The sequence below is a fragment of the Pecten maximus genome, chromosome 4 (genome assembly GCF_902652985.1).
Source record: "Pecten maximus chromosome 4, xPecMax1.1, whole genome shotgun sequence".
In the NCBI taxonomy this organism is placed as follows: domain Eukaryota; kingdom Metazoa; phylum Mollusca; class Bivalvia; order Pectinida; family Pectinidae; genus Pecten; species Pecten maximus.
This window is the reverse complement of record NC_047018.1, coordinates 15,427,333-15,571,511: the sequence shown is the minus strand read 5'-3', so window position 1 is coordinate 15,571,511 and position 144,179 is coordinate 15,427,333. Positions and strand designations below refer to the sequence as shown.

General features: G+C 35.7%; 6 protein-coding genes across 11 annotated transcripts; 5 read left to right on the top strand and 1 right to left on the bottom strand.

Moving 5' to 3' along the window:
* Positions 1-24,996: 24,996 nt before the first annotated feature.
* On the bottom strand, positions 24,997-42,900 carry LOC117325353 (sushi, von Willebrand factor type A, EGF and pentraxin domain-containing protein 1-like). Its single transcript, XM_033881506.1, has 21 exons — positions 42,825-42,900; positions 40,721-40,885; positions 39,750-39,920; positions 38,827-39,060; positions 38,322-38,492; positions 37,725-37,901; positions 37,052-37,225; positions 36,355-36,528; positions 35,898-36,074; positions 34,824-35,018; positions 33,333-33,441; positions 32,999-33,093; positions 32,100-32,299; positions 31,628-31,715; positions 31,132-31,205; positions 30,338-30,374; positions 28,939-29,036; positions 27,790-27,909; positions 27,362-27,510; positions 25,402-25,512; positions 24,997-25,096 (listed from the first exon to the last, which is right to left on the bottom strand). The coding sequence occupies exons 1-20, from the start codon at positions 42,883-42,885 to the stop codon at positions 25,482-25,484; spliced, it is 2,700 nt and encodes an 899-aa protein (XP_033737397.1). The 5' UTR covers positions 42,886-42,900; the 3' UTR covers positions 24,997-25,096; positions 25,402-25,481.
* Positions 42,901-45,462: 2,562 nt separating this feature from the next.
* On the top strand, positions 45,463-60,262 carry LOC117325351. Of its 4 annotated transcripts, none has more exons than XM_033881504.1 (16): positions 45,463-45,597; positions 48,002-48,074; positions 48,257-48,365; positions 48,655-48,854; positions 49,338-49,477; positions 51,868-52,054; positions 52,525-52,616; positions 53,118-53,334; positions 53,851-53,987; positions 54,909-55,077; positions 55,509-55,670; positions 56,033-56,173; positions 57,418-57,508; positions 58,313-58,391; positions 58,651-58,674; positions 59,393-60,262. In XM_033881504.1, the coding sequence occupies exons 2-16, from the start codon at positions 48,017-48,019 to the stop codon at positions 59,399-59,401; spliced, it is 1,815 nt and encodes a 604-aa protein (XP_033737395.1). In that variant the 5' UTR covers positions 45,463-45,597; positions 48,002-48,016; the 3' UTR covers positions 59,402-60,262. The 4 variants fall into 4 exon arrangements, with proteins under 4 accessions (XP_033737395.1, XP_033737394.1, XP_033737393.1 ...); XM_033881505.1 differs by having other exon boundaries at positions 45,465-45,597; positions 58,313-58,367; XM_033881503.1 differs by having other exon boundaries at positions 58,313-58,367; positions 58,651-60,262.
* Positions 60,263-70,394: 10,132 nt separating this feature from the next.
* LOC117325350 (ankyrin repeat domain-containing protein 13C-like) lies at positions 70,395-91,477 on the top strand. Of its 3 annotated transcripts, none has more exons than XM_033881501.1 (13): positions 70,395-70,529; positions 71,798-71,839; positions 72,855-72,959; positions 73,302-73,433; positions 73,662-73,728; positions 75,733-75,877; positions 78,294-78,422; positions 78,641-78,708; positions 80,141-80,225; positions 80,763-80,912; positions 81,118-81,146; positions 81,562-81,662; positions 81,786-91,477. In XM_033881501.1, exons 1-13 carry the CDS (start codon positions 70,418-70,420, stop codon positions 81,917-81,919), a joined length of 1,299 nt encoding a protein of 432 aa, XP_033737392.1. In that variant the 5' UTR covers positions 70,395-70,417; the 3' UTR covers positions 81,920-91,477. The 3 variants fall into 3 exon arrangements, with proteins under 3 accessions (XP_033737392.1, XP_033737391.1, XP_033737390.1); XM_033881500.1 differs by lacking the exon at positions 81,118-81,146 and adding an exon at positions 81,212-81,240 and having other exon boundaries at positions 78,291-78,422; XM_033881499.1 differs by having other exon boundaries at positions 78,291-78,422.
* Positions 91,478-99,179: 7,702 nt separating this feature from the next.
* On the top strand, positions 99,180-114,558 carry LOC117325349 (excitatory amino acid transporter 3-like). The gene is made up of 9 exons (XM_033881498.1): positions 99,180-99,267; positions 106,599-107,115; positions 107,815-107,857; positions 108,967-109,075; positions 110,529-110,712; positions 111,001-111,234; positions 111,484-111,678; positions 112,041-112,175; positions 112,347-114,558. Exons 2-9 carry the CDS (start codon positions 106,679-106,681, stop codon positions 112,546-112,548), a joined length of 1,539 nt encoding a protein of 512 aa, XP_033737389.1. The 5' UTR covers positions 99,180-99,267; positions 106,599-106,678; the 3' UTR covers positions 112,549-114,558.
* A 2,435-nt stretch (positions 114,559-116,993) lies between these two features.
* LOC117326407 (excitatory amino acid transporter 2-like) lies at positions 116,994-118,349 on the top strand. Its single transcript, XM_033883154.1, has 4 exons — positions 116,994-117,477; positions 117,755-117,797; positions 118,013-118,115; positions 118,285-118,349. The coding sequence occupies exons 1-4, from the start codon at positions 117,050-117,052 to the stop codon at positions 118,347-118,349; spliced, it is 639 nt and encodes a 212-aa protein (XP_033739045.1). The 5' UTR covers positions 116,994-117,049.
* LOC117325348 (excitatory amino acid transporter 1-like) lies at positions 118,235-125,374 on the top strand. Its single transcript, XM_033881497.1, has 5 exons — positions 118,235-118,536; positions 119,124-119,357; positions 121,595-121,789; positions 122,209-122,343; positions 123,790-125,374. Exons 1-5 carry the CDS (start codon positions 118,403-118,405, stop codon positions 123,959-123,961), a joined length of 870 nt encoding a protein of 289 aa, XP_033737388.1. The 5' UTR covers positions 118,235-118,402; the 3' UTR covers positions 123,962-125,374.
* Positions 125,375-144,179: the final 18,805 nt, after the last annotated feature.

Below are 144,179 nucleotides of genomic sequence, written 5' to 3'. Positions count from 1 at the left end.
GGGAAGATACTAATATTTTATCAGTATTACCATTGTGTACCAGATGGAGTTAATATCTCTTTATCAAGAGAAAGGATAAATCCTTCATCCAGAGAAAGACAGATACAATCTTCATCCAGAGAGAAAGAATAGAACGTTCGTCTAGAGTTGGAGGATAGAACCTTCATCCAGAAAAAGAAGGATAGAACATTTGTCTAGTAGCAGATTCTTCTACAGTAACGAATATATTCTAAGATTCGAAACTGTTGCCTACATCTCCAAATTAACTTATATGTTAACAAAGCAGACTGGGTTGATAGGTGTTCAATGTGACTAGTGCTTATCGACAACACGAGCGTTTATCTGTCATTCAAGTTGCAGGCATTAAGAAGCATGTGCTCCTTTTGACTGTTTTTCTATTTATAGAATCCTGGTAATAGCGACAGCATTGCCAGAGGATATGATAAACAATATGCTAACTAGCTTTTTATAAGCGCTATATCAACAAGGTAATGTTGTTTTTTTAGTACTGATGAAAGCATTTGTTTACAAAGGTGCATGTTCATGGTGTATCCAAACCAGGATTTGACCTGTCATTATTATCCAGGATTTAATCACAGCGCTTCGTACCTTTTGTATATGATATTGCATTCGGTAAATATCTTGTTAAGTGTTGTACCTGGTGGGTGGTATACGGTTAACTGTTGTACCTAGTGGGTGGTATAGTGTTAACTGTTGTATCCGTGGATGGTATAGTGTAAACTGTTGTCCCCGGTGGGTGGTATAGTGTAAACTGTTGTCCCCGGTGGGTGGTACAGTGTTAACTGTTGTATCTGGTGGGTGGTATGGTGTTAACTGTTATTTCCGGTGGGTGGTATATGGTACTAACTGTTACACGTGATTGGTGGTATGGTACTAACTGTTACACGTGGTTGGTGGTATGGTGTTAACTGTTACACGTGGTTGGTGGTATGGTACTAACTGTTACACGTGGTTGGTGGTATGGTGTTAACTGTTACACGTGGTTGGTGGTATGGTACTAACTGTAACACGTGCTTGGTGGTATGGTACTAACTGTTACACGTGCTTGGTGGTATGGTGTTAACTGTTACACGTGGTTGGTGGTATGGTACTAACTGTAACACGTGGTTGGTGGTATGGTGTTAAATGTTACACGTGGTTGGTGGTATGGTACTAACTGTTACACGTGGTTGGTGGTATGGTGTTAACTGTTACACGTGGTTGGTGGTATGGTACTAACTGTTACACGTGGTTGGTGGTATGGTGTTAACTGTTACACGTGGTTGGTGGTATGGTGTTAATTGTTACACGTGGTTGGTGGTATGGTGTTAACTGTTACACGTGGTTGGTGGTATGGTGTTAATTGTTACACGTGGTTGGTGGTATGGTACTAACTGTAACACCTGGTTGGTGGTATGGTACTAACTGTTACACGTGGTTGGTGGTATGGTGTTAACTGTTACACGTGGTTGGTGGTATGGTGTTAACTGTTACACGTGGTTGGTGGTATGGTGTTAACTGTTACACGTGGTTGGTGGTATGGTGTTAATTGTTACACGTGGTTGGTGGTATGGTACTAACTGTAACACCTGGTTGGTGGTATGGTACTAACTGTTACACGTGGTTGGTGGTATGGTACTAACTGTTACACGTGGTTGGTGGTATGGTGTTAACTGTTACACGTGGTTGGTGGTATGGTGTTAACTGTTACACGTGGTTGGTGGTATGGTACTAACTGTTTCACGTGGTTGGTGGTATAGTACTAACTGTTACACGTGGTTGGTGGTATGGTGTTAACTGTTACACGTGGTTGGTGGTATGGTACTAACTGTTACACGTGGTTGGTGGTATGGTGTTAACTGTTACACGTGGTTGGTGGTATGGTGTTAATTGTTACACGTGGTTGGTGGTATGGTGTTAACTGTTACACGTGGTTGGTGGTATGGTGTTAATTGTTACACGTGGTTGGTGGTATGGTACTAACTGTAACACCTGGTTGGTGGTATGGTACTAACTGTTACACGTGGTTGGTGGTATGGTGTTAACTGTTACACGTGGTTGGTGGTATGGTGTTAACTGTTACACGTGGTTGGTGGTATGGTACTAACTGTTTCACGTGGTTGGTGGTATAGTACTAACTGTTACACGTGGTTGGTGGTATGGTGTTAACTGTTACACGTGGTTGGTGGTATGGTACTAACTGTTACACGTGGTTGGTGGTATGGTGTAAGCTGTTGTATCAGCTTGATCGTATGGTATAAATCTTTGTACCTAAACTTCGACAGTTGTTTATATTGCACGTTAAATTCTTCTGAAAGTTGCTTTCAACGCTTTAATACTTGAAACCAGTATCAATATATCCAAACGCTTTAGACCTATAAAACGGAACCGGTCGATAGTTTACATGCATTTGTTGCCTTTGTTTAATAATTCACAAGGCACAGAACCAATATTTTACTCTGCAGGTGAAACGTTTGTGTTCATTCACAAAAGGACAGGTCAAAATGCGATTCATTTTCTCCAATAGGTAATGACACCTTAGAAATATTGATGACAACTGAAATTATACGCTCTTTTCAGATCAATCGATTTTCCACGCATCGAACTAGTTTGCACTTGTTATTTAATCAATTGTTGAGCGGTTTTTGTATCTCCGGCATGCATACTGGAGCACTTCACTGCAACATAAACCGCAATCTCCAGCTCGTATTGGCGAACACTGCAATAATCGAATCACAATAAGACCATTATTAATCAATGCAGCTCGAGAAACCGATCAATGCCAACTGAACATTACATGCAAAAGTTAAAAATAAGATGTTGTAGAGTTTTAATTGAAGACGAGCAGTTCTCCAAGGACTTGGAACTACTTGGGCTTTAGCAAAATGGTTTAAGCGGTATTACGATGTACAAATACATCCAGCATACAGACGAGCGCACGCGTCATTAGTGTTTTATTGTGTGGCTGCGTAGTTATGGCAAAGAAAATCTATAAGAAAATAACGACATGTAACCAGTGTATAACGGAATACTACCGGTCTCTCCATCACACACTCTCATTGGTATTCATAACTCTATCAACCTGTCCGGCTACGGATATTCATCAAGTCCGGGGATATCGTCACGGAGTATCCAATCTGTTAAATATTTACGTATTCATTCTCGGGACGACGTACAGCGACACAGACTGATAAATCTAAGACAAAGATGATTAACTCATATAATGGTTATGCTACTTGCCTTTATTCCATTTCACATAATATGTTGAGGTTATCCATGGGCGCAATCATTTACATGTAGCTAGCAACCTTGTGGTATCTGGTAAGCTGAGTATCTTACTCACATGAACCAATCAAGAAGTCGCGATTGCCTTTCGAACACGGGTGTCATTCTTTCATGTCGCTTTTAAAATATGACCTTTGATTGACCATTAAAACCGAATCAAATATAGACATACATGTTATTATATTACGGCATCGATATGAACTTAATCTATTGACGAATTCAAGGCCTACCAACAACGGTGTCACGAACGCAAGTACAGCCAAAGACCAATTGAGATTAGAGACCATTAAACCTGTCTTTGGGGACAGTTTCATCAGTATTTCTTAACTTAAGAAAATGCCTCAACTTAAAATTTCTTTAGGAAAGAATTACAGATTTGAAGGGAGGTTCCTTGAATAATATTTGTCCTTAAATCCTGTAATGGTTTCCTATGGACCATTTTAATGTAAGGAAGATCGATGAAACTTGAGCCTTTGATAATCACTGGAAACTTGATATCTATTAAGGATGTCTTACTCATATAACCACAATTAATATATCCAATGGGTTGGGCTACTGACGATTAATTTGTGTGACTTAGTGAATGTATCGATGCGACCATTTTAAGTTGATTTTTATATTACATGTATGTTTCTGTCAGTGGACAGCCTCCATCTATATAGATCAACAACATCTTTTCTTTCTACCATCGCTCTGTCTTATTTATTTGATTGTTTGACGAGTCCAAGCGAGTCAGAGAGTGGCTCAATAAGGGGATCTTCTGTAACTTCTCTTTCTTCTCCTTTTTTTCTGATGTAAGATCATTGAACTTTCAGTGTTTCTTCTTGGTATTAGTTGTAATGTTTGTCACAGATGCGTTATCCATGTATGCTATTAAGTCGATTTGGCAAAAAAAGGGTATTTTATGTTATGTCTGTACAACTGAACAGAATTTTTTGAGCACAAAGAAAAGAAAAGAACAAATATATATATATCCAAAGGGTTGACTGTTTTGAACCGAAATTACACAAAGAATCTTGTATCTTCTCCAAAAACAGATTATTTTTGTTTTAAGCGCAATGATACTAGTAACACAATCGTCTTCCACTTGACCGTCCACGTGTTTTTTCTCTAGGATTAAGACCCCATAGATACACCCGGACAATAAAAGTAACTAGCAACTAGTTGTAAAATAGTATCAATATATTTTTGTATACAAGCGATCACTATCTATTCCCAAACGCCTTACCATTTGTTTTCACTTATCGGAGATATACAGTATCATGGCGGTATTGTGTGATTAAATAGAAATGAGCCGTACTTCCAATGTAGACGAAATCCAGTGAAAAGGATAAGGGCAATATTAGCTGTATACATTTTGTATCGTTACATACCGAATTTTTTTTTTTTTTTTTTTTTATAATTAGATGTTGCTGTAGATCTGTTTCGCATGATTGACGTCGAAAAGATCAACCGTATACAATGTCGGAGATTATATATACTCTAAGGTTACAGCTTATTCCAGTTTACCAATAAATCGTTACCTCGGGAATGAATGATAGAGAAATGGCATTTAAGGTCTGTTACAGAAATTTTATCGGGACATGGAACAAAATATCAACCAAATCATTACAACTTCTTCAATTTTTTCAATTTCAATTAATACATTTTTAATAGATAAAACAGTTTATTGAAACAACAAAGAATATTGACATAATAACAAAATCGTTATTCTAATTCAAAATTTATGAAAGGTGGTCAACATATGAAAAATAAATCTAGATTTGCATTGAGATCATTGAAAAGGAATAAGAAAATAGGCAAAGGTTTTCATCGACGACACCCGTCATACACATATAGGCCGAATCCGAATCTGAAAATGAGCGCCCCAGTGATGGCAATGGAACCACAGGGCGTTTGAACATAGAGCACGATCATGGTATTCTCTAGTGTGTAATGATATTATCTAGTTTGTAGTGATATTATCTAGTGTGTAATGATTTATCTAGTTTGTAATGATATAATCTAGTTTGTAATGATATTATCTAGTGTGTAATATTATCTAGTTTGTAGTGATATTATCTAGTGTGTAATATTATCTAGTTTGTAATGATATTCTCTAGTTTGTAATGATATTATCTAGTTTGTAGTGATATTATCTAGTTTGTAATGATATTATCTAGTTTGTAATGATATTCTCTAGTTTGTAGTGATATTATCTAGTTTGTAATGATATTATCTAGTTTGTAATGATATTATCTATTTTGTAGTGATATTATCTAGTTTGTAATGATATTATCTATTTTGTAGTGATATTATCTAGTTTGTAATGATATTATCTAGTTTGTAATGATATTATCTAGTTTGAAATGAAATCATCTATTTTGTAGTGATATTATCTAGTTTGTAATGATATTCTCTAGTTTGTAATGATATTATCTAGTTTGTAGTGATATTATCTAGTTTGAAATGATATTATCTATTTTGTAGTGATATTATCTAGTTTGTAATGATATTATCTAGTTTGTAGTGATATTATCTAGTTTGTAATGATATTATCTAGTTTGTAATGATATTCTCTAGTTTGTAGTGATATTATCTAGTTTGTAATGATATTATCTAGTTTGTAGTGATATTATCTAGTTTGTAATGATATTATCTATTTTGTAATGATATTATCTAGTTTGTAATGATATTATCTAGTTTGTAATGATATTATCTAGTTTGTAATGATATCATCTGTTTTGTAGTGATATTATCTAGTTTGTAATGATATTCTCTAGTTTGTAATGATATTATCTAGTTTGTAGTGATATTATCTAGTTTGAAATGATATTATCTATTTTGTAGTGATATTATCTAGTTTGTAATGATATTATCTAGTTTGTAATGATATTATCTATTTTGTAGTGATATTATCTAGTTTGTAATGATATTATCTAGTTTGAAATGATATCATCTATTTTGTAGTGATATTATCTAGTTTGTAATGATATTATCTAGTTTGTAATGATATTATCTATTTTGTAGTGATATTATCTAGTTTGTAATGATATTATCTAGTTTTTAATGATATTATCTATTTTGTAATGATATTATCTAGTTTGTAATGATATTATCTATTTTGTATTGATATTATCTAGTTTGTAATGATATTCTATAGTTTGTAATGATATTATCTAGTGTGTAATGATATTCTCTAGTTTGTAATAATATTATCTAGTGTGTAATGATATTCTCAAGTGTGTAATGATATTATCTAGTTTGTAATTATATTATCTAGTTTTTAATGATATTATCTAGTTTTTAATGATATTATCTAGTTTGTAATGATATCATCTAGTTTGTAATGATATCATCTAGTTTGTAATGATATTATCTAGTTGGTAATTATATTATCTAGTGTGTAATGATATTCTCGAGTTTGTAATGATATTCTCAAGTGTGTAATGATATTCTCTAGTTTGTAATGATATTCTCAAGTGTGTAATGATATTATCTAGTTTTTAATGATATTATCTAGTGTGTAATGACATTATCTAGTTTGTAATGACATTATCTAGTTTGTAATGATATTATCTAGTTTGTAGTGATATTATCTAGTGTGTAATGACATTATCTAGTTTGTAGTGATATTATCTAGTTTGTAGTGATATTATCTAGTGTGTAATGATATTATCTAGTGTGTAATGACATTATCTAGTTTGTAATGATATTCTCTAGTTTGTAATGATATTATCTAGTTTGTAATGATATTATCTAGTTTGTAATGATATTATCTAGTTTGTAATAAAGACAATAGGTATATTGAAAGATAGTCTTGAATGCTCACCGATACTACTGCGACAGAGCAATGAAAGTAGGTCGACATTCCATAATATCTTATCTAACTTATTGATTTTGCCAGACGAAGTCGATTTACTGCGCATTTCATTAAAAAATTCTGATACATTTTTACACCAATACATCAGCTCGCCTGTCTAATTATTGATCGAAACACATGCTGCCATGGTTCAGACAGATCAGGCGTGAACAGGCTGATAAAGGTGATGATCTGATGTAGATAACCATACAAACGTTCACACCTCAATGTTCGTTGTAACGTGTATGTCGTTTGAACAAATAGATTCCAAAAAACATTGAAGTAATGTCCAAATATAAAATTTATTAAAAAGTAAGTTAGGTCGGCTAGCGATTCTGGAGTATCCATAATCTAACCGTCCTATCCGAGTTCTTGCTCTTTACAAAACATGTAATACTAGTATAGTTATGTAGTAAATTGACAGATGTGCCTCTCTATATATATTTATTTTGACTGGTGAGTGACCGAACAGGCCAGGCAATCAGTCTGTCATTTTTCAGAGACATGAGTGTCATACCCGATGATACAAGTTAATGTCGTTATGTAATATACTATACACAGAAGGTATAATGTATAAGATGGACACAAATAACACATGAGTTAATCTGAGATCAAGGAATGAAATGAATTACATATAACTACATCAAAAGGGTGGAGGTTTTCTTAAATTGTCCACCCTTAATTAAATATTATGAAATTAAATGACGAAGTATGTTTGCCGGTAGGAATCAAAAGTAATAAACGAGATGACATGTTGAATTATTGTTCATCAGTAGCACAATGATAATAAAAGTCTGTATGATATAATCCTCGGATCTAGATAGATATGGACAGTGTCGAGTGTAACAGGGACACTCACGAGTTAATGTAGGTCTTGTTCTGTTCCAGGTACTCCGATATCGCTTCGTAGCAAAATAGGTATTGCTTCTGAAATATGGAATAGAAAATAAAAACAGTATGGAAGCTAAAACATCGTGGAAACTGCTTGACACACAAATGCATCAAACAAAATTATGATATACAGCAGTAGTGTAGTGTAGTGTAGTGTAGTGTAGTGCAGTGTAGTGTAGATATATATCTAGTTGATACGTCATGACCAACAAATGACACCCATAGTATAAAACATATATCTAGTTAACATCATCAAATGAAAATAAAACTCATCCTTAAAGGATCGCATATAAGCCCAAAACATTACATACAGTATACAGAGACAAAGTACGATGGAAAGATTCCCGGCATGTAATTAATCATTGATTCACTTTCAGTTAAAAGATAGGTCAAACTTTTGGAGCGTAGTGATAGCTTAAAGTATTAACTTTAGGTATTGTATGAAGTAATACCAAATATATTTCACAATTTGGGCTATCATAATGTTAGACAAACGCGTGAAATATATTTTAATTTTTGTTGGATATTCTGTTAATTACATTTTATAGTAAAATCTACCGGGCAGCTTTAAAGTTCTCCTGTTGTCAAGTGATATTTTTTCACTAGTGGAAATTAGAGCTATGTAATAATAGAGGAATGCTTATTTTAGATGAGATTCATTGAACGATGGGGTTATTAGAGCTGTATAACATTAGAGGAATGCTCACTTTCACTAGTGAAAGCTATCAGAAAAAAGTAATAATTTCACTAGTATGCAGTTGTTTCATGCCTTATCAGTCAACAGTCAAAACGCTTCCTCGAGGTGTTGGGAGCAACCATATGAACTGCTTCCCGAGGCCGCAAGGTAACAGTTCATCGGATTGGTCCCAACACCTCGGGGAAGAGTTTTGACTGTTGATTGATAATACATGAAACAACTGTTTTGTACCTGAAAAATCCACAACACTTCACTCATATGCTATTTCATTAGGCTGAGGAAGGCGTAAAATGTCTTCAGTAATCTCTTACTCCAACGTTGACGTTCCTTTGGCCTCTCAATACGCTGTTAGAATTCATGCAAACCCTTTTATGACATTTTACATGTATGTGGTAGCCGAATCCCTGTTTTCAATAAGATACAAGCAAACTGATTGGATATTTGCTATAGATACTTTTTACAAATCACGATCAGAAAGACGCTTCATCGTAATCATTTTGGTGTTTAAAGCATTAAAACATTGGCACGGCTTTAAAACGAATGTATCACTAACAGAATTGAAACAACCATTTCATTCCTGACATAAATCACAGTAGTCCTAGCTTTAGTGCGTGTACAAGTTAATACCATAATGACATTCCCTTCTGATTTCGTTCGTTTATTTACACTACCCTATTATAAATACTGTTATAATAAAATATCTATAGATGCGGTCTGACCATTGTCGTTCTTGCTATCAGTACCCACACGGGTATCTACTGTATAATCAGTTACATAGACGAATGCTTGGTTGGAAACTGATGCGATACATGTAGCACAATGGGGAACAGTAGCGACACACTTGCCACGTGTGTTTGGACACCGCTGTGATATCACAATGGTAAACAGTGGCGGTGAACAGTAAATGAGATGTTTTTAAAGATGAATCCAATTTACTGATTGCGAAAAATAGCAGGAGACAATTTATTATCCAACTATGTCATATTGACCGATATATCAATGAGAGTAAGGCTTTGAAACAAACTATCGTCAAAATGTAGAATCGGCAATTACATTACTAGGAGGACAATGAGTTTCGTATTAGTTCAATATTTTTGATGTAGGAAATAAAATGCACATATAAAATTATTAGAACTTGATATTATTTCTCTGAAAAACGATGATTCTAGAATATTTTATACATATATATCATTTATTTAAAAAGAGGATATCAATCTGGTATATCAATATATACATATACTGTCTCATTTAACAGAAAAGCTGGATTTTAATCTACTTTTTTCATTATATGTGATATATTAATTTCTGAAAGTGGAGATTGTAATATCGTTTATCAATTATACATCCCTTCTCGTTAGGCATTGCCTTGTGTTGCTATGTTACTGAATCTTGATTTTATAAAACATAATGTCGCTATATACATTTTGTAAGTAGCCTCGGAATAACCTTGTTTAGTCAGTATTATTTGATTAAGCTCGGTAGGTAATATCTTGTGTAGCTTGTGCTGTGCAACGTGAACTAATTTATTAATTAAATAATACTCTAAAACGAGCGCTTTCACCAATTCTGATTGGCTGAAAGTAGTTCACATGACTAAACGTTATAAACAATATCGACTTTTGTGCTAGAAAGTTTATCAAAAAAGCTATTTAATTGGTGGTTCCAAAGATAAATTAAATGGTGTGAATTACTTCCCCTTGGCATTGTCCGACATTGTCTAATGTCTTGCGCATAAAAGACAACTTCAGACAAGCAATGTCCCGGAAACTTTTGGAACGATTATATTATCTATACATTAATATATTAAATGTACTGATGTAATGATGAAACGTTATACTATTTGGAGTTTGTAGTGTTTAAAGGGTTTATTGATTCGTTTGAAGTCTCTTTTAGTGGTTATATTTCACGTTGAAGTCTCTTTTAGTGGTTATATTTCACGTTGAAGTCTCTTTTAGTGGTTATATTTCACGTTGAAGTCTCTTTCAGTGAACATTTGCTTGCATTCACTAAAATCTGTATAACCAATTTTCTGATAAAACTGTAAAAGCCTTTTGATTTCGACCATAGTTCGGCCTTATCAAAAGGTTATAAATGTATAATACCAACCAGTGGCGTAGGAAGTCGTCAAAAAGTGGGGGGGGGCAAAATTTTTTTTAACCTTAAATTTTACGCACTAAACAAATCGTATGCCATCTCAGGAAAATTAGGCAATAATTATCATTTCAACATCCCATGATTATTTTGATAATTTACATGTATGTAGTACAAAATAAGTTATTTACGCAAATCAGGATATATTATTTATGGCAAAACATGAATCACCAGGCCCGGCCAGGATTTTCGAAAGGGGCGGGTGGTCCAGTAATTTAGTAATAATGCGAGCGTCGTAGACGCGAGCCGATTTTTTTTTTTTTTTTTTTACGAGGGGTCTGAAGGGCCGCCCAGCGGGTCCAGGGCAGCGCCCTGATAGGGGGTTCAAGGGGGTCTAAGCCCTCCGCGGAAAATGAATATAGCACATTTCCAATAATTCGGGATTAGGCGCGGATCAAGGATTTTTCGAAAGGGGGGTCCAGTAATTAAGCGATCATGCGAGCGCCGTAGGCGCGAGCCGATTTTTTTTCCCTTTTTGCGAGAGGTCTAGGGGCCGCCCAGCGGGTCCCAGGGTGGCAAAGCCCCCCTGTGGATCTGCAATCGAAAGGGGGGGGGGGGCAATAATTTAGTGATAAAGCGAGCGCCGTAGGCGCGAGCCGAATTGTTTTTTTGTGTTTCACTCTATTCACGTTAAAACCGCGCATTCTTATTCATGTTGTGTTTCTGTCTTGTTCTCATTATGAACTCAATTAACTTCACAAATTATCATCAACTTATTGAATCTATGTGATGAAGTTAAGCAAAATTTCGCATTAAGATATAAATATTGACTTACCAGGCTATTGCAGACGACCGACACACAGGTCTGAGGATTGATATACTAGTATAAAAGTCGGAATGTTCCGGATGTACAAGATACAGTTTTTATCGTTGCCTTCAAGAAAACATTATCGGTTCGAAAATATACAGATATTTATCGAAATGAATATTTAAATTCGTGTTTGTTCCCCTTTTTTAGATTTTGGATGTCAAAAAGTGGGGGGGCAAAAAGATATGTTTGCCCCCCCCCCCCCCCCCCCCCCCCCCCCCCCACTGAAAAAAGTGGGGGGGCAATTGCCCCCCCCCTGCCCCCCCCGCTTCCTACGCCACTGCCAACAGAGACAACTTCAGACAGGCAATGTATTCGTTGTTTACTGGTATGTAATCTGCATTTTTACAGATTTTTCAACATCACGTGCAAACGTAGTAAATTACCTCGTTAGGCACTATACTGTGTATATATAATACTGTTATATGATTAACCTCGTTAGGAGTTACCATATTTATATATAATAGTGTTACCTAATTAACCTCGTTAGGTGTTACCATGTGTATACATAATACTGTTATATAATTAACCTCGTTAGGTGTTACCATGTGTATATATAATAGTGTTATATGATTAACCTCGTTAGGTGTTACCATGTGTATATATAACAGTGTTATATAATTACCCTCGTTAGGTGTTACCATGTGTATATATAACAGTGTTATATAATTAACCTCGTTAGGTGTTACCATGTGTATATATCATACTGTTATATGATTAACCTCCTTAGGTGTTACCATGTGTATATATAACAGTGTTATATAATTAACCTCGTTAGGTGTTACCATGTGTATATATAACAGTGTTATATAATTAACCTCGTTATATGTTACCTTGTGTATATATAATAGTGTTATATAATTAACCTTGTTATATGTTACCATGTATATATATAATATATTATATAATTAACCTCGTTATATGTTACCATGTGTATATATAATAGTGTTATCTAATTAACCTCGTTATATGTTACCTTGTGTATATATAATAGTGTTATATAATTAACCTCGTTAGGTGTTACCATGTATATATATATAATATGTTATATGATTAACCTCGTTATATGTTACCTTGTGTATATATAATAGTGTTATATAATTAACCTCGTTAGGTGTTACCATGTGTATATACAGTATAATAGTGTTATATGATTAACCTAGTTATATGTTACCCTGTGTATATATAGAGTAGTGTTATATAATTAACCTCGTTAGGTGTTACCATGTATATTTATCATACCTCTACTTTATTTACTCTATATACAAATTAACTGGTTATATATATTACATCCCTCCTTTTTGTTTAACCTCGCTTTGCTGTGCGCTAGTCCTGTGCGTTAGTCTTGAGAACTAGCGCACCACTGAGCTAACACACACCTATTTCAGCCGAGCCAATCAGACGCGAGGTGGGCGGAGCTTGTTTCCGAAGATAACGTTAGCTACAAGCGTAGCAAAGTGGATGGAGCTTGCTACTGAAAGCGCCGCCTACTTGTAGACGACAGGTCAACTGAAATGGCGCTGTCAAGATTTTCGGAGCTAGATAAAAGTGATTTGAAGTCCCTACTTGAAGAAAAAGATTCTAAAAGCACTAGGAAAACAGTGAAGGCCTCTGTGGCAGTGTTGGTGCATTATTAGGAGGCAAGGGACAAAACAATTGAGGAGATTGACAGTTGTCAGTCTGCCGAATGTGATCAGCTGGTAAGAAAATTTTACGCTGAATTTCATGTTGTATATCCTATGCAGCAGCTGATGGCTTACTCAATGAAGAATTAGTTTTGCTATGGGAAATATTTGAAATCATGTTCCCTGCTTTGAATGAAAAAAAAGCATATTATCACTTGGCCCCATTGCCACAGTGTATCAAAATGGTGGTTGGGACAATCACATTGAAGCTTGTTTCACAGCTTATGGTTTAAAAAAGATTCCAGTTTGTATCGGTATAATAAAACGGTTAAAGTATGTGGTTGAGGGATATAGCATGTTTCTGGTGTCCCTTGACACGCTTCGCCTCGGAAAATAGACATGGTCTCGGGTCACCAGAAACTTGCTACATTCCTCAACCACATACTTTAACTGTATAATATATAGTAGTGTTATACAGTGTATAATTAACATCGTTAGGGTTTACCATGTGTATATGTAATAGTGTTATATAACAAACCTCGTAAGGTATTATCTTTTATAGAAATAATAGTTTTTTTGATAATAACCTCGTTTGGTATAATCTGGGGTTGAGCTCGTCGCATCTCTTTGATAGTTGCCTGTATGTCCACCAGTCTGGTGACGTCAGCCGACTGTAGTGTTGAATCCAGAACACAGTATAATCCACTCTTGTCCAGCCCATTCCTTCATTGGATACAGAGTGATTTTGATATTAACATGATACACACACCAACATGCACACGTGTTCAACAAATATTGTTTTTATGCTATAACATTCCGTATGCTCTTAATTTTAAATATACATTTCTTCAGGTTCTACTTAGGTATCTATGGAATACGGTAGTTGGAAAATGATATCGAAATGGAAAAGTCAATACGTGCAAATGCACAAACTGTTGACAACAGTTTCTCTTTGTGAGATTTAATTTAAATTTCCTATTGGAATATGCATGGCCGATAATTCGTTGTTTTGTGGACTAAGTATATATAATGCATCGTATCCACCGCATGCTTGGCTGGCAGTATGGCTTTTAAATATATTTTGGTCGTCTCTGTCTCTGTTTTTCTATTGCCTGACGTCTTTCACGACATACCTATAATTTGCGTGGTGTTGTTTATCGTCTAAGATGATATACTAAATGAATTTTTGTTTTTTAATGTTGAATACCGAGGAGAATCTCCAATATTATATGGCAATAATTTGTTCTGGAAAGGGTAATAATAAATGATATATTTTTATTTTTAGGTTTGGAATACCTACAGCACCACGGATATATTTATTTATGTATGTACCGTATATAATCTATAAAATGAGCTGAACTTCATAATGGATTATATCGTCAGCACCCCTCTCCATCAAAATAATAAAACAATAGCAGCACATCGAGACGTTAACAAAATAAGTCTCCGAAGAAATCAAATATTAGACGACAAGGAAGGCTACGGAAATAACCCACGGTTCATGCTTGTATTTGAAAATTATTGAACATTGCTGATATAGAAACCTTTGTATTGGCATTCTGCCCTCATCAAGAGAGCGATAACTTACATGCAGTGAACGAGGATAGATCCATGTTGGGAGAATTGCCATTGGCGAACCAGGCCGAGTAACCTCAGGAACTCCTGTGTGGATGTGGGGCATACCTCTGATTCAGGGCCACACGTAGGATCGGAACTGCCGCACAATGGTTGGTACCTACACGTTGGTAAAATAACAGTTAATGCCTACGAAGTAAATTGTATTATAATAAAGTAATATGATAATGTAATATTCTATCATATTTTTGATCGTGATATTCTGAGACACATTTGAAATTTTACCGTTCTATCAAATATACACAACAATAGGTTTTTATTCGTGATAAGAGTGATGGTATATCTTTTTTGTTTTGTGATTGATATTGTGATGAATGCAACTTTTTGATATTTGCCAGTTGAACCAAAGTGTGTTGTGTACAATACGAAGCAAAACCAGGTCGGTGGTTTTACTTGCACTGTGTTATATCTTCGCTGGAATCCAATCAAGGTGGTGCATATCAATCAATGTCTTCATAGCTGTATATAATCCGCCGTAGCCACACGGATTGGACGTGTGTTCAGAATACAATATGTACAATTTCCGTATGCGGCGTTATGAAGTGAAGATTTGGGACAATAACGAGAGGAAGATAGATCGTCATAGACAGGTCGGTCGGTTCACCAGATAATGAATGAAATGTGAAATATACGATTGGGGAATTTAACCTTGAACTAAACGTACTTTATTCATTTTGTTGTATAGCTTAATATGAAAGTCGGATAAAATCAAGTATGATCTATCAAGACCATCATATAACACCAACATAATCACGAAACCATAACTCCAACTCAAAAGCGAAAAATTGATGGCAAAAATGAACAAAACAATAGATTTGTATTGAGAACCTTAACAAATTACAAGAGGATTAAGACCAAAGGCCCAAAAGAATACGCGTCTTCTGTTTCATCGACGACACCGCTATATAAGTCTTGGTCAAATCCAGCTCATATTCTCAGAATTAGAAATTTTGTTGGTGACAACGGAACCACTAGGCATTTCAACACGCATCAAGCACGTGTGACGTGATGTACAAGGAATAATGGTCTTCGTTAAGCTGCATCTTCCGTCGGTGGTCACATCTGTTACGGAATTTGCAATCAGCCTTTTATTATCGTATCATCTGGCACATGTAAACATGTAAACAGGCATGATAATAGGTAATATTACTATCTAGAAATTAAAAATCAAAATTGGGAAATTGCAATAGTTATGCTTTTCATGCAGATGAGTTTTAAGCTGCCCTTAATTTGAAAAATCAAACGTATTAATGGGAGAAACGTTTTAACGATAGAATGTTCAAGATTACTATCAATATCTTTGGATTTTTTAAAAATCAAGCTTCTATTATTTCCACTTCTGGAGTAAGCATTACTCTATTGGTACTTCAGCCCTGATTAAATTCTACTTAGAGTGGTAGTTAGAAGTTGGGTAAAAGCTCAGTTGAAAAGCTTACTCGAGCCGTTCCTATAAAGTTTAGGAATCCATTTTAACGCTCCCATTTGACACCTCAAAACACAGTTTATTGAGGATCACATCCATTGCGTCGGGACGGGACGCGACGGGACGGGACGGGACGCGACGCGACGGGACGAGACGGACATGGGTAACACTTTATACCCCCTCCCCAATTGTCCCATGTTGAGGCATAACGAGGAAGACCCGTATCCTTTTTAACATCCAATATTTCAGTTTTTCATTGGACATTATTTAGTCTTCAGGGAAAAAACCCAGATAATTTGTAGGTATGAGTACATGTACCCTGGTTATCAATCAGCACTTTTTCTTTTACAGACGAGATCAAGACAGATACCTTATCTGCAAAACTAACCCAAAATCTGTCACATAAATACTTGTGTGGGGTTTTGACATCGGGATATACATTTTGATCCATATTTTTGTTTTGTATTCATTTTATTCTTCTTATTATTGTTCGAGTTATACATCCTGACAGTGATGAAAATGATCTGGTATTACCTATACTCTGGCATATTCTTCGACGGAATCCATAATTTTTTTTTTTTATGTATCTTGAAATTCATATTCAGAACAGGAACAGAAGGTCACACAAATCCAACTGTTTTCTTGTCATTAAAAAGTTCTGAAGCAATGGATTTTGAATGACGGTAAGAAATGACAGACATATCGAAAATACGGGGGTATTTTATCCTAGACAGACTTATCATGAAGGATACTACTGATGCTAATAATAACTCTTCCCTTGCTGGCAAATTCAACTTTCAAAATCTGTCGATTGTTTGAACTCGGTGGCTATCTCTACGGAAAGGCTTGATTAATATAATTTCAATAATATCAATAATACGCAATATCGAAGGTCAAAAGGTTAACAGTTTTAGTTGTAGCCTATTGTAATGTATGTAACACTGACAAGGGAAGCAAATACAAAATAGTTGGAAAATTATGAAAACATAATACATTCTGCAGAGTTGTCTTTGAATCTTCGAATTTAATAGTGTGACCAGATTGCTTGTTCAAGTGTCTATGTCCAAGTCTACGATAACGTCGTTTCCGAGAAGTGGACAAAAGGATTACATTTGTATGACTGCAAGTTAGAGAGGACAAATTCCCTACCAAACCTTATCGATCATTACACCCCACTGTTGACAGTATCCTAGAGAGGACAAATTCCCTACTGAATCCAAACGGTCATAACAACCCACTGTTGACAGTATCCTAGAGAGGACAAATTCCCTACTGAATCAAAGCGATCATTACACCCCACTGTAGAGAGTATCCTAGAGAGGAAAAAATCCCTACCAAATCCAAACGGTCATAACAACCCACTGTTGACAGTATCCTAGAGAGGACACATTCCCTACCGAATCCAAACGGTCATTACACCCCACTGTTGACAGTATCCTAGAGAGGACACATTCCCTACCGAATCCAAACGGTCATTACACCCCACTGTTGACAGTATCCTAGAGAGGGGTCACGTTTCTATCTGAATTCAAGTGATCGTTAGTTCTCACTGTTGACAACATCCTAGAGAGGACCAGTTCCCTGCAGAGTCCAAGCTATGGTTTTGATGTTCTTTGAGGCGTGTTCCTGCCCGTTTCTCTTATGTATGATAACTGATAGTTCTTGAATTGGATTTGGTATACTTCCTCTGTTTTGTCTTGAATGTCAATATTGTCAGGTGCACTAGTAACTGTCTGAGTGTTGTTAATGGTTTCCTCGGGTTGCTGATTTGGTGCTTTTTCATCACCCTGAGGACGCCTCACACGCTCCTTTCATATAGAGATAGGATTCAATCCTTTGTATTTTCCATTCTCCATGTTAATATCATTTTCACTATATCTATGCTATCTTTTCATCAATTTTAACTACCTTTTTCACTCGGTATTAACCCTTTGTTTGGAGATGAAGTGGAACTGTAGAAGATGATTCATGTAAAAAAAATCATGATAAGGTCTCCATTACACATGCTGAGACTTACGAGAGCCAGATATGTTTACCAAGATACTGTATTGATATACAGAACATAATTATATAGCATTGATTTTGTTATCCACCGACATTACCGATTTTGTTAGCATTAATCAATTCATTCATTTAGTTGTTTCCGTCACCTACATCCTATGCCCGCTTCTCTCATTCCCTCCCCTCAAGTCTACATGTAATCCTCTCATTCTCTTCCCTGCAACATGTGCCATCCTCTCATTTCTACACCTACAGTCTATATGTCCTGATCTCCTTCTTTCCCCTACAACGCGTGTCAATATTCCATTCCCTCCCCTAAAACAAGTGTCATAATTCTATTCCCTCTCCTATAACATGTGGCATTATCTCATTCTCTCCCCTTCAATATGTGTCATTCTTTCTCTCCCTTACAGCTTATTGGTTTTCCTGTCATTCCCTCAATGTACAGCATATGTCATCCTCTCATTTCTTTCCTTACAGCAAATGTCAGCCTCTCATTTCCTTCCTTACAGCAAATGTCATCCTCTCATCCCCTCCCCTACAACATATGTCATCCTTTCATTCCCTTCCTACAGTCTATTTGTCTTCCTATCATTCCTTTCCCTTCAACATAAGTCATCTATTTTCTCTCCTACAGCTTATATGTTTTCCTTTAATTCCCTCAATGAACAGCTTGTGTCATCTTATTATTCCCGCTCTACAGGTGTCCTCATCTCATTCCCTTAACCTACAAAAAGTGACATCATTCCATTCCCTCCCCTACAGCATGTGTCATCATCGCATTCCCTTTACCTACAACAAGAGTCATCATTCCATTCCCTCCCCTACAGCATGTGTCATCATCGCATTCCCTTAACCTACAAAAAGTGACATCATTCCATTCCCTCCCCTACATCTGTTTCATCCTTTTATTCCATCCACTAGTCTATATGGCCTCTCTCTATTCCCTCCCCTACAGCCTATGTGTTTTCTTATCATTCCCTCCCCGATAGTCTACATGTATGTGTCTTTTCATCATTCCCTTCCCTATAGCCTGTGTGTCTTTGTATCCTTCCCTCCCCTATAGCCTATGTGTATTTTCATCATTCCTCCCCGTACAACCTATGTCTTTTTATCATTCCCTCCCCTATAGCCTATGCGTATTTTTATCATTCCCTCCCCTATAGCCTGTGTGTATTTTTATCATTCCCTCCCCTATAGCCTGTGTGTATTTTTATCATTCCCTCCCCTATAGCCTGTGTGTAGTTTCATCATTCCCTCTCCTACAGCATGTGTCATCATCTCATTCCCTTTACCTACAACAAGAGTCATCATTCCATTCCTTCCCCTACAGCATGTGTCATCATCGCATTCCCTTAACCTAAAACAAGAGTCATCATTCCATTCCCTTCCCTACAGCATGTGTCATCATCGCAATCCCTTAACCTACAAAAAGTGACATCATCCCATTCCCTCCCCTACAACTGTTTCATCCTTTTATTCCATCCACTAGTCTATATGGCCTCTCTCTATTCCCTCCCCTACAACCTATGTGTCTTCTTATCATTCCCTCCCCGATAGCCTACATGTATGTGTCTTTTCATTATTCCCTCCCCAATAGCCTGTGTGTCTTTGTATCCTTCCCTCCCCTATAGCTTATGTGTCTTCTTATCATTCCTTCCCGTACAACCTGTCTTTTTATCATTCCCTCCCCTATAGCCTATGCGTATTTTTATCATTCCTTCCCCTATAGCCTATATGTATTTTCATCATTCCCTCCCCTATAGCCTGTGTGTATTTTCATCATTCCCTCCCCTATAGCCTATGTGTATTTTCATCATCCCCCCCCCCCCCCCCCCTATAGCCTATGCGTATTTTCATCATTCCCTCCCCTATAGCCTGTGTGTATTTACATCATTTCCTCCCCTATAGCCTATGTGTGTGTATTAACATCATTTCCTCCCCAATAGCCTGTGTGTATTTTCATCATTCCCTCCCCTATAGCCTGTGTGTATTTACATCATTCCCTCCCCTATAGCCTACATGTATGTGTCTTTTCATCATTCCCTCCCCTATAGCCTGTGTGTATTTTCATCATTTCCTCCCCTATAGCCTATGTGTATTTACATCATTCCCTCCCCTATAGCCTGTGTGTATTTTCATCATTCCCTCCACTATAGCCTATGTGTATTTACATCATTCCCTCCCCTATAGCCTATGTGTATTTTCATCATTCCCTCCCCTATAGCCTATGCGTATTTTCATCTTTCCCTCCCCTATAGCCTATGCGTATTTTCATCTTTCCCTCCCCTACAACCTATGTGTATTTTCATCATTCCCTCCACTATAGCCTATGTGTATTTTCATCATTCCCTCCCCTATAGCCTATGTGTATTTTCATCATTCCCTCCCCTATAGCCTATGTGTATTTACATCATTCCCTCCCCTAAAGCCTGTGTGTATTTACATCATTCCCTCCCCAATAGCCTGTGTGTCTTTTCATCATTCCCTCCCCTATAGCCTGTGTGTATTTACATCATTCCCTCCCCTATAGCCTACATGTATGTGTCTTTCCATCATTCCCTCCCCTATAGCCTGTGTGTATTTTCATCATTTCCTCCCCTATAGCCTATGTGTATTTACATCATTCCCTCCCCTATAGCCTGTGTGTCTTGTCATCATTTCCTCCCCTATAGCCTATGTGTATTTACATCATTCCCTCCCCTATAGCCTATGTGTATTTACATCATTCCCTCCCCTATAGCCTATGCGTATTTTTATCATTCCCTCCCCTATAGCCTGTGTGTATTTTTATCATTCCCTCCCCTATAGCCTATGTGTATTTACATCATTCCCTTCCTTATAGCCTATGTGTATTTTAATCATTCCCTCCCCTATAGCCTATGTGTCTTTTCATCATTCCCTCCCCTATAGCCTATGTGTATTTACATCATTCCCTCCCCAATAGCCTGTGTGTCTTTTCATCATTCCCTCCCCTATAGCCTGTGTGTATTGTCATCATTCCCTCCACTATAGCCTATGTGTGTTTACATCATTCCCTTCCTTATAGCCTATGTGTATTTTCATCATTCCCTCCCCTATAGCCTATGTGTATTTACATCATTTCCTCCCCTAAAGCCTATGTGTATTTACATCATTCCCTCCCCTAAAACCTATGTGTATCTACATCATTCCCTCCCCTAAAGCCTGTGTGTCTTCTCATCATTCCCTCCCCTTTAACCTATGTAACCCGGAGAATAAACAAATGATTATCGAATTATAAAAAATCTACCTTAATGAAATGTGATAATTATTGATTGTCTGAGATGTTTTAATGGGCCGTGGGGAACTCTTAGTATTCTCCTTTTATGTTGAGAGAATGAGTAACAACTCGATAGGATGTCATTAATAAAGCCAGCAGGGAATGTAAATATCTTCTACAGCCGAGCAATGTCATCACAAACATAGCGCCAATAGTTGCTACGACGAAATAACGAGGAAATAAAACTCAATTGTTCCGTCACATAAAGGCTGGGTTTGAAATATTAACCAGTCTATTGATTGTTACGTTTGTAATACCTATGCAACGTAGGCCAGACAATGTCTAATTGACGTGTTTTATAGGTATGGTAAAGGATCTTTCTGGCTCAGGTAGTAACATTATAACGAAACACAGTTTCAAAATATACATTATCGATATTTTCGTAGACTGCAATCCGCCACTACTCTATAATTCATAAATGAACACTTTTTTAATCATAAAGGCATGAGGTTGTAAAATATGTTAGGAATTGTCGTTTGGAATTAAGCTTAAACAAAATGATTTCATTTTTTGACCGGGTTTGATATTATATACCAGCGAATATTACTACACCTTTGACCGGGTGTGATATTATATACCAGCGAATATTAATACACCTTTGACCGGGTGTAATGTTATATACCAGCGAATATTAATACACCTTTGACCGGGTGTAATATTATATACCAGCGAGCATTAATACACCTTTGACCGGATGTGATATTATATACCAGCAAACATTATGACACCTTTTACCGGTATCATTCGTACCTCCTGTTTGTATTGAAGAGACAGTGTATATATGTCAGTCAGGTGATGAGTGGCTCTGGCTTTCTCGGTCACCACAAACGGTCCGATCTCCAACCGTTCTTCATCCGTTGGCCAGTACACACCAACTGTATCATTCTAAAATACAACCAAATTAAGTAAATGTCATAACTATTTTAGTGGATCATGGCAAACATGACACATCATTGTCTCAGATAAAAAAAACTATCGTTCGTCATCGACATAAATGTTGACAATATGTAAAATTTGGTGAACATTCTGCTATCGCTATATAAAATGTAGGATATTATAGAAATTATAATGTATAAACGTGTTACGAATAAATGTGTAAACATGTATGAGGTGTGCGGGATACTTCTTTCGAGTTACTTCCCCTTATTCTTGTGTAAGCAAGGGTTTATGTTATCTTTTTAATTATACTGACCCCCGCAACACGACACCAACAAAAGAGAAAAGCTTTTGGCCGAATTTATTACAAATAAGCATGACAATGCACATGTGATAATTCATCAATTACTCAACACACATTATTAGCATATATACCATCACATGTACAAAACATACACAACCAAGTTACACATTTATAACGAAAAAAGAACTAAGTACTAGGCAACAAATAAATTAGGCCTAAGACCGTTTCCCACAATCAATATCATACAGTCAAATATGAACTAGTCTTAAATATATAAGAATCTTCCAGAAATTGTAATAAATACATATAAAATCTTCATGACTTAATGACTTTGATATAATTCAATGACTTTAATCATGAATTAAAATATGAAATATTAAACATAAAATTATAATATGATAAAAACTATCAAAAATATTATCTATACAAAATTACTTTAGTAAGAAGTAATACTACACGGAAAAAAAACTCAGAAAAGAAAGCCTTCTTGGGTGGATGGGAGTGGAAAATCGATCTATCAGTTGTGTTAAAAGAATGAATATAGCGTGCCAAAATCACAAATGAGTCCCGAGAATATTTACATAACAAATTTACTCAATGGCCAAATATCTAGCCACTGACCAATGAACTACAAACAGGTGCGAAACCAGCTCGTAACAAAGTACTACTTCTGTCATGCTGAAGTATCCCTATGGTTTATATCTAATTGAGATAAATCAGTATCATACTCCATATGTCTAATTGAGTTAAATCAGTATCATACTCCATATGTCTAATTGAGATAAATCAGTATCATACTCCATAAGGCCTTCATACTGCCATATTTAGATAACCATGAATTCCGTTAATGTCTATATCAAATAACTTGGTATGTTACTACACAAGGTCTACATAGTGTCATGGTTAGATCATTTCTTCACAATAAAATATAATCTAACGAAGTTTGTAGTGAAGTACAAACTTTCCTTTTTACTACACTCCGAGGAGCGTTTACCTTCAAGTCATGTTGTGTGTTGAGCATGACTACGGAAGAGACGTGCTGCTCGTGCACAAGTCTCCAGAAGTCGATGACGGTATGGGGTAGGGGCATCTGTGTCGTTAGGTACTGGACGCGTTTACTTCCATCCTGGGAAACAAATCAAACAGCATAACGGTATTACACTGGTGAAGCCTAATGTTTACCTGGTGTGAAACATGACATCTTCCCTCAGTCAAACAATGGCATAATGTCACTTGAGAACATGGACAATATACATTAACATAACGAACATATACAAGCAACACATTTCGCTGAACAAGGTTTCTGGTTTTGATATGAAGAACATGAATTCGTTTTGTATGGTGACTTTATTAAAGAGCAACTTTCTTAGAATAGCTTAATTAACAATGCTTTGGTTGCTCGTGCAAAAATGAAGATGGCGGTGGAGGTCAAGTGTAAGAGAAGTAACAGACATTATTAGTAATAAAAACAGATGTTCACAGGAAACAGAATTGTTTACAAAAATCAAGTTCAAATAATACAAAATGGCTGAAAGAGATATGATATGTTGCATGTTTTGTACTGAATAGTGGTGGTTGAACAGCTTTGCAGTATCTATCCTCATGGTTAATATTAGACAAACCATTTGAACGAGTTTACTTACTGACAGGAAGACAGCGTTGATGTAATCGTTAGTTCCGTCTACAGGTGTTGAAAGGAACGGGCGGTACTTGTCAACTGAAAATATGGACATCATCATAGGTACATGACCTATCTCTAACATCCCGGCCATGTTTATTTCCTCGTGTTTATTACAAGTTATCTCATTAACTAACAGAAACATAGCGCTGGGAAGCAGACATCACGAAAAATAGTGTTGACCATTACAAAACATTCAGAAAACAATACCTAAAGTAGAGCTTATTGATTTGTGGCGACATTAGAACTAAGGAACGGTCTAATGATAACGACAGCATGCTTTGTATATGTCTTATTTCCGTTCTAGATAGGATAGAAGTTTTTATGAAGAAAAGTTATTCTCCTGTTCACAAAGCAAAAAAGACAAAACTGAAAGTAAACTTATCAACATTTACCATTATCTTTTAGAATCAATGGGCGATGACACCACATTTGTTATATTATATGAATTTTACAAATGCTTATACAATATGGCCTTACCCGGCAGTAGGTTGCTGTATCTGTTTTTACTTTTGTTTTCCTCCTTTTTTCCGGCGAGGAAAGCACTTTCAGGTAGTTTAGGAGACAAACTATGTAGCATCTAAAACAAGGTGTAATGAGTCCGATAAAATAGGTTTGAATCATGAGATGCTATTAAGATATAAAAAAAAAATCACATTTTACCTTGCATTGCTCTCATCAAAATTTTATAATTCATGTATATATTCTAGTTTTGTGTTTATAAATTATCTTCACACACCATTCCCACAGCACTTTTGCCTTAGACCAAAATTAATATTCCAAAATAGTATTCAATATTTAAAATAAACTCAAAATGCAATACTGTATATTTATCTTTCGAATCATATACTTTGATTTAATGAAAAGAGATTGTAAAGGACTCACCGCATATTCTGAGTGTAACTGTCTGAAGGTCTCCCGAAATACATTGACGGGGATGGCAGTATACCCATGTAGATGTTCCACTAGAGCCTCGTGTATAAACACGAACTGTTTCTGTATGACGTAAGGGAGATAAGTATGATATATACATGTATGTGAGTTTCAGATACACGGGCACACAACTGTAATTTGTTTTTAAAGAACAGCGACCATACAATTCAAAGAAAATCAATTTATGTAATTATTCATTGATTTTATTAATTGCAGTTTAGTAAAATCGAAATTGATATAGTTTGATGTCGTAACACGACAGTGTTCAATGTTCATTGACGTGCCCCCACTTATCAAGTGACGTTTGTATCACAGTACGATGTTATTTATATTTCAATTCGTTATATTTTATGATTATAATAGTTCTAGTCTAATTTAGATATACATTGTACGATAACATTTGTTACATTGTACGATTACATTTGTTATATTGTACAATAACATTTGTTAAAGTGTACGATTACGTTTGTTATTGTGTACGATTACATTTGTTACAGTGTACTATTATATTTGTTACATTGTACAATAACATTTGTTAAAGTGTACGATTACATTTGTTATATTGTACGATTATATTTGTTACATTGTACTATTATATTTGTTATATTGTACGACATTTAATACAGTGTACGATAACATTTGTTACTTTGTACGACAACATTTGTTACATTGTACGACAACATTTGTTACAGTGTACGATTACATTTGTTACAGTTTACGATTACATTTGTTACATTGTACGATTACATTTGTTACAGTTTACAATTACATTTGTTACAATGTAAAATTACATTTGTTACATTGTACGACAACATGTGTTACATTGTACTATTACATTTGTAACATTATACGATTACATTTGTTACATTGTACGATTACATTTGCTACAGTGTGCGATTACATTTATCATATAGTACGATTACATTTGTGTCTTACATGGTTAGATTACATTAGTCACATGGCACGAGGACATTATATAGAGACATGTCCCTTGTAACATATTATTATGAGATATAGCATGAAGGCATTGAAAGGACGATTACAATACAGTTCAGCTTTATATTTACGTTTTGATGCCTATTTATGTTTCTATCATTAAAATAATATTTCATTCATATATCAGTATTGCGGGTATAACGTACACACCGTTGTCTGGACCATGTTGAGTCGTTGTCTGCGCAGCGTTTCCACGCAGCGCGTGACGCTGACGTACCCAGTTGCGGATGCCTCCTGGACTAGACATGCTAGGGCGATGTACGTGCCCGTCCGCCCTATACCGGCACTAGAGGGCACAATATGTCGTACTTATCCGTGTTTCAGTGGTATTTACTGTTATGGTTATATGGTAATTCATTGTAATCCTAAATTGTCAATAGTCTGTTCATTTGATATTTACTTTTACTAATAGCCAAGACATCATACCACATCGTAATTAATTCAAATTAGTTATGTGATCAGTTGTTAATAAAGTGCAGAGTACATCCGGCACCCACGTTCCGACTTCGACACTTCAGATCAAGGATTATTACAACGTGTCCTGATTTCCTACTGTAACTTCTTTGTCGAATTGACTTGTTGGTTAGTGATCCTAACATATTTATCAATGCGTTGGTATCTATTGATCGTATACGTATAGAAATGTAGAATGTTGTTTAAAGCATTTTCATAGTATTCGCTGACTCTTCAAAGAGGCTATTCTTTATTTTCTTTAATCTATACTCTGTCCAATGTGATGTAGGTATAGTTATCTAAAACGAATTACATTTTTTGTAGATATATTTCACTACCTGTATTAAGTGTTCATAATCATTTAGTATGTCAGTTATTAGTTATTTGTTAATCAAATAAAGCGTACGTGTTTTGTATAACGTCATTTGTCATTTTAAACAAACTTACAATGAATTACACTTACCTACAATGGACTATGACAGGAACATCATATTGCTGCCCTAGTGACTCTACTTTACGGTAGAACTGTACAAGGGACGCAGCACTAGGTGGCGCTTTCTGATCTGGCCAGTCAGTATAGTGAAACTGGGTCACGCATCTGTTTAATGTGCCCTAAGTATATATCAATTGCAAGTTATATACAATAGAAAGTATAAGTTGTTACATATGTTTATGTCGTTACGATACACCCGACATAGTTTGACCTCGGTGGCTATAATTGGTATTGATACGGTTTGGTTGTCAACGTGTGCAGAAAGAAATTATAAAATTAACACCAAGACTCTTCTTGTGGAAATATAATTCAATCAAATTAATTTTTCATTCACGAAAATTACATAGTGTATATTTTCAATGTTAATACGGCAGTGTATATTAACAGATTTTACTTACTTTTTGTACTTTAAGTTGTCTAATGACGAACGTTCCAAGATCTTCTTCGCTTTCCAAAGTCACTGTTATTGAGCTAAATTGTTCGCTTCCACGCTTTGGCCAATACTGCTGGCATTTTGTCTGGAAGAGTATTACATCAGTCATTTTCATTTATATTCTCTTTACCTCATTATTTTTCTACAAAATTGCCAGTGGCATAACTTCTGCTTTCTTAGTATGACACGTAATACTTAATTATATTGTATATAATATAGTAATAAATATATGATAATGCTTAAGCATTATTCAATGCTTAAGCATTATTCAATGCTTTGTATATCTACTGTAAAATAGCCAATGACATACAATTACATGTAGTTTGTATGACATTACCAAAGCTACTTTACCGCTTTCTACAAGTCAAGTTTGTGTGACATTACTAAATCTACTTTACCGCCCCCATAATGGTCAGGTTTGAGTGACATTAATATTGCTACCTAATCGTCCCCTGCAAGTCAAGTTTGTGTGGCATTACTAAAGCTACTTAACCAACCCCTACCCGTCAAGTTTGTGTGGCATTACTAAAGCTACTTTACCAACCCCTACCCGTCAAGTTTGAGTGGCATTACTAAAGCTACTTTACCAACCCCTACCCGTCAAGTTTGAGTGGCATTACTAAAGCTATTTTACCAACCCCTAATGGTCAGGTTTGAGTGGCATTACTAAAGCTACTTTACCAACCCCTAATGGTCAGGTTTGAGTGGCATTACTAAAGCTACTTTACCAACCCCTAATGGTCAGGTTTGAGTGGCATTACTAAAGCTATTTTACCACCCTCTAATGGTCAGGTTTGAGTGGCATTACTAAAGCTACTTTACCGCCCCCTAATGGTCAGGTTTGAGTGGCATTACTAAAGCTACTTTACCAACCCCTACCCGTCAAGTTTGTGTGACATTACTAAAGCTATTTTACCAAACCCTACCGGTCAAGCTAATGTGAAATTACTAAAGCTACCTTACCGCCCCCTACAGGTCAAGTTTGTGTGTACATTCTTAAGTCTGAGACATTATCTTGATTACACTCTCTCCCCTAAGATGATTTAACCGTGAAATTATCGTGATTAAATTTGCAACCCCTAGGAGGATTTACTCGTGATAATATCTTGATTACCTTTCCGCTCTCTATCAGATTTGTTAACATTACGATCTTCGTACTGCCAAGATGCCATACCATCTTCCAAAAGTCGTTCACTGTTGTTTTCATTGGTCCTTGAATTTAGACAGATGCTTTATACTTAGATATCATCAACAAAGCCTTCCTTTTATGGGATAAATAGATTTTTTTCAACAGCTTAAAAGTGAAATAATTCAAAAATATCTCATTTTGTAGGCTGGTTAAAATAAAACGACATCTTCATGTGTTCCGGTGACAAAACAAAGTGCACATTGGACATGAGAATAATAACGATTTAATCGAGAGATGAAGCTTTAAGGGGCATATAAACAGCAAATCCAGTAAAAAGTGAATTTACAAGCCTATAAATTACTACTATGATACAATTTCACATAATTAACGTGATCAACTTTTAGTATGTCTAATGATAAACCGTTGGCCTTACTGTTGACATGAAATGTATCGTGCTGTTTGTAAGTTTCAACAAAATATTCAAAAAATGCATGTTTAAGGGGGACACAATTATCTCATTTGTATCACATATATTACACAAAATAGCCATGTCATTTTTCTTACAAATGTCTAAAGCACATTTGGGGCCATGGTTTGACCAAATTTGACTTTATATTATGAAAAGGCCCCTAACTTCCCATTTTAATAATTTGTCTTAAAACGTGCTTCTTACTATGATCAGATGTCTTAAAAGTTGAATATTGGAGAATTTTTATTGATTGAAATCCCTCCCTGTATGCCATATTTGTGTGATATTACTCACAGCTGTCAGTAGCATTTCAAGGTAAAAACAAAATAAGTGTGTTTGCGTACATCAAATCAAAACTGGTCACACACATGGCCCTATGGTACGCTATAGACACTCGTGAGCATACCAGCATGGGTATAATTCAGGTTTGACTATTTGTGTGACGAGGTATTATTCCATGCTACATCTTACCACAAAGTAACTCTAAAGAAGAAACAGTTAGCATCCACAACAAATTGTTGGTGAGTTTAAGAAACTGCAAGTCAAAACAAACCTTTTGGTATATTTTTGTGCAAATTTCTAGATATTTATTCGTGTTTGAAATTCTGAATTACAGATGACACTTTCGGTGTTGTCAAACTTATGTGCGGAATGATATATAGATAAACCAATTCATGAACTCTTTGTTGTAGATGTGAAAAAGTGTATTTTACTACGCATATCGATACCACCATCTATCAGAGGACACAACACATGCGAGGACAAAACCTACTATGGTATAATCTGTAATGAAAGCTGACGGACTCTGTAAATGTATGTGGATATAGTAGACATGCTTTGCTGGAAAATTCAGTGATAGAGAGCTAGAAATATAATTATTGATACCCAATGTAAATATAAAGGTTACGGATTTACCTTGAGCAGCCACGTACTGATGGATTTTCTCGAACCCCTTTACAAATGGACAAATTTTCAATATTAATCAATCATGCATACAATTCCAGTCAGGCCAGTCAAGAAAACCAACGAAAGACATAACCACTATACATGTAACCGTTTGTTCCCACAGAATAAAACATGGAAACATTATCAACTAACTTTGAACAATATAAGTAATTGTCGAAACAAAAACACCTGTCTAAAAGATTTTAATTTTTTTTTACTATGTACCTGATATGTTTCTTTAAATTTTACATGATCATAGCATAAACCCATAGAGTAGCCCATTCAGGATTGGTTTGATGTTGATTTACGTCTGTTAACACAACAATATCTTTTAAGTTCAGTTCCATCGAATGATGGCGCAAATGAATAAACAAGATACCAACTTTAGTCGCATCTGACGAATCATACTTTTGAAGTAAGTAGCATTCTAACGCTCTACCTGTCAGTCAGTCATATCGACATAGTGTAGTTTCGATTTGAAAACATTACGCCATATAGGATGCTAATATTTCAAATCCGTATTGAGGAGATACTGTTTGTGCTGTTTGGAGTTATTTCAAATGTTTAATAAATCAATAAATCGATGACAACTGAATTATGTGTAACAGGAGAGGAGAAAATGTAGCGGCCAGACCGGGGTTCGAACCCGGGACCTCCGAACACTAGCCGGATGCTCTACCGATTGAGCTACCTGGTCACCGATGATCGACCCAGTCCAGTCCCGCTACATATGTTATTCAATTTAAAATAACTTACTTACTTACATTTATATAACTGGCATTAATGTAGTCAGATGTATCGCCAGCATCTTTCTCGAGACAAACGCGGGTTGTGTCATCTGATTAAAGAAACAGCAGGCAGTTACCGCATTATCAAATCCGAAAGGGAAACGAAAGGCCAGCAACCGGAATTAAACTCAAATGATATGAACCAAGGAGACACAAAACCCCAAACCGAGAAATAACTGTCACAGTCGAAACATGATATATTGAAACCATGGAGACAAAAAAAACCGTAATCGATGAATGACTACAACAGACATACGATCAACCCAAACCAATTAGACACCAAAAACAGTAACTGAGAATTTACCTTTAATGTATTATTTCCATGTCGTTACCTGTGTAGAAAGTGCAAAACTTTTCATATTATAAGTATTTTCGTACGTATCTGATAACACTGTTGTCGCAAATCAGCAGTTGGTATGGGACAGACGATATAATAAAATAATTAAAGTGGATTCCATAATTCTATACTTACATGGGAACACGTGTTTGTATCTATTTTTAATTTTATTCTCTGGCAGGTTGGCCTCGGCGACTGGTTCTTGTAAACCCTCTTTAAATTTCTGTCGGCAAGAAATTATGAAACACTGTATCAGTTGTTATCGGGAATTATGTACGTCGTCATGTTATGTTAACATAAAGAAGCCATAACAATGTAAACATCTCATTCCGATGAAACCTTTGTTGACAATAGATATTTCATTTTCAAGAATCATTATCTGTCGTTTTGCTCACTTCGAACTAATACAACTAGTAAATTCGGTTGCATGTAGCTTATGACAAGCTCATTTTGTTATAATGAATGTAATTATAACATATATGTCTGACTGAAATTAGTGTCCAAGATCACGATCAATATTTAGCGCTCTGTATATAAATACTATATCAGATTTGTCTAATGATAAAGCATAACATATGTTAATTAAATGTAAAGCTGAATTATTTACGGCGAATGTTGTGGTGACGTAACCTTCAGTTTTCAAATCCTTGTTAACAAATTCTTGAAGATTGTCGACAGCTATTGTTCCTTCAGGAACATTAGACAGGGGAGTGAACTCGTAATACGGATTCGACACATCCTTAGGCTGCACGTCTGTATCCGGGCCTGCTATGTACTCAAAACTATCGCTGAACGAATCGAAGTCGTCTGAAGAGAGATCGTATTCTGTATTTCGTAACATGCCACTTCATAATCATTTTCAAATCTGTTCATAATGGTACATTCCACCACAATAGCTGGGCGTTATTGAACTTACAGGGCAACAAAAAATAGATGCATGTTTTGAATGCCATGTCGTTAGAACATGTAAATGCCTTTTGATTAGCTGATGACACGGTGACCTTGACCGGGGATACTTTTTAAACATGTGGTTCAATGCATTTTGATTGGCTAACACTTGAAGGTCGCCTAACAAAAAGGTAGTTCGCAATTGTTTCTGTGATATTTTTTTATAGATAATTGCTATAAAATTCTATTTGAAGAAAAGAACTTGTTAACTATTTGTTATTTCCGCATATTTATGTTATTGTTAATTCTGCATATTAATAACCGGTATTCCACTTCTAGTCATATCCTTACGTCCAAACTGACACTGACACAAAACAGGTCAATTCAACATCAGAATAGCTTTTTTATTGTGGTAGATACAGGTCGCAGAAACTCGTGGTCGTTTGATATGTATCTCAAAAATAAAATAAAATCTAATTAATTGATACTGTTTTAAAGCAGATGTGAAAATACATAACCAATCTCAACGCCTATCAATGTATATTCTTCATTCGGTATGGTAAGCTTTGATAGCAGGTAATAAACCATTATCGGACCTACAAACAGTGGATACGCTACCTGAAACTTCAGAATCCATTTCTCCATAAGTCGCTTTAAAAGAGGATTCCTTTCGTACCAAATGTTTAACACTATGCTGCTTTTTTCTGTTCTTTCTGAAATAGGAACGTTATTAAATAGATACTTCATATAAGTATTTATCATGGCGAGAAAAAATTATATAAATAGAAAAGTATTAAGGTCGACTAAAAGCTACAGAAAGCAACAGATTGTATGTTTTTCACCACTTCAACCAAAATAAAAGGCGTTGACCGTTACTACATACTGTTTTGAAATCTTATATGGATATGGATATGTTACGTATATCTTATGAAAGGCTTACCATGGTACTCACCTTTTGTGTGCGATCAGTAGGGCGATAATTACTAGGGCCGTAATAAATACGAAGGCTGCGATCAGGCCACCCATTAGACCAGACGACTCCATGTCCGCTTGCCGCAGTGCTGTCATAATTGCAAACGTTACATTCAAGGAAAAGACGTAAGAAGACAACAGCCCAAAGAGTAACACAAACTTTTTCGGAATTCACAAGAATACTTTAAACTTCAGACAACAACATGCTTATTATTCCTGAGATGTGAGTCGTCGGTTACATGGAGCGCATCCTTATCTACCAAAGTTACTTCCCTTTGTGTAACTTTCTATCGTTATAGCGATAATGTTGACAGTCGTTGGGAGACGATAATTATATATTCCCGCGTTTCTAAGGCATAGCGGGAATACTTTGTATTCTCCGACACGCAGTGCATATGCTGTAATAGGCTTCGATTGGGGTACGTATGTGGGGCGCACTGGTCCTTCTCTAACTTGTCGTCAACTAGTGCAGGCATTGCTTACATGTCGTCTGGTTTATTTTTTTCAATTTCCAGTCATGCAGGATTCAAGACAGTCTATATCTGACCAGATACAGGGCGTGGTCGGAAAATCCCAGAATCAAATTCTTGGCCATTTAAACAATTTAATTATAAAAAAGTTGAGTTCTTTAGAAAGGAAAGTATGTGAAACTTCGGATATTTGCGTGTTTGAGGTTTGTTTATTACGTGTTACGAAGTGGAGAGAAGACCGAAGAAATACAATACACGCGCGAGTTCGGTCACGGAAATCTGTCCCTATACGTCAATATTTTCTTTTTTTCATTACCATTATACCTCACGTTTCGTTACAGTTTCCATGTTTAAATCGCATCACATGACAAGCATATAAAACAGCGTATATTTTTCTCGTGAGAGAAATTAAAAATATATCACCGGGACGCGGCTCCATGTAGACCTTCATATTCTCTTGCGCGGAGTCGTCTCCCTTTCAGTTGTTTACAAATGGCAGACGAGCAGAAACACGAAAATGTTCGTGCAGTAGAAGAAACAGAAAATGAACAAAATCCTACAAAATGCTCCAAACAATTTCAATAAACATACACGTCAATTGTTTCCACGAGTTTCTAAAGGAAACAAGCAATAGCACCTGGAATCGTATCAATCAGGCACATCACAGGAATTTTTACTTTTTAGTATCATCATTATTTATTTTTTTTCGGGGAAAATAAAAAAAATCTTTGCTCCTGCTGCAGTACCATAAATGCATATTGTCATTGCAAAAATGTACATGTGATAATACTATCTCCTCGTTATTACTTATAACTGACATCGGCCTAAGTTGCCATTATCGCCCAACATTACAAAAAACATGTGCTGGCAAAGGTCAAAAATCAATATTAAAGGAGGAGGGGAAGTCACCAGGATGGGGAAGTGTACAATAGCTATTAACCCAATTCTGTTCATAAATCTTTCTAACAGAAACATGCAGTTCATTCCTTTTCTGTGCCTACCTGATTTGACGCATTGAGGGGGAAGGGAGCTCCACGTGCCGTCTTCCTGACAGGTGATAGATGTGGGTCCAATCATCACATAATCAGGAGTGCAGGTGAACCCCAATTTTGTTCCGTATTGGTATGTTGCCTCACTTGATGTGTTTGTTAGTGTCACGTCGTTGGACATGGTGAATGTGGGACACTTCATTTGAACTGGGAAAGACAGTGATTCTTCTGTTACTATTCTATCGAGTTAGCAAAGTCGAATGGGCTACGTTCTATCATAGTTCATAGATGACTCTTTTTAAAAACAATAATTTGCTAGTGTGGTTTAAGGGCTATTGTGATGTAATTTCAAATTTGTCTTCGATTACATATCTTATCATCTTTATGAACTGTTATTAATGAAAAATATATAAATAAATGATAATAGAATATATTCTCAAAATCATACCAACAGTTCATCAAGACATGTATTAAATGATGTTACTATAAAACAACTCCTCAACATTCACGATATTCTTATTGAACTACTTTGCTTAAACAAGATTTACAATGTACGTATCCACGCCACAAATGAGTGACAGTGCGATTTAAAATGCGCGTATCTACCTAAAAAGCATACATTCCGCAGATTTTTCTTTAAAAAGCAAATGGAATATCAATTTTCAAGTACGTCTGGTAGCTATTTTTTTCAATATCATTGAAATGAAGCTGTCTGTCCTTATTGGATCGGAAGAGAGGTCTTACTCTGGGAGAAAATCAGAGTCCCCCCAAAAAACCACGCGGTCGAACAGGTGCCCCATACCCTTTCAGGTCTGATCGGGGAATCGAACCTCGTACAACTAGTTAAAAGTTAAGTGTGTTACCAATGTGCCCCACTCGATCACTCAATGAAGCACTGTAGTAGTTCCGCTGAAAAGAGGCCTAGCGGTGATAATTGCAAGTAATCCGGGTAGTTAGAAATCGATATACGGAATGCCCGTGTTAGGTATATCGTATCAGGAGGAATGTCAACAAGAGAGGAAGAGTAAGCTGATGTGATCTGATGTAAAATTCCTGATGCCTAGATGCAGTATATTTGACACTCACGGCGACAGGCAGGAAGTTCTCCGCTCCAGGTCCCATTTGCCTGACACAACACTGAGGTTTGCCCGTCCACGTAATACCCCGGATCACATGAGACGTGCAGTTCGTCCGTATACCGGTATGTCTTGTCTGTCAGTGACAAGTGTTCGTCCGTAGTAACTGGTGTGGGACAATGCATCGCTGTGGAAATTAAGGTATAATCTAAATGTAGTAGTGTTTGATATCTTCACGTATGAAAACAACAAAGAATAGCGACATTTTAAACAAAACATAATTCAAACTCATACATTCTACTATCAAATAGTTGTTTTTGATGGATACATAATACTGGAGTGTTTATATATTCATTCGAATTTCAATTTAACAAAACATATTAAAATATTCTCATCAAACGTATTTATCAGTTGGTAATGTTTGACATACGTGTTACAATGTTTTGAACTCGACCTTGAATACGAACCTTGGCATGTAGGGAGCTCCGCATCCCAGCGCCCGTCCGTTCTACACATCAGGGAGGAAGGTCCATCCATCGTGTACCCATATTGGCATGTGAGAGAGATGTTGTCTCCATACTCATACGTCTTTTCAATAAACAACAGGTGATGCTCCTCTCCCGGGGACGGACAAGTGACAGCTGTTAAGAGAAAATGATCCGGAATTTAAAGGTTGCAAATCGGTGTAGAATTCCAAAGAATGACATTACAATTAAAACATATGTAAACTTTTCTGTGTATATTCATGTATCGATTAGAATATATTAACATTATAACAAAACACAACGACAAATGCTAAATAATTACAGTGTACGCTATTTTACTGAGTGATGCCGATATCTTAGTGGTACATTATGATAATAGTTTACATTGCACTATTGTACCGGCAAAGAATACCGACATGATATCGAAGCCATAATTCAAATGCAAATTCCATTAAACGAGTGGTAAATATATTTAAAGAGACTCATGAAAAATTAAAGGGGAATAAGACCATATGCTCCATAAGAGTAAGCGTACTTCGCTTCGTCGACAACACTATGCAAATTTAGGTCAAATTCCTGGTTATGTGACACTCTAACAGCGGATTAAGTACAAAATAAAAGGTCACGCTTGATTAATCAAAAAGGAGCATGGAATTATTAATGATAAAACACTACTCACGATTACAAGTTGGATAAGGCATACTCCATGATCCATCTGCAGTACAAACGAGGATCCCCTGGCCGACCATATCGAAGCCCACCAGGCACGAGAAATGCACTTCATCTGGGAAATGGTAAGTCTTGTATTGATACCGTAATTTCGGGTGGTGACCAGAGATTCCACACTGTACCGCTACAAACGAAAATTAATTCTCCTGCAGTAGACATGGACTTATCCATATATCAGTTGGGGAGTATTACCTACGATATTCCACAAATTACCGCTACAGAGGAAATTATTATCGAGGTGGTTATTGTGTTTTCAGTAGGCGTGATGAAATCTTAATATGAAAGGGATAAGGCAATTTGGATGATGTTTCTGAGGTCGTGGGAAGAAATACTGCAATCAGGGAACTCGCGAACATAACGAATCAATACTGTTACACAGGTGTACTGCATGATAAATTGTGATTACCAAACAAGCATCGAAATTATACCTTCCATTGTTCTGGGTTGTTTTAAACTTGTAACTAAATTATATTATTTAATCTTGAACATGCAATCTAGTATATTTTTAAAATCGGTAAAACAGGGGAAACTTTGTGATGAAACAGGGATGCGTGACTGAGTCACTAATATGGTGTGTAGACGAAGAAGACGGAGAATCTTGATAGCCAAGGTTTATCCCATACCTGAACACGTTGGAAAACTGTCGCTCCATCTTTTCTTACTCAGGCAAGTTAGACTTGAACTTCCGCTCAAAGTGAAGCCTTTTACGCATGATAGCTGTAGAATGTCGTTGTAATGATATGTACGGACCTGGTACAGCAGGTTCTTGTCAATATTCGATGGGATCGGACAAACGATGGCTAAAATGATAATGTTAAGTATTCCACCGGCGTTAACAAGCTGTTGTCATCTTACACACTATCGTGTAATTATATGAAACAATTATTACAAGTTCCAAAGTAAAGGGATCATCGAAGTATAAACAATACAATGGTTATAACTAAGTTTTTTTCGGATACAATATGTTCATATATTACGTTTCTTTGTTTTTGTTTTTATTCACGAGAACCGTTTTTTAAATGGATTTTCTGTTTTCTTCGGTTGCCATGCGATAGAAGACAATAGGAAACTTTTCGGAAATATGAATTACGATATAAATATCAGGTCATCGTTGATCTCTGAAAAATATTTGAAAAAAATATATCCTCTTCCAACACTTCGCTGTCTTAGGTTTGAAACATCGTATTCGTTATCGATACATGGCTATGTAGGGTACTGACCTTGACAGGTAGGGAATGTTCCTAACCAGGATCCATCCGACTGGCATCGCAAACTCTGTGTACCCATCCGTTCGTACCCAATTACACATGAGAAGTAGGCGTTGTCACCATAGTAGTAATTCTTGTTCTCCACAACTAAGTGACTGTCATAGTCCGTCGGCAGGTCACAAACTAAACAGAAGTGATGGTCAAGTTATTTCGTGAAGAAGAAATCTCCGTGAACACAAAACACATCATCAATAATCACTACCTACAATTCACCAACCGCAACTATTATTAACGAATAAAATGTGCTTCTTTTCTACGTTGGTAGCAATATTACATGGTGCAAAAGGCAGAATACCTACCATTAAGTTTAAAGCTCACAATTATCAACATCAGATGTGTACATGACATAAAAAAAACGTGCAAACCCGGTTTTGGGGAAAACGACTCATTTGTACTGGATTCGTTATAACAGTTCAGGTTTCATATAACATTTAAAGTTTACACAATTTGTACTTACCGCAGAGTGGCACGTCACACACCTCCCACTGTAGCTCGGGGTCTGTGGTGTAACACCAGGGTCCTACAATGTTATGGTTCGGGTTCCGACAGTAGTTGGCCTGGTCTGCTAGTTTATGGTACCCGTGTATGTGAGGAAACTGGGATGCCCATCTTTGACAGACTCGCCCAGAGGATGTCACGTTCATGTGTCCGGTGTAGTCTCGACCGTTTCGTTTTAACTTGCATTCTTTTGCTGAACAGAACAAAACAGTTACTGTTTGTCTTCTTTGTAAATAATGTATGTTATTCTTACCAACGTAACCAGATCAATTTGAAGGGGAAAACAAACTAGCTGTTTCTTACCTCGGTTTGTATTTATGACTATCAATTCTTGTACAACCGCAGCTAAAGCGACGGGTTGCTTATTGTGGTAAGAACTCGGATGCATGTTGGTGTGTGTGCGTTATGCTTTTTATACAGTCTATATGTTAGTTATTTTGTTTTCTTCATAGTTTCCCTCATTTTTTAAATGTTGAGTAAGAATTACGGTTTGTGTAATATTGTGTTGTTTTGGGTTGAAATTAGTACAGTAACTTAAGACTTAACTTTCCTGACTTTAACATTAATTTTGATTTTGATTACAGGTGTATTTGGTTGGCTTCATATTCGACCTTTGTGATTAAATGAAAAACATCAATCTATTGTAGTAGCAATCCGTTGTGCTTTATCAACACAGTCATCAATTTAGTCATCCGGTTTCTCATACATCACTTACATTTAATTGTCTAGATCATCACAGTAATGTGAACGAAGGATGAGGCGTCAGAAGATATTAATTATTTTACATACACTCTCAGCAAAACAGATGTTTTCATTAAATTAATACCCATGATCAGTTAATCAGCCAATGATGTACTGAAGTCAGACAGAACGTCACCTTACCTACACATTCCGGTAAATCCTGGCCCCACGAAGAATCCGCCCCGCATGTAAGGATGGACGGGCCCTTCATCTCATATTCCATAGGACATGAAAAAGACACGGTATCCCCATAGTAGAATGTTGTAGCTTTAGGGTACAACAGTAACTCCCTATTCACTGGGCATTCTATCGCTACAATAAAGAGAAAACTCCTTATCAACCGTGAATTATATCGATGCAATGAATGAAAACTCCATAGACACTGGATATTCTATCGTTATAATAGAAACATAACTCCATATTCACTGGATATTCTATCGTTACAATAAAGACAAAACTCCATATTCACTGGATATTCTATCGTTACAATAAAGACATAACTCCATATTTACTGGATATTCTATCGTTACAATAGAGACATAACTCCATATTCAGTATGTATTTGAACGCTTAAATGATGAGACAACAACGTTTTTGGGGAAGGTTACTATAATTTCGAAATGCCAGGAACTAGGCGGCGAATTGGAATAGAAGTTCTACAGGAGATTTTCTGGTGTTATTCTTGGACTGGATACTTTGATAATGTTTAAGTATATTTGTAACTCGCATAAATCACGTCTAAGTGAAGTACGTACGTTTTCAGGACTATTTTCTAGATACTTGCCTTGTTTGACCCGGATTTTTAACGAATAGTAAAAGCTACATCGGCGAAATCGTGAAGCCTGTTTTGTGTTCACGGTGAATGGAACATGTACATACAATTCATTGTATTTGATGTCGAGTTTTGCTTGTTGATAATAGATTTGCTAGTATCCTGTATATAAGACGGGTTAATATCTCTCTTGATTTTTGTTTGCCCTTTACTAATTTGAGTCAATTAGGCAAACCCCTAGAAATATTTTGGCACGTTCCTATGTGCCATTCTACCACTACAATGAACATTTCAATAGACATGCATTACATATGGAAGCTGGTGACAATATGAATCCTACCTTCACAACTTGGGGTGATTTGATCCCACACACCGTTCTTACATTGGGCGAAATAGTACGGGGACGATAGCCTGTACCCTACGTCACACGTGAATACAACGATGTTGTCATACGTTCTGGTGTCCAGCATAAGATGGGGGTCAGAAGACACTGGGTCCGCACACTCTGTCAATAAAGGCAAACATATGCGTTAATATTCACGTATCTAGAACAAAATGTCGGTCAGAACACACAGCATTCACATAGTAATACTCTGCAAATTATGAATATAATTGTTATTATACATGTATTTACGGGTGTCCAGCATTATATACACATCAAAAACGAAACTGTAAATGGTTTAATAATGGAGCCTATACTTTACTGTGACAATTGTTGTCTTTGTGATGAAAGTCTAAACCGAAAGTGTGCACAATCAATTAACAAATCAATCAGTCGTGTAACAAATAATACAAAATAGGTAATAATTTCTTGATGCTTATTCATATCTTTGATATCGTGAATATATTTCGTTAACTATATATTTCGTTGACTATATAATTCGTTAACTATATATTTCGAAACATTTATCAGAAAATGCTTCTAGTGCCATCATATAAGCATATGCAGAATCACAAGCGTGAAATCGTAATTATGATATCTCACCAAATAGCTAGATGCAACGATAACAGCTTTTTGACAACGTCTTCGGCTCAGGATGGCAAATGTTAAACTTAACTTGAGAACCATAAAAAATACTTGATATTTCCTAAAAAAGTATTTGTCTTCAGTAAAATTGCCATTTAATGATGGCAATTCAAAAGTATGTGTTAAACAGGACATCCTTGCCTCAGGAACGAGGACTATACGAATAACACAACGTTGTGTAAATATCTTTCATCATATTTATTAGAGGATAGTCCTACTAAGATAAGAGCAAATTCACAGAACAGCAATATTGGCAAGTACTGTACGACGAGCAATACATGATCTCTGAAATAGAACCGTACTGTAGTCACTGTTTTGGTTTGTAATTATATGTTAAGTCATGTTTATCTTTATATACCACCGGAGGTATACATAAAACAGGGTGTCTAGGTAGAAGTAAGGGATTATAAGCTATTTATTTCAACCGATTTATGCTATGATCCTAAAGAATCGCGAGAGAAAGAAACCTTGTTATGATGACCATAATTAGTAAACAAACAACGTATACTAACATCCACTATCTAACAGCCTCTTACTTAGTTAAGCGTACACTTGCGCATTGAAATTTGATACCGCCCTGATTAGTACACGTAGCTTATATCTAAAATAGCAAGTACCTAGTAAACAACAACATATCATCAATGCATATCTATGTTTTTAGTTATATATTGTATATGTAAATAACAAGAAATGATGAATACGGGATATCGTAATGGAGATGATAAGGGGATGTTTCTTCAAATACTCACTATACCTGTACATTAGTATTTCAGGAAAGGAATCAATATTCCGAACTTGTCATTGTAACATATGGGACTTACTAGACAGGGAACTACATCCCGAACGAAAAGCTATGACAAATGACATTCCTGGAACTCTGAGTGTGTAAATGTCACCGTGAGAGAGAGATATATTACTGAATATGTTACTGGCCACCGGGATGAAATGGTATTTCTGAATATGTTACTGGGTACTGTGACGAAATAGTATATCAGGATATTTTACAGGTCACTGAGCTGTGACAAAACGATATTCTGGATATCGTACAGGCCACTGTGACAAACGGTATTCTGAATATCTTACAGGTCACTTTGACAAAACGGTATTTTGTGAATGTGTTTCTGGTCGCGTTAATAAAGGTATTAACGAATAGGAAACAACATCCTGAACAAATTGTCACTATTTCGGGGTGATATACTTGCAATCTTGAAAATTGCGGTTCTAGAGAGGACATAACGTCCGAAAAGGGTCAATGTGAAAAGTGTTGATTCTGAGAGGACACAATAACCTGAGCAGACCACTGAGAATTATCAATGGTTATGATGCAGCACACCCTGAGATATGGATCTTTGTGGAGGCGTTCTTCCAAGCAAAATATACAAACACGACATAAAAGGTCAACTGTTAAAATTCTTACCGTTCTGAGATTTGCCGGAACCACAACAGACACAGAAAATGAAGAGGATCCGAAGATTCATCGTTACCACGACGTGTGTACTACCTCAGACAGGATACACACTATGTAGCTGTCTAGTGTTATACACGCAGGATCGGGAAGTAGACAGATCCGTTTGTCACAGTGTACTTCCGGTTACAAAGCATATCTCAATCAATGGTTGAGTAATTTTTCATATTAGGCGTCTAAGACAATTAGTTTTATCAATCCATACATGTATATATAATTATATACATAATTCAGTTACAGCAATGTCTTCGAGTTACAGGTTTATAAGTACATTAATGTGTTATTATTTAATGTGATGGAGAATGTATCGGTAAATGGTAGAATTTAATTAAAGTAAGTTTCTGAGTTAAATTTGAATAGTATATATATAGTCCGACATTTATTCCGATGAACATTGACGGTAATAACCATAGAAACGTATTTAAATGACATACAATGAGGTATCGATAAACGCGGGATTCCAATTTTGCCCAGACTTTTTTACCTTGTATTTTCTTTGCCTACACCAAGTAGTGGACAGTTTTACTAAGTGCCTGGCGTTAAATGTACTTCGCACAGTTTAACAACAATACACGATGTATTTGTAAAATTTATGCTTTTGTTAACAATATAATATCTTAAATGTATCGGTTTTGTGATTGGCACAACTTACACACTTCTGGAAACAATATATAGTCGGTGTTCCTCAGTATTAAACACTACACAATATGCAGGTGGTTTTCCACCGAATTCCCCTAAAAATGTATTTTTCATTAAATAATCACCTTTCCTGAACAAGAAAATCTGATGTGTTATATAGTTCAATCCTATGGTTATAGATTCATATGTAAATCAATTGGAGGCGCAATACAGATTTTATATCAATTTTTGAATACCTAACGATTTGAACCCTAAATGGCATCAATACAACAAAAATAAGGTAATATGTTTGATGTGTTGAGATATCCATACTAAAATGCAATTTTAATTAAGTTTTAAATGAAATACCATCGACTTTCTGAGAAACTGAGCTTAACACTGAACTGTGAAGTCAAGTGAAGGTTGTGTTGAACTTCAGCGACGGATCTAAACGCAAATCTTTAAAGTGAAATGTTGAGGTAATACCACGAAATCACCGTCAGTATTATGTGCGTGTTGGCTTCGGCTGTATACTTCAGTGAAGTAGCGCACGAATATACCACTACATCACTCGCATATAGTGGACGCCGTCCTTAAATTGCCACAGCTGTTAAAAGGACGGTAAACAATAAAAACCCATATAAAACCTCAGATGACCATATCCATTGGTTAGTTAGTTAGAAAAATAAATCATTATAATAATTGCTCTGTCCAATCTTGTTTAAAGATATCATAACACTTTTATGTAATAGTCGAGAACAGGAACTAACGCCTCCACCAGTAAACGATCTGCGCCCATAGGGATATCCTAACATTCACTATCTCACTTGAAATACCACAACAGGGCCAGCATAAAGTCCTCATGCCGAGTCTGTACTTGATAAATGACATCATAAAGTCCTCATGCCGAGTCTGTACTTGATAAATGACATCATAAAGTCCTCATGCCGAGTCTGTACTTGATAAATGACATCATAAAGTCCTCATGCCGAGTCTCTACTTGATAAATGACATCATAAAGTCCTCATGCCGAGTCTCTACTTGATAAATGACATCATAAAGTCCTCATGCCGAGTCTCTACTTGATAAATGACATCATAAAGTCCTCATGCCGAGTCTCTACTTGATAAATGACATCATAAAGTCCTCATGCCGAGTCTGTACTTGATGAAGTCCTCATGGATGTACACGATATTGCCAGGAATGGGTCGCTTGCCCAGTGTATACAGTAACATGGTTGTATGGGGCACCAGTCTTAAAAGACACATCGAGAGGCAGATTCAAAAATGATGTGAAGATGGTTCGCAATTATCTACGCCCACACTTCCATCTACCAATGACATTACAAACACTTGAGTGGGACATGCTTATGAATAAACGGAAGACTAATCTATCAAAGCATATAATTAGATGTATCTGTATTTCTACCGGATATATATATGTATCATAACAAAATCAAGCAATAGAAACGTTGCGCAACCATGCAGGTATTCTAGGTTGAATGGCATAAAGGTACTCTACAGCGCTCTCTTCCCCGTGAAGAATCAGTTAATGGAATCAATGATATAAATAGACACAACACGTCAGAACCACAGGAACACTTGATACTTATAACACTGTCAGTAAATCCAGTCGTTCAATATTTCATCTATAATTACTACATTGTTATGGCCTCTCACCGTATGGAAATTACAAAATATCTCGACATTATCGATACACAAATTGACTTGATGGTTTACTGTTTTATATTTTCAAAAATGTTTAAATAATCTTTAAACGATTGATCACAAAATACCCAATTTCAAGTATTTAAAATTTATTTATTATTTCAAGGTATGCGTCTGCCGAATTATTTGTAAGCGCCTTTTGTACACATTTTCACGCCTGACGAACCCTGCGACGTCGTAATGAGAGTGTTTAGGACATGAATGAACTAAAAGTATTAACCAATTGAATGGTAGTTTTTTTCATAACAGCCGTTAACTCATACACACGTACCGGGGACTGTACAAGGTGTGGGATGACCCAGGGCCAATAGGTAGGAGTTCTCCAGACACACGACGAAATCACAACGTGTAAGTTGTATCAGCTGACCTGGATAGTACAGGTAAGAACGGAATGGTGTCATTGTATGTATAGTGACCTCATTACACGAGTTCTATGGTCAGTCAGTGTTGTTAGTGCCAAATGACCACATTTGAGCCCTATCACTGCTTATCGACGAGTGGATTTTATTATGCTTGCGCAGACCTGTTGTTGCAATGTAAATACAGTTATGGGTGGACAAAGCAAGAGTAGGCATCACTGAATTCATCTCTATGTATCTGCCTTTATGCCAATATTTAGCAGCTTTCAAACTCGCAGCATGTATTGATGTTTGATGTTCTTTGTATAACTACCCAGGCCAGGCATCCCATAACTTGGCCATTGCCTGCACAGTTGTATAACATGCCTTGTTTCAAATAAAACTTCAACAATTTAAATATTTTACAGCTGCGACATATATTGATATCGTTATAAACGAATTTATCTTCACATTATCTTAATACATTAAATTTAATTTTGTCCACGTCATATCGAATCAACAATCATGATATGAAACATCCCTGGATTAGCAGAAAAGGAGCATGGCGTTATAGGCGTTATATAAAAAGTACATTAAACATCACTGGTTTAGTAGATGTAATTTGGCATTATATAAAATAGTACATTGAACACCACTGGCTATTTGAAGGGATGTGGCGTTATATAAAACAGTGTATTGAACATCCTTGCCTTCATAGAATAAAACAGTGGACACACTTCTATATAATAACAAACGATGCCTGGATACCATATTTATGTATGAATTGAACAATAAATGAAGCAAGTAGAGTGCCGGTCCATAATAACAGAATGATATATCTTCTGCACAGTTCTGGCAAATATTAGTCTCACTGGAAGCTAAGCGTATGTCAATATTAAAGGGAAATCGAAACAGAAAACATGTCAAAACTGTATAGGGGAAGTGTTGCATTATCTACATAAATATGATTTCAGGTAAATATCTTGTAAACCATGAACTATAGAGTATCCTTCTATATCTGGTATCATAGATTTTCAGAAGCATTTAGGGTAAAATTGGTGTTAGTAAAAAAACATATATTAGTATGTGGTTTCTAGTGCATGGTATTTACGTATTCAAATTGACAGGTTTTAATCTTCCTTAAGAAAGCAATGGAATACCCGGTTAATATGTATTGCGTCATTAGTACAATTATGGTTTTGAAAAGATAATTATTATAATGTATGATTGACAAATTGACCTGCTATTTTGGATAGTGAGCGTAATCACAGCAGCGAGTAATCATGAAATAATTATAATATCTGTCAAACCGTTTCAAAGGAAAATTGATCTACAAGGAAACAAGGATTATTTGTTATTGAACTAGTGCGACTCCTTACTGCTATGGGTTAAAGAATTAAGTCATAACAGTTCTAGGGATAATTTCGGTGCTCCATCGACCTTAAGAAATTTCAGGTTTTTCCGAAGGCAAACTGCTAAAAGATATTCAAAAGTATAATTAAAAAATGTGGTAATAAAAGATATTTCACAATACCTTGTTAAGAAGTCTTCCGTCCTATACATTACTAAAGGGAATAATTTTAAAAAGAAATGTGCGCTTTGTTACAGGTATGAGTCAATACATGATATCATGTCGCAAACAACAACACGATTGGTATGCAGTAATAATCCTTACGCGAACAACGGTATAATTATCCTGGGGAATGCCAACATTTATTCTATTTGTATGGAACTACACTTCTGGTTTCATTTTACTAAATTTATGTTTAAAGTGTGCATGTTGCACAAGAGATTCTTAGTGATCCCCTAATTTATTAAACATTAATATTTCTTTCGAACATTGCTCCTATTCTAGGTGAGTGACGAAAACACACTTGAAACTTTGTTTTAAATAATCTGCACGTGCTCTTCATACATGTATCATTATCCATTATTAGATATAAAATCACCTACTTGTCCCAAAATTATCGACGATACTTCCTTTCTCATGAGTTGTGATAAATCAGTGAACATGTTCTCGCATCCCGTTTAAAGCCCATTCACACTTGTGAGGAAGCGTATCCCCCCCCCCCCCTTCCCTGATCTGATTAACCGAAATACATCAAATTTGAAGTTATTGTTCACTGCTTGACAAAATTGGCGGTAGCGACTAGTTCGGTATAAAGTGACTGGTGGGGGAGAGGGAGGACGTATCACTTTCTTGCCTAGGAGCGACGTTTCAGAGTGATGAAACTATAAATGCGTTACTGCCCTTATACTTCATGGGGAGGGGGAGGACGTATCACTTTCTTGCCTAACAACGACGTTTCAGAGTGATAAAACTATAAAGGCATTACTGCCCCGATACTTCGTGGATACCGAACTTAAATGATATTATGCAAAAAGGACGTAAAACAATACGTGTGATTGCGTCCCAGTGTGATACCCTTCATTTTCGTCCTTGCAGATTCTAAGTACGAAAATGCTGAGAAATGGTTCCTTTTGTATATTGTTCATTACCTGGCATATTTCCCATTCAGGTAAGTGGCATTATCCGGTAATTAAGGGTACAATAACTCATTTCATCAATATATGTTTCCTACAGCTTCATGACAATAGCACTTACTTCTATAGATCATTGATAATACCACACATCGAGTAACATGAAGAAGTCGACATTTAAAAATATGAATTGATGTAAACATAAACTCTATTCAAGCAGTGATCTTTCGAAACTTTTCCTGTATCACCTACAACTGGGACATAAACTTGACATGCAATTGGAGCGAACCTACAGACTATGGCAGTGATTTAACTACGCATGTTACCTGGTAAGTAAGTTTTATTTAAAGATGAGTTTGAGCATTTCGAGAATGAGGCGAATGCCATTTGCCACCATAATGTAGCCGGTTGTGGTGTCTTGCTTGCCTTCGGCAGTATACTTCAGTAAGGTCCAGTAAGACTATCAAGTAGACATCGCTTCGGCGCTTTCACCAGGTGGCAAACACAAGCAAATCGTAACTCACAAGACGCCAATTTGTGCATCACATGTTCAGTAAAACCCGCGAAAACAAACCACATATATAGTGATATTATACACTTACATATCATGTTGTACAGGATATTTGAGGGTCAAATACAAGAACAATTGAAATGTCCCATCAGCACCAGGGCGTCATGCAGCTGGGGTTTGGGTGGAGGTGATGGAAGTTTTGATGTTGACCCGGACAGACGAATATCAGTGTGTCTTCAACTTACAACAACAGATGACGTTCCCATGTCTGTGAAGGAGTGTCATTCCATTGATATTGCTGACAAAGGTTCGTAACATTGAAAGAAACAATAACGATTTCATTTACAAAATATCTAGCTTATCACAAAATCAATAGTATTTATCTCCAACTATTTCGTGACAGTTGTTATCATGATAATTGCAGTCTGATACTTTTCTATGCGCAGCTACATCAACTTATCCCAGGTGCCTTCTAGCTGAATAATTGACAAGAGAAAACTCTGTATTATGATGTAATTACCCCCCACTGAATCAATATGCTAATCTGCGTCTTTCGTGCAATTAATACATACACTTCTTTGACTATAATAAGATATCGAGAAAAACTTAAAGGCATCACTTCATTCTGCTATTAACACGAAATTTCGCCAGAAGAGTTTAAAAGTGCTGAAAATGATATTGCTCGCATATTGATATATTACTATCCGTAACGTTGCGGTTTAAAATGTATGACATCTACATAATGCTGCGGAATGTTTTATTATATTAACTTCTCTTTCTTTACAAACAGTAAAACCGGCTGTCGTAAGCTACGTACACGCCAGAGCAACTCCGCCATTATGTCTGAACATATCCTGGAACCATGAAAACAACATTGATCCAAAGAAATACGAGCTAAAACTTTTGTCGGAACGGGAAGAAATCGTTACTGTACGTGAGAGTTTTGTTTTATTTCTAATTTTGATTTTTTTTCTTCTTCTTTTTTTCTTATTTCAAAATCTTTGTTTGCCATGTCGATAGGTTATGTCTGAGAGCTGGAAATCAATGACACAAAGAAAGGTTATATATATACTTACGATAAAGAACAGAAAGAGTGTATAATATAGAACAGAAATAGTGTATAATACTAGTATATAACAGAATCAGTGTATAATATATAATAGAAAGAGTGTAATATATAATAGAAACAGTGTATAATATATAATAGAAACAGTGTATAATATATAATAGAAACATTGTATAATATCTAATAGAAACAGCGTATAATATATAATAGAAGCAGTGTATAATATATAATAGAAACAGCGTATAATATATATAGAAACAGTGTATAATATATAATAGAAACAGCGTAAAATATATATAGAAACAGTGTATAATATATAACAGAAACAGCGTAAAATATATATAGAAACAGTATATAATATATAATAGAAACAGCGTATAATATATATAGAAACAGTGTATAATATATAATAGAAACAGTGTATAATATATAATGGAAACAGCGTATAATATGTATAGAAACAGTGTATAATATATAATAGAAACAGCGTATAATATATATAGAAACAGTGTATACTATATTATAGAAACAGTGTATAACATATAATAGAAACAGTGTATAATATATAATAGAAACATTGTATAATATCAATAGAAACAGCGTATAATATATAATAGAAGCAGTGTATAATATATAATAGAAACAGCGTATAATATGTATAGAAACAGTGTATAATATATAATAGAAACGGCGTATAATATATAATAGAAACAGTGTATACTATATAATAGAAACAGTGTATACTATATAATAGAAACAGTGTATAACATATAATAGAAACAGCGTATAATATATAATAGAAACGGCGTACAATATATAATAGAAACAGCGTACAATATATAATAGAAACCTTGTATAATATATGATAACGTGTATATACTTAAAACACAGTTGCGATGTCATCCTTTGTTATTTGCATACTATATCTAACATAGTTAATAGGCATCGCCTGTAGCTGTCCAATAAGTAACCTGTCCATTACGTACATGAAAATGCAATTATCCGACAGTTATAGGTAAATTATTTGACGGATACATGTAACATATTGGACAACTAAAGGTAAGATTGTGAATGAACACCTCAACATGCCATGCAATGGAAACCATAATTATAGAATTAATGTAAAAATAAATATTTATCAAATTTTACACAGAATTTAAATATCAATGTTCTTTAAGTATTTTCGCTATTTCTATTCTCCGTTAGATTTTCAATGTACTGCAATTTGTCCTCTTAAAACATTTGAATAAGGAAACTATCTTTTAACATAAAACATACATGTGGATATTTATAAACCTTAAGCATTAATTACAATTTCCTTTGAAATCGTAATTTTGACATTAACATTTTGGAGTTGAGAGCAGTTGAAATATTGTGTTATCCCCACTAGGTATGTGCAAAAATGTATTGCACATGTGTTGGGAACGCACTTCCGTTTTTGGGTGACTAAATTCTACTCGGGCACATATCACACACATGTATTGCATGCATTTAAAAGGGGTATGCAAAGTATGCTACTGGACACCGCTGTCCTTTATTGTATCAATGGCCTTCATGGTTGATTGCTCAAACAGAACAGACATTGAAACTGTCCAATACTAACACAGACATGGGTGTGTTTTCAGTATAAGACTCATAATGCCTATTATGTAAACTACTGCATAGTCTTCGGCTTTAATTCTTTACTTAAAATATAATACAAAAACGGTATATATATATACATGTATAACATAGACCAGAAACAGTTAGAGAGGATATTGAATGGTTTCTAGTTGAATTTAACATAAATTGATCTGTCATACTCGAGAAATATGTTAGATTCAACTTGAATCCAATTAATTATATATATATATATGTATAAGAACGGCAAACGAGAACAATATTATATGTGCCTTAAAAGCGCTGGAATAGTAGTATAACATGTGACGTCATATCCTTCTAACGTTACACTTTACAACAAAACCCAACTTCAACGATTTTCTGTTGTTACATGGTAAACTTTGCTTACAAAAATCTTATTAAATGAGTACTTTGTTGTTTTTTTAACCCTGCAATTCATGTTGCAGGAATGCAGCAAAATAGACACTTACGGATTAATGTGTCGAATTGAGAGCAAAATTTTGATTGGTTAAAAAACCGAAAGTGATGATAAGTTTTTTTTTAAATTGATATTTTACTGGTATAATGTAATAAATATATAAATACTAATACTGTATAATGATAATATATATACATACCGCAATTTACTTTACAGGATGTTGGCTCCAAGACGGATAAATGGCCAGAGTATCACCATGATGAGGAATCCTACCATGTTTGTAATCTATCTTATAACACCCAGTACACAATATCAGTGAGGACCAGACCTCTAAACTTCGATGGTGTCCCTACCGGATACTGGAGTAATCCAACAACGATGGACGTGGTAACCCGTAAAAGTGGTAATACATTATATCTGCTAAGTTATTTTAACATCGCAGAAAAGAAGATTATGTTGGTAAAATGTAGCAACGTTCGCTTTATCCTGGTGTCACTTTTTCAATGATAATAAGCATGTCAAAGAATTTGGTTTGTTTTTGTTTAACGTCCTATTAACAGTCAGGGTCATTTAAGGACGTGCCAGGTTTTGGAGGTGGAGGAAAGCCGGAATACCCGGAGAAAAACCACCGGCCTACGGTCAGTACCTGGCAGCTGCCCCACGTAGGTTTCGAACTCGCAACCCAGAGGTGGAGGGCTAGTGTTAAAGTGTCGGGACACCTTAACCACTCGGCCACCGCGGCCCCTGCATGTCAAAGAAAATATCTCTCTTGAAAAATGTGTTAAACCATATCGATTTAGCGATGCTTCCTATGTATGGTACTGATGTAAGTACAGTATAGCGAATATCATACGTTAAACATTGACATTTCAGTTCCATCGAGATCACCGTCTCTTTTACCTGGTGCATTTACACTATCTCCTACCAATTTTAAGGGGTACAGAAGTGTCACTGTCTACTGGTCGGTAAGTAAAAACGGTTACAGGAACACCTACCAAAAACAAGGGGTACAGAAGTCTATCTATCAGCCAGGTAAGTAAATGTAATTAAGATCTTTATGACCATTTCTGGTGATAACAGTTAACTACTTTTTTCTGTTCTGCAGCGTGGTAGTATTCTTATATGTATACAAAGCTGTGGGTTTGAGAACATAATAACGTATAAAAGACAAATCTATGAGCATTGCTGGGTTGTCCATTGATCAATGTGTATCACTGCGGCAAAGTGGTTGTTAATCAAATTTATCTTAAATTATAGAAATGCGTATTATGTATTGATTATACGACAATTATAAAATGAACCGAAGTGTCTGTTTAGTTTCTATTTACCAATATTCGCATTTACCAATATTCGCATTTACCAATACAATCTTCATTGCATCAATGTTAATTTTGGCTGCATCTTTGAGTCAAGATCACATGAGTTATTTTTGACTTCAGATGATATTTGGTTATATTGTGATTCAGGCTCTTCCTCGAGATTCCTGGAATAGTGATAATCTGACATACGTTATTAAAGCGAGTACTGCGGAGCCTTGTTCACAGCAAACTCTGAATCTCCTTCACCTGGAAGCCTCATCACAATTCGAAATCCTTTCCAACTGTTCCTACAACATATCATTATGGGCGAGAAATGAAATCGGCCTGGCATATCAACCAAGCAAGATGTACATAGGAAATAAGGGTAATTGTTGAGAACATTGTTGTATGGAAAAGTGTATTCGCTTTAGTTTCTTTTTAAGATAGGAACAAAAAGTTGCCCAGAAAGTAATTTATTTATCAGCATAAAGCACATAATTCAATAAATACTATGATTTCCTGCATATTCCCGCTCTGGAGTATGGCCCTCTGGATGTAAAATAGATTTTAAAGCATTTTTACTTTCCGCTAACCCGGACCCGACGATTCTCTGTATACCCCGAGAGTATTTATGATATAATATATAGAGAAGTGTTGGGAACTTCAAAAGTGTGCAGGATATGGTATTTCTATTCAAAGTGTCGACAAATTTTCATCAAGTAAGATTTTTCAACAGCGATAGTTTCATATTGAGTTCTATATTGAATCCTCACTTAAACCTTTTGCATTTAAAATAAACATTCTGCGGTTATGTATATTTTCTGGTAACTGTAGTCAAAATACATATCTTCATTCATGAAAGCAATACAAATTCAATAGATGTTTACTTACGATTTGAAAGGACCCAAGCATCCCGAGGACGTCTTCATCAACGCAGCAGAAAATTCTGAATTAGTCGAAATATCATGGAAGCACTATGCTGAAGCGAATTTGATCACTATTTACTGGTGCCAATCTAATCCAGCAAGATCATGTACTGTACGTATTTACCGGTTTTACATTTTTTGTTTATGATCTGCAGACATTACGAAATGTGAGGATACATTTAGTTAATATTTCTAAGAAGCTCGACATAAAGAATCCTGGTACAACAATTGAATTAATAATTGAGAAGTATATTCGTTATCGAATGAAAAGCTATATCTTACGGTCTCATTTTCTGTCGAGTTATTCTAACGTATTGTGTGCGATGACCAAATATTTGCTAATTCCTTGGTCTCCACAATAAAACAAGTGACCAGCGGGTTGATCGTGATAATTATGTAAAATTATTTATTTTGAATTCTTTATGTAAATAGCATAAATGTTAGTCACACGATTCCTAGCACTCGACTACAAACAATAAGACAGCTTATATCACTCCTCTCATTCATATTAGTTTAGATTAACCAATGTCAATATCAAACCTTGCGCGCTTCATCAATTTTACCTTTGTCAAGTTGGCATTATCAGCCCATAACTGCCAACTCAAAGCAGTTCAGTGTTTATATTTACCACATTTAAGATAAATCACTATAATTAACGGAATTCAAGTTTCCCAGCCATTTCTGGTGTGTAAGATAATAGAAAACCAGACAATAATAATCAATGAAATAAAATATTTAATATAAATTAACATTATGACAATGCAAAATATAAAATGTCCGTCTATTTTTCAAAAAGAAAATGTGTATTTAATATTTTTCGCTAATGCGGTGTGCTTCACTTAGCACATTATTAATGCGCCGGTTGGCAGTTTATGAGATGATAATGCTCAACTACACATATAGTGACAAAGTCATAGAGTTGTAAGTATATGTAAATATAGAAGTGGAAACACTCTATTTTCAGCATTCCGCTGCTAATATTAAGATTATTTTTGTCGCTCGTTTGATTAATCCAAGCCTATACGATTTGTAGAATGATTTTAATCACAAAATAGTCAGCACTACCCAGGACAGCACGTGTGTTTCCCTAAAAGGATCTCCTGTTCTGACATACATATTTGGAGTGTCTGCTGAAATAATAAGAAATGGACGGACCGTCAGCAGCGGATTTTATTGGACTGATTGTTCTACAATTCTCCCTCGTATGTGTTCTTAAAGTGCTACGCATTATTTACAATACAGATTAAATAGATAAATATTTACTTCATGTTGGGCTGGAATGATAGAAATGGTGATCTTCTTATTTATTCATTTAAGACAATAAATCTCAGATATTTATATATAAAACAAGCATCCTGTCACTTTTATGTTTAATGATTCATGAAATTAATTTTATGTTTAATGATTCATGAAATTAATTTTATGTTTAATGATTCATGAAATTAATTTTATGTTTAATGATTGAAGGAATTAAATTTCTTGTTTAATGTTTTATGAAAAGCATTTTTATTTGAACATCAATATTTCTTTTTCAATCTTTAGCACATACAATGTACTTTATAAACGTATTAAGAGGAACAAAGATTCGTAGTAATTGTAAAACCCTGAATATTGGTTACTGATTTTGTTTAAGGCACTCTCAAATCACCAAGAATACATTTTCGTGGCTTTCCGAAGGAGAGAAAGGTGTCAGTCTCGTGGATATATCCCTACTGTAATGCTCTGATCATTAGGAAACTGGAAGACAGTGCAGAATACCAAATCATTATACACACTTCTTCCGAACAATACAACCGTAAGTAGTTGTATCTCTGTTACAGGGCAGAATACCAAACAAAAACATTCAATTCTTCCAAACGTTAAAAACCGTAAGTACAGGTGCGAGTTTCAGAACAAGTTGCTAAATATAAACACAAGCATTTTAACCGACGTCAGAACACGACAAAATACAAATCGAAATACGCACTTGCGCCAAACACTACAACCATAAGCATCACGAATATATCAGCTTTGTACAATGTACATATATTCAAAGTCAGAAATGTATCCTATTTCTTGTATACACCAGTTTTCATAATATTCTTACAGTTAACCCACCGTAGAACAGTTATGCATTAAAGAAATTTAAAAAGCGTTGTCTGCTGTATTTTCTAACAGGGACTTTGCCGGGAAATACCAACTCTGTCCTTCTCCATAACATCCATCCCGGTGAAAAGGTGTGTGTTACAGTGGCAGCCAGATTAAACGAAATGCCAGAACACGTCAGCCCCGTCAAGTGTTATATACAGGGAGAACAAGGTAAACGTCGGGATCAGAGGCCAGACATTATTTACAAGGACTGTTTAGTATTCCTTTGAAAGACAAAGGGTGCAATCATGTGACAGGAAATGCCCTGAAGTCTATAATCAAATTTCTCAAGCAAAATTCAGTATTTCGGTCCCTTAGACTTTTTCGCACGACCCCGCCTTGTGATATAGTAACGTAATAACTGAAATTGATTAAATATTTTATCTGCCTTCTGCCTGACCCATATGTGACCCGTGTGTGTTTATTTGGCCAAAGAGTATTGATTTACTTATGTAATAACCAGCCCTTTGGATCTCTTTCGCCCTTTTGTTATCTGGAAATGTATATTGATAGATTAACTTATACAAATACCTGTTGACTTTCGTATGTACCTAATCCCGTTGGTCAGCTATTTCCCATGAGATCATGTAATTTTATGTAATAGTTTCAGGGTTCAGAATTGTAAACAGCTGGCCTGTTCCTATGTACATTGTATATAAGGTATACCTGATATCTGTGAAAGCGTCAGACTACCTTGGGAGTCAGAGTAGTAACATCTATGCTCTGTCTCTGAATAAAACTTCAGTCATCTATACGTGTGTCAAGACCTCTCATTTACAACACTACACCATTCATCTATAGCCTGTATGTACAGTAAACGTATGGGGTTGGGTGATATGGCAAGTTTATGGTTTGTCGAGACCAGGCCCCGTATGCATGAAACCATTTCACGCTCAGCGGAAAAAACCCAAATGCAGGTATATTTTAGTTCAGCAGGGATTATTTAGTTACCATATTACCGGAAAGAACTAAAACAATGCTAAGTGAAGTCGAGGAAAAACTTCGTTTGGCATGAAAACGCGAGATTAAGTCGCCCCGGATATACGTTGTTTTATAGTGAATTGGAGGTACCTAGTATATAAAATAATGTCAGAATTATTATTATTGTAAGTATCACTTTATAGAACTGTGTGGATTATATAAACTATAACAAACCTCATATCCGCTAATCAATATTGATTAACCTTGTCCCTTCCCTAAATTGTCTCGATTTTTTTTGTCTTGCTTGTCCAAGAAAGCGTGGATGAGTGAACTAAATAAGAAAGCTAAGTTTACTGCTAGTTATGAACTGAAAAGTTGATACTATTAACTCATTAATAAATACGTTAAGACATGTATATATGTATTTGTTCATATAAATGTCTTTAATCTAATCTAAGAAGGTATCACTTATTTTTAGTTTTGTGTATTTTCAGGAGGAAGCGATTTTCCATCGACAATTGTTATTAGCGTGTTGTGTAGTGTAATAGGACTATGTGTCGTTATTGGATCGGTCTGCCTAACGAGGTATGTAATGAGGTGCTGCTGTCAATCAATATATATACAGGTATATATGTATATAGTTATAGTAAACCTACATATTCCCTGACAAATAAGTCCCTTTTCTTGTGTAACTAAAACCAAAAGCCTTCTTTTTGTGTGTTACTTAGAAGATTGGGATTTCCCAATAACCTCGTGCAATTAGAGTTGCGGGATGGCATCACTCACTATGCACCCATTCTGCAATTTGGCAAAGCCAGGTTTAAATAATTAAAGACGATTAGTCTACATAATTCATAAGGGATATAAAACGTGTCCGAATTTGACCGTATGTTTATTGGGTCCAAGATGCCAATATGTTCACACCACGGTGGGTTATGAACTCCATTCTGTCCTGAGTTTACCTATATGATAGTATGTGATTGCTCTCTCCCTTTGGCACATAATTATGCTATGAATATGCGAGGACAATATGGACAACACAAAAGGAATTTTAATACAATTAATAAACGTCTTTCTGACGATATGTATTTCAAATTTAATGTAAAAGCCAACTGATATGTACTGTCGTGGTATGTGGGCATGATTCTACGAATCCTTCGAAACATACCTTATACATGTATATTCTACTAGGTTAATTGTTATTCATTCGTGTCCTTCGTCCATTGTACACCCATAGCCCCATCAAAAACAGCAAAATAAGCGATACAATAGCATCGGTATTCTATTGTTTAAGATCATATAAATTGGAACCATGAACATGAGATACGTGTATATATTTATTACCAGCAATTGAATGTTTTGTTATTTTGTTATTTTTTTGTTTAAAAGGACAATCTGCAGATGGTGGAGACGACAAGTCCCAGTCAGTTTACCAGAACTCAGGGTACACTATTACGTCTTACCTTTGGTACTCTAAGTTCCTTCCTTTAGACATAACACGCGAATTATACCAGAAATCTGTATAGAATATCTGGTTGTATCCAAATTCTGTAACGCGTGGCATTTTTCTTACAATAATGTTTGAGAGAATTCTACAACACATACTCGATGATTCTTTAAAATGTGCTATGGTGACAGTAAAACAATCCTTGCTAATTATGTTTACATTAACATGTGTATTAACGATTGAATACGTAGACTTACAGTATGTTTATGTAAATCTACAGGGCGCCACGGAAATGCTGATGCAAGTAAGTATCCATTGTATAAATTCGCTGATACGGGACAAAACGATGAAATAAATTAAGAAGAAATCAATGCGCGGAGAACCAGATAAATATACAGTTTGACCAAGCCTGTACAGATACTATTTGATAATTGATAACTTCTCTTAAATATCACCATTAGCAAAATAGACCGGTGAAATGCTCACTGGCTTTGATTTAAACGTACGAACTTGTCATACCAAATCGATATTACATAGAAAGTGAGTTACAAGCATCACGATAATTAGTATAGCAGGCCAGGTCTGGTTAGAAAATTACATACTTCACAACAATTAGTCAAATAGGCCACGTGAAAACGCCATAAAACTATATATGTAGTAAGGAAATGTACAATGTACGTATCACAGTAAGAACAGAAACTTAATACAAATCATGGGATTATTAAAAAAGAGTTAAATTACGATCCTAGTGAATTTGTATTACTGAACATCGAGACAAGCCCCTGTTGCCAAAGAAAAACTTTATATAACAAGGAAGGAATCGTACTTTAATTAGCATAACCAAGTTACAAATATGTTGTAGTATCAGTTAGACAACTAGGTTACAAATGTTTTGTATTATGAGTTACAAATGTTTTGTAGTATTAGTAACACAACGTGGTTACAAATGTTTTGTACTATATATATATATTTGTATGAGCAACATTGCCAAGTTTGAAAATTTGTTTTTTCTTTTAATGTAGACCAGCTAGATTCCATGACAGTTATAAGATGACTTTATGAAGAAACTACCGTTTCCACAAATACCAGTAAATCGCAGGTGTACTACAGATATCGATTGTATCGTGTCCTTGCCCAAGGTGCCTTACACTATTTGATGCATTTGTGTGAGATGATTGACAAAACATTTTACACGAGACAAGTACCGCGTGTGATGTGATGTCAAATATCCCCGGAATTATTACTTGGAACATTATATAAATGGCAGCTCACTGATTTCTGTTGTCGATGTGGATGTGTTTTGTCGAATGCTGCCATTTTAGTATTCTTCTTTTTCATGTGTGACGACTACCACCTTTTAATTGCAAGAAAGAAAAGATGTATTTGTGACTTTACTCATACAAGTATATGTTAATATTTTCCCAGTTGATATATTTTTTATATTGTTTCGGTACGTTGCGATGAATCATTTCAATCAGGCATATCTATTGTTAAAAGAAAATATATGTCCTTGTTCTTAAGCCCCCTAAACGATTTGGAGAATTTCATGGTATAGTCCCTTAATATTTTGCGCTATATGCAAGTCTCCCAAACGAAGAACTTAACTCGATTTCATCTTATTTAGTGACATTAACACTTTCAGCCAATGTTGACACCGTATCCTGGACCCTGCTGGGTTAAATTGTTAAAAAAAAGTTTATTCTCATTACAATAACTTGATATCCAGAATCTAAAACGATGCGGATACATTTCTTCATTTTCATTAAATCCCTCGAAACGCAATTTTAAATAATAACTGTTATTGTTTCCTTGCTTAATATTAAGTGTTATTGTTCTTTTACTTTATAATAAGTGTTTTGTTCTCTTGCTTAATAATAATTGTTCATATATTATTTCACTTAATTACAATTGTTATTGTCCTCTTATGTAATAATAATTGTTCCCTTACCTAAAAACAATTGTTATTGTTCTCTTACGTAATACTAATTGTTACTGTTATATTATTTAATAACTACACGTACATTTGTATAATTGTTCTCTTACTTGTCTATTCTGTCATTGCTTCACTCTAAATTTTTCAGATTGATATCTTGATCGTGAAATACCAACAGGTTTCTCATAAAATTTAGCATTCACCATCACTGAGATACATTGTATCTAGTTTTTCTTTCAATAATGATGCCATCTAATTGTGATTGGCTAAAATCATATCGGGCTATACATTTTGTTTTAGTAAGTGAACCATAATGTGATATGTATGCGACGCGGTTGACTTTGGGACAAACAGGTAACAGCTACATGGACAGGGGCAACACAATGACAACCATTTAACATGGAAACAGAACACACTAGAACACGCATTGCATTGGTAGTGATATGATAACTACAACATATGAAATTTGATAAAATATAATAATATTCAAACTCCAACCAATGAGAAAGCATGACTTGTAATATAATCTATGTTGACGATACGCATGCTATCAAGGTCTTCCTTTGTTTCAGATACAATATGGTCCAACCTTGAGGCCACTTATTAGTTGCATCTTAGATATGTCTGATTTGTTAAAATGATATACAAAATGTATGTGTATTTGGACACTATGAATACAAACGCGACTTTGATTTAAAAATTGGACAAGATGATCTCTGATCAGTCAATATATAACAATAATAACCATACCAGCATTGTATACATAACTTACACTATTATTATTATGTTTATTCAACCTTTATACATGTACATTGCAATGATAGGAATAGTAAGAGACAGTGTCCCGATTCATGTTATAACAACGAGAACAGTAGGATACATTGTCCTGGTTGTGTTTATAATAACGAGAAAAGTAGGAGACAATGTCCTGGTTGTGTTTATAATAACGAGAACAATAGGAGACATTGTCCTGGTTGTGTTTATAATAACGAGAACAATAGGAGACATTGTCCTGGTTGTGTTTATAATAACGAGAAAAGTAGGAGACAATGTCCTGGTTGTGTTTATAATAACGAGAACAGTAGGAGACATTGTCCTGGTTGTGTTTATAATAACGAGAACAGTAGGAGACATTGTCCTTGTTGTGTTTATAATAACGAGAACAGTAGGAGACAATGTCCTGGTTGTGTTTATAATAACGAGAACAGTAGGAGACAATGTCCTGGTTGTGTTTATAATAATGGTAACAATAGGAGACAATGTCCTGGTTGTGTTTATAATAACGAGAAAAGTAGGAGACAATGTCCTGGTTGTGTTTATAATAACGAGAACAGTAGGAGACAATGTCCTGGTTGTGTTTATAATAACGAGAACAGTAGGAGACATTGTCCTGGTTGTGTTTATAATAACGAGAACAGTAGGAGACAATGTCCTGGTTGTGTTTATAATAATGGTAACAATAGGAGACAATGTCCTGGTTGTATTTATAATAACGAGAACAGTAGGAGACAATGTCCTGGTTGTGTTTATAATAATGGTAACAATAGGAGACAATGTCCTGGTTGTGTTTATAATAACGAGAACAGTAGGAGACAATGTCCTGGTTGTGTTTATAATAACGAGAACAGTAGGAGACATTGTCCTGGTTGTGTTTATAATAACGAGAAAAGTAGGAGACAATGTCCTGGTTGTGTTTATAATAACGAGAACAGTAGGAGACATTGTCCTGGTTGTGTTTATAATAACGAGAACAGTAGGAGACAATGTCATGGTTGTGTTTATAATAACGAGAACAGTAGGAGACAATGTCCTGGTTGTGTTTATAATAACGAGAACAGTAGGAGACATTGTCCTGGTTGTGTTTATAATAACGAGAACAGTAGGAGACAATGTCCTGGTTGTGTTTATAATAACGAGAACAGTAGGAGACAATGTCCTGGTTGTGTTTATAATAACGAGAACAGTAGGAGACAATGGCCTGGCCCACCTTTTTGTTTGGTTTCTAATGCCTAAATTTTACCTTTCTACACAACTATATCTATATGATTTTAATATTTGTTCCATTTCGTTTAAACGAAATAATTTTAATATGGGTTGGCCACCCGATATTGTCACTGCAACCCGCTGTTTGGGCCGAGTTTTGCGGGACGAAATGTACATATCGAGGAAAAAAAACAATAACAAAAATATTCATGACATAACACGCGCTGCCATCACATCGAATCGACCCGCGATGCTTTTCTGTTAAACCTTTAAGTTATTTTATTTATTTATTTATTTATTTATTTATTTATTTATTTATTTATTCATTCATTCATCCATTCATTCATTTACTTTTAGCATCTGTACACCATCAAAGATATTTCCTTATTAATCATAATAGGCCCTCGGCGAATTAAGTATCGGCCGAGGGGGATCATTTTTACAACATAACGATATCTATTGTTGTTTATACCTACTATATTTGTGTAACTGTTCCATGTTCTATGTCTATATGTGATCGTATGTAATTTACCTGTGTCTTGATAAAGGGGCAGATTGCCTCGAAAATTCGACAATTTACTTGTCTGTTCTGTCGTTATTACTACTTGACATATATATATATAATGAGATGATAAAATAATCCTTAATTCTTGAGGGTTTTCCATAGTTCTGTTGTAAAGACCCTACGTACACACAGCACGAGTAATTTAATTAAAACGTTCCGTCTTGACTGTGTATTATCCAAATGGCCAGTGGTCAGCCTTGACAATTTTGGCACCATCGTTTCCATCCATCATTCTCAGTTACACTACAACTTGTTCGAAGCCTGTCGACTTTTACGCTCATTGACATTTCCTTTCCGGGCCTTGTTGCTGAGGCCATGCAAGTACATGTACTTACTTTTTGTTTGAAAAAATGTGACACAGTAGATAAATTGAAAGGTATGTGGTCATGATCAGAATTTTAAGGTAACTCCACACATTATACAGCTAAATCTCGTATCTTTTCTAAATTTTGCTAAAGCGATGTTTTCGTCAAAGTAATAATACCATTTCACTACATGTATAGTGAAATCAACAATTCGTTATTGTGTTAGTATAACAATTCGTTATATAGCTCTAGTGTGAGTATAACAATTCGTTATATAGCTCTAGTGTGAGTATAACAATTCGTTATATAGCTCTAGTGTCAGTATAACAATTCGTTATATAGCTCTAGTGTCAGTATAACAATTCGTTATATAGCTCTAGTGTGAGTATAACAATTCGTTATATAGCTCTAGTGTCAGTATAACAATTCGTTAGAGTGTTAGTATAACAATTCGTTATAGTGTTAGTATAACATTTAGTTATTGTGTTAGTATAAAAATTCGTTATAGTGTTAGTATAGCAATTCGTTATTGTGTTAGTATAACAATTCGTTATAGTGTTAGTATAACAATTCGTTATTGTGTTAGCATAACAATTCGTTATTGTGTTAGTATAACAATTCGTTATAGTGTTAGTATAACAATTCGTTATAGTGTTAGTATAACAATTAGTTATTGTGTTAGTATAACAATTCATTAGAGTGTAAGTATAACAAATTCGTTATAGTGTTAGTATAACAAATTCGTTATAGTGTTAGTATAACAAATTCGTTATAGTGTTAGTATAACAATTCGTTATAGTGTTAGTATAACAATTCGTTATATAGCTCTAGTGTCAGTATAACAATTCGTTATAGTGTTAGTATAACAATTCGTTATAGTGTTAGTATAGCAATTCGTTATAGTGTTAGTATAACAAATTCGTTATAGTGTTAGTATAACAATTAGTTAGAGTGTTAGTATAACAATTCGTTATATAGTGTCAGTATAACAATTCGTTATAGTGTTAGTATAGCAATTAGTTATTGTGTTAGTATAACAATTAGTTATAGTGTTAGTATAACAATTAGTTAGAGTGTTAGTATAACAATTTGTTATATAGCTCTAATGTGAGTATAACAATTCGTTATATAGCTCTAGTGTGAGTATAACAATTCGTTATATAGCTCTAGTGTGAGTATAACAATTCGTTATATAGCTCTAATGTGAGTATAACAATTCGTTATATAGCTCTAGTGTGAGTATAACAATTCGTTATATAGCTCTAGTGTCAGTATAACAATTCGTTATATAGCTCTAGTGTGAGTATAACAATTCGTTATATAGCTCTTATGTCAGTATAACAATTCGTTATATAGCTCTAATGTGAGTATAACAATTCGTTATATAGCTCTAGTGTGAGTATAACAATTCGTTATATAGCTCTAGTGTGAGTATAACAATTCGTTATATAGCTCTAGTGTCAGTATAACAATTCGTTATATAGCTCTAGTGTGAGTATAACAATTCGTTATAGTGTCAGTATAACAATTCGTTATAAAGCTCTAGTGTCAGTATAACAATTCGTTATATAGCTCTAGTGTGAGTATAACAATTCGTTATATAGCTCTAGTGTGAGTATAACAATTCGTTATATAGCTCTAGTGTCAGTATAACAATTCGTTATATAGCTCTAGTGTCAGTATAACAATTCGTTAGAGTGTTAGTATAACAATTCGTTATAGTGTTAGTATAACAATTAGTTATTGTGTTAGTATAAAAATTCGTTATAGTGTTAGTATAGCAATTCGTTATTGTGTTAGTATAACAATTCGTTATAGTGTTAGTATAACAATTCGTTATTGTGTTAGTATAACAATTCGTTATTGTGTTAGTATAACAATTCGTTATAGTGTTAGTATAACAATTAGTTATTGTGTTAGTATAACAATTCATTAGAGTGTAAGTATAACAAATTCGTTATAGTGTTAGTATAACAATTCGTTATAGTATTAGTATAACAAATTCGTTATAGTGCTAGTATAACAAATTCGTTATAGTGTTAGTATAACAATTCGTTATAGTGTTAGTATAACAGTTCGTTATATAGCTCTAGTGTCAGTATAACAATTCGTTAGAGTGTTAGTATAACAATTCGTTATAGTGTTAGTATAGCAATTCGTTATAGTGTTAGTATAACAATTCGTTATAGTGTTAGTATAGCAATTCGTTATAGTGTTAGTATAACAAATTCGTTATATAGTGTCAGTATAACAATTAGTTATTGTGTTAGTATAACAATTAGTTATAGTGTTAGTATAACAATTAGTTATAGTGTTAGTATAACAATTCGTTATAGTGTTAGTATAACAATTAGTTATTGTGTTAGTATAACAATTAGTTATTGTGTTAGTATAACAATTAGTTATAGTGTTAGTATAGCAATTAGTTATTGTGTTAGTATAGCAATTAGTTATTGTGCTAGTATAACAATTAGTTATAGTGTTAGTATAGCAATTAGTTATTGTGTTAGTATAGCAATTAGTTATTGTGTTAGTATAACAATTAGTTATTGTGTTAGTATAACAATTCGTTATAGTGTTAGTATAACAATTAGTTATTGTGTTAGTATAACAATTAGTTATAGTGTTAGTATAACAATTAGTTATTGTGTTAGTATAACAATTAGTTATAGTGTTAGTATAACAATTCGTTATAGTGTTAGTATAACAATTAGTTATTGTGTTAGTATAACAATTAGTTATTGTGCTAGTATAACAACTAGTTATTGTGTTAGTATAACAATTAGTTATTGTGCTAGTATAACAATTAGTTATAGTGTTAGTATAACAATTAGTTATAGTGTTAGTATAACAATTCGTTATAGTGTTAGTATAACAATTAGTTATTGTGTTAGTATAACAATTAGTTATTGTGCTAGTATAACAATTAGTTATAGTGTTAGTATAACAATTAGTTATAGTGTTAGTATAACAATTCGTTATAGTGTTAGTATAACAATTAGTTATTGTGCTAGTATAACAATTAGTTATAGTGTTAGTATAGCAATTAGTTATTGTGTTAGTATAACAATTAGTTATTGTGTTAGTATAACAATTCGTTATAGTGTTAGTATAGCAATTAGTTATTGTGTTAGTATAACAATTAGTTATAGTGTTAGTATAACAATTAGTTATTGTGTTAGTATAACAATTAGTTATAGTGTTAGTATAACAAATTCGTTATAGTGTTAGTATAACAATTAGTTATAGTGTTAGTATAACAATTCGTTATAGTGTTAGTATAACAATTAGTTATAGTGTTAGTATAACAATTAGTTATTGTGTTAGTATAACAATTAGTTATAGTGTTAGTATAACAATTAGTTATAGTGTTAGTATAACAATTAGTTATAGTGTTAGTATAACAATTAGTTATAGTGTTAGTATAACAATTCGTTATTGTGCTAGTATAACAATTCGTTAAAGTATTAGTATAACAATTAGTTATTGTGTTAGTATAACAATTCGTTATATAGTGTTAGTATAACAATTCGTTATAGTGTTAGTATAACAATTAGTCAGATTGTTAGTATAACAATTAGTTATATTGTTAGTATAACAATTAGTTATAGTGTTAGTATAACAATTAGTCAGATTGTTAGTATAACAATTCGTTATAGTGTTCGTATAACAATTCGTTAGAGTGTTAGTATCACAATTCGTTAGAGTGTTGGTATAACAATTCGTTATAGGGTTAGTATAACAATTCGTTATAGTGTTAGTATAACAATTAGTTATTGTGTTAGTATAACAATTCGTTATAGTGTTAGTATAACAATTCGTTAGAGTGTTAGTATAACAATTCGTTATAGTGTTAGTATAACAACTAGTTATTGTGTTAGTATAACAATTAGTTATTGTGTTAGTATACCAATTCGTTATTGTGTTAGTATAACAATTAGTTAGAGTGTTTGTATAACAATTCGTTATAGTGTTTGTATAACAATTAGTTATAGTGTTAGTATTACAATTCGTTATAGTGTTAGTATAACAATTCGTTATATAGTGTTAGTATAACAATTAGTTATAGTGTTAGTATAACAATTAGTTATAGTGTTAGTATAACAATTCGTTATAGTGTTAGTATAACAATTAGTTATTGTGTTAGTATAACAAATAGTTATAGTGTTAGTATAACAATTAGTTATTGTGTTAGTATAACAATTAGTTATTGTGTTAGTATAACAATTAGTTATAGTGTTAGTATAGCAATTAGTTATTGTGTTAGTATAACATTTAGTTATAGTGTTAGTATAACAATTCGTTATAGTGTTAGTATAACAATTCGTTATAGTGTTAGTATAGCAATTCGTTATAGTGTTAGTATAACAATTAGTTATTGTGCTAGTATAACAATTAGTTATTGTGTTAGTATAACAATTAGTTATAGTGTTAGTATAACAATTAGTTATTGTGCTAGTATAACAATTAGTTATTGTGTTAGTATAACAATTAGTTATAGTGTTAGTATAGCAATTAGTTATTGTGTTAGTATAGCAATTCGTTATAGTGTTAGTATAACAAATTCGTTATATAGTGTCAGTATAACAATTAGTTATTGTGTTAGTATAACAATTAGTTATAATGTTAGTATAACAATTAGTTATAGTGTTAGTATAACAATTCGTTATAGTGTTAGTATAACAATTAGTTATTGTGTTAGTATAACAATTAGTTATTGTGTTAGTATAACAATTAGTTATAGTGTTAGTATAGCAATTAGTTATTGTGTTAGTATAACAATTAGTTATAGTGTTAGTATAACAATTCGTTATAGTGTCAGTATAACAACTAGTTATAGTGTTAGTATAACAATTCGTTATAGTGTTAGTATAACAATTAGTTAGAGTGTTAGTTTAACAATTCATTATAGTGTTAGTATAACAATTCGTTATTGTGTTAGTATACCAATTCGTTATGGTGTTAGTATAATAATTAGTTATTGTGTTAGTATAACAATTCGTTATAGTGTTAGTATAACAATTAGTTATTGTGTTAGTATAACAATTCGTTATAGTGTTAGTATAACAATTAGTTATTGTGTTAGTATAACAATTAGTTATAGTGTTAGTATAACAATTCGTTATAGTGTTAGTATGACAATTAGTTAGAGTGTTAGTATAATAATTAGTTATTGTGTTAGTATAACAATTCGTTATAGTGTTAGTATAACAATTAGTTATTGTGTTAGTATAACAATTCGTTATAGTGTTAGTATAACAATTAGTTATTGTGTTAGTATAACAATTAGTTATAGTGTTAGTATAACAATTCGTTATAGTGTTAGTATGACAATTAGTTAGAGTGTTAGTATAATAATTAGTTATTGTGTTAGTATAACAATTAGTTATTGTGTTAGTATAACAATTCGTTATAGTGTTAGTATAACAACTAGTTATTGTGTTAGTATAACAATTAGTTATTGTGTTAGTATCACAATTAGTTATTGTGTTAGTACAACAATTCGTTATTGTGTTAGTATAACAATTAGTTATAGTGTTAGTATAACAATTCGTTATTGTGTTAGTATAACAATTCGTTATATAGTGTTAGTATAACAATTCGTTATAGTGTTAGTATAACAATTCGTTATAGTGTTAGTATAACAATTCGTTAGAGTGTTAGTATAACAATTCGTTATAGTGTTAGTATAACAACTAGTTATTGTGTTAGTATAACAATTAGTTATTGTGTTAGTATACCAATTCGTTATTGTGTTAGTATAACAATTAGTTAGAGTGTTTGTATAACAATTCGTTATAGTGTTAGTATAACAATTAGTTATAGTGTTAGTATTACAATTCGTTATAGTGTTAGTATAACAATTCGTTATATAGTGTTAGTATAACAATTAGTTATTGTGTTAGTATCACAATTAGTTATTGTGTTAGTACAACAATTCGTTATTGTGTTAGTATAACAATTAGTTATAGTGTTAGTATAACAATTCGTTATTGTGTTAGTATAACAATTCGTTATATAGTGTTAGTATAACAATTCGTTATAGTGTTAGTATAACAATTAGTCAGATTGTTAGTATAACAATTCGTTATAGTGTTAGTATAACAATTCGTTAGAGTGTTAGTATCACAATTCGTTAGAGTGTTAGTATAACAATTCGTTATAGGGTTAGTATAACAATTCGTTATAGTGTTAGTATAACAATTAGTTATAGTGTTAGTATAACAATTAGTTATTGTGTTAGTATAACAATTCGTTATAGTGTTAGTATAACAATTAGTTATTGTGTTAGTATAACAATTAGTTATTGTGTTAGTATAACAATTCGTTATATAATGTTAGTATAATAATTCGTTATATAGTGTTAGTATAATAATTCGTTATATAGTGTTAGTATAACAATTCGTTATATAGTGTTAGTATAATAATTAGTTATTTAGTGTTAGTATAATAATTCGTTATATAGTGTTAGTATAACAATTCGTTATATAGTGTTAGTATAATAATTAGTTATTTTGTTAGTATAACAATTCGTTAAAGTGTTAGTATAACAATTAGTTATAGTGTCAGTATAACAATTCGTTATATAGCTCTAGTGTTAGTATAACAATTCGTTATAGTGTTAGTATAACAATTCATTAGAGTGTTAGTATAACAATTAGTTATTGTGTTAGTATAACAATTAGTTATTGTGTTAGTATAACAATTCGTTAAAGTGATATCACCTGTTCGTTATGCTGTTATCCCCTTTCTTGATAGTGTTATCCCTATATATAAACTGATATCACCAAATCGTTATGGATATCACCTATCGTTATACGGATATCACCAATTCATACAGATGTGCAATATTTTGACGGCCGCACCTCTATCAAAGAACATTTTAAAAATAAAATAATGTACATGTTGATAATCATTTTGAAAGGCTGACATACGTAATACGGTATGCATTAATCTCTAACTACTGTATAACGTTACAGACCGATTTTCTCTAAGTTAACGTTAGATCTACATGTATTCACTGTTGAAAAGGTCTTTATTACGAATTCTGTTTGGGATCCCTTCGATTAAATTTTTACTTCTGTTATAAAATAATAATAATTTTAACACTTTTGCCTCTGAAGAGAGTCAATGTAATAATTTATTTATTTTGGTACATTTTCAGTTGAAAATTATATTATTTAATATGTTTCCTGTCAATGGTTACTCCCTTCAATCTGATTACGAAATAATGACTGCTCCCCTCAGCTTATAAATCAACATGGCGGCCGACTTGGAAGGCTATCCGCTACACAAATGTGTATTTAATGACGATAAATGTCGTTTGTCTCAGTTGATTCGTGTACATGATGTCGCACAAAAGGATATACATGGTAGGGATTTATTTAAGTTATAAAAAAGTCATAGACATTTTTCTTTTCGCTCAATAACTTTACTAACTCCAGTCGTTGGGAATCGTTTTGACGTTTGTCATTTTTATGAATGAATCATTTTAGGGGTGGGAAACAGTTCGAGTTATGCCGTAACTGTGGTCGATGTTTGTATACAAACAAACAGCAACACGTGCTCTTAGACTTCACATCAAACATTTGCACTAAAAAACGACGACATAGGTAATTTACTAATTATTTATTCATTTTGGCAGTTCGCCTAAACCAGCAAACGGCACAAGTCAGTTGTCTAGGAAGCAGGGTCTGACAACAGGTACTTGTATCATGTATCTGGTAATTAATGCCCCAAGTTTGAATCGAATATCATGATATGTACTGTCCCTTGTATCTACATATGTATGTAATTGACAGCGCGAATCAAGGGCATCCAGTAGACCCTTGAGAGTATGTTTTTGACTCCCCAAATTGAGATCTGACTCTTGGGTTTGAAGGGACATGTCTATTTGACATATGTTTTGACCCTTCAGATTTCTCAGAAAAAAAGTGATTTGACTTCTGAAATTGCTAAAAGTCAAGGGTCAACTGGATGCCCTGGAATCGAAATCTGATATCCATATATAAATACAATTCCATATAGGCCTTTATTGTGGATTTTAGATTTTAGCTTGGAGTGTTACAGTAGACCTAATTACCAAATACAAATGTATTAGTGGCAATGGTCTGACTGACTGTCTCCCCCGTTCTTTTACCATTGTGGCCATCAAAAGTCACTGCGGCATTGCGAGTCTGAAAAAGGGAAAAGTGTGAAAGGAGTGGGCATCATGTGTGGCTTTTACATAGTGTTAAATATAATACAGTCTCTCATCACTCATCATACAGCTGCATGATAGAGTAGTCATTATCATGTCAGATACCTAGATTCTATTATAATTAGGAAACTCCACAGGAATGTAGTTTTCCCTGTACATGTTCTTTCACAAATGTAAGTTATGATATAGTCCTATATATAGTTAAATACTATACCAGATCTACTAAATCTCGAATGATTACATGGTGCCTCTATATGTACAGTGTACAAATGTACATGTATACGTACTTGTTGGTTCTAGATCTGTTCAGTTTGAGGATGATTGCTTTTTCATGAGTAAGTACATCAGTTAAAATAATATTTCTATCAAAGTCAGAAAAATTTAATTGAAGGGTAGAAATCACTGATTTAGGTTAGAAATTGATTTTTTTTTTCGTTTCAGGAAACACACCCTTGCACCTTGCTGTGATTCTGGGACATAAAGGTGAGAAATGAATGTCCAAATCCTAATGTTGTTAATTAGTGAAGTATAATCAATGTATTGTGCCATGGCCATAGCGCCATGTTTTTAGCCATATCACAGGTGCCTGACTCGTTTTATAAATAATAACATATAAGAGTACATATAAAAATCTCATTTATATGCACTCTTATATGTTGTTATTTTATAAAACGAGTCAGGCACCTGTGGCCATATGTATTACTGTCATCAAATGGTTGGTTATTGAATGAGCCTTTCATTTAAGGCTGTGGAATCCTTGTTAGTTATATTGTTTATTAAATTCTTTTATTTATATGTAAGTTTCCCCAATTCCCTAGTCTATACAGTTGTATGTGCCTATTTAATTTTGAATCTGGTCAGGAAAACAAATGATAGGAAGATGCCATCTTGGATTTTGACGATGTTGAAGTTTGTTTAAATCTCACATATTTCATGATAGATCCCCCATCTGGCCTTTCCAATTTAATTTTTTTCCTAGCTATACTCACTAAGACTTTAGTTTGATCAGTTTGTTAACACTATTTCCTGAGAAGTACTGGATGAATATTTCTCAAACTTGATGTGTAGGTTCTTCTGGTTATAGTTAAAATTTGCTACACATCACGTGCACGGTTTCTTAGAAAGATGAGAAACAATCTAGATTCATGATTATGTAGGTTTTCCGCTGATGGTTTTTCTCCGAGTACTCTAGCTTTCCTCCACTTCCAAAACCAGACACGTCCTTTAATGACCCTGGCTGTTAATAGGATGGTTCCCCTTGTTATCAAAGAGGAAAAGGAGAATTAAAGCAAGGGGAAACCTTTAGTGAAGATATATAGAACTAATAAAGATCATTCAATATCAGGTGCTAAGATCCCTCTGGGGTTTCATTTACAGCAAAATTTATTGATAGATTTATGTTTACCCTATATGTTGAGATGATATAATTTTGTCTGATTATTGTTTGAGCAGATTTTAATTTTATCTCATGACCTGTCATTTCTGTTTTGTGTCTTAGAATGTATACACCTTCTCCTTGCACATGGAGCTCCTGTTCGTATAAAGAATACCCAAGGTTGGACACCGCTGGCAGAGTCCATCAGCTTTGGAGATCGACAAACAAGTAATTACACTGTTGTCTATATATCTGACATATAGTCTTTAATCTGTTAATTTAAATTTCACAAGCAGTTCTGAAAGGTTTATCAAATGTGTTGTATTAGATTAGCATTGCATAAATGGGATTTACACCTGTAGTCAAACATTGTCAAATTTGACGATAAAAGAACAAAATAAAAAATGATAATTTGACTTTGTAATGACATTTTTATTGTCACAAAAAAAGAATATTCAAAGTCTATTTTCCTAGTTCTTAAAAAACTGCTGTTTGAAAAAGTTACAAGTCATTTCTAGAACTGCTTTCCACAGTTTTCAGCTTATTCTTCATTTCCGACTCAACTTTCAGTTTTGTGTCTACTGAGAAAACTTAAACAACAGTCCCGAGAGTCTCTTGAGAATCGGAGACCCTCTCTTGTACAGGCACTGCGCGATATAGGAGATTTCTACTTAGAACTCAAGTGGGACTTTCAAAGCTGGGGTAAGTCAGTATAATTATAAAAAGATTTGCTGACCAAATTAGTATAAGCTTTTGTCAATGTGAGAATGCATTATACTGTACACTTGCTATTATTTCTGTTAACTTTCATTCAAACTCATTTCTTGGTACCTTTTTTTCGCTTATGAGTATACTTTTAAATGGATTTGATTGTCAACAGCTTTACTGGGTTTTGTGTAATCTCTCTGACATGTCTTATTGTATCGACAGTTCCTTTGGTGTCCAGAATTCTGCCTTCAGATGTTTGTAAGATCCACAAAAAGGGTTGTTGTATACGGTAAGGTTTAATATTTCCAATACAAATGTTTTAGATTTCAAATAATAAAAAATATATTGATATATTCATTGGGGGTTGTTTCATTTAATATATAGAGGTTACACAACTCGTGGTTGCTGTATATGGTATTTCTTTCACTCTCGTTAGTTATTTTTCAAAAGTTAAAAAAAAACCACTCACTTGTGTGTAATGAGTGTTTTTTGTAACCTTTGAAAAATAACTTACAAGAGTGAAAGAAATACCATATACAACAACTACGAGTTTGTGTGACCTGTTTCTACCACATTAGATAAGCTATTATGAGGATGAATTAACTTGTTTGTATCAATGCGTGTTCTTTGGACAATATCGGGTGTACATGTGGTGTAAGGATATGACCTAATTTAAAATGCCGCTAATTAGTACACTCAACCCTCGTTATATCGCCACATTTTTTCCAGAGCAGTTATGGCGGTATAACGAGGGTAGACTGTACTTATCATTTTGTTATGATTTGTAATGAATTGTAATATTTCCATACTAATAATTCCATTTAATTATGGAAATTACAACCATGAAATGGTATAAGAGATTGATTACCAACGTTAACCAGATAATCTCACCGTAACAACGTTAAACAATTTACAATATACATGTACATAATGTAGATTCATTAGTCAATTATTCTGTAGGCTGTATATATTTATATAAGTCACAAATTTCAGGAAATAGTCATTGATCTGCTTTTGCTGCATGTCATCCATTATTATCTGTTGAACTTCATTTGAAAGTATTTCGGCAGTGACTTTTCTACCTTAGACTGGCGAAGCCAAATGTTTATACCATACACAATAGGAACACAAAGTGAGCAGAAATCAGTCCTGCTTTTATTCCAAACCAAACCTGTAAGTGTCAATGTATGTGACATAATGAAAACATTGGAATATCAATTGACCTCAGCGATAGAAAATCATCCAAGTGTAAAGATATGTCACCTGTTCAATTTGCAATTAAAAACAGGAAATGTCCTATGTCTATAAATAGAACACTAAAGAGTTCCTTGATCACCAAAAACCGAACAAAATGGCGATATCGCGGAGGAAAATATATAGCGATTCGGGACATTTGTATTTTAACAAACATGGCGGTATGCGAGGGTGGCAAACTTAAAGAGGGAATTATATAGGAGGAAAATCCGTTTCAGATCTTTAGGTGGCGGTTTGTGAGTGTGGCGGTAGATTCAGGTGGCGATAGGTCAAGGGTAGACTGTAGGTTTATTCTTTCAAAGCAATAAGTTGATAAAAAAGGCTTTTATATATTTTCAAGAATATAACAAAACAATTGCGAACTACTTCTTGTGCGTTATCATTTCCAGGACATCGTGATGCAGTCTTCATGTGTTAGCCAATCAAATTGCATTGAATCACATGATTAAAAAATAGTCCCGGTCAAAGGTCACTGTGTCAACCAATCAAAACGCATTTAGAGTTTATTCCACATGTGGTGTAAACGTAATGTTATTCAACAGTTGTAACGATTATTCCATGCCTTGGGGGTTGAATAACACCCACCTATTGTGGTAGTAATTTCAATAATAAATAAATAAACATAGTTGGACATGAAACAACTTTCACATTATATTTAGTGTATAGTTAAGTGTTCACTTGTCAGATTCATACAGTGAGCACACATGTAACCCTCTTGCTTTTTCTGGATGTAACTCTCTGCTGCAATACTGTGTTGGTTATTTAATTTATACACATGTAAATATTAAAATGTTACATGTTAATTGGTTTGAGTAAAAAAAAAATCTATATACTACACTGAACAAACTGAAGAGCTTGACCTAGGTTGATCACTGACAAGCAGTAATATTTTGTGTATTAAATTTACATTATGAATTGATGACTCATTATATAACTATAAATGCTTATGATTATTTAAAAAAATATATATTTATGAGAAAAACTTGTTACGTAAAATTGGTGTGTAGTCATTTTATATTAGTAATCTTTTTCTCCACAGCCTTGATACAACTCTAGTAGATTTCAATGACATGCACTGGGAGCGGGGGGACATCACATTTGTGTTTAATGGAGAGGAGGACCCCCAGCATAGCCTGACTGTGCTAGATAACAAACTGTTTGTCTTCCAGAGGATCAGATATGAGGTAGGGACATGCATACTAGAGGATCAGATATGAGGTAGGGACATGCATACTAGAGGATCAGATATGAGGTAGGGACATGCATTACTAGATGAACAGAATGACTATAACCAATGATTCTACCATGTTTGCTATGCAACGCCAGTTTTGATTGGTTTAAAACCATGTATTATTTTCCAATAATACACGCTTGTGTCAATAACACACCCTGGTGAGTCACGGCTGTTACAATGTTATGTATCTAATATTCACCCAAAAAGAATACGGTTACTGTAGCCGAGTGGGCTAATGGGTTAGTCTTTGCTCATTTTTTATCACAACGCGAGTTCGAATCCTACGAAGGCATTTTTTTTTTTCATCCCTTTTTTTTTTAAATTTAAAAAAATCAATGCCATATGATAGATGTTCTTGATTGTAGTACTGTAGTGCCTGTAAAGAAATATATATTTTATCCACAAAATAATGCAATACTCGAGAAATAAATTAATAAGTTTTTCCCGGGGTTTCTTTGCCGTTTTTCTATTAGAAAGAGGTAGATCTCAGAACTAAACAGTACATGGTAGAATAGAAATAATCAACTTTGACTCGTGTATTGTTGCAGGATATACAACTCGGACTTGGATATTTTGCAATTTTAATTAATAACTCAGGCCTGCGGCCTTCGTTATTAATTTAATTGCAAAATATCCTCGTCCTCGTTGTATATCCTGCAACAATACACGAATCATGGTTAATTATTTCTTAAATATACATGTTTAAAAAATCAAACAAACAAAAACAAAACAAATGACATCCAATGTTACAAACTTCATATGTAGGTCCCTCGTTGTGTTCATTACATTTTGAGTCTGGTCAGAAAACAAAATGGCCAACAGGCGTTCATCTTTCATTTAGAAAGGTGAAGATTGGTATTACCATTTCTTAAGAAGTACTGGAAGGATATTTCTCAAACTTGGTCCCTGGTTGTGCAAATAGCATTTTGAGTCTGATCAGAAAAAGAATGGCAGACAGGTCCATGGTCATTTGGAGTTTCAAAGTTGAAGTTTTTTATTGCTTATTCTCAGAAATGTCCTGGATCTTTCTCAAATTCATAGATAGTTTCGCCTTGGTCTCTAGTTGTACATATTGAATTTTGAGACTGATCAGAATACAAAATGGCGGGCAAGCCACCATATTGAAATTGTTCAGCAAGTTCTTCATGGATCTTTCTTCTATTTCATACATTATTTCCCCTTTTTTCAAATTTAAATGATAAAGAGGAAAAGAGATATGATAAAGAAAAGTAGAGAAAAGATGACTTTCGGGTCAAAGAAAAGACTTTGACCGATAAATATTGTTCAATAGTGGACACCAAAGATCCCTCTGGGATGTCATGTTTTATAACATAGGTTTGTGACTCTTATATCAAGGCAGATGTAAATAAGGGAATCATGTGTGACTCTTATATCAAGGCAGATGTAAATAAGGGAATCATCAAAGAAAAGACTTTAACCCGATAAATATTGTTCAATAGTGGACACCAAAGATCCCTCTGGGATGTCATGTTTTATAATCTAGGTTTGTGACTCTTATATCAAGGCAGATGTAAATAAGGGAATCATGTGTGACTCTTATATCAAGGCAGATGTAAATAAGGGAATCATCAAAGAAAAGACTTTAACCCGATAAATATTGTTCAATAGTGGACACCAAAGATCCCTCTGGGATGTCATGTTTTATAATCTAGGTTTGTAACTCTTATATCAAGGCAGATGTAAATAAGGGAATCATGTCTTTAGGACAGAGGACAAGACTCTTGGCTTGAGTTAGATTTAATGGTTTATTTGTTTTGGGACAGGACAAGACTCTTGGCTTGAGTTAGATATAAGGATTTATTTGTTTTGGGACAGGACAAGACTCTTGGCTTGAGTTAGATATAAGGATTTATTTGTTTTGGGACAGGACATGACCCTTGGCTTGAGTTAGATATAAGGGTTTATTTGTTTTGGGACAGGACAAGACTCTTGGCTTGAGTTAGATTTAAGGATTTATTTGTTTTGGGACAGGACATGACCCTTGGCTTGAGTTAGATATAAGGGTTTATTTGATTTGGGACAGGACATGACCCTTGGCTTGAGTTAGATATAAGGGTTTATTTGATTTGGGACAGGACATGACTCTTGGCTTGAGTTAGATTTAAGGATTTATTAGTTTTGGGACAGGACATGACCCTTGGCTTGAGTTAGATTTAAGGATTTATTTGTTTTGGGACAGGACATGACCCTTGGCTTGAGTTAGATTTAAGGGTTTATTTGTTTTGGGACAGGACATGACCCTTGGCTTGAGTTAGATTTACAATGTAAGGCTTTATTTGTTTTGGGACAGGACATGACTCTTTGCTTGAGTTAGATTTAAGGCTTTATTTGTTTTGGGACAGGAGAGTGAGCAGGAGATGGATGATGAAGTGGACATTCTGATGAGCAGTGACATAATGGCTGCCCAAATGTCAACCAAGAACATCACATTCACAAGAGCACAGAGTGGTTGGCTTTTTAGAGAGGATAAAACGGTATGTTTAAAACTTTTATATCTTTAGTAAGTGAACAAAAGTTAGAACAATTTACAGTTAATTTATATCTATTTTAAGATTGTATTATCTCAGATGACAGATGTTTCAAGTTTCACTATTTCAAAGCAAACTACTGGATATCTATGTTAGTGGATGTCAAGATCACACTGGGGAGTTAAAATTTTTAATTCTTCAAAATTTTCTCTCTTTTTGTGCAGGAAATGGTTGGTGATTATGAAGCTGATTACTACTTCATAAATGGGCTCACTTTAGATTCCAGAAAAAGGTAAAACAACTAAAACTATGGAAACCTTTACCATATATCTATCATGTTATAAGTCAAGGGCACCAAAACAAATTTTGACTGAAAGAAGTGGATGAGCTTATGTCAGGGTAGGAAAATATTTTAGGTCACCTGAGTATAAAGCTATTGTAATCATCTTTTTTTGCATCATCAAGCATCTGTAAATTGATGTACATTTTCAACTTCTTCCCAATAACCAATGGCCCCATGTTCATGATATTAGATAAGTAGCATACTGGGATGAAGGGCTTTCAATTTTGTTCAAATGATAGACCCTGACATATTTTGAAGTTCTCAGGGGTCAAATACTTTCAAATCATCATGTGAATAGTACGTTACTCAACTGAGAGGCTCACTGAGGGTAATGATGCTGTGCTAGTAGTATGCTGGGATAAAGGACTGCGAAGTTTGTTAAAATTGATAACCTTGACCTACCTTCAAGAAACGGGGATCGAATAGATGAGAAGCCTAGTGTACCCGGGCCAGTAACCTGTTGAGGTGAAGGGCTACCAAGTATGCTCAAATGAATAACCTTGACTGACTTTAAAGTTACAGGGGTCAGACCCTTGAGTTTCATGGTTTTTGGGTCAAGGTCAAGGACACTCACTGTTACTATTTGTATGGGGGGTGGGTTGTGTACATGTATTGCTTTAGCAATGCTCTCAGAATGCTTACATGTATAAGTTTAAACATCAACTTCATGTTACATACATAAGTATCAGAGCTCAGGTGACTGTTAAGTCCAAGGGTCTCTTGTTTGCTGGATAAACTTACACAGAGACATTGTCTGTAAAATAAGCTATGGTAGAATTATCAACAAATCATTATCATCAAATGACTTTTTATATTAAATTGATAATTGATATGTTATATGCTATGATTTGAATGAAATTTTGCAGAGGCCTTTCATAGCAAAAATTCAACAGCAAACTAAGAATGATAATTATAGTCCCTCCACCCAGGGGCCTGAGGAGTAGGGCAAAAGGTCAAATTGTCTGTAATTTAAAAAAAAAACTTCTTTTCTAGACCCAGATATGATAGAATCAAATACACTTGATAGATGGAAGGGTCTTCATTAAATGTGCTTTTCCAAAATTGTGAATTTTTTTACCCTGGGGTCTCAGGTTTTCCTGTTGACTATTATAGTTTATATACTAAGAACATCTCATCTTAAACATCAATTGTTGAATAGCCTTTGGAAATAATTCACTTTTGGATAGAATTATCAGTATATGTTGGCAGTTTGAAGGTATGCACATATTGGCTCTAATTGAGCCATAGTGGCAGATGGATGGGGCAAAAACGATTTAATTGAGAACTCTGATTACAGTTATTGCCCATGTGCCTCTTGTTTTACTTTGTTGATTGTTGATTTGTAAGAAGAAAGATGAAATATGTAGATCTGAATTTACAGGAGGGAACACCTGTCTCCAGAGGACGTACAGAAAAATAAAGCTATTATGGAGAATCTGACCAAAGGAACCTGGGACAACTGTGATGTATGTCCTATATACAATACTTATACTGTAACATTATTGAAAGGCATACTTTTAATTAGTACTTATATCTCACTTGAGACTTAAATCAGTGTTATTAGACCCCAGAACTGAAGTGGGTGGGACTGTGGTTATCATCTCTGTCCATCTGTGTACATGTATATGTATGTATGACATGTATGTACTATGTATTTAACACCAAAGTTTGTCAGCACTATGGCAACTTCATTTTTTCAAACTTCATACAACTACAACGGACGGTTTGGTACATGTATTGCTAAAGCAATATTCAGTATTCTTGTTATACTTGTGAATTTGGAACTTTCCATCTATTGTCACATTTCAATCATGAAATATGAAAGAATGTAAATTACATGGTTAAAGTTTCTTTTTGAAATGCATTTGTACAAGACAAGCAAACAGCTCAGTTAAGTCATTGGGAAGATTTAAAATTTGTTTGATTAATACATATGTGTTTTGAGGGTCAGTTCATACAGACTTTAAAGGATCTCTCTATAATTGGAATACATATGGTTTAAGTTTCAGAGACGTCCATCCCTGAATCCCCCAGAAAGACCAAATATTACCTGGGAGGAATACATGTCTGCCCCTGCCGGTAAACCGCCATGTCTAGGACGGCAGTGGATCCCTAAGGGAAGCTCCAAGTCCTTTAAGGCTACAGTGGCAATGGTAAGACTGATATTGTCTTATGGATACATTTACCTGTCTTATGATTATTTATAGTTTCAAGTGTTGGAATAGAATGCTCTAGACTACTCTAATTATTTCTATTTGATTACTTGTAAACTAGTTACTTGTGACCTTGCAGGATTTTGTCTATATAAAGGCATTGTCATCTATAGACAAATCATTTACCAATGATCTTCTTTTTCAGAGCAAATCTTTCCCTATGGATGTCAGTGTGTAAATATTCAATAAAGGCATTGTCATCTATAGACAAATCATTTACCAATAATCTTCTTTTTCAGAGCAAATCTTTCCCTATGGATGTCAGTGTGTAAGTATTCAATGAAGGAAAATTTGTCTCATGTTCTTAATTATATTTTCTCTGGAAATAATTTTTAAGGATATATCAGAAGCCATTCTGTGATCGGGTCTTGAGTGTCAACAGATTGTGCAGAATTTAAACAAGGTCTTTAAATAGTTTGAAAAAACTCTAGACTGGTGAAATCAATATGATTGTGTGAAATTTGATTATGTCATTAAGATCTTAACAAAATCAAGAGTAATTAGCTGGCACATTTCGAAATGTATTATATGTAGTTTGATTAATATATTTTTCATACTTTTTAAAATCAATACATTTGTTTGTTTATAGTTTACTGGATGTGCTGGAGGTGATAGCACCATTCAAACAATTTCAGAAACTCAGGGATTTTATGACCACAAAGTTGCCTGATGGATTCCCTGTAAAAATAGGTACAGTAAATACAACACTATTCTATTCAATACTAGAGACACATTCTACTGTAATTAAAACTCTAAACTAGTTGATGGTACATTACAAAGTTCCTGATTGTGGATACACTGTTTATTTTATAGAGATCCCGGTGTTTCCAACAGTAACAGCCAAAGTAACATTCAACTCCTTTGAGTGGAAGGAAGACCTTCCAGACAGATTGTTTTATATCCCACCGGAGTACATTGAGGATCCCAAGCGCTTTCCGGATTTATGACTCTACCTGGAAATCTACTTCATCCACATACTTACGAGTCTCCGACAAGTGAGCCGACCGCCGATTATTGAGGACTCAGACATTTGTGAATCGGAGACAGTAGAAGAAGAGTCAGAATGTTTTGTTGGCATGGAGATACCGATGACCAATTTGGGTAACTCCTGTGGTGAAATGACTCTCCTGTTCTAGGTTAAGTTTTGACCTCTTGGTTGGCAAACATGGCCATATTTGTTTTAGTTTCTTGATGATTCATTTTTTGACAGGTGCCTGTTAGATTCTAAAAAAAAAGTTATGTTTTACAGTTTTGGGATTGCACAATGTTACATGATATCTGCATGGTGTGTGCACATAATCTGCACAATAGAATAAGTGTGCAATTGAATTGTGCAGATGAATGTGGTCATGATAAGCGATCAGAGCAAAGTGTGTGCGATAGCTATCGTGGTGATATAAATTTAGGAAATGATTATGAATTATGGTAAAACATTTGGAATGGTATTGATAAAAAGATGATAATATACATTTTTTCTTTAATAATCTACATGGACTTCAATGTGTCGGCTTAGCCATCTTTGATTCTATATTAGAAAATGTAATTAAATGTTGTCATTTTTTTCAACTGAGCAGCAGCTTGTGATCAAATGGCTAAACTTTGTGACCTTATTTATTATCACTCGCCATCAAGGCGTGAAATGTCTGGTGTCACAGAGAAACCATACTGAGTAATCAACATAAGAACACACAGCAAAATTTTATAATTAATGCAAATATTTAAACCTACCAATGTTAAATATATATGTTCAGAAAAAGTTGATTATCAAAATATACTGTTTGTATTATTTATCCTTATAGGTATATGCAAATAATTAAAGCTTCATTTTTTTATTTTATACAAATACAGACTTTCATTTGATACCGTTTAAATTGTGATTGTAATCTATATTTATATACATCCTTAAGCTTGATGCAACCCATTTCATATTTATGTGATTTCACAATATTGCTTGTCCAATCTTACGAAACTGCACAGCTATGAGATACAATTTTGTGCAGAACATGTACACACAATGTGCAGCCGATGTATGCATGATGTTTTTGGTGCTTTGTGCAATCCCACAACTGTACTATATGGAATGTGAAAAAAAAATTGTATCTTTCTGAAATACAAATGTATTTAAACAGTAAAAAATATACACTGTTTATTTCAAACTGAACACGGATAGGTCAGCAAGACTTACACTGTTTCTTATATATAATTATATATCTGTTGTTTAGGAACGTATAATCCTCTATTCTATTTTCAGAAACAATATAATTTTAGTTAATCTTGAGTGAAAGAAAAAAAAAAAAAACTACAATATGTGTATGTTGAAGACATCTTTAAACTTAATAATGTTTTACCACATAAATTTAAGGAATCTTTTACCTCTTTATTTCAAGATAAATGCAGAAAACAAAGTGGACAGACAGCACAATGTGATAACTGGCAAATTAATGAAATTGGACGATGCAAAATTTTGCTGATTTAACGTTTATGATTGAGATGGTTTGATCTAAATTCTTATGTCCATGTTAGCTAATTAAATGATTCCAAAATGATAAACACACATACATATAACATCTATATGTTTGTGTGTATGGATGTACATGTACAATGTATATATATGGATGAAGTAGATTTATAATATTGGTGATAGGTTGTGAATGGTTTGGACCTACTTTAGACTTTAAGATAACATTGGATGTAGGGTTTACATCATATTGGTGTTAAAATTCTAATTAAATGTCAGTGTCATACAGCTCATGAGTGACTGAAAGCAATCATTTAAACTTCAATCGTCCACACAAAGTACTTGAATTATCTCCCTTTAAGTAGAGTGTTGCCCTCAAAAGTTACATGAATACGCATGGTGTTTATTAGTAAATCATATGGTTATAAATACTGTGTAATGGATCGAATGGAAATTATGTGATAGTTGTATATGTTATAATCAAGAGAATACTTGTTGTCTGGGGAAGGGCATGTGAATTTTTGTTTGCTGAATCCGACTTTTTTTATACCAGCTGTTATTGGTATACAGAGCATCAGTTGTTGTAGTGTAGTGAACATGTTTCATAACACTATCTCACTTAGTCTATCACAATCTTAAGTCAGGTGTGCTGAAATATAAACCAAAATCGCTCTGTACTCAGGAGGAACATCAAAAAGATTAATGTATCCAAGTTTGTTATCAATACCTTGTGGTTGGTTTTTACAATATGGAAATAGCTGACAACACAAGTATATATGTTACAGATTATCACAATGAAATAGCTGACAACACAAGTATATATGTTACAGATTATCACAATGAAATAGCTGACAAGATAAGTATATATGTTACAGATTATCACAATGAAATAGCTGACAACACAAGTATATATGTTACAGATTATCACAATGAAATAGCTGACAAGATAAGTATATATGTTACAGATTATCACAATGAAATAGCTGACAAGATAAGTATATATGTTACAGATTATCGCAGTGATGAGTTTAGTTGCAGGATGAATGATTGACTAAAATTAAATACTTGTAATGACTAATTTTGAAGTCGGCATACACTGATGTTCAGTTTCTTGTATTGATTAGTATTTGGAAAATTATAAATGTATTATCAGATTTTTGCCAAACATACACCACAGAGGCTAATTTCATATGTATGTATTATTTTTATACCATTTATTAAAAGATTGTTTGTCAGAAACATACAGGATAACACCCATCAGTATGAAAATAGTAATAAACAAGTGGTGTGTGCAGAATGTTGATTGAAACTACATTGTAAAGCTGTCTTGTCAAACTGTTACATCATCTTCTAGGTATTACGTGAATGAAGTATTAGTTAATTTTGAGTGTTTTATATGCATATAGTTGATTGAAATAATCTGTCTCTTTATTGTACAACATTCTGTTTAGGTATGTAAGCATTTTGGTGGATTTTTGTATACATGTATCACATTCAGTATTGGATTTTAGGCTTCTCTATGACTTCAGCTTTTCACCTGCGGCAGGCTGCAGATACCCAGTGAAAACAGATGTGTACATATACTCATATTCTTAGTAACATTTTAATAAAAAAAAAAAAATGTGAGACCCATTTTCAAGATAAGGTATGGCAGTATTTGTGATGTAACTTTATACTGAGTAAAGGTGTTGTATTGTGTATTGAAATGATTGAATTGAAACATGAAAATATCTGGTACTATGATTTTTACCTGGCTCACTTTTTAACTTCTACATACAAATCATAATGAGCATACTCATCATAAGTGCGATTTTTAAATTGGGATATTTGAAATGTTCTGAAAAGTTTTTGTGAAAGGCGTGAGCCAAAAAGAGTCACAGCTATTGTCAAAAGGAAGTAGCCACTAATATATCTAGAATATATATTGATCATATTAATGAATAGGTAAACGTATTTGGTAATTTGGCTGAATGTTTATTTGGTCACATGACTGAATGGTGTGATTGTGAGAAATACCTATGTATCAAAATGGCTGCTATTATATCTGTACTAGTAACATAATCATATACATGTATATGTATATTTATTCCCGACGTGTCCTGTTAGTCTGAGGAGTAAAGTTTATCCCTGACGCGTCCTGTTAGTCTGAGGAGTAAATTTTATCCCTGACGCGTCCTGTTAGTCTGAGGAGTAAATTTTATTCCTGACCTGTCCTGTTTGTCTGAGGAGTAAATTTTATTCCACGTGTGTCCTGTTTGTCTGAGGAGTAAATTTTATTCCACGTGTGTCCTGTTAATCTGAGGAGTAAAGTTTATCCCTGACGTGTCCTGTTAATCTGAGGAGTAAAGTTTATTCCTGACCTGTCCTGTTAGTCTGAGGAGTAAATTTTATTCCTGACCTGTCCTGTTTGTCTGAGGAGTAAATTTTATTCCACGTGTGTCCTGTTTGTCTGAGGAGTAAATTTTATTCCACGTGTGTCCTGTTAATCTGAGGAGTAAAGTTTATCCCTGACGTGTCCTGTTAATCTGAGGAGTAAAGTTTATTCCTGACCTGTCCTGTTTGTCTGAGGAGTAAATTTTATTCCTGACCTGTCCTGTTTGTCTGAGGAGTAAATTTTATTCCACGTGTGTCCTGTTAATCTGAGGAGTAAAGTTTATTTCTGACGTGTCCTGTTTGTCTGAGGAGTAAATTTTATTCCACGTGTGTCCTGTTAGTCAGAGGAGTACTGAGGGTGTTTTGTTAGTTTTAGGAGGACAGTTTATTCCGGCAAGGTATAGTCTGTATTGTGCTTCAGTGGTCTTATCCCTTTGGGCGTGGTTTCATTTGTATGATTTGCAGAACATTGTATTTATACACCGGTATATCTTTTATGAAGTATGATTACATCTTTGCTCTGATAATCGTACAAAGTAGATATTCGTGAGGATTTTTAATAACTTAATGCTAAAATATAATTAAACATATTCATCAACTTTATTGCAATATCTAATGTTTCTAGGTGTTTGCGTGAATGTAAGGGATACTATCTGAAACATATTCATCAAATTTATTGCAACATTTAATGTTTCTTGGTGTTTGCGAGAATATATAAAAAATGAAATCACCTGCAGATACAAATGTCGTAGATGAACTTACTTATGCAGACTCAACAAGTCATAAAATTCGTAGTGTCCTATATAACCAACACAAAACATTAACATATGACATCATGAACTGTTTCGTATAAACACGTAAAAAATCACTCACTCAGCAAGTGGTGTTGATACCATTTTCTGATTGTTGGATTACAAGTGTGACTTTCTTGGCAAGTATGACTTCACTGTGTACCGTCCATAAACGGCTCTCTTGCATCAAAGATCAGTATTAGCTGAAAAGCTTTTTGATGTTTTATGTATACGGTTCTTAAAAACCTGATAATTGTAGTAGAATAATTGGACTGATAGAACGTGACGAAACTCTTGTTATCGGGATACCTATCTCCCTATAGAGGGACGATGCTTTATGAAGGAAATTCCTACTTAGAAAGTTTATCTGCAGTTAATAGATAAATATTTTTTTCACATGTATTGTAAATATGTGAGGGGAATCGCGTCCATACCAAGAATTAAATCAGGAACCCATGTATCGTCACAATTATCGTTTTGATAAATGCATCGTAACCAAGATTATATTATAAATATTGTTACAGTAATTGATATGTATTAAATGCCATGGTTATTTGTTTTAATAGTTACTTCTCGCTTGCGCTTCTCTCGGACTATTGTTTTGTTTATGTCTGTAATTACTAAGCTTGCTTTCTAGTCAATTTATTTGAATGGGTGCTTCTTGTAACCATACTAGTTTCTGTTTTGTATGGTGTTATTTACTGGTGACGAACAAAGGATAATGTATTAATCCGGATACGTTCCTGGAAACACAAAATATCTGTATGGTGAAACATTTCTATATTGTACGTACACATTCCTTGAACATCAGTGTCTGAAATTTCTTTCTTGTGCCTAATAAATGTTTCCTTTGGCCATCGGGGTTATAGGGTATTGGGATTTAGAAGAAGTGTTCATTAATTATACGTGTCCGAAACAAAATCTACCAACAATTAAGTATCATATTTGATAAATAAGACGACAGCATTCGAATGTGCAGTTATAAGATATTTAAAGCCATCTTAGATATCTCGGATACCAATCATTGTCACTGCCAGGTGACTGATAACAAAAGAATAACTTTTTTCGAAAGGAACACTTTCGGTTGTTTCTCAAATTCTTTGAGGCTAACAATTATTGGTTTCTATACGCTGTTACTTGTTAACAGAACTTAATGAATCCACCTACCCGTTCTAGATCTATGGATTTTGGCGATAACAAAACATCAATGCTTAAATTAATAATTTAGTCGCTGAGCTGTAGACATTGCCATATATGCAGAATAACAATTAACCCTGGTACACTTCATTTGATTGGATGAACTACACCGACAGTATTTCATTTAATTATACACCGAACCCGTCTGCTAAATGTGAAAATATTGTTTTAGCACATACAAAAGCTTTCAGTAAAACATGCCGGGGTATCATATGAACACGGTACATCTTTTTTATCAGACACAGGTATTCGGCTGTCGGTGATTAGGTGTTCACCTTTAAACCTAATATACGGGATGTAACACTATTAGTTATTCTAAAATTCCTAGTGAAACAGTTGGGGATATCTTGGAGAGCTGTTGAATAGATACACATACAGTTTGTTGTCTGGTTTCATAACAAACATATTAATAAGGATGAGATGTGTTTGGAGCGGCATGCGATATCCGTTAGCTGTTACATGAAAAAAATGGCGTGCATTTTAACCAATATATCGTGTTAAAACCAAATTGTCTCCCATATGTATATAGCTTCAAAGACCTATTATAATATATGCATATATGCTAGATATATCTGCAATAACTGAAATGAATTATATTTTCGAAAACTTTTGACTGAATGAAAAGAAAGCAAGAGGCGCCGTCCGTCTGGTGTAAACGTTTTTCCAACAGATTTCTTTGAAACTTGGTAGGCTTTATAATCATGATACATGGCTGTTCCTCCCTGAGAGGCATTTCGATTCGACTGTTTTGCAATATTATCCCTCTTTGTTTATATCTATTTGATTTCCTTTGTTACTAGTTAACACGCGTTTCAATTGGACTACGTGTCACCTTGGTCAATAGCTAGACTATCATTATTAAATTGAAAATTTGATAAGAAATGATTGCGAAGTATTTGTAGTCCTGCTCACATGCTTCGATCTACGACTTCTATGATTGAGGTATTTCAAATTCCCCATACATGTACAAAGTATCTTAATTACACTTAAGTCCTGGACATATCTTATTAGAATATAACGTGCAGGTTTGTTAGGACTTTGTGCAAGATCAGTATACTGTTAACATAGCTATCAGTTATGGTATGGATAAGAAAAGTTTGGCATATCAGAGGTCATCGCCAATTTTAATGACGATATACCAGCATATAGGTAATATGTAACGAATCAAATATGATGTTTTGATCCCAGCAATCTTGTATATGCCATCATGTGGTATATGGAGCATGTATTCAATTTATCACTTGTTCATCTCTATAATCATGACTGTGAGGGTTTATTTGATTAATGTATGCCAATACAAATACAATGTTACACATGTATACGATTTAAGTCTTAATTAGTCATTACCATTTCCTTCAAATCATGATAGGATTTTAAGTATGGATTTTTGGAATTTGTAAACAGTTGCCACAAACGTTAAATTGAGTTTTATTTAACAGCGATATCCATCTAGTTTTACCCCAGGGTAGGAAAACTGCATCAAATGTAAACATAGTACACTGACATGTGCTGGATATGTTTATATGATACTTATTAATTAGGAAAAAGAGATCGATCACATCTTAAAGTAAGCTTTGACCTCGAGCTTGTAGTTCATAAGTGTGATCATTCCATGTTTGTGTTCACACCAAACACACTGACACGCATATTATAGGTTCCTTACCAAAGTAGAACGTGTATGATAAACTGACGCTTTTAGATTTATTCCTAATTTCTGTAAGCTTCGATTGACACTCAAGTTTTGTGAATTTACTTTCAGGGCTTTGTTAATACTCATTCATTAATTATGTACGCTTATTGAAGCTTTTTGTATGAGTATTAAAAGGATATAATGCTTACTTAATTTTATTATCTGGTGAATTACGAATATGTATATTAACTTTGTATTATGCTATCACAAGGCCCACATTACATGTGTTTCAACATGATGGTTTTTACATTGAGAAACGTTGTCATGGATGTTTTAAAGATGATATCTTTAATGTCCATTTTTATAACATATAGTATACATAGCGTTTACTGCTGTCATAAGTGTTGTAGTCCAGAAGGCGATATCTCAGGGGAAACGCACCATTTTATTCACCTGGAAATAATTTAATCAGGTAGTTTGTTATTTCCATCAGCACCTAAGACCTGTATCTCGAAAATAGTTTGGAAGTGCTAAAATGTCCACCTAGGAGTCGACGCGTATTAGTAGAGGTTTCCGTCAGTGTGTCCTCCCTTTTTAACAGCGATGGGTAAAGCGCCACACCTATTTGTTAATTAAGGCAGGAGAAAGATCTATGTTTTCATTTCCCATGTAGCGCATTGCGTTGTACGTTTTATATTGTGCTTGAATACAACTACATGTATAATGATTTATTGGAACTTGTCTATTTCATTGATGAATATGTCACAACAACAAATAATTCACAGTGAAATAAAGAGAGCATGGATTGTGACTCCTTAATACATCAAGTGCCTTTTCAATATATTTATTTTCCAGAAACACAAAATATTTTTAAAAGATTTATCATGCACAACCTGCTGGTAGGCATACATCCATTTAAAGAAAGGCTTAGACATATGGCCGAAATATATTTCATGGTTAGCCACACAAATATCGCGTCGGTCCGTCTGTCTGTCCGTATAATAAATTTGTTGAGCATGTCCCTTTCATCAAGTATGGATACACATATTAATGAATGTTTTATGTCGTTACATATAGAGGAATGGTATACATGTTAATGCATCTTGATGATTACTACATCACTATAATAAATTTAGTTACTGCCAAATATAGTATCTGCTTCATTGGTTTTGTACTGAATTCTTTTTCTATACCATAGAGTGCACGGGGAAATATTTGTTTTACAACCATTTAAATGGCATGATACATAAGAGGCCAATAAGGGAGTAATAGTAATTAACTGTATGTTAGCCAAACTAAACTTAATAATTGCCACCGTTATTTTTGTTAAATTCTTTCAATATGACTCCACATGCCCTGTATGATGAGTGTTTATCCGTTAATAATTGTGTTACTATTTTGTAGACCCAAACAGAAACTTCCCCTTTGCTCAGGACTTATAATTGTGAACATACCATGTAAAGGTCGATATATGTAGCATTATAATGATACATATGTTCAACTCACTGCAGTAGCTACAACAGAGTTTTCTTGCATGCATTTTAAAACTATTGATAGATAAAAAAAAAAAAAAAAAACGAATGAAATCCCCGAACCTCCTTTGGAAGATTTCCGTACCTACCTGTACACAGCCTAATGTAGAACGGTTGACGCTTAAGGAGCTCTTTGATTGATCATAGTGTTAACTAAAACATACTGAATGTACTTGTCCGGTATATATACGTGAAACCTTAGCTTGTATATATGACATTCACTCTGCTGCGTCATTTATATATATGGTGTAAACTGCTTGTCTGTCTGGTGTCTTATTACACCAGGAGTATATTTTATTCTGTCTTGTATCGCTATCACTTGTTTCTGTATATTTGTATAAACATGTTATTTATTTGATAGATCTATGTGTTTAAGATGATTTTTCTCTAACGCTTGCATCGACAGCTTTATGTACTTGTAGTCCTTCTTGAAGTACACTATCATGTGTTGTATCTCATATACAACGTTATTAAAATTACATGTCAATATCATGTATTAAATCAATACAATTAAATTTTGTGAATATGTTGTCTCTGTTTTTTTTCTTTAAGATGTTTAGAATACGAGACGGGTTTAGACTGGTGTAGGATAGAATTTTGATTCCGGCTCTGCGTCTCACAAATACGTTGTTTCCAGAGTGATGTTGTATAGCTGATGTTTCTTCAGGTTGAAGAGCGCTACTGTACTGTTTTGTTCCCAGAAAATTATCGGGAAGTATATAGTTTCCGCTTTATCCGTCTTTACGTCTGGAACATAACTTTACCCACAGTTCAGCAATGATAATGGAACTTGGTAGGTATGTCAGTTTCACTGACGGAATGTGCAGTTCACGAGATTCCAGTCCCAAAAAACCCATATTTACAGAGTTGTTGACATATGTTAAAATTTCGTAGCGGAGCATAACAATATATACATGTTTAAAACATGTTTATACAACTCTTCATTTTAACATTTTTTTTTACAGATATGTATCATTAAAATGACCAAATCCAAAATTCACAAAAATAAGTCTTCGATCAGTTCCACTGAAACTCTTGTCTTTGATTTAACATTCCACCATTGCATTTGGTTTACATGTATATCATCGCTAATACTGATAAAAGATGGACAAGTTTTATGGGCAGATTGGTTATTTATTGCTTTGTTTCCTATTGACAAAAGTGTTACTTTCGGAGTTATTACATGGAATCATTCAACTTAACATGTGTTTTGCACATAAATATTACTCAATCGTTGGATGAAACAAGTTAGAATGAAATTATGTTCTACGTTCAGATAGGGTCCGCGTTCGTGCTGATGCGCGATGCAGTTATTCGGTGCGACCACGTTGTAAACGTAAAATCATCGGTCTGAGCGTTGAATTCTCCTAATAGCAGAAACCAGTTGAATTACCTTTTCTCTACAAAACACTCCGAGAAGAGGATATAAGTCTAGCTGACATTTTAAATGTTGTGAAATCCTAGGGTGAAAACATTGCAGAAAGTATCTCAATTTATGTCGAGAGATTAGTGACGTCAAAGAAGAAGTAAAGGGGCATCTTCACAGGTGTCCTCTCAAAGCTTCAGTACGCAAGCGAGTAGGCTGGTAATGTGAAGGAAAGACTTCTAAAAGCAACAAAATGATAAAGATTGCGGACGGTCGATAAGGACAGAGAACCGTGCTCTCAAGAAAGAAGAACAAGTGTGAATGGCCTTCCTTATAGGTTGGCCCGCATTTCAACCCGGAACGGATATTGGTGGCGCCTACGCACGCGTATCCACACACGCGCACCGAAGACGAGATGGAGAGCATTTAAGCTGCGGTTCCTTTACCCATCGAAGGAACGATTGCCCAGGTTAAGCAATGTCCAGCCGGCCGGTCGGAAAGGATTGACGTTGTGAAAGATGAGTATTTCACAGGCGATATTTACGAGTATGAGCAGGGACAGGCTGATATTAAAGATAACGATAGGTTGCGAAATCGCTTTTCATTTTTGGAAGAACTAGTTTGTTATTTCATTCTAGACATAATTAGACATGGGTATAAAGTAAGAAATAACCATTAAGCCAGGAGACATAAGGTGTTTGTTGAGAATGCTACTCTTGACCTTTTAGCAAGGTCGTGGAATGTGATAAACAACTGATGTTGTCATCCCTCTTACAGTGCCGATACTCTTGTAAGAAGTGAATCATTTTAGATTGAGACATGTAAATTGTTCTTGCTTTAAATTACAACCATATCGATATTTCTGAACCTCGCACATTGTTTCCCCTGGCGGTTTGGTGACACCATAAATTATTTCAAATTCAGTGTTGCTATTCGGTCTTAGCTCGGCCTGTTATATATCTTCTAATATTACAGTCCTCTTGTTAAGAAATGGCGTTCTAAGGGAAAAGAGATTCTCATGTAAATGGACGATAGACTGGGGATACATTCTAATGAGTGTGAGTATAGCTAGTCAAGTAAAGTATGATAATATAAATTACTAAAAGGATATGTATGTAGAAGATATGTAGATATCAAGTGGAGTTTCAAAATGTTTTTGTTTTTAATCCCTATACTAGTCCTCATGTTGTTACTGACAGATCTGTTCCGGCTAACTATTCCTCTTTTCTGTCATACAAATGATATACATCCGCAGCCTAATATAGTTCCTATTTTGATAGCAATTATAGACTCAATTTAAGTGATGTAAACCGTGTTTACTGCAATTATTTAAAATGAAATGTGAATGTTTGGTGTTCTAGACTATTTTAGAGTATAAATATCAACCTTTTTCCTCGTCAGTATATGCATTTTTGTTGGCGTAGGATTACGTAGTTCTGTCTCGATACTGCCTTGAAAACGAAAGTAGAAAAATCAGTTTGATCGCCGTGGAAATTTACATGAATTTACAGAGAAACTATCCACATCTGTTCATCCTGAGTTCATATGCAGGAACATTTGATAGCTTAAAACCAATCCTATTTACGAAGTCAAATGCACCCGAGCATTCCACGAGATAACATCAGCTGTCACGTGACTCATCACTAGTCAGCCAAAATGGCGGTTATGTCTACTGTAACTAAACCATGTATGTGAGGTATGACCAGGAATTGAGGGCAAGTTGTAACAAACTACATTGCCGTTTTTCGTGAGGATTTCTTAAATAAGGTTATTATTTGTTGTTTGAAAAGAATCTAGTATGATTATGATCCGTGACTGATCATGAATACATGATGTACTGGCGTCGGTGTCAAAACTAGATATGTCTCGTCGGACAACGCGACCGCAGTTTTCTATCGGATTGAAAATGTGTTACTACGGGTCATAAAATAGATGTTTGATAGGCCTTATTAATAACTTATAGTATAAATAAAATTTAAAAAAAAACGTCGGCTGTGTACATCTTGGATTTTATCTTTAGTTGTAGTTACTTGAACAACATGTTCTGTTAATAGACCGATTTGTCGTTCAGTTGATTCTTTTTTCAAAGTTTACAAGCAGCTTTACTGATTTAGGAGTATATCAATAATCTTCCACAAGCATTAAAGAAATGGGGAAACAACTATACTCAGCTATTGTAAAGTTGTCAGCTGATATATATGTAATAAATGTTTTCTTGAATATATATAGAATAGGAATACCAGGGCCAGATGAAGACATTTCATCTGATACAAATGTAACTGTCTGACTATAAAATCCAATTTTAAATTTCTTATAATATGACCTCAGACCCTGACGTTTCTCAGGGCCTTTGGCCCTTTGATTTTTATAAATGGTTGGTCTGATATCAAGGAGCCTGATTGGTCAGACCCAGTAGGAGAATATTACAAATTCTTTCGAATCTGATGGCATTCTTCCGTATGAAGCACCCTTGATTTAAGAGGAACTCGTTTTGTTCATATAACAGAGCTGGCCTCCAGAGTCTTCAGGAGCGAGGGCCAGAAAGTATTTAGAAATACATCTTTTGAAGACCTTCTTAATGGCCCGATGTATGTTTCACTTGTTGTTGAGGATATTTGAGTGAAAGAGAGACACAATGCTGTATGGTAGAAGGTCTGAATACCCTGGCGGTGGAGGGCTTGAAAAGAAGGAAAGAGGAATTTCATCAGATTTGGTCTGCAGAATCATTGGACAACGTTTACTAAGTATGACGAACTTAAAATTATGTTCCCCCAGATGCATGTAAACGGGGCTCATTGAAGAAAGCATATTGGTTATTAATGCCGAATCCTTTTTAACTTAATTTCCTTTGAACCTTCTATGGATCCAGAAAGCTAAATATGTTGACTGCAATACATGTACATGCTACTGAAAGGCAAATCTCCAAGTAGGAAACGTATTTGTATTATAATTTAGGGTGCTTTGTCATAATCCCTGACACATCCATGTGAGCGATGCAGTGTTTGGTTTGGTTTATTTTGTTTAACGTCCTATTAACAGCTAAGGTCATTTAAGGACGGCCTTCCGTGCATGCGACATGCATGCGTGTGGCGAGTACGTATGTGTGTTTTGGGAGGCTGCGGTATGTTTTTGTTAAGTCTCCTTGTGATAGGCCGGAACTTTTGCGATTTATAGTGCTACCTCACTGAATCATACTGCCGAAGACACCCAGCAGCACACCCCACCCGGTCACATTATACTGACAACGGGCGAACCAGTCGTCCCACTCCTAATATACATCCAAAACATTCAAACGTTTGATATCAAAAGTTATTTTCTGATATCAAAGTATTGTGTATAAACGTTAAAATACTCTACTGGATAGCATACTTCCTGATCACAAAGTGCTAACGGTTGAACCAACCAGCCCATGGAGCTCTACTTGCGCGGTGATAAACGATACCCCATTATCACTTGTCATTGTATATTCCATACCGATATACTTTTTAAGCTTAACAGGCATATCCTGTACAAAATTTACGTCGCCAATCGACTGATTGCTTTCACACATGTGAACGATATCAAGAAGACGAAAACAAACTTAAAGGTAGTTAGTAACATTGTACACACACGAAGGGCGTTGTTTGATGTATACATGTTTAAATACATAAATCGTTACCGCACACTTTTCTTTGTGTGTAAAGTCATACAAATACATATTTTAACCAAGCACCTCGTGAGTTATTTTAATCGCCCTGCGTCCATGGTCCGTTCGTCCGTAACAATTTCTTTAGAAGCAGGATATGTCTCGAACTTCACATGTAGATTCCCCATTCAATTTTGAGTCTGATCGGACCTTCAGTTAAATTTTGTTATTGTTATTTCTGGAAATGTACTGGAGGAATACTTCTCAAACTTCACGTGTAGGTTCCCCTTGGTCCCTAGTTGTACGCATTCAATTCAATGGTGGGCCTATGGGATACCTTGTTGTATCATTCTTAATTCATCTACAAAGTTACCTATGGTCTTAAAAACTTTTAAAGATATACATATGTTACTATGCAATTTTTGATTCGCAACGCGGAAGTTTTACATCACCTAATTTATAACACATTTCTATTTGTTATGCGTGTTCACTTAAAATACACACAGGGAAGAAAACTTGATAACTAGGTAACACTTTTTAAATTTTTTTATTTAGTTACATAAATCTAGTGCTATATGGTGCAGAACCTATTTGAAAATACAGCGCTGTTTAATAAAATGTTGCACAGAAAATAATTTCTTGAGATGCCATCCGTGTGTTCAAAATGTTTACAAAATGTTTGGGATTGTAAAGAGTAATAATCAGATGTATGTAATGATTACACCATTAACTGTTGTGGATACAAAAGCATTGCACCTCAAATACATATAACGATATACAAAATACCGACTTAAAATGAGTCACAAATGTAGACATTGTAGAGCCAGAAATTCGTTAAACAACATCATAAAGCTATTTACACTCGTCACAGATGATAAGGGTCTTTTTTGTTGATACCTAGGGACTCATTAGATTGGTCATCAGAAATGTCTATTGGCAGGGAGGAGCAATATCCCAAAATTCAAAAAAATCATAATTTGCATAATTTTCAAGAGTTCATTTATGAGAACACTAGCATCACCGACACTTGATAAAAAATACTTCATCACGTTTTTTGGAATTTTATAAAATTATTTAACTTATCTTATTTATATGTTCTCAATAATGCTGTTTTGTATTGCATGGTTGTTTTTAAGGGTTACAAGTCCTCGCAGCGACGAAAGAAAGAACATATTTGAGATCCCATGTGTTGCATTAGGGACTGAAGATCTCTTCAATGTGCCCTTAATAACAATCTTATTAAAATCTAGGTGGTTATTCTCACTACGTTACATGTGCCCTTAATAACAATCTAATTAAAATCTAGGTGGTTATTCTCACTACGTTACATGATGTAACGTAGTGAGAATGACACTCTTGATTTTAACTAGATTGTCTAAATAAAAGACACGAAAGAAAATATCCGAATCAGCGGGCCAACGTTTAGTCGCCTTATATGGTACCGTTCACCTTATATGGTAACGTGCAGTAGAATACAGAGGGCCTTATTCATGGATTCTCTAATGTTCCCTGGAATGAATGGTTGGAAACTGTCATATAGCAACACCTGGCTTTATGGAAGGTGTTTTTAGGACATAATATACGATACATAAACCATTGTTATTGATCTGAATGCTACATTTAGTTGTGGTTGTTAGTCGGTCCGTATCTCTATGAACCCTAGTGAGTGATGGAGAGGACATTCGGGTGTTTCAGTCTAAAGCGAACAAAGGACAACAAGTAAGTAGTATACTGACATTTCAAATTTCGGGATAAAAATAACACAGCTACTTTGCAACAATTAGTTGTCTTTTATGTCACCAGGAAGAGTGTAGGAACTTCATCATAATGCTTTGTTTGATCAGAACAAGTAATGATGACAATAATGTAAAATTAGATACATGAAGTTATCCGAAAACATTTAAAACAAAAGAGCTGGTGTGAGTATTTTCCTATCACACAGTTAATACTGGTTACAAGTTATAATCGTGATCGATATGTTGATCCTAAGATGGAACAATACACATGGAGTAAGCACGAGGTTGAATAAGACCAGCTACCATAAAAGTTAACGTATTTTGCTTCATTGATGATCAAACCATGTAAATCAAGGTGATATTATGTACTCAAAACAAGACTGAGGCAATGACACAAAACCGCTCTGAAAAGATATATAACACTTTTATATCGAGGTATAATACATCCCAATCGAACCATGAGGATTGCCACGTGACCTCTTCACAGTCTTTATTCACATAAATGTTTCTCGAAACACTGTATGTAAGATTGTCACTGTCAGCATTCACTATTACCTCGGGAATATCACATGAGTATTCGCTCTGTACACGCACATGCAGATTGATGAATAGCGTGGACAGTTTGATGGTCGAAACCGTGGTCTCATTCGGAAATATCATATTTCGATACCCGATAAGAAGTCAAGCGTGTGTGATGTTTGTTAGTAATGCCTTATGGTTTCGTTGTCCCAAGCCTAACCCTCATTTTAGACTGTGACTTTTGTGAGATTTTACCCAGATTTGTATTGCGGGTGTCGCCGATGAAGCAGAAGATACTTACTCCTCCTAACTAAATAGTCTATTTATCCTAGCATTGTTTCAGGAATCTCCCTGTCAATCTACAATCTATATTTCTGGGTTTATATTTTAGACTCATTTAACCGATTTCGAGTTGAAAATATGGTTTCGTTATTATGTAATTATTCTTTATCTTATATTTATATGTAAACTCTAGGGAGACACACTGGCTCTACAGTTGTAAAAAGACATTAAATAGCCATGTTAATACTATTGTAGTGTCCTTATGTCGGATGACAATCTATTATATGTCGTTTGTCTTGTGACATTTTACATTGTGTTTGTGATATTTTATATAAGTTGAGTGATATGTGATACTAAGAAAAACATTCTGCACTCTCCTGTGTTCAAATGAAATGCAACACGCTCGACCTTAGCTGTTAATAGGACGTTAAACAAAATAAATCAAACCAAATTGTCGATGTACTGGGAGGAATATTTTAGTCTACTAAGAATGGTCTTGGTCACGGGCGGCTTCTTCTGGATTTGATTTACTCCATTACCTTAATAGAAAACATAACTGTCACTGGCTTAAACCCATATATTGTCAGCTTTGTTAGTAAACATTTTAACAGAAATCAACATATAATAATACGGAAGGTAAAAAACGTCATGCATGATGTATCAGTAGTGATCAGCTGTATACCTTCCCGTCACGTGACCTTTATGTGTAAGTGTAAATAAGTGACACTAGAGTCTGTATAACACAAGTTGCCGAGTGTATCAGATCGACTGCAGAATACACTCAAGGTAAGTTCTTTTGAAGCTAAAACGTCGCAATACTGTATTCTGTTTTCTTCCATATGATGGCGTTAGTGAGCTCTTTATAGGCATTTGTAATGGGTATGGTTTAGTATGTATATGTACTATTTAGCAATGGTAATTCTATTGCTATTACAATATATCTCGGAATGTTTTGTAGCGTGCGTATAATATATATATATACTGTATATATGTCTGTGTATCCGTAAATGTTGCATGTTCAATGTCTGTATGTGATCGTTTGTAATTTACTTGTTTCTTGATAAAGGGACGAACTGCCTAAATATTCGACAATTTTCGTGCTTTTAGACTCTTTACTGTCGTGTTTACTATATGACCAATTATTTATTTCTATGGATACGCATCCACAGAACATTTGATTTTTAGGACCCAATACTTATATTGGATAAAACCGCCGTTATTACTAACTAGACCCTATCTATCACATTAAACAATACGTTTCGTAATCTAGTCTATGTTGTGATCCGGTATATCCAATCTGTTGTTTTTGTTTGTGATTTATCAGTTTTTTTATTATCTCAGTCTGTGTTTTCCTTAACTGTTTCATGGTCTATGTCTGTACGTAATCGTTTGTAGCTTTGCAATACCAGTGCGCCACATCCACGTTCTTAAAAACCGTTTTAATACATATATATATATGCTTTATATAGCTTGAGTGATAAGAACAAATATACATACACCTGTAATGTAAGTCTGATAACATTGTCTTTTGTAACACCATATTGTGGATAAACCGGTGCAACCAGGAATTCCTGCAGGCAGTAAAATATGTACAAAAAGTTCCTTAGGATTACAGGCATGAACATAATGCATGAGGAAGATAGATCAAATGTGGCGATTAACAATGCGTTTCTTTAAATAACTCGCATTGATAGCCAGAATTTCGTAAAGGTGAATCGACTTCTAGTATTTCATCACGTTATTCGATACTTGACCTTGAAGTAGCATAAAGGAACACAATAGTTAATATTTTAATCAAAATATTTAACAAAGTCTCAAGCTGTAAAGAGTGGTTGTGCTTTTTCTGCCTTCTCAATAAATTGGACTTGGTTAATGTATGTTTGCATTAAACAAAACACGTCAACAATTGAACTGTACATTGTTTATCAAATTAATCTGAAATTGTATATTAATATACAGACAACGACATAAAAGCGGTCGTCTAAACGGTTAAATATTGAGTGTATTTTATACAAGTCGTCGTGTTTATTCTGTTTATTACCTGAAGTTTTATTGTGTTGGAAAATGATTTTTTTTTTCTGCAAATATTACATAATTTTCCAGACATTTGTACACGAATACATCTGTCGTTTCCTAGATTAGATTACTTTGGGACATTCACTTACTGTACCGCTGATAATTTCACTGACGGGTAGTAACAGTGATGTCCACAGACTACCCAGTGTTAATACTTTGTATGATACTGATGGTTGACAGTATAACTTGCTAAACCGCAACTGTTAAAATCTCCGAAACCAAATTGATTTCTATTATATTATTAACTTGTCTGAGCTGAACTTGAAGTACCAGATCAAAGAGTACGCCTTTTGTATATGTGGTATATATATGTAGAGTATGTATCGGGTACGGGGCTTCGTCAAACAAGGTATGAGTCTAGCAGTGTATTTACTTGTTTAGATTCACCAGTAACGATTCTCTCCGTCCACAAAATATGAAGTGGTGAAATGTGGAGGTGTTTAAAAATGCGAGTATGTGCTTCCAAAATCCATTAAAATAAGATGCAGTACACAACATGTTTATGGGGAGTGAAGTGGTTGTCTTATACAGACTACCTATGTCTCTCATTACTGCTGGGTGTGAAATGAAATTCTGAAATGAAAATTTATCATACTAACACAGCTTTACATATGTGTCATGACTTATCTCACAGTTAATAACACTTTTGTTATTAATCAACACAAAGTAAATTCAAACACATTTTTAATCAGAAAACATCTCTTATGTCTTGTCTACTCCAATACCTATCGGTACGGTATGCCCCTGTGGTGACACTAAGGTCCTGTCTGGTCCCATACCTATCGGTACGGTATGCCCCTGTGGTGACACTAAGGTCCTGTCTGGTCCCATACCTATCGGTACGGTATGCCCCTGTGGTGACACTAAGGTCCTGTCATGTCCCATACCTATCGGTACGGTATGTCCCTGTGGTGACACTGAAGTTCTGTCATGTCCCATACCTATCGGTACGGTATGCCCCTGTGGTGACACTAAGGTCCTGTCTGGTCCCATACCTATCGGTACGGTATGCCCCTGTGGTGACACTGAAGTTCTGTCATGTCCCATACCTATCGGTACGGTATGCCCCTGTGGTGACACTAAGGTCCTGTCATGTCCCATACCTATCGGTACGGTATGCCCCTGTGGTGACACTGAAGTTCTGTCATGTCCCATACCTATCGGTACGGTATGCCCCTGTGGTGACACTGAAGTTCTGTCATGTCCCATACCTATCGGTACGGTATGCCCCTGTGGTGACACTAAGGTCCTGTCTGGTCCCATACCTATCGGTACGGTATGCCCCTGTGGTGACACTAAGGTCCTGTCTGGTCCCATACCTATCGGTACGGTATGCCCCTGTGGTGACACTAAGGTCCTGTCATGTCCCATACCTATCGGTACGGTATGCCCCTGTGGTGACACTAAGGTCCTGTCATGTCCCATACCTATCGGTACGGTATGTCCGTGTGGTGACACTGAAGTTCTGTCATGTCCCATACCTATCGGTACGGTATGCCCCTGTGGTGACACTAAGGTCCTGTCTGGTCCCATACCTATCGGTACGGTATGCCCCTGTGGTGACACTAAGGTCCTGTCTGGTCCCATACCTATCGGTACGGTATGCCCCTGTGGTGACACTGACGTCCTGTCTGGTCCCATACCTATCGGTACGGTATGCCCCTGTGGTGACACTAAGGTCCTGTCTGGTCCCATACCTATCGGTACGGTATGCCCCTGTGGTGACACTGATGTTCTGTCATGTCCCATACCTATCGGTACGGTATGCCCCTGTAGTGACACTGAAGTTCTGTCATGTCCCATACCTATCGGTACGGTATATCCCCGTGGTGACACCGAGTTTCTGTCTGGTCGTAAAACTGTTGTTACACTATGTCCCTGTGGTGACACTTTGTATAGGAAGGCATCGTTCTGGTCAGTAACTATATATACTATCTGTAGGTATAAGTATTTGTGAGGAAGCTCTACCTGATCTAATCAGTTCTGCTTTACTCGCCTTTTGATGTCGCCTTTGGTCTATATTCTTGTTATGTATAAAAGCGACTGGAGTCGATTGGAGTAGAGCTCATCCTTATGTTCTATGTGTAGGTCCTCAGTCGGCTACACCTGTGTCAATCCCCCATTGATGATGTTTATAGTCAACAACAATAATGTGAAGTCTCGAGTAAAAGAAGAAAAAACCAGCCATCATAAGGCACCAAACAATTGAATAACAACAAATGTTTCATACTGATACAGAGAAATCAATTCTTCTGCCGAGGAATTTTTCTAAAGAATTTCGTGGACAAAGGGACAGACAACAATAATATTTTTACTGGTATCTAAAATTGTTGGTGTTTTAAGGCGAAATGAGGTCTTGTCAATAGAACATAGACGGAACATAGTATAGTAATTATGATACATGTGATACAACCTTTTAAAACAAACACCAGCTTGGGTATTCAGATTGAAATTAGCAGCAAAGCAACCTCGCTATAACTGAAAGCGACGTTCTCCGTGCGAGGTCAACTGCCTACCGAGTTTCGTTTTACATTAATATTTTTCATTAATATTGGCCAGCACCAAGAAATACCATAAGATATGACATTTGTTTATATTTTTATGAAAAAGAAATGACTAGAAATCAAGCTTAAACAATTAGAAAACTTCGAGAATTATGTGGATAATATGGTCATCCAAAATGTCCGGCTATATTGCAATAGCATGGCAGTGCATAGTACACATTCTTAACACTGATCGAGTGGTGTTTCTGCGATAACTTTGTTTGAGGGAGATGGGGCGTTGGAAGAGCCAAGAACGGCTTGTTGAATCATAGGAGCGTCTCACTTTACTTGAGAAAGTTGGTTTTATTTCATTGGACCGATGAGACGCATGTAAGAACAAGGGCCCGTTGGAGGGCCACAACATATGCTCGCCGCAATATTTGACACTTGGAAGGGGGTAGTTTCACAGGTTGTACATTGTAATGCTTTAAAATGAAGTATCATTGTTGGAAAGTTGGAAGGAGATATTGATACACATAATGTTGTGTAGTCGAAACCGCAGGAAAAGAACCTCAACAGTATGAAAAATGCAGGTGCTTAAGACAATAGGGAAGTTTGATGGTGGACATGATATCGTTGGCAAGTACATATGTAATCTTTATCCTTTGTGCAAAATGAAGTCAGAAATGAAGATCTCGTTTCTATGCCTCGTGGTTCAATTGTCATCACCCTGCTACCCTACTTGAGGATGTGACTTAACGCTGACCTACAATTTGTATATTTACATGACGGGTGTCGTCAATGAAGCAGGTTTCGCTCACAGTTCGGAACCAGTTGTTTTATTCTCAAGTCTCTACGTTAATCTCTATTTTCTTATATTTGCCATTGATTTATCATCGATATTGAGTTTTATTGGTTTGTTGTTGTGTCTAATACAAACTCAGACTCTATTGGAATAATCGTTTATACCATACAAAACCACTCCTTTTAACAAGGAAGGGCATTATATTTTAAACGTTTATCACACATCCTAACATGATCGGCCTGACGAATCGGTAGTTATTTCTGTTACAGGGCCGATGTGTCGCACACCAATGGAACGATTAATGAAAAAACGAGAAAAATCGAGATATGTCATGCATTACTGACTAGTAGATATATGAAAACAGTACATTTTAAAGTACTACATTAATTGAATATTGACATGGTACAGCGGATTGACAGATTGCCGTCTCCATATCTCATGCCATAGATTTCTTCCGAATCTTTTCAGAACCGGTTTCAAGTATCCTTGGGTATCGTTTTATAGGTTAGTGTCGACTTTAAAGATCTACCTTAGAATTTACAATTACCCGATGTTGATGTAAACAGCATGGTGAAATTTCATGTTTTATATTGAAGTGCAATGTTTACACTTTGCGCTTGTGAAAGTTAAATGGATAACATGAAAATAATGAGATAAAGGTAGGGCGTATACTCGTTACCTTTGCATGTAGTGCGAGGCGGATTGACGATATCCCCTGTGAGAGATTAACTTATCACTGTCCTCTACTTGATAATAACCAAGAAAACGTATTCTACTAAATCTGTAACAGTATGTGTGATTATTTGCTTTACTCTAATTTACCTCCGTTCTTGGCATTGTCTCGGCTTGTTGCCTCGTTAACCAATCACATTTAAAGATATCCCTGATCAAATATGATCAGCCATTTGCTTTACGTTCAGCTCTGTATCGGTTAGCGGGAAGAATTTGTCCATTTTAAATAAAAAAAAAAACCATGGTGTCCGTAATCTAGCTCAAACAAGCACGCAACTTCAAATGAGTGTAGGGTAGTATACCTCATACGTTTATAGTTGTGCTGTTACTAGGTGGAACGGCATGCTACCGTACTTTTTAGTCTTAGCTATTTCTGTTTCACTTTGGATATTCTATTTCAGCAGGACGTTCAATATCTCCTCGGGAGCATGAAAACTTAATTTATTTGCATTTTGTGATATTTATCAAATTTCCTTAGTCGTAAGATCCCATGCTGTACCCGCATACATTTTGTGTTATTTATCAAATTTCCTTAGTCGTATGATCCCATGCTGTACCCGCATACATTTTCGAGGTAACAAGGTTAATATCCGCTCTCATTTGACCCTGACTGTTGTGAGGACGTACACAATGCGATCAATCTACTGTCATTAATAGGTACGGTTATTATAATGGTAGCCTCCCAAAAGAACTCGCATGTGAGATATTGTCGGCAATTTTCCTATGTGCACTATACCGGTGTTACCTATCTACCAAACAATCTACCCAGCCGCTCTCGTTCCGTCACTGAATATGCGTTTACCTGTAGAACTTAAGACCCAGTTTTCAAACTTTTAGACTCATTGATAGAGTAAGTTTTTATGAACATCACAAGTACTCTTTATTCTAAACTGTTAGCCCAGTTTTCAACCTCTTTCGGCTCATTGATATGGTAAGTTTTTTATGAACATTACAGGTACTCTTCATTCACAGGTATTGATTGAACATTGTCAGAAACAGACTGTACATTTGGATTAAAACATATTCAGAAATCGAAATGAAGTTTTCTATACTCAATTTAAAAATGAATTCAACAACTTACAATGTACGTCACATTACTTTTTGCTGAATGGTGCTATTGGAATGGTTTCGATAAAAACGAAGCTGTATCACAGAAACCTTCGAGACAAACTTGTCGTTTTGTCCTCACTAAGGTTTCACTAGCTTTAAAGAGTCATTATAATTTACACCGGGGTTTCAGTAGATTCGCTATAAAGAAGTCATTATTTTTCACACCAGGCTTTCACTAGTATCTCTATATAGAGGGCGTTATGACGTACATCAAGCTTTCGCTAGCTTCGCTATAAAGACTGTTATGATTTACACCAGACTTTCACTATATTATCTATAAGGAAGTCGTTATAATTTACACCAGGATTTTTCTAGATTATCTATAAGGAAGTCTTTATTATTTACACTAGGTTTCACTATTTTTTTTTTTATATATTAGTCGTTATAATTTACATAAGGGTTTCACTAGATTCTCTATACATACACTAAGGTTTAACTATATTCTTTATAAAGAGGTCATTATCATTTACACTAGGGTTTTACAAGATTATCTATATAGAATCCATTATAGATGACATCAGATTTTCTATATAGAGGTCCTTTTGATTTGCAACAGGCTTTCACTAGATTATCCAGAATCCGTTATAACTCGTAAGGGGGTTTCACCAGGTTTTTTTTATTATAGAGGTCGTTATATTTTACGCTAGGGTTTCACTATATTCTCTCTATATAGAAGTCGTTATAATTTACACTAAGATTTCACAAGCTTATTTATATAGATTTATATAGAGGGTTTTATGATTAACACTAAGGTTATTCCATTTTTCCATGAAAAAAAGCATATTTGTTGTTGATGTAATTGTAGTTGCTCGGGAATTTATTTCTGATTTTTGATACGTATATAAAGATCGTAATTTATTAACCATGTCTTTTTACCTATGTTGCTATATATAACATTCATATATTTACAGATTTACTGAAACAGAGCACATTATTCCCGGCGATATAAGTGACACTGGGTACGAGTCTATCATGGCCCGGGGACGAACCAATGCGGGAAGAGCGCACGTGTGCACAGAAATTTAGTAAAGTCATCCTTGACAACTTGCTCATCATCTTGATGATAATTGCAGTAATAATCGGTGTAGTTCTGGGATTAGGATTACGGGACATATGGGAGCCATACGATAAGAGAAAAATATTTTTTCTGAAATTTCCTGGAGATTTGTTGATGAACATGTTGAAGATGTTGATCCTACCACTGATAGTTTCCAGTTTGATCTCCTCCTTAGCCACCCTCGACTCCCGAGCCTCCGGTAAGATGGGACTACGGGCCGTCGTCTACTATCTCTCAACTACATTTGCTGCCGTCGTCCTCGGAATTATACTTGTTGTTTCTATCCAGCCAGGAAAAAAGGGCAGCAGAATCGACAAGTCTGGGGCAGCCAAGAAGGCTCACCCTATCGACTCCCTCTTGGATCTCATCAGGTAAATACCGCCGTATTTGAATTTAGCCAATTTAAAGGGATAAAAAGTGCCAGTGAAAAAACTGTAATATATATGCCGTGTTTAAACAACACAAGAGAGCAGGATTCAGTCCTATATGCTTGTAGGCCGTGCTAAAATAAGAGGCGGGATGTATTAAGTTACATATAGGCCTGCTGAAACAATTTAAGCGAGAAGTATGACATACAATGTAACATTTAGTCTGTGCTAAACATCACAAGCGAGCGAGAATACATTATATACAGGCCGTGCTTACATAATACAAACAAGAGGAATAACATATAGGCCGCACTAAAACAATACAAGCAAGAGAGAATACATTATATATAGGCCGTGCTTACATAATACAAACAAGGAATAACGTATATAGGCGCACTAAAACAATACAAGAGGTATTATATTATATACAGGCCGTGGTAAAACAATTCAAGCAAGAGGGATTACATTATATATATACCGTGTTAAGATAATAAAAGCGAGAGGGACTATATTATAAAAAGGCCGTGCTAAAACAATACAAGAGAGAGGGGTTACAATGTACATTATATATAGACCGTGCTAAAACAATACAAGCCAGAGGGACTACATAATATATAAATATAATATTTATAGGCTCTGAACAGAATTAGATCTCCGAATTAAATATTTCTCTCATTTCAATTTTTTTCATTTATATTACAGAAATTGCTTTCCAAACAATTTGATAACGGCATGCTTCCAAAAGGTTTGTATTCAACTGGTCAGGAAAAGAATAGTTGAAGCCATACCATGGGCGTAAATTTTACAAATAATCATATATATTTTCATTTGCTTCTGTTTGACATTATTTGTTTTTGAATTACAATGCTAAAAGATGGATGGCATTGCCTAACATGTATTTAATATTCTACTTTCATTAACCTAGTATAAAGCTGTAAACACTTATCTCCCTTGGTCTTTGTCGTAACTTTAGATAAGAAGAGAGTCGTTTACACGCACATGCGTGCTGTATGCTGTCATTGTGTGTGTGTGTGTGTATAATATGTCATTGAGATTTATCATACCTTTGTTATTGTGTGCTTCAAATATCTGATATGATTGCTGGTCATCCAACGTTTTTTAGATTCAAACAAAGGATCGAAATTTACTAGTGTATGAAACGTGGACTGTAAAACAACACGAATCGGCTTGTCAGCAGGAAATAAACATTCTTAGCTTCCTGTGAAAGACAATAACCATTTCTCTCCAGCAGAATAAGGATAATGTAAATTGATCAGAACGTAACGACATATGATTATAACAGATAAACAATTAAATAGCATAAAGCTTTAACGCCTATAAACAGACAACTATATAATCTGGAGTACATCAATAGACAACCTACGACTATACTGAAATCACAGTCATTTTAACAAGCGTTTGTTTCACTTAGTACTTTGATAATGCATTTTTGGCGAGGTCTATCGACGTCATTTACTGTGTTGAGCTAGACGTATAATATCTTAATTAAAGAACTTCTCATTTTTTTTAAATTTCTGTTTAAATATGTAAAGGGTTTACAAGAAGACACTGCTGCTGAAAGAACACCGCCATCTCAGACAACTAATTCTAACTATATTCAAAACAAATAATTAATGAAAATCTTTCCTTTATCAACATATTCCGACATGGTCTAATGGTGATAATGTGAATGTAATAGATAGACTAGATAAACTATATTTCAAACGATTTGTATGAGATTCAGTTTCTTCCATCTCATACGAAATCGTCAAGTTTAAGACAGTAATGCAAATATCCACTTTTCTGAAGACGGAAAGCTGTGACAATGTTAACGGTATTTTTCATTACAAACAGCAAGTTACCGAAGTTGATCAGTTCGAGGTTAAACCACCGACAATGACCACTCCAACAGCTAACCCCAACATCTCGACCACGATGATGCCAAATTATACCCAAGCAGCAAGTAAGTGATTTTCCTTTGTTCCGCAAACTATTACTGTAAAGAGAACAATAATTTATTGTATCTTTTAGTTTAATATAGGTGGCGACCATCTAGTGACAAGTGGCTATATAATTAAAGAAAGTTAATCCCGAAAGATTATCCGACTGCCTTCACTAATCAGTATAACATTTATTATGTCCTCAAAACTGTTGTTTATGCTCAGTTTCTTCTAATTATTTTTATTTCTTCAGATATTCTTTTTAAAAACAGTAGGGCGGAATTCAGAGAAACTTTAATTTCGTTTTTTAATTATGTATGAAGTTGCGCTAGATTTTACGAAAAAAAAAGATCGGTCGTCCCACCGGTCCGCCGGCCAGCGGCCTCTGATTGGTCTTAATTTAAATATTGTGCGATTTTGATAAAAATAAAAGAAAGGTATGTAGGTGTATGACACTACAAACAACATTGGACAACGATCACTTCCGTAATTAAGACACTATTAACACTGATGAGATATCAACTTCTTTATTTACGACTCCGGGGGACGCTGGGAGACATACTTGTCTAACGGTTTTCGTTTTAGTATTTGTCTTGCCCGCAAGTTATGGGCTTTGTATTGTAAAGCATCGGTTGAATTATTTTACGGCACAATTTAAGTCATTTAGGGCCAAACAACACCAGACTAGAAGGAAACACTTCAAACTCGAACAAAAAATATTAAAAGGTAGAAGTAGAAATCTCTACAGACAGGTCAGAGCTAGCAGTTCTGTCAGGTCGATGGTCTAATATTCATATAGGCCATTGGGTAATCATTTTCCAAATTGCGTTGAAGAAGTTTGGCGGAAAGAAGACAGTTTTCTATTTCTAAAAATCTTCACATATTTCTCAATTTCTTGACATCATACTTGTAATAGACGTTGAATTTGAAATTTAGCTATTTTCAAGATCGTTTCCCCGCTGAATGCCTCATAAACAATGACAAAGCTTCGTCTCACACCCGCGGTCGTTGTAGACAAGAGAAAATCCCGAGCCTGAAAACCAACGATTTGTTGATCTAATTGACGAATCAGAAATCAAATTGTCAGTATCTGGACCAAGTTGCTCAAAGGGTGATTAGGTTGATGACAGTTTAAAATCAGTATCAAAATCCTGATAGTATTGTTTCTGTAAAAACTAACTTGACAAAATTTTATGAAATTGAACACTCGTCTTTTCCTACGTGTCTGTTTTAAGGAATATACAGACACATATTTTGAAATCGAGACACGAGATTTAGGTCACCTTTTGAACATCTGGGTCCTGATCATCAAGGTGTCGGCCCAGACCCGTTATTCAAATGATGTACTATGTCAAATACTACGGATATGATATTTGACGCCCCTCCCCCCTTATGAGTTTTTAAACGGATAAAATCACATGTATACACTATAACTGTTTCATTAACGAGACAAATCACATGCATGTCTAATTACAGGTTTTTTTGTGGATGCCCCGTACATCAACGGAAAGGCAGATGGTATGAATGTTCTCGGCTTAGTCGTCTTCTCAATCTTCTTTGGCTGTATCCTTCAACAGATGAAAGATAAAGGAAAACCCTTAGTCGACCTTTTTGAATGTCTCCACCTTGCTTCAATGAAACTTGTAACTTTAGTAATCTGGTAAGATTTTATGTAATTCATAGTATTTTCATATGTTTGATTCATCATAAATTATGTTTGTGACAGTCTACTCAATGATTAACAACAGATCTACCTAACCAACTCTGTACTGGAAATATCCTCATTCCCTTTGACAGGAATAAGAACAGGTTAGCGATTTTAGTTCCTTTGTGACATTATAAATGTAATTTAGCCGCCAGTGCCTTTTATAGTTTAAGACATGGCAATTAAAACTAACACTTATTATAATTGAATATTTAATATTGTATTAATTATAAATAATTTCAGGTACTCCCCAATTGGAATTATCTTCCTGATTGCTTCTAAGCTGGTTGCAATGGAGAGGCCCGAGGAGATGTTTGAACAACTGGCCTATTACATGGCCACAGTATTGTCTGGCTTGGCTATACACGCATTCATACTTCTTCCCCTCCTCTTCCTCGTCATTGTCAGGAAAAATCCGTATAGGTTTATGTACAACATGCTGAAGGCCCTTTTAACAGCCTGGGGAACCGCATCAAGGTAATTAATCATAGACATTTGATGTTAGTAACACCGAGAGTATTAGAAAATATGAGTTCTGGTTCTGCAGAACAAGAAAACCCCATTTGTAAATAATATTGAAAGAAATGAGGATAACAAATATTAACACATAATTCAACCTACACTATATAAACGCACACACTTTAAAATGCACTATTACCGACAGTGTTGTGTTCCGATGGCTGAAGTGGGTATTATCACTCTATTAAGATTTCTTCCTGTTTCTAGTTCTGCTACATTACCAGTAACTATGGAATGTCTAGAGGATAATAATCACGTGGACATCCGCGTAATCAAGTTTGTGACCCCAATCGGCGCTACCATCAACATGGACGGAACAGCTTTGTATGAAGCAGTGGCATCCATATTTATAGCTCAGAATATAGGCATTTCCCTGGACATAGGCCAAATCATCATCGTCAGGTAAGATTACCGGCCATATTGTCATCGTAAGGTAAGATGAAATATTGAATAAAGACTGGTCATCTGTGGAAAAAAGACGATGAATGGATAATATATTTTAAGTGTTTGGGAATGAAGTATGACGATATCATCATGGAAATTTGGTTTGGTTTGGTTTATTTTGTTTAACGTCATATTAACAGCTAAGGTCATAGAGAAATTGAAAGAATATACATTCATGTATGTAAGCAAACCAACAAAACTACTGAACCAATGTTGCTTTATGCCTGTCAACAATGTAGTGAATATTTATCTCTCAAATGAGAGGTTTATTGTAAAACACAGTAACTCCTATAAATAAAGCCGTTACATTTCCTCCATAGTCTGACGTCCACTGCTGCCGCTATCGGAGCTGCAGGGATACCACAAGCCGGACTCGTTACCATGACAATCGTCCTCTCAGCGGTTGGCCTACCAATTGAGGAAATAACTCTTATTTTGTCGATTGATTGGTTCCTGTGAGTTTAACTCTATATGTTTAGCAGTTTTCTTCATGTATATTTACGTTACACTTCAATTAGAATAATTTCATATTATTCAGTGCTGCTTTTGTTGTTACATATTCTTGAAAATTTCATATTATAAAATAAAATAAATATCAATAAAAAAAACTTCTTTTTAATTTGAAGGGATCGTTTCCGAACTGCTGTGAACGTCCTCGGAGATTCCTATGGAGCTGGTATCATTGAGCATTTGTCACGGAATGACATAGGAGCGTGTCCTAAGTATACCCTAGACACCGGAGCCAATGGTCTTACTATGGGCAATGACTATGGTGGAACTGAAAACATTGCATTTAGAAAAGACGAACTCCCAACAACCAAAATGTGACTTGGATTTGACCAAAACCTGTGATTTTTTGTTTTTACGTTTATTCGCGGACACTATTTACAACGACAAGCTATCATCAACGCCATCATTATAACAATGTACTATCCATGATAAAAACAAATCCGACAAACATACTCTTGCTTACAAAGGTTTCGTAAAAAGCGAACTTGGCATGGCGTCTTCTCATTAAAATGGGTTTCTTCGGATGCTATCTATCAAAATACTGCCAAAGTGGTAAAATTTGAGGAGGATACATCCAAGGCAATTTGACAGAGCTGTTAACTTAAGACATATTTGACCGAAATTAGGTTTACATAATCCAAAATATCAGCAATACCAAAAAGTGCCCAGTTTCTTGACTTGTTAGGAGTTTTCCTTTTCCTCGGTATGAATGTGTCGACTGCCGAAAAAGTCTAGTATGCCTCCTCAATATCAAGCTCTGAAAATATCTCATATTTCATGCCGTTATAGTTTCCGGTAATTATATCCGGATCTGACTTTTTTTTCTTTTTTTTTCTGAAGTATATACTGAAAAGAAAAGATAATACCATATGATCACTGTTTCCGATAGGACATTCATTATCAATGTCGCTCACCATATCTTCTTCATTGCTTAGGATCGGGTCCAGGTATTAGACTCATTTCCTGGGCATAGACTTTGGTTTTGATTTTGATTTTGTTTAACGTCCTATCAACAGCCTCCCGTGCGTGCGACATGCATGAGTGCGTATGTTTGTTTTGGTATGCTGCGGTATGTTTGTATAAAGTCTCCTTGTGATAGTCCAGAACTTTCGTGTACTGATTGTAACATGATGGTATAGGTTGCTATCTCTTAACAAATCTATGAAGCATTCACCCTTGGTATCTCCTTTTGTGAGATAGGTGTTCCAGTCAATTTTAGGTTAGTTAAGGTCTCCGAATATAAGGAGGCGAGAGAAATGATTATCCGATGACATAGACTTGATCATTTTGCACATTTCTTCATTGTTCTCCTTTTCTTTTCTGGGCTTCTGTATATACAACTGATCAGGGCTCGATCATTTCCTGGGGGATTTATTTTAATTCAGATAATTCATTTAAGACCAAAGATTATAATGTTATCTCTCAACTTCGTATCTTTTAAATCTGAGAGAACTACAGTTACTGTTATCTTGCTTAGTTTGGTCCTTGGGTAAAGCTGTCAGTGTTGACGTTTTCATTTCTTTCTGTACTTTGCATCGCACCTCTTCCACATTGCATTTAGCTTTCAACTATTTCTCCACTTTTGCTTATCGTTTGGTATATTTCGACATTATCTGCTCAACTTTCCATTCTACTAATTTCTCGGTTTCGAAATTCTTTTCCAATGCAACTTTTAATGGTCACAAAACCAACTGGAGTCTGTGTTGGCCAGGAATTCGTATCCCGCTTTTCCTTTCCCCAGGCATCCAATGCAAAAAGCGTTACTGACAATGGTCACACTCGACCATCTTGGCATCTTTACGGGTTTCCTTCTTTTTGTATAGCTTGCCGGTCGAGGAGTTGGACAGAAAAGGATTTGAAGATCTAGCTGTGCTTCTTTTGCGATTCCGATTCCTTGTAACGATTGGCTCATACTCAGCACGTTTAGAGTTTAGATCCGCTGTTGACGTTGCTACTCTGTCCACTTCCGGTCGGCATATTGGGGAAATGCGTATCACTCGGATATGACAAGGAAACTAACCGAATATACCACCCATGAATGTGCGTCGTTATCTAAACGTACTTTTGTTAACAACTGCAGATACTATTTAGCATTAAATAACAACGATAAATGGTTAAAATAACAATAGCGACCGTTGTCAATGATGAGGTCACAATATAAATCCCTAAGGTGTTTCAAGATATATGTAAAGCTGTTGAATTATATGTTCTCTATATTTGTACTGACATACTATTGTTTTAATACATGTATATCTTACGTCTTTTTGTTATTTAACGAGAATTATTATAGCTTTATACTGAAATCAGGAAATAAAAAATATCAACGACTCCTCCAATTTTTATTTTGGTTTGACAATGATTGAATATATGACGCATTAAACCAATCGATAAATATATAGTAAGAAGAATAACACTTACCAGTTATTGGTATTGTTATGCTAGTTTCATTAAAGCATATACATATAATATGCCATCAATCTGGGTAAAGAACCGGCGCCTAGGAGCCAGACCGAAATGGAAAAAAGTTGCTTCGTATGTTCAAATCAAGCTAAAAACATGTTAAAGTGCATTACCAGACTTTCAGCTATGGTATTACCTGTGTTTCTTTTGAAAATGGGACACTCTTGTATTCATGAAGGCCTACCAACTCTTCCAAACTGGTTGGTTCGTTTACAGCGAGAATAAGAAGACACTTTTAAACAAGAGACCCAAAGGGCCTTAACGGTCACCTGAGATTTGAAATATTTCAGTTAATTTAATTGACCCTTTTTGGCCCCACCCATCAGTCCTTGGGGTCAGTCAGGGCCAATATGTGCTTATCATTAAGCTGTCATCCCATTCTGATAATTTTAAGAAAGTTAGAATGAATTCCAATAGAAATAAAACAAATGATTGTCAAAAATATGAATTCCCTATATAAACTATAGCAAAGTTTACCCTCTCCCTAGGGGCAAACGTGAGACCCCAGGGTCATGAAATTCACAATTTAAGTAAAACACCATGAAACCCTTCCTTCTATGAAATGTATTTGATTCTATTTTATATAGGTACATGTATTGAGAAGAAGATTTTTGAAATTTCAGTCGATTTGACCCTTTTTAGCCCCGCCCATCAGCCCCTGGGGGTCAGTCAGGACCAACATATGCATACCATCAAACTGTTATCCCATGCTGATAATGTTGACCAGGTTTGAATGAGTTCCAATACAAATCCAACAAATAACGGTCAAAAATGTGATTTCCCTATATAAACTATACTAAAGTTTACCCCCTCACCAGGGACAAACGTGAGACCCCAGGGTCATTAAATTCAGTTTTGGTACAGCATCACAAGACCCTTCCATCTATGGAGAGTTTTTGATTCTACCAAATATGAGTAGAGAAGATTTTTGAATTTTCAGTCAATTTGGCCCTTTTTAGCCCCGCCCATCAGCCCCTAGGGTTCAGTCAGGGCCAACATGTACATTCCATCAAACTGTTATCCCATGCTGATAATGTTGACCAAATAAGAATGAGTTCCAATACAAATCCAACATATAATAGTCAAAAATGTGATTTCCCTATATAAACTATACTAAAGTTTACCCCCTCCCAGGGGCAAACATGAGACCCCAGGGTCATGAAATTCACAATTTTGGTAAAGCACCACAAGACCCTTCCATCTATGGAGAGTTTTGATTTTACCAAATATGAGAGTAGAGAAGAAGATACAAAAATACATTTTAGATCTTAACTTTCAGTGTTGCAAACTAACCTACCTTATGTAACAACAGACCACTTCAGAGGGGGTAGGTACATGTGTCAATGATTTTTAATATTTATAATCAATACCTCATCACCAAAAGCTGTTTGGAAGCCAGTATAGTGTCTGCGGTCAAGCATGACGGTGTTACAATAAGGGTTCACTCAGAGCGTTGTCTCAGTAGCCCTGACCATATAGGGCCAGGTGTGATTACCGTAATCGCTTCAAAAGAAGCACTATGTTTAGAAGTAATATCAATATGAACGGAGATATTATGTCAGAAGTGTGGTCATGAACGTTAATTGATTCCAATATCACAGAATATTACAACATATTTCTATATTGTAAATTCTATATTTTGCTATAATAATGTATGGCTTTAATCCGACTCGAATACGACTAATACGTTTATGTAAAGTCAATTGCATCATCTTTTATTTCTTATCAACCCAAATGAAATTGGTATCCTTATTCTTCGACGGTGAGGTTTTTGGTTTTTTTTACCTCTGTTTGTCCGTCTGTCCATAATTCCCTTGATGGCGTTTGTTGAAAGTTGGTAGAAATGACTACTTATAGGCAGATTGATTTGTATGAAGGAAGGAACTTTCGTTTTGGTTATTTTTGTGAGTTTTCCGCCTGTAATGTCTTTCGATATGTAGACCTTGTTCATGTAATTCCTACACTCATGGACGGGTTTAAATGAAAGTTGGCAGAAAGGAAGTCCACTGAAGAAACATTTTATACTTGCCGATAGGCATTTACTCTTCATAACATTCTGATTGTTAGGGATTTTTGTAAGATTTATAACCGTCGCTATCTTTCGTGTGGATATAGAGCCATATGAAACACGACTTATCACATCTTAAGACGTATGCACTAACATGCGCGACCTGTCTATGTATATATGATTATCATTTTCTTATCAATATGATGGTATACAATCATAATTATGTCCTCGCATGTTTGTTTGTATCACTCCGATTAAAATCAGTTCATTCAAGGTTATATATGAGCTACCAGAATATCAGTCGGTTGGTTCCTGTGTTATTTCACTTAGAAAATTTGGAATCCATAGAGAATGTCGCGAGGTTGTGGCATGCTAATATGTAAATTTATAAGGACAAATCTGTTGATAAATCTTCTGGTATTATCAATGGTCTTAGGAACTGGACTCGGTTGTGCATTAAGATTTTTATGGTCGCCACTGCAGAAAAGAAATATAGGATACCTAAAACTTCCCGGGGATATTATGCTCAACACACTGCGGATGGTGTCTGTGCCTCTTGTCATCTCCGGTATCATCTCGTCACTAGCCTCACTGTCGATAAGGACCTCCGGTAGTATCGGACTGAGGGCATTAATATACTATATGTTTACCACTCTTTGTGCCGTAATTACTGGTATCGTGGGAGTAGTGCTGGCCCATCCAGGAAGATGTACAGTGGACGTGTTGGAGACGCCAGTTAATGAAATAAACCAACTGGATTCTTTTCTAGATATGATAAGGTTTGTTTAAAACTTGTTTAGTTTCACTCTATTATATAAATTGTAATTTCATACCATCATCTGAAGAAAGTATGTAATTTTTTCACAAAATTTCAAAACAATTATATGTATTATTCATATTCTTTTAAATTTTCGCTGTAAAGTGACATTTCAATCAAAGCCTTAAACATTATTTGAAATATTCTAAAACGAAATATAAATGGCAGAATAAAATCATCTTATATTATATTCCTTTTATGATTTAATCGCTTTTGACGGAATTACACGTTCACTGAAGAAACGCTTTCCCGGACAACATTGTGGCAGCTATGCTTTCTAAGGTACATTTTTATCAATAAGTTTTGACAAATTTACAAATAAAAAATAAACACATCGTCTGATTGTATATCGAATAATTTCGTTTTTATCTAGTTTTAGAAACAGCAACATGGAATTTTTGTTATTAAAAAAAAAAAAAAAAAATTGGAAACATATTTCTGTTCAAAGATGTTTTTTCCACAGTGTAATTGATCATTGAACACTTCTTTTATGTTAGAAGCAGACGGTGGTCACCGAAAAGGTCGTGCCATCCGATGGGGATTCTGATAGTATTCACATTTACACAGACAACGTAAATAATACGTTTGTAAATACTTCAGGTACATATATATGTCAATTTACATTACCCCATATACTCACTCAGTCTTTGGATATATTTCTTTAAATATGATTGGTTCAGTAATTGTCGATGGATAATAATCCTAATATCCGTTAAACGTATACTTTAAGTATGATTATGTATTAATACCAATCCTGGATATACTTCAGAAAAGCAATATGAAGGTATCCCAGCATTATATTTTACTCACGATTCTGTGTCAATTTCCTGTTAGGTAGGAATGTGACGATAAACATCCCTAGTCTGATATCTGTTCCTGGGACGAACATGCTTGGCCTGATCGTTTTTTCCGTACTTGTCGGATGCATCCTGTCCAGTATGGAAGACAGGGCCAAACCAATGATTAACCTATTCCGGTGTATGTATGAGGTTGTGATGCGACTAATTGGGATATTTATTTGGTAAGGACGTCACTGTCGGAATATCATATGGACATGACAAACGTATCAAATATTTTATAGAGAAAATAATCCAATTTAATGTTTTATGATGGATAAGATACAAAGAAACGTATTATGATCGGGTAGACGTAAATATCACACATACATTTCCTTCATTCTTCAAACTATTTCGATAATTAATGGGAACTTAAAAAGGCATCGTCCAGTATTAATTCACAAAACAGTTTTAGATGTTTTTTTGCCATTCGATTGCAGATTTGCATGTCCTTACACCATATTTAGTATTGAGGAGGATAGTGCTGATATGAAATTGGCGCGTGAAATTGTGAAAGTCACAAATCCCATTGTAATAAAAATGTTATGACAGGTTCTAATCCACTTTTGCTATTTAGTTTTCAAATAAGGTTTAGTTTTTTTTATTGTTGTAATTATAATACTAGGATTGAACTAGATGACAATTTAGTTTATCGATGTATAGACTGAAACCGTTTTTGCTTTTTGGATTCTTCAGAGTGCTCCTAGGTTTTCGATCTATGCGATATGGTAGACTTATCACCTAGTTTAGTCCGTAACTGTATGAATTTCAGGTTTACCCCCATCGGTTTGCTGTTCCTCATAGCAGCGTCTGTTGTTCAGACTGAGCGGCCCGTCGTCGTCCTTCAGGAACTGGCCATCTTTTTCCCTACTGCAGTGTTGTGTTTACTCCTGCATTCATTTGGATCACTGTCGTTACTTTACTTATTCGTGACGAAAAAGAATCCATACAAATTCCTTCTGAACATGTCTAAAGCTTTGCTGACAGCATTCGGAACAGCATCGAGGTACTTCTAAAACAGTTTTTTTTATCAATACGCAATAGCAGTGCCGAAAACATTATGTGTAGATTTATACATGTATTAGTGCAACACATTTTCCGACCGAAACCGCCACTTAACCAACCTAACGTTCAAGTGTTTTAATCATTGTTTAAATCCATCAAAAGTATTGATTTTGTCCACAATTCGAAAAAGGGACAATTGAAATAAGACCATTCAAATTTAAATTTACCCCTTGTGCTTAGTAGTTTTATTTTATATTGTTTCAACGTCCTCGCAATGGCAAGAGTCATATGAAAACGGTTTGGTTGGTTTGGTTTTATTTGTTTGACGTCCTATCAACAGCTAATGTCATTTAAGGACGGCCTTCCGTACGTGCGATATGCGTGTTTTGGGAGGCTGCGATGTTTTTGTTAAGTCTCCTTGTGATAGGCCTCACTGACACCCAGCAGGACACCCCACCCGGTCACATTATACCGGCAACGGGCGAACCAGTCGTCCCACTACCACTTTTAAAGACTCTGGTATGTCTCGGCCAGGTGACAGAACCTAAAGCCTTCCTCACAGGGGCGAACGCCCAACTAATGGCCAAAAATAAGGCATTGTCAAGGGAGACATTAGGAAGAAAGGTGTAAAGAAAGTGAAAAGAAAAAATCCCAAATTTAGTCGTCTCTTACGATCATGCAATGGGGGCAGCGGGTACAATTATTACGCCGTACCTGCAGGGCATATACGATAACGAGCGGTTTGGTTTGGTTTGGTTTATTTTGTTTAACGTCCTATTAACAGCTAAGGTCATTTATAGTGTCACGGAAACACCAAGATACTTAATACTAAAAATGTTGGATTGGGACAGAAGATATTTTTTTGTCTCTTTAAAGTGAACAGACCGAAATATAGCTTAGTCACCACTTGCGACATATACGGGGTTTGCGATTGGTAGACCCAATACAGTAGTACAGCATACCAAAAGTGAAACAACACGACATCATCAGCCTATCTAAATCTGCACCTTTACGTAACTAACATAATAAGTAAATTGATTTCAGTTTCCCCATTTGTGAAGTTTTATTTTTGTGTTAACATCCCTGCTTCCCCAACCTACGATATCTACCTGAGGCATTTGATTCGTTATTCAAATTCTAATTCTAATAAATGATCTTAATGGTATATATAGACTAAGAATGAGAATAAAGGTTTTCAGAAAAGGCTTCATGAAAATCCAATAGAAGTGTGGTGGTGAATTTGATCTCAAAGGTAGTCAATTCTCTGTTGAAAACAAACTGTTTGATTAGACGTAGGAGTTTGGTTTGGTTTGGTTTATTTTGTTAACGTCCTATTAACAGCTAAGGTCATTTAAGGACGGCCTCCCGTGCCTGCGACATGCATGCGTGTGGTGAGTGCGTATGCGTGTTTTGAGAAGCTGCGGTATGTTCGTGTTAAGTCTCCTTGTGATAGGCCGGATCTTTTGCCGATTTATAGTGCTACCTCACTGAAGCATACTGCCGAAGACACCCAGCAGGACACCTCACCCGGTCACATTATACTGACAACGGGCGAACCAGTCGTTCCACTCCAGATATGCTGAGCGCTATGCAGGATTGTGCAACTACCATTTTTAATGACTCTGCATGGTATGTCTCGGCCAGGGAACAGAACTTAAAGCCTTCCTCACAGGGGCGAACTCTCAACTAAAGGCCAAAAGTGAGGTATTGTCAAGGGAGATATTAGGAAGAAGAAAGCTGTTAAGAAAGAGAAAAGATAAAGATCCCAAATTTAGTCGCCTCTTACGATCATGCAATGGGGGCAGCGGGTACAACTCTTACGCCCTACCTGCAGGGCAGTAGACGTAGGAGTATAATCAAACATGATAAAATGGTGTAGAGAGAAGGTTGTTTAAAGCCCTGGGAAAGTTCTATTTTCAACATACTGATCTCGTTTTGAGATAATCTATTGCCTTGTGAGATATGACGTCAGATGTGATATATGCTTGTTAATATGAATATTTGGTCTTCTGTCGCCACCTTGCTCTCATTTTGAAATTGAGAATTAACACGACCTTGATTTATAAGGCGAATGTCGTTGACGAAACAGATGGCATTTTACTCTTTCGGAACAATTAATCTTATTCATGCAAATTTCTATTTTACTTTTTATTCTTGCTCTCGTTTCATCGATTTTGAGTTGGAATTGAGATTTCGTTTTTACGTCTGTATTATTTTTTGTTCTTATGATTATCTTAGCGCGGCTACGCTACCCGTAACCATGGACTGTTTAGTCAACAAAAACCACGTGGACGGTCGAGTTGTGAATTTCATTACGCCAATAGGGGCTATCATCAATATGGACGGGACAGCACTATATGTATCTATGGTGACAATCTTTATATCACAGAGGCTCGGAGTGACATTAGATTTCGGGAGTTACATAATAACTGGGTAGGTACATACGTAAGACCACCGGTCCCCCCTTTACTACTTCTGATGCTGGTTAGAGTCCAGCGTACACTGATTACATCAATCTATTTAACAAACTTTTTACAGTAATTAATCATCACGTTGCATTCCATTCACTTCTACATTGTGAACGCATCTTTGGGCTACATTGGTCTGTTCATCAACAAATAAATAAATAAATAAATAAAAACAAAACATACAAAAAAAGTTAAAATAATTTGATTCAGGACGAATATCTGAAATCTTATAGTCTTCAATTTATAATATTATGACCATGGTCGGATATGGTTGTAAGTATCTGTAATTAGCGAGGTCATACATTGTACCTAAGCTCTATAATATGTATCCCGTTGTAAAACTAGGAACATACTTTAATTCCATGCCCGCTGCTTTCGTTACAGTCTCTCAGCGTTTGGGATCTCAGTAGGATCTGCAGGTGTACCCAATATGGGTATAATGACCATGGCGATCGCAGCTATGGCAGTTGGTCTACCGGTAGATCAAGTACTTCTGGTGGCCCCCGTGGATTGGATAGTGTAAGCAAGTTGATTTTATATAGCCATTTATCACTTGCTAGTTATGTTACCCAGTGCGTTCTCTCACATTTTTGTATAGTTTTTGCACATTAGTGAAATATACTCTAGAACGTTTTGTGTCGACTGAATCATTTACGGTTATGACCTCATAATAATATCACGTTACGTCATGAATTGTTCTGATTTTCTCATTTTTCTGGTCGATATTTTGATATTGAAACGTGTGCAATTGAATATTTTTTTTAGTTATGGGATAAAAAAAGTTTTAAAAACTTCCGAGATTCGTTTAATTTAATGACATATCCAATGAAAACTCATTTAAGGTTCATAAAAATAGATAACAAAGAATTGTCTCTATATTACACCTATCATTGGAAAACATTCGCTTTATCTTTCAACTTGGAAAAACAAGTGACCAGTTTTCCAATGTAATTAAATTCAAGATGGTAATTCTCAATACGTTACATGAACATCTAACACCATCCCATAAGGGGTCACGTTATGATGACCTTTGAGATTTGTGTATTTTACTTTCAGGTCGAATTGTCAATTTGTCGATGTCTTCGAAGCAAAACGTTTCGTCACAACATGCATCTGAAGCAAACCATTTCGGCACAGCATGTATATAGTTAAATGCCTTGTAGGACGAAATTACAAGCTATGCAATCTAGTGATGCTAATTTGGACATATAAAATTCACTTCCAAGATTCTGGAAGTAGTCACTAAATTGGCTAATCCAAAAGGTCACCCCGACGTGACCCCTTATGGGATGTGTAAAATGTTGATGTAACGTAGTGAGAATGACCATCTGGATTTTAATTAGTTTGCCAGTTTACGTAATTTTCCTATATTTATGTTGCGTAATTTCGCTCGCATTGCCCGCGGCGCAGTACGTCAACTTATATGTTCCTGGCATGTCTCATTGCCCCAAATGTAATCTGGGCTGCATCAATGTGAGGCTAGAGAATAGATGCAGTAAAAATCACATGACGTGATTGGTGCGCCATTTTGATCAGTCATGGAAATGCTTCGCTATGCAATATGAATGAATACAATGGCGACACAATGCTAATTTTCGCCACGGCAAGGCATTGCATTATGCGTCACTTTGGTTGCAAATCAAATGCAGATAGGAATTTGGATTCGAATCTAACATTCTTTCGAACAACATCGAAGACACAAGGAAATGGGTAAAGATAAAAGACGTATTTATTTAAGAAAGAGGTAAACTTTGTAAATGTAAATATAACAATTAAACGCTTGTTAGATTGTCACTATAATTTTTATCAGCGTGAATTAATTTATTACATTTATATTGACAATTAATGATATCTAACAAACGTTTAATTGTTAAAAAAACTACTTGTTACATTTGTCTTATATATCATGTTAATGTAATTTTGCATTATGTATCAAGTATGTTTAAAAATTTATTTTTCTTACAGTGAGCGGTTTCGAACTATTGTAAATATAAATGGTGACTCCATAGGAGCCGGGATTGTCCACCATTTGTCTTCAAAGGTTTTGGTAAACACCGAAAAAGACAACACTCAAGATACTGATGTTGATACAAGAGAGACATGCAGTAACCTTAACGAAACGGAAAGTCTCGTTTGACGATGTTTTATATCATCGCTGCATACTCAAGCTGGCAGCTTCGTTTATCAGTTCTGATTCATCAGTTCATATATGAATTGAATGTGGAACTTTCCAGGACTAGTATGAATGTTATAGAAATTACATACAATAAAGATCATATGAAAAATTGAATAGTACAAAAGAACAACAATGAAGAAGCATCTGATACTTGTGTCAAAAGCATCAATATATCATCAACGTATATATAAATTATATATAAACATTTAAACAATTGATAACGCTTTATTAATTTTATCCTCAGTTTTGTTTAAGTTTTTCTCTTCACTTTCCATGCCATCACAGCGAGAAAAAGATGACTTTTAGTACCCACACCAATTGTATCACCGCATTGACTGCTATCAGAAATCAGAAAGAATTTTTCTGTAGCATGAATACGCAATGTCATTGAACAATTTCTTGGTTTATCGGGGGAAAATCCAAAAAAAGTTAGGTTTTGTTTTATTGTCCGACCAATAGATATGATCATTTAAGATTCAATACCTTGCCTTTGTTCTAAATGAACAGATGTCGATGGAATTATATTTTAAGATGTAACGTTCACGGACTGTGTTTAGCAGTAAAAACAGGGATGGATAGTATTGCAACAGCAATACAAAGTCCCCTGCCTGACCTAGGAGTGCACCTATTTATTTCCCATTTTTTAAACTACGTGTTATACTGATCATGTATACCAAGTTACTTTAAAATCGGAGTACTTTAGGACAATCTAAATAAAACTAGAGCTGTCACCTAGGGGGTGACAAGTATACCCCCCGCTTTTCCATGATTGGTTTGGATACGTTGTAAATCTGCCTATTTATGGTACTATAACCAATTCAAACATGTTCTATGTTTAGGTAAGAACTAAGTGAATGCATAGCCGAACAAAATTTTGCTCGTTTTAAAAGAAAGGGGGGCATAACTCTATTAGAACTGATAATTCGGTAAAATCTTTGCATAGAGCTAAGCCTCAAAGGGTCCTCTAACTACATACCAAATTTTAGTAAAATCAATTGAATACAAAGCAAATGCATAGCCGGACAAGCTAGTAACCATTCTTTACATAAAGGGGCATACCTCTGTTAAAAGTTTTTTTTTTCGGAAGAAGCCGTTACTGGAGACACAACTTAATGCCATCCTTCAATGCTGTATAAAGTTTCAAGAAAAACCATCAAATACTAAGTGAATGCATCAATCGCAAAATCACTGCAGGGGACACAAGTTCATATGGTCTTCTAACTATATACCAAATTTGAGTGAAATCCATAAAGAAATGAGCGAATGCATAGCCGGACAAGTTTTGTCACAGACGGACGGACAAAGTGATTCCAGTATCCCCCCCCCCCCCCCCTAATTATCCACTCCGTAAACTCCGTATGAACAGTTCATACGGAGTTTACGGAGTGGATAGTGAACATCTGATTTTAAGTAGATTGACTTTAGGAGGAGTTGTCCGGACATGCCTCAACCAATGAGAAGCCGGCGGCCATTTTGAAAAATATTTTTTTGAAAAAAAAGTAGGACGCACAACATGTTATACTGATCATGTATACCAAGTTTCGTTAAAATCGGAGTGGTACTTTAGGAGGAGTTGTCCGGACAAGCCTCAAGCAATGAGAAGCCGGCGGCCATTTTGAAAAATGTTTTTTCGAAAAAAAAAAGAAAAAAAATGTGGGATCCACAACATGTTATACTGATCATGGATACCAAGTTTCGTTTAAAATCGGAGTAGTACTTTAGGAGGAGTTGTCCGGACAACTATTGCATGACAGACAGACAGACGGACGGAGGGTAAACCAATAGTTTGGGGACTAATAAGTGAATAGAATCCACAGATACTGGAAACGTGTTTCATATCGCCATGTTTTATTCAGCGATAATAATAATTCTTCATTACATCCCATTTAGTTCCAGAAAAAAGTAATATGGTGGATAACGCATAATCAGTAATATTCTTCTGATAAAAAAACCCATCTATATTAATTATTAACAAATACAATGAACTTGCTTAATATAGAATATTTAAAATAATTACACAAGTATGAGTGTTTTCTATTAGCACAGTCAATGATAACCTATTTAACTTATATTTTCAATATAACTTTGTTTACTTTGTAGAAATCAATATTCAGAGAAATAAATGAAATAAAACATTTCAAGTTAGTTATTGGTTCTTAACGGCCCATCAACACTATTAAGGTCTTCAGGGCCATAAAAATGGCGAGTACAAAGTTATAATCTAAATGGCGGGAGGGGGTGAGAAAAAAGAAAACGTCAAACAAATGAAGCATATAATAATGTAAATACTTATTGGTACACAAGTAATTAGTTTAAAATCAAAAAGTGACTATGGCTATTCAGATCTTGTGATACAGTCCAACAGCTTTTAAACAAGAGGCCCAGAGGGCCTGTATCGCTCACCTGGTTTCATGAGATATGAAACAAGAAACAAGTATATTTGTCGCTGGTATTGCTATGTCAATATATATCATAAGCATTTTATATGGGTACATGTACATTGGTTTTATTTTAATACTAAAAATGCCAAAAGGTGCATTAATCCATGAAATGAAATTGACATTTTGGCGCGACCCCATATGGATGCTACCACACAAATGTGAGTGATATCCATTGCTTAGTTTCAGAGAAGATCTTGTTTAGACCAATTGGCCCCTTTTGACCCTGCCCTCTGCCCCCTGGAGGTCAGCTCCTTCCTCTATACAATTTTGAATCCCTACCCCAATAGGATGCTAATAGTCAAATATGAGCTGTTTCAGAGAATTTGGTCATATCAATTTAGCCAAATTGACCCCTTTTGGCCCAGCCCCTCAGCCTCCAGAGGGTCGGCCCCATCATTTGTACAATTTTGAATCCTTAACCCAGGGGAATGCTACCAGTCACATATTAAAGATATCCATTGCTTAGTTTCAGAGAAAAGGTTGTGTATATCAATTCTGCCAAAATAACCCCTTTTTGCCCCGCCTCTTAGGTCCCCTGGGGTCAGCCCTGTCATTTGTACAATTTTGAATCCCTACCCTAGGGGGTTGCTACCAGGCAAATATGGGTGATATCCATTGCTTAGTTTCAGAGAAGAAGTTGTTTATATCAATTAAGCCAAATTGACCCCTCTTGGCCCCGCCCCTCAGGCCCCCCGGGGGTCAGCCACACCATTTGTACAATTTTGAATCCCCACCCCATAGTGTTGCTACCAGGCAAATATGAGCAATATCCTTTGCTCGGTTTCAGAGAAGAAGTTGTTTATATCAATATAGCCCAATTGACCACATTTGGCCCCGCCCTTCAGGCCCCTGGGGGTCAGCCCCATCATTTGTACTATTTTGAATCGCCACCCCAAAGTAATGCTACCAGGCAAATAAGAGCGATATCCATTGCTCGGTTTCAGAGAAGAAGTCGGTATTATCAATATAGCTATATTGACCCATTTTGGCCCCGCCCCTCAGGCCCCTAGGGGGTCAGTCCCATCATTTGTACAATTTTGAATCCCCACCCCGAAGTGATGCTACCAGGCAAATATGAGTGATATCAATAGCTCGGTTCCAGAGAAGAAGTCGTTAATATCAATATAGCTATATTGACCAATTTTTGCCCCGCCCCTCAGGCCCCTAGGGGGTCAGCACCACCATTTGTACAATTTCGAATCCCCGACCCATAGTGATGCTTCCAGACAAATAGGAGCAATATCCTTTGCTCGGTTTCAGAAAAGAAGTCGTTTATATCAATATAGCCAAATTGACCCCTTTTGGCCCCGCCCCTCAGGCCCCTGGGGGGTCAGCCCCATCATTCTAAAATTTTACTGGCGTAAACTCCGGTCTGTTATCATAATGCAATTTTCCAAGTAGCCCATGACAGCAAATACTAATTTTAAGGACAGGTAATATGAACGATCCTCTATGCCTATTCATGTGATTACTGAATGACTTTAGTGTCTGTAGGTTCTAAATAATGTTATTGGTAAAAAGCATGAACGTACTTATAATTGGTGTCCTCGCGTAGAATAAGGAGGTTCATTCAACATACACGCTTTCATTCATATCCATACGTTAATGACCTTAGCTGTTAATAGGACGTTAAACAAAATAAACCAAACCAAATAGACTGACGATATTGCGAAAGCAATATGGTTAGAGGCAACCTCATCGTCTTTAACACTTACATCAGTGACAATAGTAGTGTCTATTGTCAATAGTTCATCATCATCTGTCTCACATTCAATAAAAGGTAGTCCACTCAAAAGTAGTCTAAAATGTTAAAATGATTGCATTTGTTCCGAACTTGTAAAATTGAATTAAATGAATAAAACATTAAATCCCTTGAAGGCAAAAGCATGACCCATGAAGTGTTGAAAAAATGCATGAACATTCTTAGATTTTCAGACAATTTTTTTTCAAAATAACACAAATACTAAAATGTTCATCAAAATGAAATTACAAGTTGATTGTTTTCTTTTGAATAATGAGTTTCAGCTGCCACCAAATTTGCAAAATGCACAGGCAACTATATGTAAAATCTTAGTGATATTTGAATACTGTTGAAATATTCGCTTTATTGGTGTGATTTCCGTCATGCACAGTCAAGCTTTATATCTCCCCTTAAGAGCTACTGACAGAATGATCCCTTAGGTGTAAAATATTTCATTGTTCCTTCCTGGTCACTGTTGACATGCACACATTCCCCGGGATATCAGTTTTTATCTAAAGCAACAGCATGAAAAAGAACCAATTTTGAATTTAATCGATTCCAACTGATTTGTGTTTTTTGTTTTTTGTTTTTTTTTGTTTTCATTTTACCTCTAGAATTTTTAGTGTGCATTTCCTTCGGACATGCGCTGTGGAATCATCCTCATCAGTGGCAGCATGAAGAGACTTGGAATTCAAAGACAATATAAGGAATATTGCCTTAGAAAGCTTGATTGGTGATAGTAATACGATTTTCATGTAGGTCTGAAACTGTGAGATTCTGTTGTTTTTTTGTCTAAGAAAAAAAGAGTTGAGTCAGAAATTTCTAATTTCCGGATAAATTTGTGTCCACTTACTGTATTTGATTATTGAGCTCTTGAATTTTCCATGCTGTGGGTAGTCCTTTCTAGTTTCTCTGTCACATCACACTCCTTGAGATTTTGATTTTATGTTGTTTTCTTTTTCTACTTTTCTTTTGTTTTGCAACCTCCTTTCCAGTTCTTTTGGTTAAATTAACCTCTGCTTTCTTACAAAGGAAGTCTTCACACCATCTTGTGCAGCACTCTCTTTCTGGCTATTTTCATGTAATTTTTTCTTTGCTTTTGACAATGTCTTCAGGTGTTCTTTTGTTTTGTTTCGTTTAAAACAGATGGTCCCTGATCGACTTGCCTTGCCTTTGTGTGGTACCTGATTTACAGACCTGTCCAAATCAATGATATCGGCTTCTGCCAACCGATTTGTCAGCGGAGCCGTGGAGCTGTTGGGCGAAGTCAGGAGATGGTTGATCGTATTTTTTCTCCTGGAAGCTGGTTCCTGCAGCTGTCTCGATACGACCAGCAGCATGGCTTTACAAATTGACTGAATAGCCTCCAGAGTAGGTTTGTCAAGTTGAACACTTCGTTCGATGAGTTTTTCATATACTTCATTCTTTTCATAGGTAGATCCTCGAGAAGTTTGATTTCCTTTTAGCAAATCCTCCGAATGTTGTTGGAACTGCTGCAGGAACACTTTCAATTGGAGCCAATGTTCATTCATCTCGAAGAACGATGTTTTGATCCTCCAGAAATCTCCAAAGGGGTCCGCAGACTAACTTTCCCATCAGCCTAAGGGTAAGACATTCATAATTCATACAGGACCTTTTTATTGTCACCTCTATTGTGAATAGCAGTGAGCCATTTATTACACTTGCTTGTTCTGCCCGAGGAAAAGTGCTAAAGTACATATTTGTAATGAAAGTATATAGCACCTGCGTCATGAAATAACATATTGAACCGATATGCTTGAAAGCTGTGAAGTTAATTTTTAGATCAATTTAGTCCAAAAAATGTTCGTACTCTTTTTTCATCCCCAGAGGATATCATGAAAGCTTTGGCGCATGCTCTGATTAACTCTGAGGTAGCTGATTGTTGATTGTAATTGCTGACTATATGATTCTGATCTTTAAACTCCTTCGTATCCTTCAGTGATGCGGAGGCAATGTTAATAATAACATAAAGGCCGCAAAACAGGCAATTTAATTCAGCAGTCTTGTTTTTTCATCTTCCGTGAGGGTATCCCAATTGTCAATAATTCCCTCTCAATATGGTTTCCTTAAGTTTTCAAACTTGCTTGATAACATGTATTTATTTATAACCTCACGGTCAGTCATGAGGTTTTTCATTTTCATGATTAAATTAGCAACACATCTTTACTTTTCATTCTAATCAACTGTATGATCTGATGCCAGTTCTTCCATAGTTTCAACGGTCGCACCTATATACATGTAGCTGTCTGTTTCACCTGCAGCCATTTGTTGGTGACCAAGCGAGAAGGAACGACCTCCGCCCACCGAAATTTGGAATACGGAATACTTCTCAAAACGTGTCTTGGTACAATCTAAATGGAGAGTAGCATTTTTGCATTCTAGGATTTCTCCTGCTGCATGGGCTTGTGCTTTTTGCATTTTTCAAGTTTAATGTCTCTCCTATGAACTTTCATTGTTGTGTTCCGAGGTTTAAGCTCTGTTAATTTAACCTTTAAAACATTGATCTCTTTCATTTGTGTGTTGTATTTTTGTCTCGAGTCGTCAGCCATGCTTGTTAATCTCTCATGTAACGACACATTTTCCTCGGTCAAGTTTGTCATTTGCTCACTAAAACCTGCCCCTGCTGTTCTAAAATCTACAACACTGGCGACAGATTCAGTACAAGAACTGGTGCATTCTTTTTTCCTTGAAGGTGTTCAACCCTGGACTCTTGGGTGTGGGGCTATTATATTTGACCTTAGCTGTTAATAGGACGTTAAACAAAATAAACCAAACCAAACCAATCCAATATATTTCACAAAAGAAATCGAATGCGAGAGGATTTGCACGAAATCTTTTCTTAGTTTTCTTAGTGTTCATTTTCAAACTTGGGCTCTTGGATTTCAGAAATCCTATGCTGCAGCTTTTTCCACGTCGGGGAATGGAGAATAACAATTCTCAAATTTAATATGTTTGTTTTTCATTTCAAATCCTGGTGTAACATTGAATTGCTTACCCTGAAACTGTTTATGCAAGTCATTACCCATATATTTCAAGTCAGTGTGGAATAAATCACCTGCTAAGACGAGGTCCGGAACTAACAAGTTTTTCAGGAGTCTCATTTTTCATTATATATGATCGTACCTTTCGAGTTAGATTACTTATTTCCAGGGGATTTCGAAATTTATCGTGATTTTTTTTAGGACTGGTAGAGTTTTATTTTATTTATTTATTTTGATATTATGTGATTTTGCAGCAAGTCCATCAACAAGGTCAATGTAATTCTGGTGAGTTATTAGAAGATTCGCCGGATATTTAAATTATGGAGAATTGTCTAAAAATTTGCTGACAGTAAAATATTTATCAAAGCTGGATCCATTTTATATGCATTGAAAAAATAATAGAAAAATAAAAATAATGAAATTTACACCAGACAAATAATGTAAATTAATGTAAGGCAAATATTTATTATCGTTTAAACTGTGATAATAAAAAGTAAAATATTATTGTAAATTAGTATCCTCAACAACTAAATGAACAAACAAATAAATACACAATTAAATACATAAGTAAATGAATAAATGAACAATAATTTCAGGATAATTAATGTCATATTGAGTTCAGGACATTTCAAAACAAGAGGCCCATGGGGCATGTATCGCTCATCTGGTTGAATTTGACCAGATGTCAAAATAATGTTCATGTTCAATTTGTTTTGTTTGTCAACATCAAACAATGCTATATAGGGTCATGGTTTGGTTTGGTTTATTTTGTTTAACGTCCTATTAACAGCTAAGGTCATTTAAGGACGGCCTTCCGTGCGTGCGACATGCATGCGTGTGGTGAGTGCGTATGTATGTTTTGGGAGGCTGCAGTATGTTCGTGTTAAGTCTCCTTGCCATACAATGTAGGTCGGAACTTTTGCCAATTTATAGTGCTACCTCACTGAAGCATACTGCCGAAGACACCCAGCATATATAGGGTCATAGTGTGAGGATCCTAACTGCTCTAAGTTTACAACATGCATTCATAACTTTATGACTATAGTAGCAATTCAAAGGAATTGCCCCAATTTCCCCTATTGGGCACCGCCCTTCCAGCCCCTTGGGAGTCACCATTGATGCAAAATCTGTTCCCCTTTCCCCAAGGATGTTTCTGACTTAAGTTCAAATCCATCCATACCTTTATTACTAGTAGCGATTTAAAGGAATCGTCTCTATTTCCCCTATTGGGCCCCGCCCCTCCGGCCCCTTGGGGGTCAGAGTCACCATTTATGCAAATTCTGATCCTCTTCCGCCAAGTAGCGATTTGAAGCAAATGTTGACGGCGGACGGACGCCGCGCCATCACATAAGCTCACCGGACCTTCGGTCCATTTGGTTTGGTTTGGTTTATTTTGATTAACGTCCTATTAGGTGAGCTAAAAATTAAAATACAAACTAAATAAAGTTACACTTTACCTTTCATCACGGGTCCAACTTCAATCTAAACAAAGATCAAATCAACTTAATGGAATAACAACATCAAAACTAAACACAGCAGCGTCAATTATTAAAAACATTGTTGCAAGATTGCCGTTTTTCTTATTTTTTTTCTGACTAAATTGGGTTCAAATCCATTCATAACTTTATGACAAGTAGCGATTTAAAGAAATTGCCTCAATTTCTCCTATTGGGCCCCTCCCCTATTTGGCCCCGCCCCTCTGGCCCCTTAGGGGTCAGAGTCACTATTTATGCAAAACTGTTCCCCTTTTCTCAAGAATGTTTCTGACTTGATCAAGTTCAAATCCATTCATACCTTTATTACTAGTAACGATTTAAAGGAATCATCTCTATTTCCCCTATTGGGCCCCGCCCCTCCGGTCCCTTGGGGGTCGAGAGTCACCATTTATGCAAATTTTGATCCTCTTCCGCCAAGGATGTTTCTGACCGGTCAAAATCCAATAAAAACTTTTTGACTAGTAGCGATTTGAAGCAAATGTTGACGGCGGACGGACGCCGCGCCATGACATAAGCTCACCGGACCTTCGGTCCATTTGGTTTGGTTTGGTTTATTTTGATTAACGTCCTATTAGGTGAGCTAAAAATTAAAATACAAACTAAATAAAGTTACACTTTACCTTCAATCACGGGTCCAACTTCAATCTAAACAAAGATCAAATAAACTTAATGGAATAACAACATCAAAACTAAACACAGCAGCGTCAATTAATAAAAACATTATATATTTCATTCTGTAAACTTGTTGCAAGATTGCCGTTTTTCTTATTTTTTTCTGACTAAATTGGGTTCAAATCCATTCATAACTTTATGACAAGTAGCGATTTAAATGAATTGCCTCAATTTCCCCTATTGGGTCCCTCCCCTATTTGGCCCCGCCTCTCTGGCCCCTTGGGGGTCAGAGTCACTATGTATGCAAAATCTGTTCCCCTTTTCTCAAGAATGTTTCTGACTTAATCAAGTTCAAATCCATTCATACCTTTATTACTAGTAACGATTTAAAGGAATCATCTCTATTTCCCCTATTGGGCCCCGCCCCTCCGGCCCCTTGGGGGTCAGAGTCACCATTTATGCAAATTCTGATCCTCTTCCGCCAAGGATGTTTCTGACCGGTCAAAATCCAATAACAACTTTTTGACTAGTAGCGATTTGAAGCAAATGTTGACGGCGGACGGACGCCGCGCCATGACATAAGCTCACCGGACCTTCGGTCCATTTGGTTTGGTTTGGTTTATTTTGGTTTAGTTTGATTAACGTCCTATTAGGTGAGCAAGAATTAAAATCAAAACTAAACACAGCAGCGTCAATTAATAAAAACATTATATATTTCATTCTGTAAACTTGTTGCAAGATTGCCGTTTTTCTTTTTTTTTTCTGACTAAATTGGGTTCAAATCCATTCATAACTTTATGACAAGTAGCGATTTAAAGGAATTGCCTCAATTTCCCCTATTGGGCCCCTCCCCTATTTGGCCCCGCCCCTTGGGGGTCAGAGTCACTATTTATGCAAAACTGTTCCCCTTTTCTCAAGAATGTTTCTGACTTGATCAAGTTCAAATCCATTCATACCTTTATTACTAGTAACGATTTAAAGGAATCATCTCTATTTCCCCTATTGGGCCCCGCCCCTCCGGTCCCTTGGGGGTCGAGAGTCACCATTTATGCAAATTTTGATCCTCTTCCGCCAAGGATGTTTCTGACCGGTCAAAATCCAATAAAAACTTTTTGACTAGTAGCGATTTGAAGCAAATGTTGACGGCGGACGGACGCCGCGCCATGACATAAGCTCACCGGACCTTCGGTCCATTTGGTTTGGTTTGGTTTATTTTGATTAACGTCCTATTAGGTGAGCTAAAAATTAAAATACAAACTAAATAAAGTTACACTTTACCTTCAATCACGGGTCCAACTTCAATCTAAACAAAGATCAAATAAACTTAATGGAATAACAACATCAAAACTAAACACAGCAGCGTCAATTAATAAAAACATTATACATTTCATTCTATAATCTTGTTGCAAGATTGCCGTTTTTCTTATTTTTTTCTGACTAAATTGGGTTCAAATCCATTCATAACTTTATGACAAGTAGCGATTTAAAGGAATTGCCTCAATTTCCCCTATTGGGCCCCTCCCCTATTTGCCCCGCCCCTTGGGGGTCAGAGTCACTATTTATGCAAAACTGTTCCCCTTTTCTCAAGAATGTTTCTGACTTGATCAAGTTCAAATCCATTCATACCTTTATTACTAGTAACGATTTAAAGGAATCATCTCTATTTCCCCTATTGGGCCCCGCCCCTCCGGTCCCTTGGGGGTCGAGAGTCACCATTTATGCAAATTTTGATCCTCTTCCGCCAAGGATGTTTCTGACCGGTCAAAATCCAATAAAAACTTTTTGACTAGTAGCGATTTGAAGCAAATGTTGACGGCGGATGGACGCCGCGCCATGACATAAGCTCACCGGACCTTCGGTCCATTTGGTTTGGTTTGGTTTATTTTGATTAACGTCCTATTAGGTGAGCTAAAAATTAAAATACAAACTAAATAAAGTTACACTTTACCTTCAATCACGGGTCCAACTTCAATCTAAACAAAGATCAAATAAACTTAATGGAATAACAACATCAAAACTAAACACAGCAGCGTCAATTAATAAAAACATTATACATTTCATTCTATAATCTTGTTGCAAGATTGCCGTTTTTCTTATTTTTTTCTGACTAAATTGGGTTCAAATCCATTCATAACTTTATGACAAGTAGCGATTTAAAGGAATTGCCTCAATTTCCCCTATTGGGCCCCTCCCCTATTTGCCCCGCCCCTTGGGGGTCAGAGTCACTATTTATGCAAAACTGTTCCCCTTTTCTCAAGAATGTTTCTGACTTGATCAAGTTCAAATCCATTCATACCTTTATTACTAGTAACGATTTAAAGGAATCATCTCTATTTCCCCTATTGGGCCCCGCCCCTCCGGTCCCTTGGGGGTCAGAGTCACCATTTATGCATATTCTGATCCTCTTCCGCCAAGGATGTTTCTGACCGGTCAAAATCCAATAAAAACTTTTTGACTAGTAGCGATTTGCAGCAAATGTTGACGGCGGACGGACGCCGCGCCATGACATAAGCTCACCGGACCTTCGGTCCATTTGATTTGGTTTGGTTTATTTTGATTAACGTCCTATTAGGTGAGCTAAAAATTAAAATACAAACTAAATAAAGTTATACTTTACCTTTCATCACGGGTCCAACTTCAATCTAAACAAAGATCAAATAAACTTAATGGAATAACAACATCAAAACTAAACACAGCAGCGTCAATTAATAAAAACATTATATATTTCATTCTGTAAACTTGTTGCAAGATTGCCGTTTTTCTTATTTTTTTCTGACTAAATTGGGTTCAAATCCATTCATAACTTTATGACAAGTAGCGATTTAAATGAATTGCCTCAATTTCCCCTATTGGGTCCCTCCCCTATTTGGCCCCGCCTCTCTGGCCCCTTGGGGGTCAGAGTCACTATGTATGCAAAATCTGTTCCCCTTTTCTCAAGAATGTTTCTGACTTAATCAAGTTCAAATCCATTCATACCTTTATTACTAGTAACGATTTAAAGGAATCATCTCTATTTCCCCTATTGGGCCCCGCCCCTCCGGCCCCTTGGGGGTCAGAGTCACCATTTATGCAAATTCTGATCCTCTTCCGCCAAGGATGTTTCTGACCGGTCAAAATCCAATAACAACTTTTTGACTAGTAGCGATTTGAAGCAAATGTTGACGGCGGACGGACGCCGCGCCATGACATAAGCTCACCGGACCTTCGGTCCATTTGGTTTGGTTTGGTTTATTTTGGTTTAGTTTGATTAACGTCCTATTAGGTGAGCAAGAATTAAAATCAAAACTAAACACAGCAGCGTCAATTAATATAAACATTATACATTTCATTCTGCAATCTTGTTGCAAGATTGCCGTTTTTCTTATATCCCCCCCCCCCCCCCCCCCCCCCGTTATATTAACAAGATCTGCAAAGTTTCCCTTCACTGAGTCTCAACTTGAAAACACAACGTAATACGTCGTCAATTTTCCACCAAAAGTTAAATTTATTTAAGTTTGATTTGGTTTATTATTGTTTAATGTCCTATCGCCAGCTAAGGTAATATTTAAGGACGGCCTCCTGTGTGTACGACATAAATGCGTGTGGTTAGTGCAAATGTTTGTTTTGGGGGACTGTGGTGTGTTTGTGTAAAGTCTCCTTGTGATGCAAAACACGCATACGCACTCACCACACGCATACATGTCGCACGCACGGGAGGCCGTCCTTAAATGACCTTAGCTGTTAATAGGACGTTAAACAAAATAAACCAAACCAAATTCGGAACTTTTGCCGATTTATAGCGCTATTTCACAGAAGCATACTGCCGAAGACACCCAGCAGGACACCCCACCCGGTCACATTATACTGACAACGAACAAACGAGTCGTCCAACTCCTAAAATCATGGGCGCTAAGCAGGAGTAGCAACTAACCATTTTTAAAGACTCTGGTATGTCTTGGCCAGGGGACAGAACCTAAAGCCTTCCTCATTTTGTCAAACGCTCAATTCAAGGGAGACATGAGCGATGATGCGGGTATCTGCGGATGATGATGAGGGTCACTTGTTTTTATTACAATGTAATTCATTTAAATAGAAAATGCATTAGAATCGATGTACAGTTCAGTAAATCATTGGCTTGAAATTTCTCTCAAAGGAAAAAATGTTAGAAAACATACATTTATTCTATTCTTATGATTTTGTAATCGTACTATCTCGCAATTTTTACTACAAACATGTACCTTCATAACGCATTAATTACATTTCGATTACTGTAAAAGTGGATATTTCAGCGCGTTGAAATTTTCGCTTAGTCAGCCTCCAAACTGTTCGCGGTGTGGATATTTTCGCGCTGTCAGTCATTATGAAAATATAATTTCGCGCTGCGATGTCATCGGCCATGTACAAAACTCCATTGAAAGCTCGCGACGATCGGTCCAGTAAATAAACCAAACGTTGATCAACAGACTCGTTTAGGTCAATTGGTTCTAAGTGTGATCATTGCATTACGTCTGTGTGACAGAAAAAAACAGCATTAATACATATCGGATGTTTTAGCGTTGATTAAGTTTTTCCGCTGAAAATACACCACGTACGAGACAACTGATTGGAACTGTAGGCCCCGAAAATGTATAAATAACATGCGCTATTAGTACCCGTTCTATATGGTATATTAATAAATCATCCGTTTATTGTTGAATGCACTGTTAACTAAGTATTTTGATTATTTACTTTCAACTGAACACTTCTTCTTTTTTTTTTTTTTAGTAAAATCTTTTTATTCAAGCAAAACATGTTGATATTACAAATACAGTATGTCCCTCTCACAGGAGGACTTGCACACGTCATTCTTCTATTTTTTTCACATTCATTCTACTTGCATATTAAGTCTTTAAATATAATTCATAAAGTAATCATTTCGGTAATTCTCTCTCTCTCTGTCTGTGTGTCTCTCTGTCTCTGTCTCTCTCTCCCTCTGTGTCTCTCTGTTTCTCTCTCTCTCTCTCCACATAATTGTTTGGACCAGTAAATATACAAATAAAGTAATAATCAATAAATAAATCAACAACTTTTTCAATAAAAGAGTACTACAAAAAATAATAATGATAATCAAGTGAAGAAAATAAATGCGTAAATATGTTGGAATATAAGTATTAATCCGGAATCCGAAATCCGAGCATGTGTTTTGGTCTGAATTAGTTTTTACCTGCGTGTGTCTGCGTCGAGGTGGGTGTGTACAAGTGTGTCTCGGAATTCTGAGAACCTAATGTGGTTGATGAACACTTCTTATTTATTTCCAATCTAATTATTACCTGTGTAACGGAGCCAGCCTAGTCAAGTATAGCTACGGATAATTATATGTAATAAGCACAAATCTAGGACCTGTCAGGGATAGGATTAATGTCTGTGAAACTTACTTACTTGTATCGCTATTAATTTACGGTGATTTGAGGACCGTTTTAAGTGTACGGAGACAGTTTACATCTTGGTAGTTCAAATACAGCGCTATAGGCAGCCATTTTGCGGGTCACTACTGTCAACGATATAAGACGTCGGCTGTGATTGGTGGAACCGAGGTCGCAACAAGTAGCGACAGCCATCGTCTCTATGGCGCGCGGGGTATAAATTTCGGGCATCGTGCGTTTTCCGACAGACTGACAGGACTGGTGAGCCAGTCCACTAAACCTAGTAAGTGCCAGCAGTCTCCGGAACGGGGACACTCTGGTGCCATATGTCCCCATACCACCTTCAACTTCAAACAGTTCCCAAGTTAATTTAATAATAAAAGTAAATACTTAGATTTAGACCCAGTCACACACGGGTTAGCTACATGTATCAACTTGAATTAGGACTGTATTACCTCGGTCCGTAGTAAGCATGGAGAACGTTAGAACCTAGGCACGTGCATATTACAGCGAATATAGGGCCGGGGTAACAATGCTCGTTCAGTGAGGATTAAAATACTTTGGTGTATATCTTAACCGGTAAAGGATGGGTATGGTACCGTCCATTGCTCGAGTTAATAATAAAGGCAGTTAGATAATAGCGAAGTCTGGACGCCAAGAGGCAAGCGCGTTGTTTGTCACGTGGTACTGCGGGATGTACAGATTTACGTGTATTGTCATTAGTTGGAATATAGTAGTGGTGTGGGAGGGTGACAGCGCCCGATATGAACGTTAACGGGTGCCGCGATCTGAGGGTGGCAAGTAGGTTTAGGCTAGCCCTCAGACGTAGAGGGTGCGATTGGTTTTACCTCACATTTCCCAGCTATTATACTTAACTTTAGATAGTATTAATCTCAAATTATATATACTGTAGTCATATTATTACTGCACTCTGACGGCACGTATATGCATTAGTTATGGTCCAGATACTTGCTGGGAGCTTTATGAAGGAAAAAATGGGGAGACATTACGCTTACGAATATACAATTGGAACTATACTCCGTAGGGAATTTCTAGGCCAAAGATAGGAGAAGTATTGTTAAGTTTAGGGTTTATATTCGCCGTTACCTCATTACTTATAGTTACTCTATTTTTATACAGATTTAATCAGAGTTACATCCCTTTGTTTGTTGATCATCTCTTTAGGGTTTTGTTTCTTTTAGGAATTTATGTTATTGTTTTATTATACTCACTGTTACATTGTTACTTATAGTTACTCTATTTTTGGACAGATTTAATATGATAGTTACTTCCTTTGCTTTTGTTGATTAAATCTTTCGGTTATGTTCCTTATTTTTCCCATTTTGCTATAATTTTAGTTTATTCAGCTATCTTTATTGTTATTTAGGGCTACTTAAGTAGATTTTTGGGTTTAGTTTGTTGAGGTAATTTACACCATATTTGTTATTGTTATTTTGTTGTCAATTCAGTGCTTTAATGGCTTAATTCCCCATTGTTTAGTTAAAAGGAAAGAATTATTTTACTTATATTTTCTATTTATGTTAGTTTATCTCCAGAGCCCCTTACCTTTTATGAACCTTTTACCTTTGTTATAATAAATTATTAAATCTATTTCAATCTTCTGGTTGTACTTTCCAACGTGTCCCGCCGGGTTTGGAAAAGAACATGGCAGTGGGGAGTAACGAGGAATGGGTGCGAAAACAGTATACAAAAAAAAACAAAAAAAACAACGCGAAGTCAAATTCTACTATACGGAAGCACCACCCATTCGCCAGGCCTCCCCGCCTGCTACAGTTTGGTGCCGTGACCAGGATCCCGGTTGTGTAGATACTTGGAAAGATTAACAACAAATAATTAGTACAAAATCACTTTATTTCCATTTTTAACCAGTGAGGGTACATGTCTAATAACGTCTCTTCCATTTTCTTGTTTTAGAACCCTAGAATTGTCCTCCAGCAAACTCAAGTTGCCATTCTAAGGTATATATAGTGCAAACATGGATTATAACTTTTCTGAGTCGGAGTCAGAGTTTGAGGGCGATAGTGGTATCAGGTTCCGTAATACGGGACAATGTAGGGCAGAAAAGGCGACAAGGCAGGTACAAATGTACATTTTGATGAAATAGGGGCAAATGGGATTCACCATAATTTGAGGAAAGCAGATCCAAGCCCTAAAAGTTATCTTGAAATTGGGAGTACTAGGTCTAGGTTGATACCAGACCAAGACACTACTGTTATGGACTTCGAGGGGATTTGCAGAGCCCAGAAAGAAGGGGTAATCTGGATATCCTTACAGGGAGCCAAAGTAGAGTTCTAGAAACACCTGTATGGGACATGGGGGATTCCGGTATTGGACGGTCCTCCAGTATCAGAGGTAGTGCAGGAATGCGGTCGCGCGTACCTGACACACTAAATGTAACTTCACTTGACTTGCAGCATTCTGACTTTGAGCTGGGAATGGGGGTGGCTAGTGAGCCGGATGGTTTTACTGTATCCTGTGAGGGAAAGGGGAACTTAGCACAGGGATTAGGGGCAAAGGGGACTAGTAGGCGGGAACCTGTAGATTCGGGACAGGACAGTTGTAGTCATTCGGCCTATATAGGGAATAGAAATGGGAGGAAAGCTCATTTGTCATATGATGTCTTGGAAGGAAGGGGGAGACGGGGTGTGTCAGTCCTTGAGGGGAGATGTGACAGCTTTGCAGACAGGGTGCACGAATCTGTCAGTCGATTGGGAGGTTCGTTAAGGACCGGTTGCCTACCATCTTATATACATATTGGACGGGTTGAGTACGGCCAGAAGTTTGATCCTACAAAGAGGGAGGGACGCCAACCTGACTTAGGGCACCTGGACTCCCGACACCGAGGGAGAACTGTACCGCGGTGGGTAAAGGTACCTAGGGGGATCAGACAACGGGATGGGTACAAATCCGACCTGGATGAGTGGTGTGACAGACATAGTACACCAATCCCAGATTTTAACAGTCAATGGAGACAAGACGAAACCGAGTTGATGAGGCCACATCTGCCAGGCCTCTCCACAATACATTTACCAGAAGATAATTGCCACGGAGAAGGACAGAGGGGATTTGGGGATAACAGTCATAAACAATCCGGTCGAAGACCAATGAGCTCGCCTTGCAGTAGACCTGTCCTGTATAATGCTACACACCTATCAGAACGGGCTAGAAGAACACTAATGAGTAGACGTGAGAAGGAACCCGACAAATATGACGGGAAGTCAACAGACTAGTGTGCCTACCTTGCACATGTTGAGCAAGTGTCCACCTGGAATGGTTGGAGCCATGACGAGAAGGCCGCTCAGCTTACCATGAGTCTGCGGGGGCAAGCACAGGAACTGCTCGGGACACTTACACTGAAACAGATGACCGACTATGGAGCATTGAAGGGCTCCATTAAACAAAGACTCAACTCAAAAGAGTTGGAGGTAGCTCACCGGTGTGAGTACCGTAATAGGCGTAGGGAGAAAGAGGAGAATGTATCAAACTATGGCTATGCTATCAGAAGATTGGCACAGAGAGCATACCCATTAACCCCATTTAGTAGCTTCGAAGCCCAAGTCGTAGATCAGTACATTGACGGATTACACAACTTCGAAATCAAGAAATATGTAGCCCTTAATAAACCAACCAGTCTGGACAGAGCCATTGCCCTGGCTACAGAGTACGATGCCATTGATAAAGCCGAGGGTGGAACTAGAAAACCATGCAAGATAGGGGGGTATATCTGATCAGAGGGAGAAAAATAGAGCTACAAGTCACAAGGAGGACAACCAACAAGAGATAGATGATCAATTCGAGCTATGGCTTGATAAAAATGGCCTCATAGAAGTTGATTTACCACGGGTTTGGAAATTATGGTGTCAGGTTCAACGAAGGTGTTTCCTTTGTGGTAGTCAGCAGCATAGACAACTCGCATGTCCAAAATATCAGGGTGAGGTTAAGTCTGAGGGGAAAGGAAACAAGGTGTTAAACTAGAGCGGGCGGGGAACGAGGCCACGTACTCAGCCAACAGAGGTGACACCGAGACAGAAATGGTGTAACATGGGGCCAAACAAAACAAAGCAAACAATGACTCTACAAATGATGACAGCAAATCTGATTTGGAAACTACCAAATCCAAGGTACTCAATGAGGTAGAGGGGTTGGGTGTACAGGAAGTAGGGAATGTAACAAGCGAGGTAGTAATATTGTTGATAGGGCACACAAAGAAAGTAAAGACACAAGAACAGTGCAACTGAAGCCAAGGACACTGTCATGTTTATATGACGGAGCATATTATTCACTGCTGGTTGACTCAGGGTCCTCTGTTTCAATAATTTCTCACAAGCTGTTCGAACGGTTGTGTCTAGATGAAAAAAGTTTAAGGGGAACAAGACTCGTCCTACTGGCGGCAAATGGAAAAACAATGGGAATTAAGGGGGAAGTGAAATTGGATTTCAAACTCAACAATAAACAGTTCCAACAAAGGTTTGTAATAGCTGACAGACCAGCAAGGGGCAGGTGATGTTGGTGAAGCTCGATGACATCAGGGAGTGTGCATGCATAAGGGTAAAAGGAAACTGTTAGGATACCCCCGGAATCAGAGATGGTCATAGAAGCTAGGCTAGAAGAAGAAACCGGAAGTGACTTAGCATGCATTCTACCAGGAAATTTACTACTGACCACCAGCTATTGGTGGCTTATAGCCTGTTAGGTACTGATAGGAGCAAAGTTTGTATATCATTGGTCAATATGGGGCAAAAATCTGTGCGGATACAGCAGCACACACAGATAGGTAGGGTGGAGACGATACAACAGGTGCATGAACACGTAACCGCAGAACAGAGTAAGGCAAAGCTACCCGAACACCTAAAACCACATAGATACTGAGAGGGCAAAGCCAATCAAGATCCCACCAAGGAGAGTACCGTTAGCACAAAAAAAAGAGGTCATTGAGGCAGAGCTTGAGAAAATGCTTGGGGCTTGGGTAATAGAACCAAGTGATAGTCCTTGGTCAGCACCCGTATGTCTGGTGACGAAGAAAGACGGTTCATGCAGATTTTGTATAGACTTTAGGGGAATAAGTGCAGTCACTAGAAAAGGTGCCTACCCATTACCAAGGATAGATGACACCCTGGCCGGAGCAAGATGGTTTTGTACCCTGGATATGGCAAGCGGATATTGGCAAATAAAGATGGACGAAGCAGACAAGCACAAAACAGCTTTCTCCACACACCCTGGTTTGTTTGAATTCAATGTCATGCCGTTTGGATTGGCAAATGCAGCAGCAACATTTGAGAGGCTTATGGAGATGGTACTTAAAGGATTAAACTGGAAAAAAATGTCTGCTATTTGGATGGCGTTGTGGTATTTGGCACAGATTTCAAGACCACACTGCAAAATCTGGAGCTTGTATTTCAACGATTTAGACAGGCCAACCTGAAGTTAAAGCCAAAGAAGTCCGAACATTTTCGTAAAGAAATAGTCTATCTGGGGTATATAGTTT

Coding starts and splice junctions, on each gene's coding strand:
- LOC117325353 (XM_033881506.1), bottom strand. CDS start 42,885: ATGAATCTTCGGATCCTCTTCATTTTCTGTGTCTGTTGTGGTTCCGGC. Junction 37,902..38,321: donor AACATTCCCTACCTGTCAAG/GTCAGTACCCTA, acceptor TTATCATTTTAG/CCATCGTTTGTCCGATCCCA. Junction 36,529..37,051: donor GCCTTATCCAACTTGTAATC/GTGAGTAGTGTT, acceptor TTCTCTTAACAG/CTGTCACTTGTCCGTCCCCG.
- LOC117325351 (XM_033881502.1), top strand. CDS start 48,017: ATGCTGAGAAATGGTTCCTTTTGTATATTGTTCATTACCTGGCATATT. Junction 52,055..52,524: donor CGTGGTAACCCGTAAAAGTG/GTAATACATTAT, acceptor TTGACATTTCAG/TTCCATCGAGATCACCGTCT. Junction 53,988..54,908: donor ATCCAGCAAGATCATGTACT/GTACGTATTTAC, acceptor TACGATTTGTAG/AATGATTTTAATCACAAAAT.
- LOC117325350 (XM_033881500.1), top strand. CDS start 70,418: ATGGCGGCCGACTTGGAAGGCTATCCGCTACACAAATGTGTATTTAAT. Junction 73,729..75,732: donor AAAAAGGGTTGTTGTATACG/GTAAGGTTTAAT, acceptor TTTTCTCCACAG/CCTTGATACAACTCTAGTAG. Junction 78,709..80,140: donor ACTTTAGATTCCAGAAAAAG/GTAAAACAACTA, acceptor CTGAATTTACAG/GAGGGAACACCTGTCTCCAG.
- LOC117325349 (XM_033881498.1), top strand. CDS start 106,679: ATGCGGGAAGAGCGCACGTGTGCACAGAAATTTAGTAAAGTCATCCTT. Junction 107,116..107,814: donor TCCCTCTTGGATCTCATCAG/GTAAATACCGCC, acceptor TTTATATTACAG/AAATTGCTTTCCAAACAATT. Junction 111,235..111,483: donor GCCTGGGGAACCGCATCAAG/GTAATTAATCAT, acceptor TCCTGTTTCTAG/TTCTGCTACATTACCAGTAA.
- LOC117325348 (XM_033881497.1), top strand. CDS start 118,403: ATGCTTGGCCTGATCGTTTTTTCCGTACTTGTCGGATGCATCCTGTCC. Junction 119,358..121,594: donor GCATTCGGAACAGCATCGAG/GTACTTCTAAAA, acceptor TGATTATCTTAG/CGCGGCTACGCTACCCGTAA. Junction 122,344..123,789: donor GCCCCCGTGGATTGGATAGT/GTAAGCAAGTTG, acceptor TTTTTCTTACAG/TGAGCGGTTTCGAACTATTG.
- LOC117326407 (XM_033883154.1), top strand. CDS start 117,050: ATGTCGCGAGGTTGTGGCATGCTAATATGTAAATTTATAAGGACAAAT. Junction 117,478..117,754: donor TCTTTTCTAGATATGATAAG/GTTTGTTTAAAA, acceptor CGTTCACTGAAG/AAACGCTTTCCCGGACAACA. Junction 118,116..118,284: donor TACGTTTGTAAATACTTCAG/GTACATATATAT, acceptor GATATACTTCAG/AAAAGCAATATGAAGGTATC.